Below are 140,671 nucleotides of genomic sequence, written 5' to 3'. Positions count from 1 at the left end.
AGGCCAACTATACCATAAGGGCAAGGATGGCATTCCACGAAGATGTGTGTGTGAACACTAATACATTGATGTGCTTGAAGAGAATCACAGGAGGTCATTTTGCCGCTTATGTTATAGCACGTAAAGTGTTGCAAGCTGGTATTTGATGGCCGACACTCTTTGAAGACGCAGTCGAATTCATCGAATGATGCAAACCCCGCTGTCAGCATGTCTAAATCCCACACAAGGCAGACATGATGCCCTTGACTGGAATCTTGACCGATCAATTCTTTAAGAAATGGGGCATTGATTTTATTGGACCCATAAGCCAAGCAGCTAAGGGAACCGGGGCCAGATACATCATCTTGGCTACCGACTACTTCACCAAGTGGGTAGAAGGGAGAGCCAAGGTGAAGGCTGATGCAAGATCCACCTCCAAATTCTTATGTGAACAAGTCATCACACGGTTCGGATGTCCATTGGAGTTAGTCAGTGAAATCGAGGAACTCACTTCCTCAACGAAACGATAGAAATCCTAACTAGTGAGTTTATGATCATACATAGGAAGTCAACACCGTACTATTCTAGGGCAAATGGCTTGGCCAAGAGCTCCAATAAAATGTGCTATAAGATCATCACCTGTACAGTAGAAGCCAGTAGAACTGACTAGGAGCATAAGCTCATAGCCACATTATGGGCCTACAGAACCTCCTACAAAGTGGCCACGCACTGTACCCCCTTCAGCCTAGCCTTTGGGGTGGAGGAGGCGATGCCAATGGAGTATGTAGTGCCTAGCCTTTGTCTTACCATCAAGGAAAGACTTATAGAGAATGCATTAGTAGAATAGCTAGTTGACCACGAAAGGTTAGAAGAGACAAGGTTGCATGCAACAGCCTAGTCTCTTTGGGTAGAAAAGGCCCGGTGTAAAAAGTGGTTCGACCACAACCTCAAGAACAAGGACCTAGTAGAGGGAGATTTGGAACTCCTATACAGCATCCGTAATACCAAACACAAGCTAAAGTACCGAGGTATGGGACCCTACCACGTGGTTGAGATCACTCCCCAAGGGTCGTGCCGAATAGCCACCCTTGAGGGGAAAGAAATGGATGGCTACCTTAACGGGAGAAAATTAAAAAGATACTACGGGCCACTCACTCTCTCCACCCTTCAAGCCATGCATAGAGAAAAAGAACTCAAGGCCAAGGTGGTTAAGATGAAATGTCAGGCCATCGAGGAAGCCAGAGCCCGTAATGCTAAGCTCCGACAGTGTAAGCAAATGACACTACTTAAGGCAACAACTGAACAAATGCAACTAACAGATGAGCTAACAGTAGAGCTAGCTAGGTTGCTTGTTCAACTATAGGTTCCACGCATGTGCATTAAAGCACTCGTAGATCCAGAAGCGAGCCACAACTTCATCTCCCGTAAGGTATGGGAAAAGTTAAAGGTACCCCTCACCCTCACCATCGCTTCAGTAAGAGCTATAAACGGCCAACTCCTACAAACCTTGGGTTTTGTAAATTTAAGTCTATGCCAGGCAATGGAAATACGATTTTATGTTCTATCTGTTAAATTACACAGTGCAGCAGAACAGAAATTGAACAAAGAATAGAGAGTACACAGCAAACTGGAGATGAACAAAATTTTCCTTCAATATTGATGTAGTGCAAATGATGGCTCCGTCCACCCATGTGCTCCCACACTGGAGCTTAGATGGCAATCTAGACAGATACTAGGTGAAGAGCTACTAGCTACTGGAAGATCTAATTTGGTACAATGGACAGCGGAGGTTGCCTCTTTATAGCTATGAGGGCAATAGTCGGATCAACATAGTCGGTGGAACCGACCTATCAACCTAGTCGGTAAAGTCGACCAGTCAACCTAGTCGGTGGAACCGACTAGTCGTCCATGAAATATTCAAGGAATATTCCCTTTACCATTGCCTCAAGGGCCCTCACCCTTGAACCCCCATCAGGGGGGCCACTAGCTCCCCTAGGACCCCCCAGCTGGGGGCCAGCTGGCCCCTAGGCCCCAACAAGAATAAGGGGCTCCACACAATCACCTTTCTACCATCAATGGTCTCATTGATAGACCTCATTTGACATGCAAATTAGGATCCCAAGTCAGGATCCATCCAGTGTCCCGGGCTCACACATGGCTTCTCCTCATATGGGGGCCTTACAACTTGAGCACCTTGGACCACTGGTGGTTACCAAGAGGGTGGGGCATTGAGCATATGTAACACCCCCCCTCAATGTCCAACTACCTTCTCGGCCCAATGTCGAGTCTCTAAAGATGACCCTGAATAGATGACCCTGAATCTGATCCTTCCCGAGTGCCTTGGTGAAGATATTTGCTCCATTTTGCTCTGTTGGACAGTAGACCAATTCCACTATCCTGCAAATCACGCACATAGTGATACTGAATCTCTATATGTTTTGTGCGTGCATGAAACACTAGATTTTTAGCAATGGCCATGCAACTTTGATTGTCGCACCTCAGCACAGTTGCCTCATCCTCTTGCACTCCCATGTGCCAGCCACACTACTTCACAAGCAGTAAAACATGCTGCCTTGTACTCAACCTCGGTAGAAGACAATGCCGCTGTTGGTTGTTTCTTACTGATCCAAGAGAAGATACCTGAACCTAAAGAGAAACAATATCCAAAAATTGATTTCTTGGAATCAACATCTCTAGCCCAATCTGAGTCACAATGACTAGCCAAGGAAGTGCCTGTACCATAGGTGATGCCATAATCAAGAGTACCCTTCACATACCTGAGCACCTACATCCCTGCATTCCAATGATTCTCCCGGGGCTTATTGGAGAACCTGCTCAAAATGCCAACAGCAAAACTAATGTCCGGTCTAGTGTTGCACAGATAGATGAGACTTCCTGTACCTCCTGATGTCTGCTAGTGGTGAGGCATCCTCCATAGACAACCTCGCATTTACCTCCATAGGTGTAGCTATCTCCTTGCACTTGGACATACAAAATGCCTTCAAGATCTCCCTTGCATATTTCTACTGAGAGATGAAGATCTTGCCTGGCTCTTGCCAGACTTCAATCCCCAAACAATAGTGCATCAACTGTCATCTCAAACTCAATGCTCAACGCCTTTCTTGTTTGCTAGATCATGTCTTCATAGTCACCTGTAATAAGGAGATCATCCACATATAGAACAATAATACTAGATTTTCCACCTTTCCTGTACACATACAAGTTAGCATCGGAGGCACATCTTTTGAAGTTTAATTTATGAAAGAATTTGTCTATCCGTTGGTACCATGCTCTTGGGGCCTGTTTCAGCCCGTACAGAGCCTTCTTTAGCTTACATACCTTGTTCTCAGAATGGGGGGCCTCAAACCTTGGTGGTTGAGCCACGTACACCTCCTCCTTGAGGTCACCATTCAAGAATGTTGATTTAACATTCATTTGATAAACTGGACACTTTTTATGAGCAGCCACTGATAGTACTGTGCGAATAGTGGTCATTTTGGCAGTTGGAGCGAAAGATTCTTGAAAATCAAACCCTTCAACCTGCCAAAATCCTTGTGCAACCAATCTGTCTTTGTACTTTTCCAAGGTCCCATCGGCCTTATACTTTACGTTCCAAACCCACTTGGTGCCAATAACGTTTCTATTAGGTGGTCGATCTACTAGCTCCCAAGTTTCATTCTTCATGATGCTGTCATATTCTACTTGCATAGCGTTTTTCCAATCTCGGTCTGTAAGTGCTTCCTCCAAACTCACAGGCTCCTTTACTTCTGTAATAATCTCAGCCATCACGGCCATATTGACTATGTGAGCAGAAGCCCTCCTTTTCTTGTTGATTCTCTGACACCGCCTTGGTCCATCTGCATGCTACTCAATAGACATAGGCATTTGGTTATCATGGTCGTAGAGTTGCCTTACCCATTGCGGCAATGGCTTTTTCGGTGGTGTAACAACAGGTTGGTGACTTATACCTTCATCATCTAATATTTCCTCCTCCTTTATAGCTCCTGGGATAGGTCCATAGTGAATTACCTCTTCGCTTGATGATAAACTGGAAGAGCTCTTCTCTACCTCCACTACATGTGGCTGTTCCCTGAACACCACATCGCAGCTTGCTATGATCTTCTTTGCCTCTCGGTCATACAACTTATAGGATTTCTTCTCATCACAATAGCCTAAAAAGATACATTTAGTGCTTTTTGGTTGTAGCTTGCTTCTCTCTTTGTCTGGTACATGCACATAGCATTCACACCCAAACGTTCTGAAATGGGAGATAGATGGCTTCTTACCACTGTAAGCCTCATGTGGTGTTTTACCTTTGAGTGCCTTTGTATAGCTACGATTAAGGATGCAAACCGTAGTATTGATAGCCTCAGTCCAAAAGTAGTTTTGCAAGTCTAGCACCTTTCAAGATACACCTTCCCATCTCCACAGTGGTCTACATCCGACATTCAACAACTGAATTTTTTTGAGGCATATGTGGTGTCGTCGTTTGTCACTTGATCCCTTTGCTCTTGCAAAAATCTCCAAACTCTATAGAAACAAACTCACCACCACCATCTGATCTAATTTTCTTCACTTTTCTCCCTGTTTCATTTTTAACAAGCTATAGCCATTCTTTCAATTTACCAAAAGCTTGAGCCTTTTTGCAAAGAAAGTACACCCACATCTTCCTACTATAGTCATCGACAATCAATAAAAAATAGGAAGATCCCCCCAAGGCCTGTGTAGGCATCTTACTGCACAAGTCAACATGCACCAACTCCAGAGGAGCGTTTGCTCTATTCTTGCTTTCTTGTGGGAATTCCTTTCTCTGTTGCTTGCCCATCATGCAAGCTTCACATGGTTCTTTGATTTCTGCTACTGTAGGTAAGTGAGCAACCATACCTTGCATTCTTGTGGAAATGCCTTTCTCTGTTGCTTGCCCATCATGCAAGCTTCACACGGTTCTTTGATTTCTGCTACTGTAGGTAAGTGAGCAACCATACCTTGCTTTTGCATCTCCTTCAGCACTGCAAATCCGATGTGGCCGAATCTTTCGTGCCAAAGTCTGTTTGTGCCCACTCTAGCAGTGGCTGTAAGAGCACTTAGCTCATACAGATTGTTCCTCCTTACTCATGTGCCAACAAGATTGCCTACACTATCCAAAATTTTTGCTCCTATCTTGTTGAACCTGACCTCATGGTCAAGGTCAGTTATGGAAGAAATTGATAGCAAATTTCTCTTGATTTGTGGAACATATAGCACATTAGATAGTTTCTTAAGATCTCCATTTATAGAAACAAATGAAACTGTACTTGTACTCTCAACAGGGCATTTTGTGTTATTACCAACCGTCATGGTGATGGGTTCCTATAGAGGCTGTGTGGAACAATATAGACCCTTCTTGCAGGTCATGTGATGGGAGGCACCACTATCCAACACCCATGAATCAGTGGTTGAAGCTTCTTGAATTGAGGAACACTCTTCCTCCAATGGCCAAAAATAGATCCAACTCTGCTTCTGTTGTGTTAGCTATCTCTTTCCCCTTATCTGTCTTCTTTAGGGTACCATTCTTTTCATCTGCTTTCTTGACTCGGCAATCTACAATCACATAGCCCTTCTTCTTGTAGTAGAAGCATTCTCCCTTAAACTTCTTCTTGCCACCCTTCTTCTTTTTGTCACCACTCGTAGAGGATTCACTTTTGGTAGAGGAACCACCTTTGCCTTTGGCAGTGGCAGAGAACGTAGCATCCCCATTGTTGCCTCCATCTCGAGCTTTAAGCCTCAATTCCTCCTCCATAAGTAAAGCACAGAACTCCTCAAATGACAATGGTTGGGGTCTCACCTGAGTGTTAAGTGCTGTTACTAGTCCATCAAACCTTGGTGGACATATCTGGAGACACTGTCGAGCTAGCTCTTTACTAGTCTTTTGTATCCCAGCACCAGCCATCTGGTCACGTAGATTTTTTATTTGGGTTATGAACGCCTCCGCTGTCTCTCCTTCATTAAACTTCTTAGCTACGAGCTGATTCTCCAAGTTCTAGATCCTTGTCTGATTCGGCGTCTCATACTGACTCTTCAATATGTTCCAGGCCACAGTTGCCTTAGATGTATGCTGAATCAAGGTCAAAACACTATCAGTAGTACTTGTAACTAGGGCACACAGAGCATCTACATTCTTGTGTTTCCAAACTCATAGAAGGTCGGCATTAGGAGGTATCATACTCTGCGGATTTGCTGGGTCGGGGGTTCCTTGTGGTTCTGGGTCAGTCCCCAGTATAGTCTCCAGAAGCTCATATGAGTCCAGAATAGCAGTAATTTTAAACTTCCACAGAGTGTAGTTTGTACCATCTAGCTTGCCTTTAGTGAAGGCTAGTGGGTGAATCCTCAACACCTGGATTGTTGGTGTAGCAGCAGCTGCTGAACTCGAGCTGCTTCCTATTGCCATCACTCCGTATACTGTTGAAGCCCTCGCCTCTCTTCTATTCTTCGATCCTTAGAGCCACCTGGGTGCTGATACCATGTTAAATTACACAATGCAGCAGAACAGAAACTGAACAAAGAATAGAGAGTACACAGCAAACTGGAGATGAATAAAATTTTCCTTCAATACTGATGTAGTACAGATGATGGCTCCGTCCACCCATGCGCTCCCATAATGGAGCTTAGATCTCTGCTGGAAGATCTGATCTGGTACAATGGACTGGGGAGGTCGCCTCTTTATAGCTATGAGGGCGGTAGTTGGATCAACGTAGTCGGTGGAACTGACCAGTCAACCTAGTCGGAAGTCGACCAGTCAAATTCAGGGAATACTTCCTATACCATCGCCTCGGGGGCTCTCGCCCCCAAACCCCCACTACAGGGGCTATTGGCCCCCCAAGGACTCCCCAAATGCGGGCTAGCTGGTCCCCAAGCCCCAACAAGAATAAGGGTCTCCCACACAATCACCTTTCTACCATCAACGGTCTCATTGTTGATAGGCCTCATCTGACATGCAAGTTACGATCCATCAAGTGTCCCAGGCTCACACATGATGTCTCCTCATATGGGGGGCTTACAACTTGAGCACCTTGGACCACTAGTGGTTACCAGCAGGGTGGGGCATTGAGCATATCTAACACTATCCATAGAAGCAATTGACAAACATATTATATTGGGAAGAACCTAGTGCTACGCCGTGAACTATCAAATCAACTAGCGCACCCGGACTTCTTCACTCATAAATGGTGGCAGAACAACGGCAGCCCCACTGTGTGGACTAAGTCCTGCTCCTTCAATTCCACCCTCACCGGTCCATGGCAACAAAGCTACATGATAGGGCGGACTGGAAGCCCTAGCCACCTCCAACACCCCAACAAAAGTCCCACCCTGAAGGGAGAAGAAAGCCAACCGCAGTGGTAAACCAATGCCATTGCCCACTCCACCGCCACTACCATCCTCCACTAAGGAAATTAGTGAACTACAAGTACAAGAGGCTATCCTCTGTGCCCAACATCACTTTAATCGGATCCGACGCCCAAAGGAAGTACAAGCAGCACAAAAGACCCCAGTCGCCAGGAACACCTCTTCCAAAACCATCCGTTACAAGAAGAAGACCACACCGCCAGCTTGTGCTTCGAGCCTCAAGCTCCACTCCACCTCATCCACTACTACATCCCCCCAATAGCTCTGTCAACACCAACCACTTGGACGGCCAAGGCAAGAAGGTCGCTTGGGTCCTGAAGACAAGGGTACAAGCCGCAAAGGTTCCGAAGGCAACAACACAAGAACCTGTGTCGACCCGAGATGCAGCATCACAAGAACCTACCGACAAACCAAATGCAATAGACTAGCTCCAAAGTACTGAGTACGCACTATTACCACGAATAGTTTGACTCAACACGAATATCGCCAAGAATAGCCAGGGAGTAGACCCCTCCCTTACGAGGTATTACACAAGAACCACCCTCTAATTCCGAAGGCAAACGCTCAAAAGTAATTGCGATCGTACCACCCTCGACGGTACCGAAAGCAAGGGTTTGTGCCAAGGGTGGTCTCACAAGAGCCTGCTTCCCCCAAGAAAATGGACCACGCCGCAACAACTAAGCCCAACAGCAATGTGCCTCTGGCGTCCAAGGTTAAACACAAGCTCGATACTTACTCTACGTGGCTTTTAACACGCTATGTAGCAGCACGGCGTCTGCCCACACCGCATTCCTCATAGTCATCAAGTCCAGGTCTAGGTGAGTCAGTACGGTAGGCATCTCAACTGACACACCCATAGCCCATAAGTCCCTACAGAAGACGTGCACACACACACACACACACACACACACACACATCCATGGTTAGCACTAGGTGATTAGGGTCAGTACATCCATTTTTGCATTTGGTCACCATCATGCACGCTAGCCTCACAATCAGTCCCACACCGCACAAATGCACTCCACTACTCCCTCTCTCCCACTCACCTTCACACCCCCCCTCTCTCTTTTACTTCTTTACACAATTAGTATCCCATCGGTCATCGCTGTAGAAGTATCCCACCGACCGTTGGCATCCCTAATCCCATCAACCATCGTGATCCTGGATCCCATCGACCATCGCCACCGACATATCCCACCGACCATTTCCATCAACTTACCCCATCGACCGTCACCATCAACTTACCCCCTGGCCATGGGGATGCAAAATCTATATAAACAGGCCTTATCCTGCTGGGTCGTCGCCATAGCAGTTTCCCCCAGACACTTGCAAAATTTTCCCAGAATTCTCATTGTCTCTACCCTCTTCCATTGCCATCTAGAACATCCTGTGTATGTCCTCCTGCTCTTCCTCGTCTACCGACTTCCTCATCACTCAACTGCCATCACTCTTTTCGATGGATCCCGAACATAAGTTCTTCGAGTTCAGAATGGAGTTGGGACTCTGCCCCCGCCCTATCCCACAGGCCATCGGCCCCTCATATTCTCAAAGCACCCCCTCTGTGGCAATCCATATGCCTTTTGAATTCCCCATAGAAGATCTGCAAGGGGAGGAAGAAGTGTCCAATAGATAGGCCACCTAGGGGGGTACAACAGCAAGCTAATACGCCCCCCTCAAGATCAAGGAAGCACATGCCGGCTCCAACAGCAGGCGAGTATAAGGTCGTGCGCTCCCAGTCGTGCTCACCGCTAGGAGAAGCATGGCTCCAAGAATTGGATGCATGCATTGTGCACTCACACTTTGCTTACAAGGGTCACGACTACACCCTCCACTATCATATAGCAGTAACCTATGCAGCACTCAAGGAGCTAGAGCTGCAGGATGCACTTAGAGTTGTTGGCCTGATTAGAATGGTAGACCGTCTCCCATGCCACCTGGACATGGAGTTATTGGCCGAGTTCCTCCAGGCATGCAACAACATCACCAATGTTGGCATCGTGCGAGATGCAGCAAGAAATCCCCACCATGACCAAATCAATCAGGATGTGGTATGGGCCCTACCAGTCGTCGGTGAGAAGTAGTCCACGAAGAAGAAGCTGGATGCCCTCAGCAAGGTCTACCACTATGACTGCCAGAGGAGCAAGGGCCGACTCTAGTTCACCACCATTCACAAGCCCAAGGTCGAAAGATTGGCAAGAGCCTTGCAATGGCTCACGTAAGTCAAGCACATGGACCCGTCATGCCCAATATCCTGCTGCGCTTGGTGGAGCCCCAGGATACAAATTGGGCAGACTACTTCTACAGCCAAATGAACCTCAAGACATATGGAGAAGTAATCGGCAACCCCATGTTGTACATGCCGGTCCTCTACTACTTGCTGAAGTAGCATCCACCAGTCGGGTTTGGGTTGGCTGAAAAATCCACTGCAGGGCCAGCGTCAACAGAGCCCAGAGGTCAAGCCTAAGCGAGTGAGGACAACGCCTACGCCACTCCAACCAATCATGTGCAACTAGAGCCAAGCCACCTGCTCGCACAATATGAAGACTGCCAAATGCAAGAATTCATGAGCCGACAACTGCGACTCCAGGAGGTGGATTCTCAAAACAAAGGCAAACGGGTTCAAAAGGAGCGCATCCTCATCGAAGACCTCCAAGGTGATGAAACAATCACCATTGGCCTCCATCCTGCAGCTAGAGCCATGTCGACCACTCCTACTACGCCCTATGTCTCGATCTCCACACCCCCCTAGGAGACCACATCCTTCGCCACCGGCACCTCTTCCTCTCCATGGGCAGGCCTAACAGAGGCCTTACAGTTTTGTAGTGTGCCCCAATATAAGGCAACAGGTGGCTATAGCCACATGTCAGTCAAGCAATTATCGAGACTTGCGAACCTGATGGAACAACCCCTATTTGAAGCCATGGCATAGCTCCCATAGGTCGCACACACAATTTTGCAGAGGAGGCAGGAACAAGCCTCACAACTCTCAACTTGTCTCCTTTAGGCACAACTCTCTATGCATGACAACCAATCCGTAATGGTTGCAGCCCAAGCCACGGGTCAAGCAGTAGTACAAGGAGCAGAGGAGTGTGTGAAAGCCGAAGAGCTTAAGCTAGCCCTTACAAAGCTCAAAGATGACCTCACCACAAGCAAATCCATGGTCCAAACTCTCATGGACCAGGTCGACAAGGCGGAGTCAGGCCTACAAACAACATTGGAGCAAAAGGCGCATGCAGAGGCGCAATACACCAGAATGCAAGAGCACCAGGATCGATAGATCCAAACTCTACAGGATCTCCTGGCACAAGAATGGGAACTTACAGTGTCCCTCCAAGTAGAGAATGAATGACAATGCACCCCCGGCCAATCAAAGGAGTTGGTTTTGGAAGACCAGGAGCAACAGGAGTTTCGAATGTATAGGGAGGTCTCTGCACAATTCGCCACATACACACTTGCACCACACACCATCCCCCAAACCCTCCAAATGCACTTCGATGCACTCCATTGCACAAAACCTCATTTTGCACTTAGACCTCACAGCTCCACTTCCTCCTAATGCCCTCTAAACCATTCTTCGTCGTAACCCCGACCACTGTCTCCCCATCCTAGCCATGTCATACTTCTTCTTAGATCTCCAACCCACTTCTCTCTCTCTCTCTCCTCCACCCCTCTGACCTCTAGACTCTAGCCGCCCATCCCATACTCCTCAATTTTCAGGCCTGGTGCCACATCATCATGGAGTCCCTAAATTATCCTATGGACAATGAAGTGATGCAAATTGCAAAGCCCGAGGAATTCACGTGGTGGGTTTGCACCCTTGAAAGTCTGCAAGCATACATTAATTGAATGCATACCTACGACTGAGCCTCTGCAATCCAATCTCAAGGGCACCTTGCGGCATTCCAGTCCACCACGTACAACCCCCTTGGCATAATAATCCTCTTCAATAGGGTGCTACAAGCTTTCCAAGACTTACTTGTGTCCTTGGTGAGCAATTTTGAAACAATTCATGTAGCATACCTGAGGAAGTCACCAAGGAAGACGGCCAAGAAGCCATCGCGCTCTTTAATGCTATTGTCCCTCTGGCCAAAATTCCACCACCACCTCCTCTGGATCTCGCCCAACCCACCCAACAAGCCACCCAACCTCCCCTCCCTGGGACAACACTGCCCGAGTATTCGTCTAACATATCTAACACCACCACAGCATAGCATGGGACCTCCTCGTCCGTCTCCTCTACAGCTCCAGTCGACCTTCTTGACGTAGCCTTCAACACGCTGCTCAAGGCAGCCCATTTTGTATAGGCAGCTGAAGCAACAATGCCAATAGGCACAGCAGAGCCGGAGCCCATGCCCATTACAGATGACGAAGCTCCGCCAGCTCCTCCTACTTCCCCCCTTGAAGATGTCCAATGGCACCCCAACTTGAAATCATTTCAAGAGTTGCTAGACAGTGCGCTTATGCATCATTGGAAGTGCCAACTTGAGGGCTCCCACCTCCATCTATACGAAATCCTAGAGGTGTGTCCCCTTACACAATTCATCATGCAGTCCTTCGACGACTGGTGACGCGTGAACCCAAAGTGCACAAGAGGAGAATACAACCTTGCCCCCAAGCTCCAGTCCAAACGATTGATGCAATGCATTCTCTGCTTGCTCTTTCAATGTATCTCATGCTCTCACCAATGCATCTGAGAGCATCTCTTGCGTTATTACAACATCCACTTGAGGCTTCATACATTTGTCTTCGTGCAATGAGAAGCCTACTCTGAGTCCCTTTACAAAGAGTAGAGACAATGTCTTTACAAAGTTGAAGGCATGTCCCCATGGTGGGGCTCTCTACCATATACATCAATGTATATGTCATGTGCCTGAGCTTGAGTCTTTGGGTGCCAATAGTTAATAGCATTCCATCTTCCATGCTTCTCAATAGTCTGAGTACCTATAGCCCATCACCTTACCTTCGCTCCTTTGCATCTAGAGGCTCAATGGATAAAACCTCCTCTTTGGACACCAAGTATTTGATGTCCTGATTAATGCTAGCAAGATCTACCCACCACTGCATGGCTCATTGGATAGTTTCTTGCAAACTCATGGTGCAGTGACAATCCTTTGCAACTCATGGCATACATAAATTTCATCCTCTTTTTCTTGAGCCTTCTCTTGTTTACATGGTCTCTTACTTGATCTTGTGGCTTTGACATTTTGACTGGGTTATGTGAAGGTAGGTGCCAGTTTGCAACTGTATCTATGGTACACGTGAAGTGCAAATAGTAGGCAAGGTTTTGGATAAAGTCAAGAACATGGACAAATTTAATATCAATGCATGGAGCATGTGACATCTAATCTCACATTTCACAATTCAAGCACATGTGACATCTAATCTCGATGCATGTAACATTTCACATGCTAGGATGCAACACGATGATGCCACATGATTTGATGCAACATGGTGATACCACAAGATGCAACATAATATGATACATGATGAGATTGCATGATGCCACCTGATGTAACATGATCTAATGCACAATGATGCTACATGATAGAATGTAATAGGATGATGCAACATGATGCCCCATGGTGCAACATGATATGATGCATGATGAGGCTACAAGATAGGATACAACATGATGCTATGTTCTAAAAAGTCTGTACTACAATGGACTTCAAAAGTGAATGGTCAAGCATGAAAACATCCAAAGTGAAATATTTACGGGCATCCAAGAAAATTTGCACCATCTCATTGATAATCCAACTAATTGCAGACACTTTAAATTGTAGACTATATCATCCTTTAAGTGCAAAAACCCATAAATTTGGTACAAGCTAGTGTTTTCAAACATATTCTTGAGAACCACTTTATCCTCTCATCAATCTTGTTCTATGACTACAATTTTCTAAAGGCCCTTCTACATTTCTGTAAAATATTTTTTGTGCCATTTCCCACTCAATTATTTAAACTTGACATGCACCATTTGAAGTAAAATCAAGCAAGATGTTGCCAAGGTGCAAGCATAATACCTATATGGAACCATTAGGCCTGATGTAAGGGCACTATCCAATGAGAGAGCATGGATTGAACAGTGTAAACTCGCATCCTCTAGCTCACCTTTTGACTTTGCCCACATCTCTTCACCTCCCTTCAATGAAGCATCAACATAACTCCTAAAAGGACCTTCATGAAATGGCAACATGAGGAAAATATGAGATAGGCTCCTACCATTGAAGTAGCATGTGATGGTCTAGATGGGCTCCTCTCAGGTTATAACAGTGCCCCTATAATGCTAGGCAGAACCGATGGGTAATCCGGTATGTCCCAATCCAATATTTTCATTGAGAAGGGTCTTTTCCTATTCGGCTGATACCACTGAAACGTGAATAACAATTCTAACACCAACAATAGCACCAAAAATTGAATATGCATAGAAACTCATGAAAAGACAAGAGGCAATCATTGGGTACAATCTCCCCCCTTGAGGTGTGTGGCTCATTATCCTACACCAATAGTATTGATAATATTTCGATAAGAGCATGAGCCATTGATACAAAGTCACATATTCATCTCTTGAACATTCCTTTTCCATACTTTTCTCTTGAGCATCCTTTTACCATACTTTTCTCTTTGTCACTCCTTTACTCACGTACTCATCCAAAATTACACGCCAAAAGTGGAAGGCTTTTAAGCACTCTCCCTTATCAAAAATGTAATGACAATTGACCATATAATACATTGCATAGTGCTAGCATAAAACCATGGCATTTAGCCTTTATTCCCTTGAGCTTGTTTACTCCCATCCATCCATGTCATTTTCTGTACTCAATAAACCAATCCACCATTAGTCAAATACTTAGCACAATGATATACATCAAATGATTAGCCAATCATGCTAAGTAATGGTCTTTACAAACGACTATCCATTAATGTGAGTATTTCTAAATGGCATCACCCATGATACTTATTAATGACACACGTTTAGTTAGGCGTCCCTGACTAAACCAAAGTATTAAATAGAATCCCTGCCACGTCTGGTACGATCCTATAAATACTTTATGTCATTTCGAACAAGAGCTTTGAGAAATACTTTTAATTATGAGTTCCTTGCATGACCAGATCACTACTATACTTTTTTCCTTCACCTTCCTGCACTTTTCCTTTCAAGATGGCAGTGCCTCCTTTCTCAGTTTGCTTAGCTCACTCCTCTACCGTCCCAAAAATTAATGCAAACTTTTTCTCCCAACTCTCAATCATGAGTGTCTTCTTGTTATATAGCAAAGCCTACATTGCACCCCTTTCCTCCATTAAGGATGCACTAACTTCCCAAGCTATGTGTAGACATTTTGATGTAGTATTCAATTCAAAGCAATGCATCAAACTCTGATTTCACGATGTTGATAGGCTGATAGGTTTGGGAGTCTACCTCTTACAATCTCCTTTTGTTCTCTATAAGCTTGCTCTTCAAATTTGCAACCTATCTGTGGTCTCCATTGTGGCCTCCATCTCTTTCTAAAAAATTCTAGTTATATGCTTTAGCAACTGCTCTCAGAGCACTTGTTTAACTAGATTTTGTTGTGCCTTTGTTAACATGGCTTGCACTTAGAGCCAACATAACATTGAATTGAATCCATCTCATAGGAAAATTATGCACATAGAAGTTTGCAAATTGCATGCAATGTCTGCATATGGCAAGAGCCCACAAGATCCACGTGTTAGTGCAACTTGTGATGTAGTGATGTTTATTGAATGGACATCCTCAATGATGCTCACTTGCATACCCCAAGCATGGAAATGAAAAATGACAAAAATCTCCTTTCAGGAGATTCCGGGTGCCTGCACCACCTAAAGAGTGGTCCCATCTAGCCCCCCCAAGCCAGACCTTGAGGTAAGAGATGAAAATTACCTCCCAAATCCAAAGAATCTAGAATGGACCAATGGCTTCCTATAAAGGCAAGGTGGTACCATTACCATTGGTTATAAACTTGTTACCACCAAAAACGTGATTAATATCAGTGGTCCAATTTTTTAGCTACTCGTGGCCCTTGTTAGCAGGAGTGATCCTTTTGCCGTTCATGAAGATAACACCAGATTATACAATCAAAGTTGGATATGTAGTTGTAGATTCATACAGTGTGTTCATGATTGTGTGGGAGGTGACAAAGGAATGGGTGTGTTTCTTGTAGCAAGTCCATCTATACTTCCTCACATAGATATTAAGTGATGAATGGAATAACGAATCGATGCCCTAGGGAAAGATGCATTGTGCAATGGCATTTCAATTCGCACTGGTTAATTGCTTATAAACAATAGTTTTGGAGCTAGCTAGAATGCATGACTAATGTCATCTTAACGTGCACTTCTTGAACACAGATCTTGGACAACCATGCTCAATCTTGGAGCTTACTGGAAGTCACATAGTTTATGTTCTATTGCTCAATCTAATAGTTTACCTTTTGTAATAGCTTACACTCTTTAAGCTTGCTAGAAGTCTTAGCCTTCATATATAAAAACATGACATAGAGATAATATCAATATATGGTTTCCTAAAGCATTATGAAAGGGATAAAAACTAAAGACTAATTGTGTCTTCATTCATTGCAACGATAGCATGACAAGCTCAACTCTATAGGATATCACTCATATTAACACACTCACTCTTATCTTTTATATCCTTTTCCAGTTGGAGGTTTAAATATGCTTTCTCACAAGCAATTCATGGTATTTTAACCTTGTAATTCTTAGTGGGAGCATTTATTTCCTACAACTCACACTATTGAATTCACATGAACATTGTATTTAGAATTTTGGACATGTAAGCCCAATACTAAAGAAAAGTCCAAAAATGATGAATATGTGCTAATGCATTTTTTAAAGATACCTTTTAAAACCAAATTGTGGTAAAATAACCAAGTTCTTGATGAGATTACTAAAATACTTCGTATGATAAATAATATGCTAAAGATAAATAGTGTGCTCAGGTGGTGATTTTAAAGAGGACTTTCAAAATCAAAGTTTAGTGAAATAACCAATAAACTGTTTCCTATGATTATTCAATCACTATACTCCTTAAGATTAACCAAATATTTGTTCACATTAATCTACCTTTAAAAAAAGTATAATACTTCAAGTAAAATTATGATAAAAGTTATAATACAAGAATAGAATTATAAGTTTCATTACAAAATCGCCAAGTAATTTATAAAAGGAGTTTTTTTGTTACTTCTAAAAGAACTTCTAAAATCTCAAAGTAATTATGGTGTTGATAAATACCTTTCAATAGTAACAAAAATACATGCATATTATGACTCTCTATCTTTGAAGCAAAAGAATCCTCTGCTTTCTCCTTTGCTTCTTCATCAATGCAATTAGAATGAGAGAGGAGGAGCAAAGAGTTTGAGATTCTTCTTGCAAAGCGGCTTGTCTATTTGTAATCACTTGCACTCGGTCTATGGGATATGGTCCGTAATGAGCTCTTCCATAAGACATCTTAGTAAATAATTTTACTAGATCTTCTCGAGTTGAATGCAATTTTTGTATTCTTCATCTGCTCTCGCTTACTTTCGCGAGTTGTTCCTTCTCTTGCCGCTTTTGCACAACAAATTCTTCTTTCTCGACCTGAATCAATGGTTCTAGTTCTCTCTTGCACTCCTCTTGATGTCTTGTGTCCTTAGCAATCCAATCTATGTTAGTGCTTATGGCTTGCTCAACTTGAGAGAGAAAGCAACATAGAAGATCCTATGATGGAATTCATCACATGAATTTTAGTACGAGTAAAAGTAAGTGGCAAACATTTGCAATGCCAAGGCAACTCTTGTTTGTTGGGCCCTTGAGAGCTCAGTTATTAAGAATTGTGAGCTTATGAAGAGCGGGTAACTTTTTATAAGGGCTGAAATGCTTTTCAGTGGTGGTCGAAAGCTGACATAAAAAGCTCAAGTCAAACGTTTTTATATCTGAAACCCAAACTTCCCCCTAGGTTGCCTGTCGTAAATATTACATTGAAAATATTAAGATACTAAATTTGAACCTTATTTGGGAAGGTAAGAAACATTTAACAGCTTTTTGAATGGAATTGTTGGGGTTGAAGCTTTTTGACTTTTTTTGGGGGAAAAAGCTGAAGCTTCAACATAGGCACATGAGGGGGCAATTTCAAGGACTAGGGAAAGGGGAGGAGGTGTCTCCTCCTCAAAAAACAACTTCCCCAACTATTTCGACCGTCAAAAGGCTTGAGGAAGTGGGAACAACGTGATGATAAATCAAGTTACAATGTTGGTTGGTGGGAGATACAAGTGGGTTGAGACATTGTGACAGGGTGTAGATTAACAATTACAATTGGGTCGTAAACTCTATTGACCCAAGTCTTTGACATTGCAAAAATGGTTGTTGTTCCTGCTCATCAATTAACAATGCTAAAGTAGCATTTATGGGCATTTGTGACTGACTGTTTCCGCCAATTGGTTGCTTTGTAATTTGATCAACCCCTCAACCTGAATCATATTGGTTGAAACAACCTGGCCTCGAAACACCCATGTGAGAGACATTTGCTCGTCTCCTGCAGGGTGGTGGTGGATTGCTAGTCTGTGGCATCTTGATTGGGCCACTAGTAGGAACATTGCAAGCTTTCATAAATATTTCCATAAAGTGGCATTTATGTTGCAGAGCAAGAATGTACTCTTGCTTTCTTGAATGGGTTGGTGGAGTTTGATCCCAAATTTTAACCCTTACGGCCTGTTTTTGTGTAGTCCAAATGCATGCATTTGGGTGTGGGTGCAAGGGGATTCATTTGGTTCCCACGAAGGTTTATGAGTGGAGGGTGTGACCAAATGGACATCTAGGTGCGAGATTGGACTCATTTGGCCACTTGGGCTGCCAATTGGGGACCTCCAGCCTCCGTGTCAGTACTCACCTTCTGTACTTCCAATCCTAGTGTTAATCAGTCTTACTCTTCCGTGTGGCCTGAATGGCCAATGGCTGTCAAGTCACCACTCCTCTCACAAGATGGCAAGACGAGCGGCGAATCTGTTCCCATGGTGAAAAGAGGCCCTTAGGGTATTTACACACAGTGAAAGAGGCCCTTAGGGTATTTACACACTATCCCGTTCGTGGGCATGCCCATGGTCTAATGGACTCGCAAGATTGCTCATCCATAGACCACCCACAGTGAAGATACATTTAATGCATTTTGCTTAGTATGGGAACACTGAGGTTGGATTTACACCACCCGCCTGCTATCGATGATCCTCCAAAAGGTGGTGTGAAGGGTTGTTGTCTTGGTTGGCCCAATAGGAGGGAAAGGGCTTGGACATTGACAGAAACGATTTGTGTTTGACCCATGAAGGTCGCCCACTCCTCCTCCAGCTGCTACATGATTGGTCCATTCCATCTCCTCCAACCACTACACCAATCACAGGTGATGACCGCAGGGTGGTGTGAACCACCACACGCGGGGAGCTACAATTCTATTTTCTCCTTCATGGGCGGGCAAGAGGGTGGTGTGAACCTTAATTGATTATTGTGCCATCCCTGTGCATGTCAAAGTCAGCATCAGAGTCTAGGTAGTTGTGAGTGTCACAGTCAGTGTCAGAGTACCGTCACTCGGGATTTCTTTCTGTTGATTCATCGTCTTCACACACGCTTTCCTTCTACTACATTTGGAAAGCTTTTTTGCTTCTTTGGGATTCACCTGCAACGACCGAAGTTCGACTTGTTCTTTACATGGGTCGATTGGGCACTCTGGACCATATGGAAAGATAGGAATCAACAAGTCTTTCATGAGCCCACCTCTCCCACGTTCTTTTACTTTCACATGTCACTCAAGCAATCATTCTATGGTCGCTTGTCTGTTCAACAGATAGAATATGCTATCTACTTGTCTTATACTAAATTTTCTTTGATTTTGTATCGACTGATCTCTGCTTTGGAGACAGTCTTTTTGGCGTGCCCCCAATGGGTAGGCCTTAGTAATCGTTTGGCCTCCAAAGAGAAAAATCAAGTATTTAGTTACTTTTATGTTCACTTTTTTTAGCATGCATTGATTGGAGGAGCATATGAGAATCCCATGAAATTCTCCATCTTTCTCTCTCTCCCCTTTTCATCCGATTCAAATCCTCCACTTTTTTATTCCATCTCTCTCTCTCTCTCAGCTTGCAATTCGCACCCTTTTCTCCTCACCATCTAGGGTAGGCCACATGAATGAAATTCATCTTGTTGTAATATAAAGTTACATGAATTTCACCATTAACAAGATGAATGATATATATCATTCAAGAGGCCTGGTTTAAAGAAGCTCTACAGAGAAGCTGCATCAAGACCATTAACAAGATGAATGATATATCTCATTCAAGAGGCCTGCTTGAAAGAAGCTCTACAGAGAAGCTGCATCAAGAAAGGTCAAGAAAGCCCAGCAGCAAGAAGACAAAGAGAAAGCCATTTTTTATTGAAGGGGCAAATCTGGTTTAACAACATAGTTCTTCGATACCCGCAAAGCACGGAGGTAGCTACAGTCAACAGAAGCTTTCTAAACGGTGAGCAGAAGCTTAAAAGAGTGCATGGGATTTGTGAGTTAAGAGCCGAGTTGAGAAGCTAAGAGATTGATACAGCAACCTGCAAGCCAGCCACAATGGTATGTGCGACAGTGTTGTGAGAAGAGAGGTAAGATAGTAGCCGTGAATGAAGCTATGAAGAAGCTGCTCGCAAGGAATTGCTTAGACACCTTGCAAAGAACACAGCAGCGAAGAAGGACAAGGAGGCCACAATCGCTATCTGCAAAAACGTCAAACAACAGCAGCAGCATGGGGAGATGCCTATGAACTCTTTGCTTCCATCTATGCTCTCCGATATAGAAGATGTGCTACGTCTAGAGAGAAAGGAGCGAAGGCAAAGCAGTAAGTGCCAAGCATATCGGTGGAAATGAGGCAATTTGTTGTTGGAAAAGAGAGGGTGGCGCCCGCCGGCGAAGTGAAGATCCACGGTATGCAGTTCCACGAATTGCGAAGCATTGCAGGTATCGAAGAGGGAGAAAGTCCCAGCAAAAGGCGGCAAGTTGGTTGTGAAAAGGCACAAGGCGAGTGACTCAAATTCTAAAATCCACTGTCACTCCTCTGTTACCGGTTGTCTCCATAGAGAAATCGGAAAGTGTAAGAGAGCGCAAAGGCTCCTACACATCCCCACATAGTAGGAAGTGCTCAGTTGAGGAGGGGGAAAGGAAACGAATTTGTTGTGGTGACCACAAGCGATACCCACATTCCTCAGTGTGTTCACGCCGAAGGTGAACATCACCAACTCAAAATCCCCCATAGTGAATCAGCCATGCGATACCTGATACAGGTACACATTGCACTGACAACACAGCGCACAGGGTGAGCTGCAGGTGACGCTTTAGAAGGAGGATGAGGCAAGAAGGAGGAAACGCAACGCACAGTGGTGAGCTGCAGATGACGCTCTAGAAGGAGGATGAAGCAGGAAGGAGGACGGGAGCTAAGGAAGAACGAGATAGTGCACCCACTCTCGAGATCAGCGGAGAGATTTGAGACCTATGCGTGAGGGAAATGTCCCCAGAGAGCATAAAATTGGAGGCCAGTCATCAAAGGGGATGCACCAACCACAAATTCACACGGAACACAGCACAAATAATAACAATCATTTTATTTTTCCCATCTCAAAATCACTAAGGCCTGGAAACAAGGCGAATTAATTCAATGAGCTTATCCTGTTAGGCAATTTTGAATTTAATGTGGTTGATTTTTTGATGTGCAGTGGAAAAAGAGCGCTGAAACGGAAGTGAGGGAGAGAGAGAATACGAGGATAGTATGGAGGACTCGAGTGAAATTGGAGAAAAGTAAGCGGGCCTTCAAATTCAACGCTTCTGATCAACGTCTTCGTCTTCGTCTTGCTGGAGGGGGAAAACTAAAGACGAACCTAGGAAAGTATGAAAGACTGGAGTGAAACTCGAGTAAAGAGAGTCAGTGTCAAGAGCCTAGTTATCGGTGCCACCGATTCAACCGTCACAAACTGTGAGTGTCACAGCCATCCACCGATTCAACAGTCAAAAACCAACGTTTCCGAGCAGCCGTTCCCCAGCGTCAAACGATTTTAAGATGGCGCACGTTGCCATGCCGAATTACGTGCGTACGGATCCAATCATATATGCGTAAAATGACAGGGAGATGATCGTTGCAGAAGGTTTCTGACTTTCACTCCGAATTTAGATATTACCCACGAATTGCATGCATCTCTCTCGATCGGAGACCCGTCATTATCGACCCAATGCACGCGCATTGCGTGCACAGAAGTCATAATAATCTAAAAGTCTCGAAACTCAGAAAGCGCCCACTACTGGAGTCGCGAATTGAGCACACAGTACGCAGTCGAGCATGGTGGACGGAAGGAATCGTTGAGATTATGTACTTCAGGCTTCCTAGCACGACTTCTCACCATTCCGTGAGCAAATAACCATTTCAATCCAGACCCAGCCGTGAGAATATCCAGACCTTCTTCCTGTCAGTGCACATTGCACCGCTGAGATGTCGTCACCTGAAGGCTGTGCGGACGGGCCAGAGGTAGCGGAGCGAAACGATTCCAGAGGCGTTAGCAAACACGACTTTCCTCCGGGTTTCATGTTCGGCACTGCAACTTCTGCTTACCAGGTCTGAATTCTGCGATAACAGTTATTGAGATCGACACTAAGAATTCTCATTGCGACATGGACAATTCAGGAACAATGCAAAACATCTGGGCATGAGCACAACTTCCGAATCATAGTGCTTGCTTTGAAATGGACGTTCCTATTTTGGAAATTGGGCCCACAAAATGTCTCCCTGTGAATATTTATGGCAGAATACCATGGATGTTTGTTGGCCTTCCGTGTGAGGGTCTAGATAAGGGTACGATTTGGCCCCCAGGAGATACTCATTTGGGAGATAAGCAAATCACTTGAATGTGAATCTTTAGTGGTAGACAAAAGTGTGAGGGTAGGCTTTAGTAGAGTCAAAGGGAAAATTCGGTAATTTTCAGGTTTATTTTTTGTTTTTGGCCTGCACCCGGGCCTTAGTAATCGTTTGACCTCCAAAGAGAAAAACCACGTATTTAGTTATTTTTCTGTTCCCTTTTTTTTGGCATGCATTGATTAGAGGAGCATGTGATTATTCTATTTATATCCCATGATATTCTCCATCTTTTTTTCTCTCGCTCTCTTTTCTTCTTCTTCATCCCTTGAAATCCTCCACTTTTTTCTCACCCCCTTTTTGGCCTGCCTGTAGGAAAGGCTATAGTGATCGGTTGGTTTTGGTGGAGATGATAAAATGCTATTTTTGGCATGCTCATTGATATTCAAGTGCGTTGTAATTTTGTCCTCATCCAATTGGTGCTGCTTGTGATTTTTGTCCCCATTTTTTGGCTTGGCCGTAGGAAAGGCTATAGTGATTGGTTGGTTTTGGTGGAGATGATAAAATGCTATTTTTGGTGTTGTAATTTTGTCATCATCCAATTGGTGCTTGCTATTTTTGTCCCCATTTTTTTCTCCCCCTTTCTCTCTTTTCTTCTTCTTCCAGGGCAGCTATTTTTGTCCTCATCCAATTGGTGCTTGCTATTTTTGTCCCCTTTTTTTTCTCCCCCTTTCTCACTCTCTCTCTCTTCTTCTCTCTCTCTTCTTCTTCTTCTTCTTCTTCTTTTCTCTCTCTCAGCTTCCAGGGCAGGCCTTTTGAATGTATTGAACTTGTTCTCTCTCTCTTCTTCTCCTTCTCCTTCTCTTTCTCCCTCCCTCTCTCTCTCTCTCTATTGAAGATAGGGGCAGAAAGTGTACCTATTGAAGATGCGAAGGCACTAGCATTGAAGATAGGGGCGGAAAGTGTACCTATTGCTGCTGCATGGCGGGTAGGAAAAAATGACACCCGGCCCAAGGCCTTGATTTTACGAAAAGGCATTTTTGTCCAAAACGACAGCCCTCAAAGGTCAGAAGATCTACTTAGACGAGGACCTCACTCTTGCACAAGTGGCACATAGGAAGGAATGCATGCCAAAGGTGCTTGAAGCCCGGGAACAGGGCAAGTGGGCCGTGTACAGAGATGGGAGAGTTATCATCACAGAGAGGAAATCCACATGACGGTATGCGGCCTCGGAGACTTTAAGGTTCAGTATATGGAACTATAATGGTTCTCTGAGGCTAGATGCAAGCTATTTTGAGGATTCTTTTAGGCATGCGGATATCGCTATTTACACAGAGACACACCAGTGCAAGGGGAGGAAACTTCCAGATGTCAGAGGTTTTAGGTGGGAATCAGTATGCCGACCACAGCCACGGATGGCAGGAGGGACTAGAGGCTCTGGGGGAGTAGCAGTATTGTACAGAGAGGATTTGCGAGACATAGTACATGTCGTTCATAGAGATGTAGAAGCCAGATACATGTGGATCCGAGTGGACAGAGGGGACCTCAGGGATTTATATGTAGCTGCATGTTACTTTCCACCTGCCTACTCGAGGTATGCACCTGAGGGCGAGTCGCCGTACTTGCCATTATATGAGGACATTATGAGATATGCGAGCATGGGGGAGATATTGCTAGTGGGGGACTTTAATGCCCGTACACACTTGAGGCAGACATCAATATATGACTCGAGTGATGCCATCTACAGAGAGAGCAACGCAGAGGAGGTGGGTTTGCATAGGTCAGCACAGGACTTGGGAGATGTGACAGAATATGGTACACATTTCTTAGCATTAGGGAGTGCCCATGGATTGATTATCTTCAATGGTCTGTCTTATTGGCCAGGTTCAGATGCTCTTACATGCTGGAACCTGAAAGAGGTGCTAGTACAGTTGATTATTTGATGGGGTCGCCGTCTCTAATCCCACAGATCTGTGATTTCAGTGTATCTAGCAGACCCATTGGAGTGGCTGCGGACCATGCTATATTGAGGTTTATTGTGTCAGGAGGATGCTGGAGGGGGGCAGTCAGGCCTTCGTTTCAGAGACAACCTAGATACCAATTCATGGAGGAGACTGCTACAGTGTATGGAGATGCAGTGTGGGACAAAATTATGGTGCTAGACCCTCATGGTCCCCTGGAGGAGATCACCCGTGGTTTGACAGAGGTATTACATGTGTCAGCACAGTATGCATTCCCACACACAACAATATCATCCACCCCTCCTTGCAGCATTGCCCCACAAAATAGTTGGTATGACGATGAGTGTCGTATGATGCGCAGACAATTACAGCAGGAGGTTGCTACAAACACTCGGACACACAAGCAGGTCGGGCATTGTGGTCTCTATTTGATGGAGATGTGAACACATAGAGTGATCCTGATGTGCTGCATCAGAAAGCAGGAGGAGGCAGCGGTCGCCGGCATCTGTGACCCCGAGCCCAGCCACATTTTACAGATTTTTACACTTTTGAGTCCGTCCTGCACATAGCGGACTCGAGGAGGAGAAGATAGACAACATGAGGGCTGAGTAGGTCAGCGGGATGAGATGGCGACGTGCAGTTTAGAGGCGCCACTATCAAGGATCCAGACCGGCAGTTGGATGGCAACCACTTTGGCATGTGGATAGTGATGACGGAGTCACTCCTGCAGTCCTACGACCTGGCAGACTTCATCCTCGTGAGAGTTTTGATGAAAACCTTTCCATTATGCAACAGAGGGATGCTGTGTTGAGATTCAGCATCTCCAGGCGTGGCCAGCCGACCAGCCCCCATGCAGCAAGGGGGGCCAGAGGGGGTAGGCTGGCCGACCAGCTGGTCGGCCCAGTTGGCCTGACCGACCAGGCTGGTCGGTCCAGCCAAACTGGCCGACTCCCCCCCTTGGCCTGCCCTATAAAAGGGCCTCCTTCCCTTCATTTCCTCTATCACTTCTTGCAGCTCCTCAAGGCTCCAGCATACAGCCTGCTGCTCCTGACCATCCCCTCAGAGCCCCCCTCTCAGCTGCTCAGTTGGCTGCCCACACTCCCGCAGCAGATCTTGCCTCTTCAGGGCTCTTGCCTCCCCGCTCTAGGCCTCTGCCTCTTCGTTTCAGGCTTCTCCTGCCTCCGTGCTCTCAAGCTTCAGCTTTCTTGTGTTCCCCCCTTTTTCTCTGCTTCAGTTCAGCCTCTCCAGCAGCTCCTGTTTTCTATCTTATTCAAGATATCTTGTATTTCAGTTGCTGCCCTGATTTAAGGGCTGATTTACAGCAGATCAGTGGTGGTACATTTTGTTATCTCTAGTGTTCTCTGTGTGGCTCTATAATTTCAGTTTGTTTGCATCTTCCGCTGCCATTTTAATATGCTGAGGATTTGGCTCAGCTTTAGGAAGTGTTAAATGCACATGTATGTTCTGAAAGTTGCAGTGGATTTGTGAACAGCAAACTGAGTGCAAAAACAGAAAAGTCACAAAGCATGAAATGCGATGGAGGGAGAGGCACTTTGACACCGAAATTAGGAAAAAACTCTGCTTTGGTGCTGGGTGAAGAAAGAGGACAGGGTTGGGGCCTATAACTAGGGCCCCAACCTTGTAGTCAGCTTGCTTGTGCAGCCCCACTAGTCGGTCTAACCGATCCAATAAGGTTGGGTCTGGTCGAGTCAACCCGACCATGAGTCAAATGGACCCCTTAGGTGTTCCAAAGCAGCCCGAACCTGGCTGTCCAACTGGCTGAACTCATGCATGATACCTTAGCGAGGCAGTTGCCTTGGTAGCACCCACAAAGCAGCCCTCTCCTACTCAGATGTCACACTCTAATAGCCAATACATGCTCTGATAGAAGGAAGGATACCCCTATAATCCCTGGGAAGACCTGAAATTCGAATTGTACTCCTCTTGTATCGGGTTGCAGTGTAAACCCATGATACCACAAAATAAGAAAGAATAGATGGGCCCCAGGTAAATAGGTTTTGCTTGACCAGGGCCTAAGTGCTCTCAGCAAGGTAATATGGAGGAGAAAAGCCCCCTCCCATAGATGAATATGGTCATCTCCAGCATAAAATTTGCCTAATCCAATCTCAAACTTGGAGGCGTGTGGGAGTGAGATGAACATGCGGCGCAAGACAGCCTGCCTTGCAATTCGTGGACTGCCTTCTGCATCTGCTGTTTGTCTTCAGGGGAAAGAGAAAGATGGTGCAGGGGATCAAGGATGCTGGCATGGGAGCTCTTTGTGTTCAGACCAATGGTCACCATAAGAACACACTTTCCCTTAAGGCAAAACTCAGAAGTTTGCTGGCTTGGAAGTAGTGAGGAGGACTTAGCAAAACAAGGTTGAAGAAGAGGCTGTGCTCCTCACGCCTGCTAGCTTGGAGACCCCTTGAAGACCCCCTCTCCTCACGCCTGCTAGCTTGGAGACCCCCTTGAAGACCCCCTCTCCTCTTCCCTTGATCCAACTTGTATTTTCTGCAGCTTGTCTTTCCTCCAGCCTTCCTTCCCCTGTCTGCTCCATTTTCGCCTCCTTCCTTACCGTCCCCATCTGCTTTCCCATTTAGCCACCCTTCCTCCTCTTTCTGCCTCTGTTCCCTCTGGTCACCTTTTTCCCTCTCCAAGGTGGCCCTCTCTACTGTTAGTTCTCCTTCTGCAGCTTGGTTGGCCTCGGCTGCCAGTCCATGGTAACCTTGGGGCTGCCTGGGCCCGCTTAACCCTCCGCCATTCCTTTTGGGCTTGGGTTCTAGTCCAGGCCCTCAGGGCCCTGTTTCTGCCTCACATCCTGCTTTCACCACCCCCTCTTTATAGTCCCCATTCTCATTGGGATTCCCCTCCTCCGACTCCTCAGCCTTTTGTGACACAGTTACGTCCTGCTACTGTCTGATATGTCGCAATAGTGTCTCTCTGTGTTGTCGCATCTCAATTAGATAGGTGGGCCTAGTAGATAGTCCACTATACTAGATCCACCACCATTTGGAAAGCAAGTGAGTCTCCCAAAAGATGGCCATCTGTGAAGGCCATTAAAGATGATTAGATCATGGATTGCCCCTAGCTCAAGCAGATGTCGTCCATATCCTATCACCCATGGGGCGGCATCTGCAGAATGCCTTACTATCCCAAGCTCAACTGCATCTAGTTCTGAGACTATGTGTGGGTCTCTGTCATCATCTGAGAAGTCAAGTAGGCCCACCTGTCTATTTCCTGTCCGTGCATTGAAGTCCCCCCAGCAGGAGAGTGTCTCCCTGTTTGGAGAACTCCGTGATGTTATCATGGATCGTCTCATATGGACTGTGTCCATCAGTAGTGACCTCTCGTGCATAGGATGACGTGTCTGAAGGAAAGTAGCACACTGCAATGAAGATAAGGGCCGAGCATCTTCATTGATAGGCCAAGCATTTGGGAGCTGAACTCGTATCCACATGTGTCGTGCATGCTCCTCTCTCTCAACCATCGATACGAGTGGTCTCAATTGTGGTTTGAAAAGGACAACCACTCCACCGGAGCCTCGAACTCCGCTATCTCTTCTCAACTCTCTTCTGTGAGCTGATTCCCATGTGTATCCAATCACTGTGGGTAGCCCTCGCTCCGGACTCTCGTGTGTTTCAGTGTAGAAAATCATATCTCTATCATTATATGTCTGGAGGAAACCCCGTGGGTTAGACCATAACGTGCCATTACAATTCCATACTGCTATTTTCAATCCGGTATGTGCACACATCCTATGAGCTCGACACCGTCACAATTCTCCCTCTTCCATCTCTTCCTTCTCTTCTTTATCCTCCTTATCTCCTCTTTCTCGAATAATCACCCTACCATCCTTATATACAGCCCATTTCCCTGCTTCCCTTGCTGCACAGAGAGAGAGAGAGAGAGAGAGATTATCAATATCTACAGAAGACCAAAGGGTCTATGAGATTGAAAGAAACCAAACTCAATGAAACCTAACCCACAAAAGGGGAGCAAACACTAAGGAGAATCCCCTGGTCGTCTATCAATTGGTCGCCCGCCCCGAGTGATTGGACCTCTATATGTTGTCTGTGGGACCAACATGGTGAGACGACTGAGGAGAGATAAGAGGAGCTCATCTGAGTAGTGGCTTAGGATTTGGGGAGGGCTGGATCGAGAGAGAAAATCAGTCATAGAACACTGCTGTCGCACGGCCTGTCTGAGTCCATCTCTCCTCCTCTGTAGTCTCCATGATGTGGCTCACTGTTTGAGAAGTGCTATCATCACTCCAATGGTCTGTCTCCCCACATCAAAGGAGGATATGTTTGTGTCTCTCATGGGAGTTTTAATTCGGGGTCGGATCTGACGAGTCGTGTCCTCTGGTTCTCTCATGCGTCTGATCCTTGCCGTCCTGGCTTAGATTAGTGGAGAAAAAGTCCGTGGTCGTGCTCTGGCTGGGCCCAGCCAGTCCCTCATGTGCTCCTGTATGAGCTGATCTAGGTGTCTTTGGGCCTCAAGATGGAAAATAGCCACTATGAGAGAGAGAGAGAGAGGAGAGAGAGAGAGAGAGAGAGAGAGAGAGAGAGAATTGTATTAAAGTTCGCATGAGCCCTATAAGATTTATGGGACTAGAGACTACTATCAGAACGTTCAGAGAAAGAGAGAAAGAAAGAAGAAAGGAACTTAAAGTTCTCCTCAGCAATGAAGAGGACAGTTCACTTTCCCTGAAGAGGACACTGAAGAGGACACTTTATGGCTGTAAATCCCTGAACTTAGAGTGTCCTCCTCAGCATTTGATAGGGCACCTTCAATAGATGAAATCTTGCTCACAAATATACTTCAATTTTCCATGCTGATGCTGCTAATGTGTGAGATAGAACACCTCCAAGGTGTGTGCCAACCAGAGCATAAGACCTTTAAATATGACCAGTCAACGCTGTGGTTGACCTGTCAAAAGAGACCTTGGTACTCTAGCTAAAAATTGAAACTCTGTGAAAAAAATCAGAGAACCACAAAGCGTTCCCTGATCAGAGTGATCAGCCGGAGCGTCATGAATGGGAGACAGAAAAGCATTTCTGAGAACCAAAAGCTTCATCCAACATCAATCTGAAGAACCAGTCATATGCAGGGAATAACGAGCTGTTGGAAAGAAACCATGAGTTGGCTTTAGCAGAATGGCAATGTGATGAGGAAGAATAAAAGAAAGTACAATAGGGGCCTCATTTATAGGCTGGGCTAGGCCATATCTTCCCCACACTGACACCTCATAGGTGAGGTCACATAGGATCATACCAAATCTAATCTAGGACTTTGTCTACTTGGACAAGTGCTCCACTTTGCACAAGGATTTACATAGGTTTCAGTGGAATGAGGAGAGAGCCTATAGTGTGCCCCTTATAAAGCAGTTGGGTAGGCATGCTGACCCCTTCTATGAAGACTGTTATATATTATCAAGTCATGCAATGTTCCCATCTCCAATAGGTGTCGGCCATATCCTGTGACCTGTGGTGAATCCTCTGAATGCCTCAGTATCCCAAGCTTTGCTGGATCTATCTCTAGTACTCTGAGGGAGTCAGATCCACAGTCAACCGAACCCACCTATCTGCTCCCCATGCGCACATTGAACTCGCCTAGGAGGAGGGTCTCCCCCTTACTAGAGAACTCCATGATATCAGCATATATTGTCTCGTATGGGCTGTGACCCTCTGTGGTGGCGTCATGCGCGTCTGATGAGAGAGAGCGTGTGTGTGTGTTAGTTACTCAAGCATCATTCTCCTCAGTTCAAAACATGACAGCAGGACTTATGGAATAGTTCTGAAGGCAGATATCAGTAAGTGGGCTTGGACAGGCTGGTTACAAGTAAACTGATTTTTTAACTATTTTGTATGTCCAAGCTTACACATATGACAAACGCTAAGTTTGTTGAGTGTCTCTCCACTTTGACTATCTGTACCACAAATTTACAAAATATTTGAAGAATAACAGCATCTTTTTAATCCCTTTTGAAGCAACCTTCCATAGTCTCTTGAAGTCTAATAATCGCCAAATGTGAAAGACTGAAGACAACCAAACAATATAAGGACATGATTGTTGAAAGCTTACCATTGAAGTCAAATTCTCAGCATACTGCTCAAATTGCTCACAGAACAGGCTATCAATAAATATTGTTCTTGGCTTCTTTCCTGCATGCAAATCCCAAGTAGAACATCACTTGCCGTGAAGCATATTCAAATCTTCACGAGCAGATATGATACAAGCAAAGACCATTGACCAATTTGTAAAACCATATGTTTTTATTTGTGACATTCAATTGGTGCCCAAACAGTTGGCTGCAAAGAAACAAAGATCACTCAAAAACATTTGAAGATGGAAGCCCACACATCAGCAGCAGGCCATGTCCAGATTGCACATTCAGTAGTGCATGTTTGCAGCATCAAATATACCTTTGTAAGACTAGAATATACCCAATCGTACAAATTAAGATTTTTGCAGAATTAAACCCAAAGTCAGGCATCAAGAGTACGAATGATGTGTGATTACCGTAGCTTAGTGACAAAAACTCAAATCTTGTATATGAGGAGGCCAGAATCGATCCCATACCTCATGTCGAATTGCATGTATAACTAGGTCATGACTATCCACAACTTTACCCATACTAATTTTATTGAGCAACTGTAATACGCTTAGTGCCAACTAATGGAAAATTTTCATCATATGAGCCAATGAGAAAGGACGGCAAGCCTCAACAGGATCAAAGTCACAATGTGGTTCTAAGAGACCATTGACTGATGGTCCAAAACATAGGTTGCAAGCAAACATTTGCAAGGTGCAAATGTGCAAAAATTTGAATGCAACCAACACTATCGGAGTCACAATGTGGTTCTAAGAGACCACTAACTGATGATCCAAAGCATAGGTTGCAAGCAAACATTTGCAAGGAGCAAATGTGCCAGCATTTGCATGCTGACCCTGGTTGAAACAAGTATGGGCATAATAAGGCAACTACTGTTTTTCAAAACTTATAAATATTTGCCTTCCTGCCTGCTAGTTACATTCAAGCATCATACACTCGTCAAAAAACACAGCAGCCATAAGTTTGAACTCTCAACTTCCAGCCTTGCAACTTGATAAGTATGGGTCAAATGTGAGAACAACAGCAGGAGACGTTCATTAATTCACGTGTCCTTAGCCTTCTATTGATTACTGAATCCCATGCAACCCAGATTTCTAAATCCAGAACTCTCACCAAAGCCCCATATTTGCAGGTATAAAAGTTCCAGATCTACAAGCACACTTTTAGCAAATGTTTGCCTAAATATGCAAACAAGTCATGTTTGCAACTATGGTCCAAAAGGAGCCATGGATCCGATTGACATGACTTTGTGACAAGGGCAACCATCGTGCCCTCAAAATATAAGACAAAACATTCATTTTGTGAAAGATAAAAACCTCAGGTTGGTTGAAACTTGACACATAGATTACATTTGTCAATGGGAGCCATTGGTGTGATTTACTTTGTATGTTAAATTGTAACTAATGAAACCAAAATTTGTTAAATGCATAGAAGGGAATGTCAAGTAGAAGGAGCAATTGTCAGAGTTTTTTTTTAAATTAGGACGAAACTTCTCAACAATGCATCAAATCCAAAGTTGTACACCATCCTAAAACTATTGGAAAACAATGCTCAATCCTTTGAGCAAACACTTGGTTTTAAAAGCTCACATGTAAGGCCCCGATATGAGAAGCTAGGAGCTCTAGCATACGTGAAGGAAGGATGTAGTCCAGACTTGGTCATCTGTCACACAAATGGATCGACTGATGATGTAGCACCCTATGTTCTACCCTGGACAAATCACATTGGGATTTCATACCATTAAAGTTGAGATTGTTTAATGTCTTACTACAAATAACAGCTTCCCAAAGAGTAGAAGTAGCACCTCACTAGATGGATGGGCATGGGCCCAACTAAGTCATTGAGAGGTGTCACAATAGGTACAACAATGCCCACTTGTGAGCTCTCATTTGAAGAGGTTTTATAGCATGTTATAGGGTATGACGTTTATATACCATTCCATAGTCAATTTGGCATTCTAAACATCTCTAACAACTGACACTTTGGGTTACATATCCATTTTGGTTAGCTAGATGGGAGGAGGTGTCGCATACTCTAACTCAACTTACGAAACTCTTTCCTGCGTTAATACAAGTCACGTCTCTTCTCCTTTTTAAGTTAGCACAATCATGGGCGATGGCCTTTAAATTTTCCTCCCAGCCAATTCTCAGGGACCTGATGCGTCATATTACGTATATATCCATCGTTGTTTTCCTTCATCCTTATCCCTGAGACCCTCAATTCCCTAGATAGTTCTCCTTGCCAAATGTCAACATTTTGGCCTCTCCACTTGGTGCACCATTTTACCCCTCTCTTGGGGCACATTAAAACCCACTTGCCCCTTGGCATTATTGCACATTTAGGTGCACCTAGGCCTTAGCACTCAGAACTATCTAGTCAATGCCATTACGCCCTCACCTAGGACCTTGGCAGTTACTTCTCTTGACCACTTAATTACGCACATTAACTATTACAAAAGTTGGTCATCTAAGAGAAAATGCCCACCGATCTATCCGAGGTCATGCTATCTCGGCTAGAGCATAACATTCCTTCCCTCTTCAAGCATCAGCGTCCTCGATGATGAAATCTGGGAACGCTCTCCGTAACTGGTATACGAATTCCCAGGTAGCTTCCGATAGAGGCTGACCATGCCATGCAACCAACACCGTGGGTATCTTCCGATTTCGTATTTGCATTGTTCCTCGGTCCAGGATTCTGGTTGGTTTGCGCCTTGCAATATCCTCTATCTCCTGAAACAAAACCACACCTTCGATTAGTGAGTCACCTGTATGCAAAAATTTCTTTAAGCGCGAAACATGAAAAACCGGGTGCACCTTACACCCATGTGGCAATTCTAATTTATAGGCTACACTGCCTATTCTCTTTAGAATTAACCACGGCCCACAGTATCGAGGTGATAACTTAGCACACTCTCCTGAAGTCAACGACTTCGAGTGCGAAGGAATTCTGAGAAAAACTTTTTCTCCTTCTTCAAATACTCTTATAGACCGATTTTCATCCGCATACACCTTGGCTCTATCCATAGCCTGGCGGATATTAGCTCTCGCAAGTGCTAGCATCTCCCGCATCTGAACTACAAAGTTCGCGGCACTAGGCACTTTCTGAGGTACTCCAACTATAGTTGGATTGGCTGGCCTATAACCATAGTTCAGCTCAAACGGACTGAACCCGGTAGAGGAATGTTTCCTATCATTGTAGGCAAACTCCAACAATGGCAACCACTTGTCCCATGTATGTTGCCTCAATGACACATATGCTCTCAGCATATCCTCTAAAGTCTGGTTGACCCTCTCCGTCTGACCATCCGTCTCAGGATGATCCCCACTACTCATTCCTAACTCAGTCCTCAGTGTCTCAAATACCGCTGTCCAAAAATGACCGGTAAATCTGACATCTCTGTCTGACACTATGGATCTAGGCAATCCATGCAGACGAAATATATGTCTAATGAACAAATCCGCCACTTGCGGGGCACTAACAGACTCTCTAGTTGGAATGAAGTGAGCCATCTTGGTTAGACGATCAACCACCACAAGGATAGAATTATACCCTCCTTGTGTTGCAGGTAGCCCTACAATAAAATCCATGGAAATGCTCTCCCACTTACTTAGTGGTATTTCCAAGGGCTGTAAAAGTCCGGGTGGCTTCACCCGCTCGGCCTTACTTACCTGACACGAGAAACATCGTGTCACATATTCATGAATATGCTTTTTCATCTTTGGCCAAAAGAAATCTCGCTTCACGAGATCATATGTCTTCTCGACTCCTGGATGTCCCGCACATGGGCTATCATGGCATTGTCGAATGACTCTCTGCCTGAGATCATTTTGACCAGGTACTACAACCTTGCCATTTCTAACTAGCATACCATCCCTTATGGTATATCTTGCATAAGTTTGGCCTTTTCTGGATGCCAGGTCATCCTTTTCACTTTCCCCGGGTTTTAACACATGAGCCTTAGGCCATAGGCTCTGGACAAACTCGTCCACTTTTTGAGTTTCTCTGATCTCGGTCATTAGAGCACTCTCTAATACCGTGAAACTCAGGTTGTGCATAATGCGAGACAACGCATCAGCCACCTTATTGTCTTTTCCTCTTCGGTACCGAATCGTTAGATTAAACTCCTGCATGAGCTCTGCCCACCTAGCTTGGCGGTCCCTCAAATCAGGTTGTTTACAAAAATGTTTCAGAGTATCATGATCTACATCCACATAAAACTCTGAACCATACAGATAATGCCTCCATGTTTTCAAAGCATGGATAACTGCATACAACTCCAATTCATGAGTTGGCCAATTTCTTTGAGAGGGAGAAAGCTTCTTGCTTTCAAAGGCTACTGGCCTTCCCTCTTGAAGGAGGACTGCTCCTACCGCAATGCCACTTGCATCGGTTTCTAGGAACAACGGTTTCTGGGGATCAACTATTTTTAACACCGGTCCTGAGACCACAGCTTGTTTTATGGTGTTAAAACTTTCCTGTTGATTCTGTCCCCAAACAAAAGGTACTTTATCTGAGGTCAGATCAGTCAATGGCGATACTATTCTGAAATATCCTTTGATATGCCTTCTATAAAACTGGACAAATCCCAAGAATGATCGCAACACGCGGTCAGACTCTGAGGGATTGGCCAAGTTAGTATCGCAGCCACTTTCTTCGGATCCATTTCTACCCCCTGTGGAGTAATTATGAACCCTAAATACTCAAGCCTAACCATACACAGTATAGTTTTCTTTTTATTCACATAAAGACTGGCTTTCCTCAAAGTACTGAACACTATTCTTAAGTGTTCACGATGCTCAGTAACACTTTTACTGAATATCAAGATATCGTCAATAAAATGTACTACGAACTTTCCGATATACGGACGTAGTAAATCGTTCATAAGCATGACGAAGGTCGCTGGAGCATTGGTAAGTCCGAAGGGCATTACCAAAAACTCATAATGACCAAACCTGCTTCTAAAAGCGGTTTTATGCACATCCTCGGCTCTAATCCGGATCTGATGGTAGCCACACTTAAGATCTATCTTACTGAAAATCACGGCTCCATGTAATGCATCTAGCAAATCATCAATCCGAGCCATCGGATACCTGTGCTTAACAGTGATATTATTCAATGCTCTGTAATCTATACAGAGGTGAAACGTATCATCCTTTTTCCTCTTTAATATCACTGGCGAAGCAAAAGGTGAGAAACTTGGTTGAATCTACCCCAACTTGAGGTATTCTTCCAGTTGCCTAGGCACCTCCGCTTCTTCAGCAAAACTCATTCTATAGGGAGGTCTATTTACAGGTTCTGCCCCCGGGATCAGTTCAATCTTATGTTGAACTTTCCGCTCTGGAGGTAACCCATAAGGTAGTTCATCCCTAAAACATTCAGAGAACTCCTCTGTTATAAGATTAGCCAGCTTGGCCATCTCACCACTTTGCATAACATCAGTGCTAGCCGAATAATCATCCACCGGCTCTACCGACGCTGTGCAAAGGTACAAAAACTCTACTTGAGCCTTTCTGATTTCCATCACGGAAACCAACGGTCCCTGAGGTATATCTTTTTCACCTCGCAAGACATAAAGCACATCATTCATCTTGAATTGATATACGTGCTTTTTCCAATCAATGGCTGGATTCTTCCTAGAATGCCACGCCATACCCAGGGCTATATCTGCATGAGCAAGCTTGGTCATTTCAAAATCAAGCTTCTCAGCATAGTCCTGAATCCGAAGCTCCAACTGGGTAACCCTTTGGTCCCATACTTCAGTTGAACTTCCATCGGCCATCCTGACTGTATACGCATAGTTAGATGGACTTGTCTTTAATTTCAGCCTCTTCACGAGCTTGGAGTTAATCACATTGTGAGTTGACGCCGAGTCAAACAACACAATGACATCATGACTGGCCACTTGCCCTTTCATTTTAATTAACTCCGTATCATTAAAGGCCGTATACCCCGTTGCTGCGGGCTTAGATAGGATGTTATCAGGTGCACTCGTCACTAACTTAGCAACAGACACACATAACAAACAAGGTACTAACCTCTGAGAAGGTCCCGCCAGTTGCATCTGCATATGTTCCGCACTGGGACTCTCCTGCATTTCTACGTCGCATTCAGATGTCGCATTCAGATATTATCATATTAGCCGTGCGACGGTCCTTATTCAGTGGACAATCCTTCCACTGATGTCGCTGAAGGCAGCCGAAGCACAATCCTTCTTTTCTAGCTTTCTCTCTTTGTTCAGGGGTCAACGAGGACTTTGACCAAGCCCGGGCTGCCATTGGAGTTATTTTCCTTTTCACCCCAACGGTGGTACTTGTTTTTACTGGTCCCTCAACCGGCTTCACCTGCTTGGTTTGGCCACTTGGCTGCGAGACACTTGTCTTTGAAACCCATTTCCTCGGAAATCCCCCTTTTCTCGGGTGCTCATACTGAGTCCCTGCCTGCACAAATCCACCAGATCTGCCTCTGGCATCCTCATAGTTCAGGGCTACTGCTATAGATTCATCTAGTGTAGTCACATATTTAGCCCGAACTTCCATTTTGATCTTGTCATTCAGTCCATAGATATAGTCCTTTAACTGAACCGACATAGGGAGAGGGTCTGTTATCTTCATGACACATTCCCTGAATTTGTCAGTGTACTCTGCCACTGACAAGCTCCTCTGACGAAGATTTCTATAAGCATCCCAAGCTCGGGATTCTTCATCAGGTGGGAGAAAGTGTTTCTTGAACTCAGCCTTAAACCCTTCCCAGGTGGTTGGAGCAACTTGATCCTTCTGTTGCTTTATCCACCATCTGTCCGCTGCCTCAATAAACAGGTGTGTGGCCTCGCGGATTTTCTTTAGATCGGATTTAATCTCACAAATGGCGAAGGCTTCTTCCCACTTGTGCAACCAAACCTCGATCACATCAGAGCTGCACTCGGTCATCCGACCAGCGTACTTCTCCGGTCTATAATTAGCGATATTGGGCACTTTGACCCTTGCGCGCTCTAAAGAATGTATACTGGGCTCTGGCTCTGCTGGAGCTTTGCCCTTATCAATCCTAGACGGTCTAGCCGACAAGGCTTGCACCATCTCCCTGATCTCATTTTGACCAGCATTCACTTGAAGTTGCTGGTTCATAATCTGCTGTAAAGCATCCTCTAATATCGAAATCCTACCAATCAAAGTAGGTGGTGCCTGATGTGACATCTGTTGTGTAGACTGTACTCTAGACTCACTAGGATTCACTCTTGAATTCTGTCCTTCCACCTCCATAGTTTCACAAATGGAAAGGGTTTTTTTTTTTTTTTTTTCTTCTGTTCTTTTCTTCCTTTTTTTTTTTTTCAACACGCCAAACTCCAAAGTACTATATATATACAACTTTTCGAATTTCTCTCTCCGGTATGCAATAACAGAGTGGAAATCGAAAAACCAGAAACTCAAACGAAAGGAAAAAGATGCTCCCTGGTAATTACTCCTGACCAAGATTTCCCTCTCTTTCTTGCCTCAGTCTCAATGCCAATCATGTGTCCTAGTGCCAGTCATGTGTCCCTAAATCTCTCTCTCCTACCATGGAGTTCTACATGGTATCAAAGCCAGTTCATCCTCCATCAACTCCATCCAGTTCTACCTACCATGACCTTCTCAGGTTGCTGCTATCTCCCATGTGCCGTTTTTTTTGGAGTTTCTGTCATAATTTCTCAAGATTGACACCTCGCCTCAAAGAGCTTCTCTCTTCTGTATTGGTACCATTATGATCATGATTATTGACTTTCTTTTCTTTTGTAAGCATCATGGGTGTTAATGCCCGCTCAGCAGCTCCACCCCTCTGATCATTGTATCAGGTTTCTTTTAGCCTCATAGACCCTTTCGTCTTTTGAAGACTTTTAATAAACTTTCTTTTTTTCTTTCTTCTTTTCTTCACAAACAATGCTCTTACTCATGGCCTTCAGCCCTGAAATCGCCGCCTTCAACCTGGAGTTTCCTTCAGCTGCATGAATCGACCATGTTGTTGCTTCCTTCTTGATCGCCAATTTGCTATTGCAACTCACGTCATTGCCTGAAGATGATGCCACCATTGATATCTGCCACTGCTACCCCGTCACTAAATCTGGAGCTGATCAGCATCTTCTATTAAGCGCATCCACAGTTGATGATTCACATTGCCTGGAGCAAATTCCTGACCAAATATGGTCCTGAAGAAGATGTGTTGACCTGTTTACAGCAACATTCTAAGCAATGCATATCTCTATTTATGTTAATTGCCAGTTCAATTTTTTCCGCCATACTTTCTGCTCATGACATTTGCTGGAAGATTGCTCTGACTAAAAGCTGATCGACTATCTAATTCATGCTCCCTGCTGCTATGTTGCCACCATCTAACCTAAGATATGCCGCCTCTTCCTTGAACTGGGCGAACCTCTTTCTCCGACACAATGTAGTTCAGCCCCTGCGCCTGCATCTCTAGCTTTGCCATGGCCTTCACAACGTCTAGTTGATGCTTTCCCGCCTTGCTCTAGCAGCATCAATGACCTTCCTAGATAAATGTGTTGATGAAAGATGCTGTTGTTGTGGCGCAGCCCTCCAAATGGAGACATCTCCCTCTTGCTGGACGTTTCCACTGTATCATGTCTTCACTAGTGTTTATACATTTCTATCTATCCCCACCATTCAGATGGCATAAATCTTCTCAAGCGATGCCAAAACTTTTCAGATATATTGCATCAATTTCTAATCAAATTGGTACCATTTCTTCCTTGTCGCATTGCCATTCTGCTAAAGCCAACTCATGGTTTCTTTCCAACAGCTCGTTATTCCCTGCATACGACTGGTTCTTCAGATTGATGTTGGATGAAGCTTTTGGTTCTCAGAAATGCTTTTTTGTCTCCCGTTCACAACGCTCCGGCTGATCACTCTGATCAGGCAACGCTTTGTGGTTCTCTGATTTTTTTCACAGAGTTTCAATTTTAGCTAGAGTCCGAAGGTCTCTTTTGACAGGTCAACCACAGCGTTGACTGGTCATATTTAAAGGTCTTATGCTCTGGTTGGCACACACCTTGGAGGTGTTCTATCTCACACATTAGCAGCATCAGCACGGAAAATTCAAGTATATTTGTGAGCAAGATTTCATCTATTGAAGGTGCCCTATCAAATGCTGAGGAGGACACTTTAAGTTCAGAGACTTATAGCCATAAAGTGTCCCCTTCAGAGAAAGTGAACTTAAAAGTGTCCTCTTCAGTGTCTCTATATTTGTCATGCCATGTAGTCATGTGCCAAGAGTGGATCTGATCATGTCATGTCGTGTGTCTTGTAGCTATGTTATGTGTCAGTCATGAGTAGCCTAAGCTTTGTGTGGGCCCGACTGTGGTCATACTGAGAGTCACTATATATTTGAGATTTGCTACTAGCATCCACGACTCCTCTTTGTAGGGGATGAGGCAGTGCGACTTTGAGGTGCCGCAAGGACGATATCTCAAATGGAGTGTGTGCCTGTTAAGCATGTGTCTAGTCTCTTGTTGGTTTGGCATACTTGCAAGTCCAGATCACTGTCGTGGAGTCTTCCTACTGCATCTTCTCTTTTGAAGGTGTCTGTGGTTTCTTGTTGCCTAGGGTGGATCTTGTGGCAGGCCTCACGAGTCTAGACCCGAGTCGGGTAACTTTTGTGTATGCATCGTGCGTTGCATCATTGGTGCAGTTAATCACAATGACTCTGTCCATGTCTGTATACCCATTGATGAAAAGACAACGATATCTCCCCCAGACCTCGTAGTGTCTGGGGCATCGCATTAGAACATGTTCCTCCATCTCCACCTCTTGTGTGTGCAAAGAGTACAAAGCCCTCAAATCTCTAGGATGTCGTGTGGCAGCGATCTCATGTCCTGCCTCAATGTGGAATCTATTAGATGAAGTCTTGAGCTAGCCCATGGTGTTCCGTACTGCATGGGAAACGTGAATCTGTAGGTACTCTATACTTGGATGAAGCTATCCTCACTAAGATGATGGAAATGCTTTGTAGAAGGCCATTTTCATTGCATGTAGCTGTAGGGGGAGTATTGATAAATCTCCTGCTATGTCAAGCGCAGGAAGGGAGTGTCTAATGCATACTGATATGGCTTGGTCAATGAGAGCATATGTTTATTCTATGGTCTGCACCCACCATTGGGAGCTGATGACGTCGGTGGGGATGTCATACTAGCTAGTCCGTGCTATGCATGATCAAGTTTATGGTTTTAAACCTTGGGAGTATTGACATGAGATTCAAACTGCACTATGTGTTCTGATTTAAGAGGATAGGCATGTTACTGAATTCTCATATATTACACATTTTTTTTGGGGTGAAATCCGTTGATGATTATATTACAAGAATCAGTCCTATAAGCTGGGACCTCCAGTTAAGAGTGTTAGAAGATTTCATTATATGACAAGAAAGCAGGATAATCTAAATCCTACGCACGGAGACTCATAGAGCAATTGCCGTTGAGATGCCTAGAAGAACTGATATTTAGCAAGAGTGGGATCACCAAAGACCCGATGGTTGTGGTCCTTCCAACAGGTCCATAGAGCCCAATACAGTAAAAAAGGAGATCAAAACCCTACCTAACAGGATGAAATCCAAACAACTGAAAATGCTTTCCAAAAGAAGCATTGGGGAAACGAGCTTGAAGCCATTGTTGTAGCAGAAGCAAGAAACCCGTGACTCAAGGCAATGACAAAAAAGATGAGCCATAGATTCCCTCAAAGGACATCGTCTACAAGTGGCAGGTGCAACGTGACAACGAGCTAAGAGCTTCCTAAAAGGAAGAACCCCAATCAAAACTCGCCACAAGAAGAACTTTTTCCAAAGCAGGAGTTTCGAATCCCATATATGCTGCAATCTTTTTTATCACCATCGACAAGTGCATGCCATGGACTATATACGATTAGCATGAAGAATAACCCAAGCAGGAGGCAGCAAAACTTTGTACAGAGAGGCAACCATGATGTCAGCTATCGACAGCCCATGACGAACATGATTATCCAAATGAAGAACCCAATCTTTGAGGAGATCACCAACCTGAAGACAAGGAATTGGCTGAAAATCATGAAGCATTGGTGATAATAAATGCCATAATGGTATGTAGTGCTGTCCCGAAGCATACTATCTCATTGCTATTGGAGAAGCAATAAAGGCTCTCAACTCGCAAAGAGTTTCCTACAAGAGTATCCCTATTGGCCCTTGGGTCAGGCCAACATAGGCAAAGTGCCAAGCGCCAGCAACAGTTGAAGAGTGGTGACCCCGAGTTTGACGACCAGGCAATCTGGTGCTAAGTGTGCTAGACCAATGGCGAGCAGTGGTCCAGTGTACTGAGTGTGCCAGCAATAGAAGTCAGTTTTGTTAGTCTATTTAGAAAGAAGCGTTGTAATAGGGAGAAGAAGAGATGAGTGACATTGTGGTTCATGTACTATGATATCACTGACTATGTCTACACAGTTTTCTAGCATGGGTTAGGATGCTCGCTTAGTAGCTCCACCCTTTTGCTCACTGTATCAGGTTTTTCTTTAGTCTCATAGATCCATAAGTCTTTAGCAGACTTTTATAAACTTTCTTTCTTTCTTTCTCTCACCTACCTTGCTAGGCTTGGAGCTTGCTAGATTGAGTGCCTAATTTCAGTTGAGACGGCTTGGTTATAAATAGACTTATTGAATACAATTGTGGTTTTGCTTTCAACTTGTCCATATTTTTTTATGCTACCTGTTTAACTGTTAAGAACTCGATCCCCCGTCATCACACGGTTTCCCCCCTTTGAATAGCAACCCCGACCTCCGAGTTGTTTTGTTGGCATTTGCTACCATCACACCCGAGCACGCACAGCCACAGCTCACCAAGGAGTGCAAGAACGAGCATCTTCATCCGAGCACTGCCTGGGTCGGGTGACCAGATAAACACCAAGCACCCATAAGTTAACCATTAGGGAGTTAGCAAACCAAAGCGTCAACATTTGGCGATCCTTTTGGGGAATGCTCAATTGAATTCGCGATAGTTAATGTGCTGTTAGCTAGGGGAATTGAGTGTAGCAAGCTTAGCATTGAGTGCATAGTCATCGAGAGAGATTAATGCTGAGCGACAAGTTGAAGTAGTGGTTCGGTGTCGTGGGCTACTACAAGAAGTACCTCCGAATAACCACAGACGAGTGGCGCAGTCTGGTGACGTGCTTAAATACTGGATTGTGGACTACAAGAAGCTCACACAGCCAATCAGCTAATACACTACTTAGGCATCTGATACACACTTGGAAAGAAGATGAAGATACACGGCTAGGTCCTGAGTCAAAGAAATTGGCTACGTCCACAACCATGAGAGTTGGTGCGGTCTCAGAGCTAAAGTTGGGTTTCTGAAGGAGGCAGGCAGAAGCATCGACGTCCAACAAGAGCACAGAGCATGAGGAGAGAGACTCGGCCCCCTAACCTACGGGTTGAAGTTAATTAATATGCAATGCCAGAAGAACAAACCATTGGTAATTGGCTGAGGCATTCTAAAAGGCCAGCAGGCGAGGGCCCATCATGGCAAATGGAGTCTAAGCACTCGTCTATGAGTAACGCAGCAGCAAAGAACGCGTACGGAAAGCCTGCTCAGGAAAAACCGAAGTGCCCACGTGATGCATAAACAGTGTATGGAAAGGCCGTACACTGTACGGTTGCAGACGGGAACGTACGGCTGAAGGCAGGAAACTGTACGGCGAAAAGAGCAAACTGTAACTCTACGAGGAAAAACCTGCGTAGAGGAAAAGGCAGAAGGCCCACGTGATGCAAGATAGTGTATGGAAGGTCCGTACAAACTGTACGGCTGTAGACGACATAGTACGGACTGATGACATGAATGTGTACGGCGAAAAAGAGAGCTGTACGGCCACCAGCAAGAAGAAGCAGGGAAGCCGAGGGATGAAGAGGGTGCAAGGAAGAAAGTTGCGAAGGTCTCATAGGAGGCCTGTGATCCCTAAACAGGGATGGCAAGAGCCGAAATCACCATAGCTCCTCCTCTCTCTCACCCCCCCCTACACACACACACACCGAATAGAACCACGCGCACACACTTTTTTTTAGTGGAAACTTTTGATTGATTATATTACAAAAGTAGCGACCTCAAAACGAGGCAACCGAAATCACATCAGCTGAAAATCTCAGTGTATGCTATGCATCATGACCTATGCAGCGCGTCTGCAAGCAATCAAAGAAGGATTGCTGCAGAGAACGCTTAAAAAAGCCAAACAAGGCAAATATAGGATCACCAAAGACTTTATAGTTCCTGCCTGTCCATAAAGTCCAGAGTGCCCAATAGCGAACCCTAACAGAGAAAAGATGAAACTCCGGTCTGGGTGCACGCGCACGCGCGCACACTTTTTTTTTATTTTTTAGTGAAAACTTTTGATTGATTATATTACAAGAGTAGTGACCTTAAAACGAGGTAGCTAAAATTACATCAACTAAAAATCTCAGTGTATGCTAGATATACATCATAATCTATGCAGCGCGTCTGCAAGCAATCAAACAATGATTGCTGCAGAGAGCGCTTAAAAAAGTCAAACAAGGAAAATATAGGATCACCAAAGACTTTACAGTTCCTGTTTGTCCATAAAGTCCAGAGTGCCCAATAGCGAACCCAAACAAAGAAAAGATGAAACTCCGGTCTGGGTGGATGAAAACCAAAGATCTAGAAAGACTTCCCAAAACGAACAGTCGGGAATCTCGCTCGTAGGTGCTGCCGAAGAAGATCAATGAACTCACGAGAACAAGGACAGAACTAGAATAAATGAGGCACAGTCTCCTGAGAACCCAAACATCTATGGCAACGAGTAGTAGCAATGTTTCTACGAGCCAACATCTGTCCAGATGGAAAAATGCCCATAAGTACTCGCTAGAAGAAAACATGTTGCTGAAGAGGAGTTTTGTAGGTCCAAAGCTGTTGTAATCTCTTTCTCCACCACTTGGCTGGGCGATGGATTCGCCAAAGAGGTAAAAGGATTTTATACAATGCAGGCATCGTAATCTGAGATAGCCTCAAAGGGCGAGAAGAGGACCCTGGGGAAGCGCACGCGTACACACACTTTTTGTTAGTGAAATCTTTTATTTCTGTGTGGGAAACCCCAAAAAGAGGTAAAAACCCACCAATAACTACAAAGAAAAAATTTACAAGTAAAGCCTCAGAGGAAAACTCATGAGGCAGCCAAGTAAAAAGTTACAATATCAAACTCGAGGATCAAACAAAACATCCTTCAGTTGCAGATTGTTGCTTTGTAAAAATTGATGCAGTGAAGAAACTGCACCGTCAATGAAAACCACCTGTTTTTTGCCCTTGTGATTCTTCTTAATATAAGCTAGGAGCCTGAATTTTTGAATCACAGGGTCAAAAACCTGTTGCAACATAGGATGAAAAGACTCCAGAGAAAAAGAAACAGCTGCATCCTGAACAGAAAGAGACTCTGGCACAGTCTTCACAGGCATATGAACTGAATCAACATCTGTACTCTCTGAAGAAAGAGCATCTGACGAAAGAGCTGCATCGGATAAATCATGACTCATCATGTCAGCTTCAGTCAGGGTATCACCCTGAGAGGTAGTAGAAACATCATCTTGTATAATCCCTGCTTCAAGAGGCACATCCATATCCTGAGGAGAAGGGGCTGATGGTGTTCAATAGGAGAGGGATCATGAACTGCTTTAGGATCCTTCGATTTATCGACCTTCCTCCAGTAGTGCTTCAGAGCAGTAAAAGAAGGCTTATTCAATGAAGCCATAGCAGAGCCGGAGAAGGTAGAGGAATCTTGACAGCTGAGGAAGGAGCGGTCCTGGAAGCAGAAGGGCTCGTGCAAAATGACCAACCTGACAACACCGATAACAAGCTGTAGGAAAAGATGTGAACTGCAGCCGGATGTGCAAAGGATGAACAAATCCCAAATCAAGATCCAGAGAAGAAGGCACCGGCTGCATCATATCCCATAAAATACAGATGCGAACATCCCCAGTGCAGAAACTCCTGTCTCGAAACATGTAGAGGCCTCCCCAAAAGCACTGCAAGGGTAGGAAGATGCGGAAGAAGAGGAATAGGCAGCGCTTTTAGAGTAATCCAAACTGGACAGTGAGTGAGAAGAGAAGCAACCGGATCAAAAAGTGGATCCCAGGGTATCACATAAGCAAAGAAACCAGCCCCAGGAACACCAGCACAGTTGACAAGGCTCTCCACCACCTCAGTCGAAGAACACCGAGCAAAATAAAAACCTTTGCCCAAAAAAAGAAAGGAAGAAACAAGATCTGGGCCTACTGCAACTTCAGCCCACAACGACGGAGCTGAGCTGCAGAAAGAATCTTGCCCATAAAATAGAGACAAATCCCAAACTGTTGAGCCTGTCGAAGACAAGAAACTAAGAGGGCAGAATCCAAAGAACAAACCATAGGAGAACCCGAGGAGGGAACATCTATGACAGAGTCAGCACACAAGGTTCGAAGAAGATCCAACTGGAGGGAGGAAGAAGGACCATCCGCCACATTGAGCTTTGCAGATTTGAATAAACGCGAAGCAAGCAGACCACCACGCTTCCGGCGAATAAAAACACGGGCAGGAGGATCAGGCACGGAAGGAGTAGTAGAAACAGAGGACACAAAGGACCCATCTGTCGAAGCAGCAGGGAGAGGGAGAAAGGAAGAGGATACATCAGGAAAAGGCGAGGATAAAGGGGGCTGCTGCTGGAATTGTACAGATTTGAAAGGGTGAGCAGGTACATGCTGTACTGACAGCAAAGGGGGCACAAAAGAAGAGGGTATAGTCGAAATTGGAACAGTAGCTGCAGTAGACGAAGGCTGCACATCCAACCGTACAGGCTATACGGTCGGCCATACGGCAGAGGCAGAAGGTGCAGGTAACTGAGGCGGCTGCTGCAGAGCAAATACGGACAGCAGCGAAGGGAGTGCAAGGGGTGGCTAAGGCAAAATGGGACTGCAGGCAGCAGGTACGGATGGTGAAAAAAATGTACGGACGACAAAACTTGCACGGACTGAGACAAAGAATCTACAAAAGGAGGCGGGGACTGCAGAGGGATGAATGGAGGAGGGACAGGGGAAGGCTGAAGGTGTACGGAGGTAGACGGGAAGGGAACAGATGCACAAAGGGGTATGGGCAGGGAGGGAGGAGCAGCAGGGCTCTCCATGGTGCCCCCCCCCCAAAACACACACTTTTTTTAGTGAAATCTTTTATTTCTGCGTGGGAAACCTCAAAAAGAGGTAAAAACCCACCAATAAGTACAAAGATAAAATTTACAAGTAAGACCTCAGAGAAAAAAACTCATTTGGCAACCAAGTAAAAATTTACATATCAGTTGGGAGGAGAATCTAACAGAACATCATCCACTTTCAAATTATTGACTTGTAAAAAGTGATGGAACGGAGTGACATCCCCATCAATAAAACAAAGTTGTTTTTTCCCCTTGTGATTCTTCTTAATGTAAGCTGGAAGTCGAAACTTCTGAACCACAAGATCAAAAACCTGCTGCAACCAAGGATGAAAAGATTTCAGGGAAAAAGGAACAACAATATCCGAGACTGAGAGGTTCTGTAAAGGGGCAGGCATATCAACAAGCTTCTTAGGGGAAGGAACATGAAACTCCAGAGAAATATTTGCATCCGGAATACTAGTATCTGGAGCTGAAGGAGACTGTAGATTTTCTTCCACATCTTGCATAACAGCAGCATTTTGCATCAGTGAAGATGAATCTAACAGAACAAACTCAGGCGTCGAAGTAGCAACAGGAACCGGATCACAAGAAACCTGACAATCTGACACTGTAGGGAGTGGATCCGGAACTGATAAAACAGCAAAAGGATTAGAATCCTTAACCAACGTAGCATCTTGAACTTTCCTCCAGACTTTAGAAGGCTTGAAAAAATGCCGGATTTCCTGTGTGCTGGAGAAAGAAAGAGGAACCGCAGGAACCGGTACAGAAGGAGTAGAAGTCTAGAGAGGAGGAGCTAGAGAAGAAGAAGATTGTCATGCTCTAGCAAAATGGCCTAACTGGCGACATTTATAGCAAGCATTAGGAAAGGAGGCAAAGCAAAGAGGAATCCGGAGAGGATGAGGCAATCCAAAGTCCACGTCTAGACATGAAGGTATAAGCTACTCCATATCCTAAAGAACACATACCCGAATATCTCTGCTTGTGACCAAGAAGTCCTACTTTGGAATGAAAAGAACACGGCCTAGCAGGGCTGCAAGAGAAGGAACATGCTAAAGAAGCAGGACCGGCAAATCTTTGAGGGTAACCCAAACAGGACAGAAGTGGAGGAGGGAGCGGGTTGGATCAAAAAGAAGATCCCAAGGCATAACAACTGCAAAGTGACCTGCTCCATGAACTCCACCCAAAGTAAGCAAGTGGAAGACAGTGTCCACAGAGGCACAATGAGAAAAATAGAACCCCTTGCCCATGGACACAAAAGAAGTAATCTTCCCAACACCCACTACATCGGAGGACCAAGCTTGCAAAGAACCCACCGTCATAACTCTTCTCATAAAATAAAGGCCAAGACCAAGTTGCTGTTTCTGGCGAATACTCTTAAGGAAAGGTTCAGGTAAAAGAGTTCTTCGTAAGGAAAATCCAGCAGCAGAAGGCGAGGTCACCGAATCAGCACACAGTTGATGAAGCAAATCATGTTGAAGAGAAGAAGAGGGGAAGGCAGAAGAATCTAATTTGGCAGCCTTCACCCCTTCCGAAAGTAGCGGGGAAAGGGAATCCCTTTTCTTATTCCGAGCATAATGAAAAGTAGGAGATGAAGGGCTGGAAAAGGAAGGAGAAGAAAAGGAAAGAGGCACAGAGAACAGAGAGGGGACAGGGGTAGAGGGAATGGAGGCAAGAAGGGGCTAAGCAGAGGAGCAAACAACCGAAGCAGAGACAAAAGGATGTACGGACTGCAGGGGCTGCACATATGGCAACTGAAACGGAAGAGTCGACTGCAGAGATGGTACGGGGACAGCAGCAGGCCGGGAACAGAGGAGGGCTGGAGCAGCACTGGATGGTGTGGGAAGGGAACAAAAAGCAGTGGATGCTGTACAGGAGATGGCAAGACAAGTATGGATGCAGGCGGGACAGGTACGGATGCACATGGGACAGGTAGGGAGGATGTATGGGAGAAAACAGGAGCTGTACGGTGGGCGGAATGTTTACGGATTGAAGAGGAGGTTGTACGGATAGGTACGGGGAGGGATCAAAGGAAAGATGAGGAGGTATAGGGGGGGACAAGGGTACAGGCAGGGAGGAGGGAGCAGGAGAGCTCTCCATCTCCATCACCACCACACACACACACACACTTTTTTTTTGTGAAACCAGTAACTATATTATTAACATGAAATCAATGTACATGACATTAGACTCCAAAAGAGAGCCTAATGGAAGAACTCAAAAATAGTCAGAAAACACTTCAAGGCTAGTAGCATCCAAGTCCCTCGCAGCGCATAACTGTCATATAAAGATTGCTTGAGGGACATTCTAAAGAAAGAATATGCCTGAGGAAACTGTTGTCCCATCCTAGAGTGCAATCTCTGTGTCCAAATAGTCCATAGAACCCAAAAACGAGCCCAGTGAAAGAAAAGGAGGAATGGAGACATCTGAGATGAGAAGCATCCAAACATCCAGAAGAGTTTCCCAAATCTGATAGAGGGAAACCGAAGCCGCAGCAAATGAGAGACATGAGTGATAAATATCCGAGAGTGCGGGCAAGACCATAACAAATGGGGAATTGTCTCTCGGTGATGAGAGCAACGGGGGCAGGAAGGGGAAGCAATGCGACGTGCTGCCAATTTCGCCCCAATGGAAAAAGCTCCCACTATACATCTCCAAAAGAAAAGCCTCTGTTTCAATGGCAATTTAGCTTTCCAAATTTTCTTGAGTTGTGATTGCCACCAAGATAAAGGCCTATCCGAATTCCAAAGAGTGTTGGCATGCTTATCAATCCATGGCGGTGGAAGAAGAAATCTGTAAACCATCGAGGAGGCCAGATTATGCATTGAAAGTGGACAGGTAGCAGGAGATAGGAAAGTTAGATTCCAGTCCAGTAATTCCTGTACAAACAGTGGAGGAACAGGAACAAATGGCTGCAACATAGTTGTAAGTATTCTCCAAATGGGCCTGTGTGTGTGTGTGCTTTCATTTCCACACACACACACACACACACATACACACACAAACGCACGCACGCATGCCCACACACTTTTTTTTTGTGAAATTTAGTTTCATTAGATTACCAAAAACAGTCCCAACGAAGGGGACAACCAGCAAAGAATTGGTATTTAGCTAGAGGGATCATCAAAGACCCAATGATTGCGATCTTTCCATAGGGGCCAGTATTGAACCCAATAAGAGAGAAGATCATGTCCCTACCGCTGCATAGGATGAAAACGAAATAGCCAAAAATTCTTGCCAAAGGAAGCACTAGGGAAACAAGCCTGAGGCCATTGTTGTAGCAAAAGCAAGAAAGGATGAGACTCTGTGCAATGCCAAAACAGATGAGGCATAGACTCCTGTGTAGAGAAAGAAAGAACCCCAAGCATAACCAGCCATAAGAAGAACTTTTGCTGAAGTGGGAGTTTGAAGCCCAAATATGCTGCAATTTTTTCTGCCACCACCGAGAGTTGCATGTCATAGACCAGATGCGATTGGCATGAAGAGAAACCTAGGGAGGAGACAGCAAAACCTTATACAAAGATGCAATCATGATATCAGCTAACATTAGCGCAGGGCAAACATGATCATGCGTTTGAAGAACCCAGTGTTTGAGGCGATCCAAAATCTCAAGATGAGGTACTGGCTGAAAGTCATGGAGCATCTTTGACAAATAATACCATGTACGCCTATAATGATGTCCCAAAGCATACGTCGGACAACTGCACGTGAAGAGATGACCATACCAGCTGCATCAAGCACATCATCCACATGCCAAATACCTTTGGACCAAAGAAAGTAAGAGCGCCGAGGTTCTTGCAAGGCCAACAAGCCTTTGAACATTTAAATCCTCAGCAAGCAAGGAGTTACCTACTAGAGTGTCCTTGCCATTCCATTTTAGATGGGAGAGTATGTGCTTCCGATCAACAATCAAAGGAGAGACTATAAGGGATCCCTTTACTCTGCCTTCGATGTGACGTAGAAGAAAGTCCCATTGAGTGGGCAGAAAGTGACCAAAAGCTGGAGAAGACAAGTGCAAAATCAAATGTCGCATCATGAAACTCCATGGGTGATCACCCTGCATGAATTGCAGCATCATTTTCCCCTTGTGAGCTAGAATGTGTATGTGAATATTAAACATTTTCAGTCCGCCCTGCAATCTAGGCATGCAAAGGTGATCCATAGAAAGCAGCCTAAGGGCTTTCCGGGCGGCGAAAGCATGACCACTAGAAAAGCTCTGTGGAAAACATAATCAAAGGCAAATAAAACTGAATGTAGGCAACCAGAATTCATTTTACTATGGGGTACCGGACATGCAAAGGCCACATTGCCAGTTTCCAGTATTCCAATTATTCTTACGCATGTCAAACACCTGGGGTCCATTTGCTGGCATGTAACTGTCCACCCCAAAGGATAACCAAGATGCCGTACCACTTGCGTAGGTAAACAATGTCCCCTGGCCATAACACACAATGCCAAGCTTTCTCATGTAGAGGCAGAAGTGTAGATTTTTGAAAATTGACAATTCCCTATTCCTGTCTTTCTCACTCATTATAGCTTCCCTTCCACTAAACTATTCCCCTTCTTTCCCTTCCAGATCTGCTTTTCCTTTAGGAAATTTGTAATTTTGATAGAAAGTACTTTAGTAGGATGTAATGGTGTGCTTTGTCTTATGTATGTCATGCAATATTCCTAGAAAAGCTTTTGTGGTATTGCTCTTGGATTCTGAATTCTATGATATGTTGGATATCATAACATTAAATTGAAGCTCATTCACTTGATATAGCTTGGTGCTGTAAGTGCTTGATAATAACCTCATATCCCACACGACATCACAGCATAAATTTTGAGGCACTTTGTTTATCATCCTGGATTCTGAATTCTATGATATGTTGGATATCATAACATTAAACTGAAGCTCATTCACTTGATTTAGCTTTGTGCTGTAAGTGCTTTATAATAACCTCATATCTCACACGACATCACAGCATAAATTTTTTGAGGCACTTTGTTTATCATCTATGTTGTGGTTGACTATTTACACAAGTCAAAATTTATACTCATTTAGTCAGTTTCATTTCCAGCTTGGAGATAACATAAGATGAGGTCTATTTCAGGTTGAAGGTGCCACAACAGAAGGAAAGAGAGGACCTTGCATCTGGGATACTTTTTCACTGATATCTGGTTAGTTAATTTCGGTGGAAATGAATGTGCAAAGGGATTTTCATGCAATAATAAGGTGCCTTCTTCCTTTTTAATGTAGATTATCTTTACACCAAGTGGGCCACTTTCTTCCATTAGTATTTTGATTCATACACAGTTTCCGAAATTTCAGTGCACTCACGTGTTTATATACAACTCTTTATATACTTAAGATTGGCTGCCCCCTTTCAGTTTATAAGGAAACCACATAAATTTGTATGATGCTACACAGGTAAAATTAAAGATGGAAGCAATGCTGATGTTGCATGCAAGCAATACAACTGCTATAAGGCATATTCTAGCCTTCTAAATCTTGTCTCGTCTAAGAATTTGTAAGCATATGGTAAAATTTCAAGTCGCTTCTTGAAACCTACTTATTTTACTCAAAAGGTGAATCTACCCATTTCTGTTTTCTACCATCCACATTGCCTTCAACTGGTGCAGTTTGTGTCCTTCAGACATAAAAGTCCCGCGATGGAAAGATAATGGAATACAGGTTCATTGACATATGACTGTTACAGGAGGATATTCAGCTGATGGCTGATTTGGGATTCGATGCATATAGATTTTCCATCTCATGGTCTCGCATATTTCCTGGTAACCAAACTCTTGTTTCCATATTTTCTTGTTCTCTTTGAATTCTCAAGTCTTGCTGTAAGGTGGGAGGGTTTAATTTTCAAATTGAGACTTTGTATGCAGATGGTCTTGGAAATGCTGTTAATCAGGATGGCATATTGTATTATAATAATATTATAAATTCCCTTGTGGAGAAAGGTACTATCTTTGTAACAGTCTATGTTCTGAATTTTGTTAGCACTATATCCAGAGGATTGAGTTTGGCTAATCTGTGTGTGTGTGTGTGTGTGTGTGTAAATATAATTATGAAAATATGTCTATGTGTGTCCATGTGCACTCTTTTTTATGACTAGCAGAAGTAGGGACAGAATTCTTTAACGGTTATCAATTTGTCTCAGGTATCACACCCTTTGCAACTTTGTACCATTGGGACCTTCCTCAAGTACTTGAAGACACAGTAGGAGGTTGGCTAAATCCCAAAATAGTGTAAGCACAGTCTTGGAAGCTCGTTTGCCTTCTTCTTTGCAGTGGCACCAAACCTATTCAAGGGATAATTTCTCAAAGTTGAAAAATCAAATGTACCATGACAGAAATTGTTTTCTATCTGCAGGAAGTATTTTGCAATTTATGCCGAGGTATGTTTTGAAGCATTTGGAGATCGTGTTAAGCATTGGGTAACACTTAATGAGCCTCTTCGATTCGCAACTTTGGGATACTCAATCGGGGTACATGCACCGGGAAGATCCTCAAATAGGAAACGGTCTCCCTTTGGGGACTCCTCTGTAGAGCCATATATTGTTGGACATAATGCATTGCTGGCTCATGCTACTGTTGTAGAACTATACAAGACAAAGTTCAAGGTGCTATGCACTTTTTCATGTAAAATCTTACTCATTGTTTTGAACTGTATAAAATGCCCTTGCGTTTTTTATGGAATGCCATCTTCCTTGTCAATCTCATGCTCTTAACTGCTGAGGAAGCTGATCCTTGGGTTCCCTTGTCTCAAAAAGAGCTGCATGCAATCAAGATAGTTTTAGAAGGCGTACCGTATGGAAATTTTTGTGATGTACAGTAAAGACTGTTCTGTACTGTATGGTATGAGTTGTTGTTGTTGTTTCTTTCTTTGGGGTGAATTTTTTGGTTGGTGTGTGAGGTTGTTGGAGGGCAGGTTTTGTATAGGGGGGTATTTCAATTTAAAAATATAATTAAAAAAAGTAGTGTGATTCAGTGTGTCCGCCTTCCTTCAAATGCATACTTGTAATTATAAAGCATACCTAAAACTTGTTTGTGTGCACTTGCTTCCTCCTCCCTCCTCATTTCATCTCAAGGCTGGTTGCTGCCATTTCCTTCAGTCCACACAGCTGCACATCCTCCTCTTCGAAGCTATCGTCATTCCCATAGTACACACAGCTGTGTAGACAGTAGAATACAGACTCTGATTTGTGACTCCTTTCTCTAGTATTTTCTATAATCTCGATTGAGCAATTGGTTTCAACTTTCAGCTTTCAGCTTTCAAGTTGAATCTCATAATATGTAAGTGGGATGGAGGGGCCCTTGACGCTGTACTGGAAGGGAGTATGTGTAGCCCCAAGCTCTCAAACCATCTACATGTGCGTGGATACCAGCACCTCTGGTCTCCCTGTGCCGGTGCCATGGATGAGGACAAGCCAGCCAAGAAAGCCTATGTCACACTGAGGTACAAGAGCCATACTATCATCTAATGTTTACTGCTGAAAGCATGTGCTCTTGAATCAAGAGAATCTATTGACCACCATCCCACCACATCCTCTACAACTCCCGACAAAATGGCTGCTAATGTGATGATCAGGAATCCTGTGCACGTTCCAAGACACCATGGTCCTATTATTTAGCTTCGTATATGATATATGTACATCAATAGTCAAATATGCTAGAGTCTACTTGGTGATTAATTTTACATTCTATGGATTATAGTCACCAATAGATTGTCCCTCTCCCTGTCTATGCCTTCCTATCTCTCCCTTCCTACCTGCTTCTTTGGGGAGAAAAATAATAATTTGCGAAGGGGACATACCTTAAATTTTTGTCCCATACGGCACATGTACCGGTCCTTGTGTTGTATGTACGTACCACCTTGTACACGATACATTGCTTCCTTGCTTTCAAAAATTTTTTAGGTCTTGCAAAAGAATTTGTTTTGGACCGTGAGGGCATTTGTCTTCAGAGATGGATCAACTTTTCACATGAGGCTTTCATAGCTTTTCTTTGTATTTCCTATCGGAAGTGGATGCCTATTGTCATCTTTCTGTGCAGTCACTATGCAGGTGTTTGAGAAGAGAAAAAGAAAGAAAGATGTATTAACGTTTGCAGAAGGCCTTGTGGGTCTATGAGACAAAGTGCAATACCAAAAGGTAACTCGTACAAGCCACTAAGGGCTGAAGCAAAGGGCTCACTAAGGTCCTTGCTAAAAGCTAAAGTGCTAAGCTAGTGAACAAAATATCAAAAGAGTAGCAAAATATCAAAAGAGTATAAGGTGCTCAGAGCTAACGCTCCTAGTACATGCCGGGTTCCATATATCAAGGTAACCTGGTGTCTCTCTGATGAGATGTGAGGAGCTCTTTTATCTGTGTCTATCAAGCTGTCTCTCGATGCGGTGGAGGGCGTGGTCTCCTCGATCTTTGTATCTGATGGGCTACGTCAAGGGTGACGCCTCATCTCTGATGGTCACCACTGAGGAGGGCTGAAATAGGATGGACCTTGACCGTGCGTGCTCTGGTCCCTCTCCATGTCGCATGTGGAGTGCGTGTCTCTCGTCTAGCAGCATCGTGGCGAAAGTCCCACTACTACTCCATGATGCTCTCATCTCATCAAGCTCCTCTCCCTCAAGCTCACCAACAGCTGACTCAGATGCTTAGAAATTTGTAACAAGTGTCTGTGCTTTGTCGATCTTTGTGCTGATGACTCTTATCCACCAATGTCTGTCTCCATGTGAGTCAATGCCCTGCCTTTATTGGCATTGCCTTGAGACTCCCGACTTTTTGTTTTTTTGTGTGAGACGATTCAAGGCACGCTTCTCTGGTGCTTGCTTTGGCAAGCTTTCCTGGTTGTTTGGGATTCACACTATCCGCCATGGGTATGATCTCTTCTTTTCATGGGTACGCTATTAGGCACTATGGACTCTATGGAAGGATAGAAACCATAGGGTCTTTGGTAATCCATCTGTTGCCAAGTATCCCTTCTTCTGAGCATCTTTGTGGTAATTGTTGATCGACTTTCTACATGCTCGGGATCTGGACTATCCCGCTTACTTGTAATACAATGAGATATTTTGATTTTGTAGTGGCGTATCCCCTCCGTGGGAGTGCACAACAACTCATGATGGACTCTTTTATAATATAAGAACAAATAGATTTCATTAAAAATGTATGTGTGTGTGTGTGGGGGGGGGGGGGGGGTGGTAAGTCTCCACTTATTGACATTGCAAAGACCTTGAACATTGTATGTAATGCAAGTAATTGAAGCAGACGTAGAAGATATGTACAATCAAACCAAGAAACATAGTAAAGGTATAAGCTGTCAGGCCTCAACCATGACATCGACGTCCACCTGGCCTCCTGGATCAATAGCTCTATCGTCCTCATCATTGTCACATACAGGAATGCCCTTCTTGAGCACATCAACCCACAATCGAGAAGTCAGGCTATCAGCAGGGGTAGAGGCCTGACGAGGGGTGGAAGTAGAGGCATCCCAGTGCCGAGATTGTAACGGTCATGGCTTAAGCGCAAATATCTTTTTGGGTTGCTGCCAGGCACCCTGAGGAGAGGCATTAGATTCTGAAATTTTGCCCTTTCCCTTATCCTTTTGCTTGGCTGAAACCTGGACCACACTTTCTTTGGGAAGAACAGATATAGATGCCACATCACCCAACTTGCTAGGCGTTGCCTTAGGCCCTAGACCATAAGTTGGAGGGGTAGTATTTTCTGGAGCAATAGCTGTAGGTGGGAGCTGATGCAGTATTGCAGGACACTGTGAAGCTAGATGGCCAAATTTATGACAAGTAAAACAAGCACCTGCAAATACTCCCCATTTCAAGTCAAAATATTTTTCTCCCAAGGGAACATCTTCCACCTCTACCGCAATGGAAGGAGGGGTTGGGTGATCTGTATCCCAAAGAACACAAAACCGATTTCGATTACCCGAAGGACGGGGTGGGCATACAACTTGCCCCAAAGTAGCTGCCAGACTTGGTAGCTCAGCCCTCATATAATCCGGAAAATCCACTACCTCAACCCATACAGGGTAGTGATGTCGAATGAGACCGTGATAATCCTTATTTGGCGACCATGGCATGACATGCACCATTTGTCTGCCATAGAATAGAGGAGACATCTCCAATATCTGCTGATGATATGAGGCATCCAAAAAGTGCACTTCATAAAAACCTCGAGAAGCAAAGTATACTCCTTCAACAAAGCAACCTCCCAACAAAGCCTGAACCCACTGAGCTACATCATTTGCAGAAGGTAACTTCCCAAGGAAGAAAATGATAACTGCTTGCTGAGAGAACTTCCGAAGAGGAGTAACCAATGAGGGCAGCTTCAGCTTATACTTAAGGGCCGGGGGAGGTTTGGCCCACTCCTTTCGGCTGTGGTGGAATTCGTCCTTGAGCATGTCGAAAACAAGGTCCCGGGACAAGTCCTTCCGAGAGTAGCTTTTAATATGGTCCTCCATGGAGGTGAGCAGGGCAGAATTGATGAAGCGAAAGAGGGCAGCAGGGTTTATGCACAGTTATGGACGGGTGATACACAGCAACGGGGAGGAAAGCAGATGGCAAGAAGGGGCGGATGGCAGCAGCTAAAGCAGGCGAGCAAGAGCGGGGCGAACACCAACGGGGCTGTACGGAAAGGTTTGTACGGACGAAAATAGATTGTACGAAAATATCCAGCAGAAATTGTACGGAAGAGGCTGGGCTGTACGGAGAGGCTAACGGGGCGCTGAAAACTGCAATTGTACGGAAGCACTGACGAAAGACGTACGTACACACAGGGAAAAATAGAGGTCGGAGAAAGCGTGCGGGCCTGCGCTCAGATCTGTGCAAGGATGGCGAGTTTACCGGAGGCACTGGTACGGTCGTTCGGAAATCGTACGGCCACCATACGAGTGTAGGGACGGAAGGGGGGCCTGCACCCCGATGTAATTTCCTTACAGGAACACAACCAACACTTCTTGGCTGGCCAGCAAGGCTACTTTGCTGGTTATGACATCTTTTATGCTGGTACAATGCACTTTTCCGGGGTATGCATGCTGGTGAAACATGATATGCAGCCCACGATTGCTCACAACGACCCCCAGGGTCAATGGATGGTAATCAGATGCATCTGTCATGCCGATCTTTATGAAATAGCATCGGTTTATGCCTCTCAAACTTCTGCGACAAGAGCTCGAATGTGGGCCTCCCTCAAGCAATATCCATGGCTGTCTAATGCTTTTTTGTGTGGAGACTTTAATAACTCGCCTGCCATGCAAGACAACACCACTCATCGTTCTCACATGATCCCCACTGAGCTTCGACATTGGGAGGATATGCTTTCTTTCTTGCATGCAGAAGATTTATGGCTCTCAACAAGGGATATAGAGATATGGGTTATACATACCATCACAATGCTTTTACTCATTACTGGGCTCGACTTGACAGATGGTATTTGTTGCATGCTCAGCAGTATGCTAGTTTCACATGTGCATTATGGGTTGATCATTCCCTCTTGCTATCTGATCACTTTCCAGTATGCTTGACATTATCTATAGCACATTTGACAGATGATATGCCTTTTTTTGGTCGTCGCCTACTCCATGTTAATAGTGCTTATTTGCTTCATCAACAATTTCAGAACATGGTGAGAGTGGCTGTCCGCCCCCTCCTTTTACATGCTCAGGAGGACATGGATTTTGCTTGGATCAGTCTTGCCCATCGCTTGCAGGCTGTTATTCAAGATTATGGACGGAGTCACATGGAAAACCTCAGGCTTAAGCTGAAATGGGCTCAATCTCACAAGCAACAAATGGATGTAATCAGCTCTTATAGGCAGCTCACCTCCTTTGAATAGGATTCTTGTGCTTATGCGGTTCATATCATCCATCAAAATGATCTTCGCAAATTAAAGAAGTGGCAATCGCACGAAACCCCTTTTGGATAAGGGCTGCTCCTCCAAGGCCTTCTTCAAAAGCCTGCATGCGGATAGGCGAAAGAAGGATATTTGCAGGATCAGGTAGGATGATGACACCTGGAATCACAATGCTCTAGTCATTTCCAGCATCTCTTTTCTCCTCAGCCTGATTATTCGATGCAAGTGAACACAGCTAGGTCTCAATTTCTTATGCATGTTCAGTCTATATTGTTTCGGGAATAGGCTCATGCATTGGAGCAGCCATTTATGCTTAATGAATTAGATGATGCTTTGAGTCATTTACGTAAAGGCAGCTCTCCTGGTTGGGATGGATTGACTGTTGAATTTTTCCGTGCATTTTGGGGTGATCTCAAGCACACTCTTCTTCTTATGATCAATCATGCTTGGGCAGAACAATCTCTTCCCCCTTCTTGGAAACATGGCCTTGTCAAATTGATCCCCAAAAAAAGTTGTGTGAGACAATGGCTGATTGGCGGCCCATATCTCTTATGCCAGTCATCTACAAACTCATTGCCGAGATGATTGTCCTTAGGGTTCGATTTATCTTGCAAGCAGGACTTCATCCCAGGCAGTATGGGTTTGTTCCCAGAAGGCAGATCACTGACAATATCTCCAATGTTTTGCTTGCAATTGAGTATGCCAAATATTCTAAACAAGATGTTCTCATTCTGCAAGTGGACATTGAGAAAGCATTTGATACTGTCCATTGGGATTTTATTTCTCAGACTATGCATAAATTGGGATTTGGCCCTCGGCTCTCGTCCATGTTATTTACTGGTTGTATTCTCATGCCACTGCACAGTGTCTGCTTGGTAGTGGGTTGTCAAGGACATGGACTATGACCCGTTCAGTGAGACAAGGATGCCCTCTTAGTTCGCTACTGTATGCCATTGCTACTCATCCGTTATTGTTGCATATGGACTATCTTGCAGATACAGGACAGCTTCATGGCTTGCAAATTCCAGGGGCAAAGCCGTTTCTTGCACAGGCATATGCTGATGATTCATATTTCATGCTCAGGAATTCTCAAAGTGACCTCTCTCATTTGATGCATACTTTGAATGATTTTGGCATAGCTGCTGGACTGCATATCAACTTTCAGAAATCGAATCTTCTAGCATTGAAAGAAGCTGATTGGCATGCACTTCTCTGGTCAGGCCACATTATTTCTTCCCATACCATTGTGAGGCATTTAGGGTATCCCATTGGCTGGAATATTACCCCTCAACAACAGCTTAAATGGGTGCTTCAAAAGATTAACAAGAAGCTGGAATACTGGCACTTGTCAAGTTGGCCTCTACATGTTCGACTTCGGATAGTCCAGTCTATCATTATGGCATATGTGCAATTTTATTTGCCTCTTCTTCACTGGTCTTTTAAGCATTTGGCTTCCTATATGTCCCAGGCTATGGAGATATTTTGGAAAAGCAAATCTCACAAAAAGGCTTTGCGACTACTTCCCATGCAGTCTGTTTGTTCTCCTAAGACTCATGGCGGACTGAATATTCTTAATCTTCAGTTTCGTATGTTGGCAAGAAAGAGCACTATGATTGCTGATTTCTTTCAGCAAAAACAGCCATGGGCTATTATGTTAGCAGCTATGTGTGGAAACATGAAGTTCCATGCATATGGGCATTGGATTACAGATCACTGGGAAGCAGTCATGACCACATTTCAGGGGAAAATTCCTGGCTGTCCTGTTTCTACTGCTTTTATTCATGACTGGAAGAGAATTCTCTCTTATGCTAAATGGTCAGGTGCTTCCTCCCATCATGGTAACTCTCTTCGTTTGGAAAGCATCAATTGGAGCAAGGTGTTTGAATTGCCTCTTGCTTTACAGGCACCAATCAAAGCATATAATCTTATGAAATTGGGCATAAGATTTGTCGGAGATGTGGTGGATCAACATGGTTATGTGCTTTCATTTCCACAAGCTTGCAAGACATTCCCCTTGGGTCTGCATCATAGGCCCATTTGGAGAATACTTACAACTATGTTGCAGCCATTTGTTCCTGTTCCTCCGCTGTTTGTACAGGACAGATTACTGGACTAGAATCTGATTTCCTTGTCTCCTGCTACCTGTTCACTTTCAATGCATAATTTGACATCCTCGATGGTCTATAGATTTCTCCTTCCACCGCCATGGATTGATAAGCATGCCAACACTCTTTGGAATTTGGATAGGCCTTTATCTTGGTGGCAATCAAAACTCAAGAAAATTTGGAAAGCTAAATTGCCATTGAAACAGAGGCTTTTCCTTTGGAGATGTATAGTGGGAGCTTTTTCCATTGGGGTGAAATTGGAAGCACGTCGTATTGCTTCCTCTTCCTGCCCCCGTTGCTCTCATCACCGTGAGACAGTTCCCCATTTGTTATGGTCTTACCCGCACTCTCGAATATTGATCACTCATGTCTCTCATTTGCTGCGGCTCCGGTTTCCCTCTATCAGATTCGGGAAACTCTTCTGGATGTTTGGATGCTTCTCATCTCAGCTGTCTCCATTCCTCCTCTTCTTTCACTGGGCTCGCTTTTGGGTACTATGGACTATTTGGACACAGAGATTGCATTTTAGGATGGGACAACAGTTTCCTCAGGCATATGCTTTCTTCAGAATGTCCCTCAAGCAATCTTTATATGATAGTTATGCTGCGAGGGACTTGGATGATACTAGCCTTGAAGTGTTTTCTCACTGTTTTTGAGTTCTTTCATTAGGCTCTCCTTTGGAGTCTAATGTCATGTACATTGATTTCATGTTAATCTTATAGTTACTGGTTTCACAACAAAAAAAGTGTGTGGGAGAGAAGGGGGAGCGTGAGGAGCTCATCTATGGCGTCCATCTGCTGCAGCCTGCCCACCTAGGGTTTCCCGCCTATCTGGAAGCCCTTGCAGCGTTCTTGCATCGTCTGTGCTAACCTCTGCGTCCCCTTTTTCTCCCTTCGTAGATCTTTTGCAGTTTCTTTGCCATCCGTACCTGTATGGAACAGGCCCGTACAGTTTCGTACATGCTGTATGGCCTGTATGGCAACTATTGGGACAAGAATTGCTGCTGTCGTTTCTTTTTCACTCTCTCTCCCAAGCTTTCTTGCTAGTCGTTTTTCTTTCTTTCTTCTGCCGTTGGTCGTAAATATCAGCCTTTTATAATGCCTTCTCTTGTTTGCTGCTCGTATATATTTGCCCCCTTTTTTCTTTTTTGTTCACTCCTATTCTATACCCTCTTTCAGCCTGCCTTCGCTTTCTTCCTGTTCAAGCTCTGTTTCTTTTTTCTATCTTCAAATACATTTTCAGATACTCGATGACTACTATGAAGACATACATGAATAAAAGACACAAGTAGGATTTGGGTCAGGATGACCCTGGCCATGTTTCTTTGGAGGCTCAGTTAGTTTATGATGTGATGCATGAGGGCTTTGATGATACACACAAGGATTGGAAACATCCTGCTCCCATTGTAGGAATAATGGTGGAAGTAGAGGACATTGTGGACCCGGTGCATGAATATGCCAAACATGCAGTTATTATCTTCTTTCCAGGAAGGATGCCAGTTGCAACAGATGTTGGAAATTGGCTGACACACACTTTGGGGGGCTGTTTTGTTCACAAAGTGCATTATGTTGCCAGGGGTTTCTTTGAGGTGATTATGGTGGATGAACAACACAAGCAGATGCTTCTTGAGCACTCCCCTCTCTTTTATGGACAGCAGATGGTACATATTCTCCCTTAGTCGCCTACCAGGGATTATCATGCTTTGGTTAGGCATCGTTGTCCTAAATGGGTGGAAGTTGTGGACTTCCCTCAATGTCTTGCCTCCTTGTTGCCAAAAATTGCAGCTTCTTTGGGGAAGGTGGTGTGTCCACCACAGCCAAATGGCAACTCAAATAGATTTTGCATCTTGTGGGATACAGATAATCCCACTCCAGATTCATATTGTGTTATGGTTAATAATGTTGCAATGGGCAGTGCATTTTACAAGTTGAAATGGGGATTATTTGCAGGAGCCTGCTTTGAGTGCAAGAAGTTTGGGCACATGGTTTCTTCAAGATGATCAGCCTTGGGCTGCTATGATGCGCTCTTTACTTGTTCACATCACCACTCTTGCTTTTGGTTTTTGGCAACCCACGCAATGGGATTTTCTTTTGGGCTGCATTGAAGGCAAAATCAAAGGTTACCCTATGGTTTCTCAGATGTTTCTAGATTTGAAGCATATTCTTTCACACTTGGAATGGCATGGAAGAGACTCTTTACAGGGTAACTCTTTGCGGGCTGAGAGCATCCACTAGTCACGTGTTTGTTCTCCTCCCTTGGCATTGCAGGAGCCCCAGGCTCTTATTTTCTTAATACAAAAGGGATTTCCAATGTGGCTGATGTTATTCAGGATGATGGCACTCTTTTATCCTTCCCTTTGGCTGCTGCAAAATATGGTTTGGGCATGCACTATCGTCTGGTATGACAAGCCATTACTAGAATGCTTCAGCCATTTCAGGCAGTACCGCCTTTAGAACTTCAAGACAGCTGTGGAAACCTGGCTGCTCCCGCTGCCCCCCTCCCGACAACTCCTCCTTCCCACAGCCCTCCTTCCACCTCCTCCGCCATTGCTCCCCCTCGCCGCCTCTTCCCTCTACCTCCTCCGCTACGCTACCTCTCCGCCCCCCCTCCCCGTCTCCCCTCGCCTACCCTCCTCGCCTTCCCCCGCCTCGTCTCCCCGCACTTCCCCCTCCCGCCTTCCCTCTCCGCTTTCCCGCTCCCCCTCCTCCTCCCCCTCCCCCTCCCCCTCCCCCTCCCCCTCCCTGCTGCTTCTTCCACCTCCCCCGCTGCCCCTGCCCGCCTCCTTTCGCCGCCTCTACCACCTCCCCCTGCCACCTTCTCCGCCTCCTGCCACCCCTACCTCCTCCCCCTCCGCCTTCTCCACCGCCTCCTCTCCTCTCCCCCCCCCCCTGCTGGCTTCCTTCTCCCGCCTCCTCTTCACCTCTTGCCCTCGTCTTCTATCCCTCCTCGTCTTCTCGTCCCCCCCCCCTCCTCCGCCTTCCGCCCTCCTTGCCTCCCTCCTTCCTCTTCCGTCCTTACCCACCCTCACTCCGCCTCGTCTCCACCGCCTCCTCTGACGTTGTTCTCCCTTTTCTTCTTCCTCCCTGCAGCGAGAAGAAAACCTTGGTGGTGACCCTTGGTCTAGCCAGAGGGGCTCTATGGCAGCACCCTCAAATCCCATGGCCGTTAAGTGGGCCTCACACCTACACAGAGGCAGGTGCGAGAGTGGATCCAAGCAAGCTTGACATTAGAAGGAGACCACATCCAGGAGGTCATCATCTATGGACGAGGCATTTTCCTCATCTAGCTGAGCTTGCCTCGACACTTGTGGAGCAGAGCCCCATCCTCCTCGGCCCACATCTTGTTTACCTCTTTCCTTGGTATCATGGGTTTACAGTGGAGGACATGGATAAGACACATCATGTTCCACGTTTCCCGGTTACACTTCGCTTTCCAGGGCTCCCCAAGGAGTATCGAGCCATCCTCCCTTCCATTGGTCGGGCATTTGGCACAGTGCTTGAGTCCCTGCCAAAGTCGGCCGCCTCAGTTTTAGTAGATGATTGAGTCCCTAGGATCAGTTGAGAGCCCAAAGTCCCTCCCAGAGTTGATCCTTCTTGAGACCCTTGAAGGGGGCACACTTCGCCAGAGGGTGGAGATTTTTGGGTTACCAGACCAGTGTCTTCAGTGCCCCTATGGCCTCCCTCGTGTGCCTTCCCCCCCTGCCCCTCCGCAGAGTAGACAGAGTCAACAGGACCGGACCCAACGTCCTCTCAGGCAGGAGTAGCAGGAGTCTCAGACCCCTTGTGTTACCCCCTCAGAAGGGGATCGGACCCAAGTTAAAAAGAAAAAGAACCCAAGCAAGCAGGCCTGCAAGCACCGCAGGCAGAGGGCCAATCGTAGAGAGAGGGATAGGATTGACCGAGAGGCCCCGAAGGAGGAACAGTAGGAGCCACCTCCTCCAGTGGCAAGGCCCACCGCTCATCCAGACGGTCCTCCAACTTCGGAGGTTCAACCTCTGATTCCACCCTTGCAGTAGCAGCGAGAGCCCCAAGAGCTCCAGATGCGGCGATGGCAAAAGCCGCAAATGCTAGCCCGATGGGGGTTGCGAAGGAGCCAATCCAGAGCCCTGGCGAGCTTGACCAGCAGGGGGGCCTTGTGATCCTTGTCCCTCCTCCTCCCCCTCCTCCCCCAGACCCTTCCCCCTCTTCTTCTTCACTTCCCCCTCCCCCTCCAGGGTTCCCCCCGCCCCCTCCTCCCCCCTCAGCCCCCCCTCCTATAGTCACCTTCACCACCCGCCCCCCTCCCTCTATCCCCCGCGTCCCCACCGCTCCCTCTCCTGCTATCCCCCTCTCCACTTCAGTAGCAGGTTCTTTCGCTTCGACACCCCTACCAACTGACAAGGGAATGATGACACCCCCTTCTACCTCCTCATCGTAGCAGCAGGCCCGTTCAGGGAGGGATCCTGAGGGACGAGGCTCGTCTTCCAAGTCAGCGGCCCCTAACCTCCAATCTAGGCGTCCCTTACCACGGGACTTCTGGAGGTTAGGACCTTGGAATTATCTGGAGGTTCCGGACTCTTATCCTCTACCATTGGAGGTAACGCTCATGGTCCTTCAGCCCCGAAAGGGGGGTTTGATCAGTGCAGTGGGATCTCCGACGCACCCTGTTTGGAGATTTATGTTTGCCTCCACAGGGGTGGAGAAATGGTCCCCGGAGGTGTTCGATGCTATTTTGGGGAATTAGATTAGGGCCTGGACTAGACCTTTGGTACGCCCATGGTGCGGAGGTGAACTTTCAGTTGAGCTTCACACGTGAGGAGCCGGTGTGTGGTTTGGTGACAGGAGTTATCAGATTGCCACTGGAGGCAAAGGTGGAGCAGGCACACCTCTGGCCCCTCCAGAAGTGTGCGGAGCTGTTTGGGGTGGAAGCCTTCTTCATAATGAAGTGGGCACAGAAGATCGGTATTGAGCCGGTATCCACACTAGTACGGCGATGCACAGATACTGACTACTCGCCCTCTAAACCCCCAGCAAAATCACACAAAACAGTCTTTCTGGGACAAGCACCCACTCACAGGAGAGCCTTGTTCCCGACTCCCATGTCCTCATGAGCTAGACCATAGTGAGTTGGAACGTACATGGGCTCCACAACCGTGTTCGTAGCCAGTTGCAATACTTGATACTTCAGCAGGAGTTGCGGAGGGCAGTGGTAGGACGGGCAGTGCACATCCTTATGATCCAGGAACACATGTTTTCAGCTTCAAACATCAGACGACGCCATCACCTTCTCCCAAGGAGAGGTCCAGAGGAGTGGTCCCCTGTGGTAGGACAGAGTGGAGGGGTCTGCATCTCAGTCTCACAGACTTTGGCCCCAAAGGTCTACGATCAGGGTGAGCTCGGGTAGTTTGGATGGGAGAGTCCAGGATCGGGATCCTGAACGTGTATGCCCCAGCGTGCAGACAACACCGCCTGGCCTTTTGAAGGAGGCTGTCAGAGTGTCTTCCGGATGTAGACTCTTGGATTGTTGGAGTTGACTTCAACAACCTAGAGTTTGGGGAAGACAAGCAGGGCGGAGCCTCTTTTTCTGAGATGCCAGCAACAGAGTGTAGCACCTGGGAGCAGTTCATTTTCATGATCAATGGTAGAGACCTGTGGAGAGAGCCAGATTTCAGCAGGACATCTGGCAGCCTTATCTTCTCCTTTGGACAGAGGAGACACGATGGAATGCTAGAGAGACTAGACCGTTTCTATGTTGGAGACTGGACACTACACAGAGGCGGATCTATCGGGATTCTGGCAGGTACCACGATGTCAGACCACTCTCCAGTGGTACTTCACTTGGATCAGCCCCGCCGAGGTCTCCCCCAGAAGGGGGTCCGCATTCCAAAGGACCTGCTGCAGGACGAGGAGATTCAGCAGGTCATGACAGGGATTTGGGAGTAGTTAGAGACGGCACCGTGTGAGGGCTGGGCTACGTGGGTGGCCAATGCGATTCAGAGGAGAGCTACAGGCTCATGCCCTTCGGCAGAGGAGTACCCTTTAGGAGCGAGAGCGGGCTTTGAGGAGAGACCTCGCCTCCATTGAGAGGCTCAGGGAGAAGGACCTAGTGTCTCAGTGACTTAGTGATAGATTCGAGAGCGCTCATCTCAAGCTCCAGGACACGGAGGTGCGGCGGGCTGAGTTCTCCTATCATTTCTCCCGGGCCCGATGGGTGCAACAGGGGGACAGGATGACAAAGCCGTTCTTTCAGACCACTAGGCCCCGATCGGTAGGCACACAGCTATAGCGTCTCCGGGACTCGCAAGGCATCATGCACACTGACCCACAGGAGATTCTGGACATGACCATGGGTTTCTACAGCCAGCTCTTTCAGACAGAGAGGATGACTCCAGCTGGTCTTGTGGCTCGAGAGCTAGTTTGGGATCACGTTCCGCCAGTAGTCTCACAGGACTTATGCAGCAGACTTGAGGAGCCTTTCACAGATGAGGAGCTTTGGGAAGCCCTCAAGGCTCTCCTGACTCAGAAGTGCTCGGGTGAGGATGGCTTCACTCTTGCCTTCTTCCAGAACTTCTGGGAGATTATCTCCACCCCTTTCCGTCTAGCTTGCCAGGAGATTTTTGACACAGGCCTTCTCCCTCAGTCTTTGATTAGGGGGTGGATATTTTTGATCCCGAAAGGGGGAGATAGGTCAAACATCCGACAGTGGAGGCCGATCACTCTGCTTGATACTACATACAAGATCCTCGCCAAGGTCTTGAGTTTGCGGTTACGGCCCCATCTTACCGACATCATCTATGACACACAGACTGGGTTTGTCCAAGAGCGTAGCATCCTGGACAACATCTTCACGTTCTGGGAGGCAGTGGATTGGTCTAGAGAGGAGTCACAGTCGTTGGCCGTCCTTCTCTTGGACTTTGAGAAGGCCTACAACAGGGTGGAGTGGTCTTTCTTGGAGGGCACTATGAGGAGATTGGGTTTCTCAGACAGATGGGTCAGAGGAGTTTCAGCGCTATATGTAGGGAGCTCTAGCCAAATGCTTATTGGAGGACACACAAGGGGGGCCTTCTCTCTCTCTCGCTCAGTCTGCCAAGGCTGCCCACTTGCTCCCTTTCTCTTCTTGTTTGTGGCGGAGGCTTTGGGCCACTATTTGAGATCACAGGTGGCGGGTCTCACAAGGATGAAGCTCCCAATCAGACAGGAGGAGGAGCTACTTGACTGGGAATTTGCAGACGACATGGCCTTGTATGTTGAGGACACCACAGCGAGAGTCGGGAGAGAGTCAGGGGCACCCTGGCTATTTATTGTGAGGCCTCGGGGGCACGGATCAATTGGACAAAATCTATAGGTTTCTTCACATGCTTTGAGGAGACACAGGAGATCCGGGAGTGGGGGAGTGACTTTGGCTTTAGATGGATACCGCGGGGCCAGACAACGAGATACCTCGGATGCCAGGTGGGTATTGACATTACAGTAGAGCAGCAGATTGCCCCGGTCCTTGAGAGTGTTCGACGCAAGCTTCTCTATTGAAGCTCGGCCAAACTCTCCTTAGCAGGTCGCACCTTAGCAGGTCCTTGCCACGGCCTAGTATATCGCCTCCTACTGGTGCTTTCACAGAGGTTGCATTGGGCAGCTCCGACAGTTGGTACGAAACTTCCTTTGGGCAGGCTCAGATGGCACGAGGAACACTAGGACCCGAGTAGCTTGGCAGATAGTGATTATACCGCAGGCACTGAGAGGCTTGGGTGTCATTGATCCGGAGATGTAGAGCAGGGCCCTTTTGGGCAAGTTGGTGGTTCGTGGCCTCACCCCAAGTGTAGAGCCTTGGAAGCTCCTCTTACAACGAGGGCTTCTGAGGAACACCCCACGCACTAGGGGACATTGGCAGCCTTCACATCAATGGATCTTCTCAGAGGCCCCCCTTACGGGGAAGGGCTCCCCCTTGATGAGGAGTCTTCACAGGGTATGTCAGAGACTAGCAGGGGGTCTCATCCGTGCTCCGCCCAGATGCAGAGAGGAGTTTGAGCGCCAGCCCCTTATGTGGCACTCAGAGATCAGAGATCAAGAGGGTCGTATGCTCAGACAACGGACTCACATTGGTTGGGCATAGTGGGACAGTGGTCCAACAGGGTCCTTTGGCCGTTGGAGCAGACTACCTATGGAGACAGAGGCAAGGCTTGATGCCCTAGCACATCTGCGAGGGGCAGGGCAGCGGATGGGCAAGATTGACTTAGCCATTCTGGAGTCCTAGTGGGAAGGACTTCACGTTTGGAGAGACAGCAGATGGTTGGGGCAGTTTTCCCGTACTGGTGTTCCCTTGAGGATGTTGATGCAGCGTAGCAGCACGCACCCCAGCTTCTTCTGCGTAGGACCTGGAGGCCTACTTCAGCCACTCACTGAGAGTGACCCCGAGATGGATGGGAGTCTTGATGGGATACACTGGCACAGATGATCAGAGTGGTGGGCTGTTTGGGGAAGGAGTGGCACATTGACCCTCCCAGTATTTCAGAGCAGGATGCCTCTAGATGACGCCTTTGGTTGTGGGAGGGTAGACCCCTGAGGGAGGTCCAGTGGGATCCGAGAGAGTGGTTCTAGCCCTCCAGGGACGGCCTAGCTGAGCAGGTGGATGAGGTGCCCTTCTTTTCCTACACCACACGGATTGGCAGGAGGCTTCAAATGGACTTGTCGAGGTGGGCCCCTTCGAGGGAGAGACATTGGGTGACCCAGAGAGTGCCTCGAGATGTGTGATCCAGGTTCTGGACACGGTTGTGGTCCAGCTTGTGGTCGAGGAAGATCTCTTACTTCTTCTGGCTGGCCGCCCATGGAGGCTTGCCCATCTGACCGTGGTTGGAGCAGATGCAAGTGGACGGGGGCAATGCCATTGTTGCTCCGATGGTGCCCTGGAGACTATCCCGCATTGCCTGTGGAGCTGTTGTAGCGCAGCGAGGATATGGATGGGAGCCCTCAAGATCATGACACGTATGCAGAGTCTTCATAGAGACTACACCTAGGGGATGGTGGCTTGGTTGACAGAAGGAGGACACACGTTTCAGATTGATGAGATCTCCCTAGCCTACCGGATACAGGGTCAGAGCATTCAGAGGATCGCACTGCACGAGGCAGTCCCCCTTGACAGTCTAGCTCCTCCTTCTCCTAAGGAGAACAGTGTTTGGGAGGTGGTAGCCAGCATCACGGCTTGGAACATTTGGGTGGCTCGTTGCAGTCTTGTGATGGGTGAGCACCCGGTTCCACCTGCGGCTACCCCAATTGCCATATGGTAGGATATCATTTACACTCTACGGTCCACTTGGGAGCGCGGGACTCCAAGCTCCAGGGCGACTATCAAGAGGCGTGCTCGTTTCTGCAAGGCTTGGCCTGCAGGTGTTTTCTACATCTTCATTCCGCGAGGGATTTGCTGGCTGTATAGTCCCCCCACTTGGCTGTTAGCCCTAGTTCCAGGTAGGCAGTGAGCTGGCTTTCTGTGGAATAGGCCGGTTTTTCTTTCAGCCTTTTCTAGTTTTTTCCATACTCAGCACCTTCGGGGCTGCTGTCTTGTATGAAAATCTTTCAAGCATAAATAGAAGGTTCCTTTCTTTGGAAAAAAAAAAAAAGGGAACTTCAAGACAGGCTTCAGGATTGGACTCTTCTTCCTTTATACTCATCCATCCGTCCTTTGAAGCTGTCTCATATCACAGTCTCTTCTTTATATAAAGTTCTACTATCACCACCTTGGGTGTCGAATAGGATCAATCAGATTTGGGCTTTACACCATCCTGTCAAATGGTGGAGAAAGAGACAGATTTGGCACTCCAAGGTTCCACTATGCCAACAGGTCTTTCTATGGCGGGTTCTATTGGGGGTTGTTCCATCTGGACAGCTTTTATCATGCAGACGTATTGCTCCAGCTATCTGTCATCGGTGTTTAGCTCCAAGGGAATCAATATCTCATATCTTTGAGCATTGTCCTAAGACACAGAGCTTCTTGGGCATCCTCCGGCATAGATTGAGAATGCGATTTTCTCAGGCTTCTTTTGGCAAGCTTTTATGGTTGTTTGGGATCTATGCTAGACGGCCGCCTTTTGAGTTGTTCTTTACCTTGGTTCGCTACTGGGCACTCTGGACTCTTTGGAAAGCTAGAAACCACAGTGTCTTTGGAGATCTAGTTTTTTCTCCTTCTGTTTTTTTTTCATCGTTCTTTGCAGCAATCGCTTTTCGATTGTCTGCAACCTCACTGCATAGATCAGGTTGTATATTTGTCCTGCATGAATATTTTCGCTTGATGTACTATTTCAGCTTACCAATTTTTTTCTGGATAGCTCTCTTGTAATATAAAGCACTCAAAGTTTTCACTAAAAAAGAAAAAAGTGTGTGTGTGGTGTGTGTGTGTGTGTGTGTAGATAGTCATTTTTTGGAATTATCTTAATATGAGGCTGCTTGCTTGTGTCAAGGTATGCACTTCCTTAAATGTAATGACTGCAAGAAGGTTGAGAAATGAGAAAGCAGGTTCAAGCAGAGGGCTTTCATTGATAAGGACTACTCCTCAAAGGAGTTTTTTAAAGGCTTGCATTATAAGAGAAAATCAGCAAATATTTGCCAAGTTATAAATTTGGATGGTACTTGGTCCAATCCCAAGTGCAACTTGCTAAGGCTTGTGGTTCTCACTTTCTTAAACATTTTGGGCAGGCTGATTCTCGATAACAAGTTGTGATGTGAGCTCGGCAAGAGATCCTTCAACGTGTCAGTCCAATCCTGTCTCCACGACAGGCTATGCAACTTGAAATTCCTTTCACGGAGAATGAATTGAAAGATTCCATTTGAGCATGTGTGAAATGGGAAAGTTCAGGGCGGGATGTCTGATAATGGAGTTTTTTCTATAGTATTAGAATGTCATTTCATATGCATTATTATATATGGTTAATGTGCGTGGGAATCTCAACAGATGCCAGCCAGTTGGAAGAAAGGCTTGGTGATACTATTCTCCAAAAAACATTTGTGTGAGTCTTTTACAGATTGGAGACCCATTAGTCTCATGCACGTCATCTATAGACTGGTTGCTAAGATGATCATGGCTTGGATCAAGGGCTTTCTGCATGATAGGTTGCACCTACTCAGTATGGTTTTATTCCCTGCAAACATGTTACTAACAATATTGCCAATGCCTATATGGGAAAAGAATATGCAAAGTGCTATGAGAAGATGTACTCTTGTTAGGTGGATATTGCTAAAGCCTTTGACACGGTACAATGGGGTTTATCTCACAGACTATGAAAGCTCTGGGATTTGGGAAAAAATGCAGCATTTTATTTATTGGTTATAACACGACAATAAAGTTGTTGGCATTATGGCAAGTGATATTACGGATCATTGGGCTCTTCTGTGTTTTGTATGGTACGGCTGTCCTCTCAGTGATTTGTTTTATGCCATAGCTACTCATCCCATGCTTCAATATAAGGATCATTTATTAGGTACGGGTGCTTTTGCATGGTCTGCAGATACATGGCAACAGACCCTTGACTACGCAAGTGTAGGCTGCCCCAGAATGCAGAAAGGGATATTTCACGCTATCATGCATGCTTTATCTTTATATGGTCTAGCTATTGGTCTGCAAGTAAATTTTCAGAAATCTGAACTTCTTCCTCTCCATGAGAAAGCTTGGCATCATATCTAATGTCCAGGGGACATAGTATTACCCACTCAGCTCATACGTCATCTTGGCCACCGTTTGGGATGAACTGTCACTCGTCGTCAGCAAATGGAATGGGTGCTTGGCATGCTTAAGAAGAAGCTGGAATATTGGAAGTTGGCCATCTAGCCATTACATGTCCATAATTGCATAGTTCAATCGATTTTGGTTGCATATATCCAGTTTTATTTGCCCTTAATGATGTTTGCCAAGCAAGACATCTCCTATTTTATGTCTAATATCATGGAGCTTTTTTGGAGGTCACGCTTTCGCCGAGGCTACTTTAAGTGGATCACCTTTGCTCACCTAAAATGCATGGGGGACTAAATATCCTCAATATTCATATGCATGTTCTAGCTCATAAGGGAAAAATGATGTTGCGGTTCATGCAAAGTGATCCGGCGTGGATATCCATGTTGTGACATTTGAATTCGCCCTTGTTTCTATAGCCTTTGGTCATTGTCTTTATTGTCATAGATGCTCCATGATTTTCAGCCTGTACCTTGTCTTGAGATTCTTGACTGCCTCAAAGACTGGGTTCTCCAATCAAATGATTGTGTTTGCCGTGCAATACTATTAGCTGGTATCACGGATACATCTTTGTATAGAGGTTTTGCTGCCTCCCCTTGGGTTTCTCTTCATGCCAATCGCATTTGGTCTATGACACGCACCTGTTAGTGGTGGTGCCAAATATTGCAGCACAGCCGAGCTTTGAAACTCCCTCTTTGGCAAAAGTTATTCTTATGGTGAGTTATGCATGGGGTCCTTCCATTCAGAAAGATCTTGGCTCGTCATCATATTGCTTCTGCCACTTGTCAACAATGTTTGTCCTTGCAGGAGTCTATGCCTCAATTGTTTTGGCATTGCCCTGAATCTCATGATTTCTTGCTCTTGTTACAGCAAAGGCTTTAGACTTGTTTTCCTAGTGGTTGCTTTGGCAAGCGATTTTGGCTGTTTGGATTTCATCTAGTGAGGTAGGGATATGATCTTCTTTGCTATTGGATTCATTATTGGGCGCTATGGACCCTATGGACCCTATGGAAGGACTGCAACCATTGGGTCTTTGGTGATCCCCCCTGGCTAAGTATTAGTTCTTCAGGACATCTTTACGGCAATCATTTTATGATCGTCTACATGTGTGGGATCTAGATTATCTTGCCTTCTTGTCATATAATTATATCTTTTGATGCTTGTAATTGGCGTCCCTTTCCTTGGGGCTGTTTTTCGTAATATAATGACAAACGGATTTCACCCCCCAAAAAAAGAAGTGTGTGTGTATAGGTATAGGTATAGATATTGGTGAAGCAGGGGGGGGAGGTATATGCATTTAGGTATATTTATATGTATCTTTTTATGTACACACACACACACACACAATTTTATAGTGAAAGCCATGGTTGTTTATATTACAAGAAAAACCACCTCAAAGCGAGGAGCTGGAAATTACATCAGCTGAAAACCTCTGTATATGCTAAATATACATCATGATCGATGTAGCAAGTCTGCAAGCAGTCAAAAAAAGATTGCTGCAGAGAACGCTTGAAGAAAGTAAATAAAGAAAATGCTAGATCACCAAAGACTTTACAATTCCTATCTATCCACAAAGTCCAAAGTGCCCAATAACGAACCCAAAATCTTGAGTGCGCGGATGAAAACCAAAGAGCCATAACAATTTCCCAAAAGCAGGAGTCGGGAAACTCGTTCGCTGCCGCTCCCTGCTCCTCCTCCTGCCCTTCCTCCTTCCTGCTTCCCTCCTTGCTACCCGCTCCCTCCCCTCCTTGCTGCCTCCTCCCTCCCCTCCCCCCTACGTGCTGCTCCCCCCGCCTCCCCTCCCTCTCTCCCCTTCCCTACCTCCCGCGCTACCGCAGCCCCCCCCACACTGCTGCCAGCCGCTCCCTCGTGCATTGCCTGCCTGCGTGCCCCCCCCCCCCCCCCTCCCCGCAATGTTTCTTTGCTCCCCCCCCCCTCCTCTACTCCTTCTGCCCTCCCTTTCTCCTTGCTGACTCCTCCTCCTCTCCTTGCTCAATTCGGACTTTCCCACCTTGATTGACCAATGGGTACCCATTCAGTCAATCTGTTACCGCACACACCGGCCGCGAGAACCGTCACTTTCTCAAAAGACGAGCTGCAGCAGTTGCAAAAGGATTTGGAGCATGAGTGTTCCACGACTCTCTTTGCACGCATCTATGGCTCCCACCCCTCCAAGTCACAGGCTAGAGATTGGATGCTTGTGGCGCTTCCTCAGGACCTCGCTCCCCACCTTAAGGATGTACGTTTGTTGGAACGAGGTTTCTTTCAGGTGTGCCCAGATTCCCCGAACATCACGAGAGACTTGCTACAGACTGGGTTTCTCTTTCTAGACTACAGGAGGATTTTTTTGTTTCTCTTTCAAGGACAAGCACGGAGTTTCCATCTTCATCAGGTTCCCTGGTCTACCTTCAGTTTATCACCGGCTTCTTTCAGTTATTGGCGAGAGGTTTGGTATGGTAGCAGAGATCCCCCCTCTTCCTGGCGAGCCTTCGTCAGTGCTGAGGCGGTCAGGATGGATGGGGTACCCAGGGTTAGGGTCTTTGTCGAGGACCCTAACATTTCAGATCATGCTACAGCGACCCAATGGGTCTTTCTTTCGCCAGAGATTTGAGGTTGCAGGTCATCAGGACCAGTGCAGGATTTGCAGATCCTCCGGGCACTTCGCCAGAGATTGCCCAAAGAAGAAGAAGAGGCCAAAAAAGCAACTAGCTCGTACTAGGTTACGACAGAGATCAGGAGCAGGACCTATCGCTCCACAGGCACCGCCTCAGACACGGCTCCCCCCTCCTCCTAGGGCTGCCCGAGTCTTTCTTGCACATCGCACTACCTCTGGCCCCCAGTGGGTTCCGCTCGCGGTTAGGCCCTCTACTTCAGATCATACTTCCGCCACTCCGGAGACTACCCCTCAGGAGCCTTAGGAGGCTGTGGAGCCTATTGTTCAGGAGCCTTCTTCCACTCCACCACAGGATTAGGCTGTGCCTCCTTCAGCAGCCCAGGTTGTTGGCACCTCGTCCGCAGTACTTTTCTTGATCAGGACGCAACACAGATGTCTCCTTCTATTGACAGAGGGAAAGGGGTCTTACATTCTTTCCCTGCTTCGGTAGGAATCCTTCGGACCCCTTCCCCAGGACTGGCTCAACGGAATTCCTTTTCTGCTCTTGAGGACCTCTCTGACCTCCTAGATGATGATTTTGTACCCTCCACTTTTGGAGAGCAAGTTATCGGCATCCCCTTTGAGAGATCCTTCTCTCTCTCGCCAGTGGACTTTCCTCCCCTTGGACCTCATGTGTATGGCAGGAGGTCAGCTCCGGTAGAGGGTTCTTTTTTTGCCACCAGGTCGGGTAAGGTATTCCAACCCGCTCCCTCTTGTCGATGAGGATAGCCAGTTGGAATATACAGGGTTTGGGCAACATCCCTCATCGCCGTCGCAGACAGTTGATAAGAAATCAGCTTCATCCAGGTGTGTCAGGTGGTTCCTTAGACATTCTTTTTCTACAGGAACACAAACTAGATGCCAGAGATTGTTGTTTCAAGTCAGGTAAGCTGCTTTCAGGCCGTACGTTTTGGCTTCCTGTCTTGGGAACCAGAGGAGGTACTTGCATATCAGTTTCAGACTCTATCCTCCCTCTGGTCATTGGACACGGTACCATCACCCCCTCCAGGGCCCAGTGGATTTTGCTTATGGTTGATGGACGTAAGGTTGGTTTCCTCAACCTCTACGCTCCGAACAACAGAGGGGACCGTGTTCTTTTTTTGAGAGAGTTGCTCTCATGGGCTGACATTGCAGATTCTTGGATTATTGGAGGTGACTTCAACATGTTTGAGGCACCATCCGATAAGAAAGGGGGAAGAGAAGGTGGTATTCACTTCCTTGAGAGAGCAGCTTGGGATGCCTTCTTGTTCAGATTCAATGGCAAAGATTTTGGTCAAATGATGCATTTCATATTCAATCTCAGTCACTCTTGTTTTCGTGGTCGAACCATAGGGTGCAGATGCCTATCCATGCTCAGATTGACAGATCCTATGTGGATGACTGGGCTCTTGATAGAGGGGGGACAGTTTGCATTACACCTGGTGTTTCCACCTCCGACCATTTTCCAGTAGTTTTGTCCATCTCAGAGCCCCATCTGAGAGGACGATCTTCCAGTATCAGGATCCCCGACGCCTTACACACAGACGATACTCTCACAGAGGTAGTCTTGGAGATCTGGGTTTCTCACATGCAGGGGGGGGTGGCCGCACCTTCACATGTGGCAACAGCACTTGCCAGTATTAGCAACTTTTATCATTCTGTCGCTAGTACTAGGTGAGGTGAGATACTCAGGCGGGAGATCGGTATCCGCCGGCAATTGACAGCCTTGCAGAGGGAGGAGCAAAAATGACCCTCAGATGCTTGGATCCAGGAGCGCCTTGCTGCAGCAAGGGCTCACTTGCAGACATTGCTAGATCAGAGAGCAGAGTATGCCTTCCATGCACAGGAGTCTTTTTGGATACAGATGGGAGGGAGAGTCAATAAACACTTTTTCTCTACACTTGTCCCAGACATAGTAGAGAGAGTGTCAGGCAGCTTATTGACTCTGACGGGGTTTTGCAATCTCATCCGGATACCGTCGTGCACTTAGCGACACATTTTTATGCCTCCCTTCTTTCTGCAGACCTTGACACATAGGCCAGAGATGTGATTAGAGATGTGGTTTGGCAGCATTTACCTGTGTTGGTTACACCTAGAGATGATATGCTCACTTGATGCATGATTTACCAACACAGAATTCAAGACTGCTCTCTCCGCCCTTCATAAGGGCAAGTGCCCTGGTTCAGATGGTCTTACCCCATCTTTTTTTATAGCCTTTTGGGATATGATAGGTGATCATATTACTTCAGCCCTGCAGGGCATTTGGGACTCGGGTGAGATGCCTGACTCACTTACCGAGGGACTTATACACCTTATCCCGAAAGGTGGCAACAGGAATTTTGTATCCCATTGGAGACCCATCACTCTTTTGGGCACTCTATACGAAATTCTTGCCAAGGCGATCATCATTAGATTGCAACCCCTTCTTCCAGACCTCATCCATGATACTCAGACATGCTTTGTGCATGGCAGGAGCATATTTGATAACATCTTTTCCTTCTGGGAAGCCTCAGAGGGGGCTATGGAGAGCAGGCAGAGGCTGGCAATTTTACTCTTGGACTTTGAGAAAGCCTATGACAGAGTAGATTGGGGTTTTCTTGAGGGCACTCTTCTACGATTCGGATTTTCAGATGCATGGATTAGAGGGGTGGCCTCCCTTTACAGATCAGCCCACAGCCAGGTTTTGATTGGAGGGGTAAGGGGTGACAGGTTTCAGATTTCTAGATCAGTCTGTCAGGGATGCCCTTTAGCCCCCTTCCTTTTTCTTTTTGTGGCTGAAGCTATGAGTATCTTTCTTAGATCTCAGGCTGGTTTATATGGGCTGAGATTGTCCTTGAGACAGGAGCAGGACTTTCTGGACTATGAGTTGGTTGATGACGCCTCCTCGCAATCACTGGATGCTTTCTGGACAGCCTTGGATATCTTTTGCTTAGGTGCAGGAGCACACATTAACTGGCATAAATCCTTTGGCGTTTGGATTAGCGATGAGGACACTGCAGGCTGGGGAGTTGACTTTGGCTTCTCTTGGATTCAGAGGGGTATTCCTGTCAGATATTTGGGATGCCAGGTAGGGTTGGGCATCTCTCCAACATAGCAGTTTACACCAGTACTGGAGAGTATAAGGGAAAAGCTTCTCTTCTAGAGCTCAGCCAAACTTGACCTTACATCTAGAGTTGTGGTAGCGAACCAGGTTCTCTTGGCCACCACCTAGTTTGTGTGTTCATGTTGGTGCCGGTCTAGAGAGTGCATCACTCGGCTCATTAGACCAATCAGAAATTTTTTATGGAGTGGACTCGATGGCACGGCAGATGTTGCAGTGAGGATGGCCTGAGAGACCATTATTCTCCCTACATGTGAAGGGGGCCTTAATATCATTGACTTGGACCTGCAATGCAGGGCATTGCTTTGTAAGGTGGTGGTGAGGGGTCTCATGCCTGGGCAGGAACCTTGGAAGGACTTCTTTTTTGAACGCATTCAGGCTTGCACACCTACCTTGGGAGATGATTGGGTGGACAACCCTTTGCTGGATTTTTACTTCCGCCCTCTCAGATCTCCTGCATCTCCTCTCATGGCTGCCATCCTGAAAGCTTGGGGCAGCTTCAGGAATACACTTCGCAGGGTTCTGCCCTCTACCCTCGAAGAGATCGATAGGCAGCCAGTCATTTGGAATGACAGTATTCTTGATGAGCATGGCAGACCACTGGGCACTTCGCATTACATGCAGTGGTCTAGATGGGAGAGAGGCCCCGCCTTCACAGTAGGCACTTGGAAAGCATTTATCAGGCTACCTGAGGATCAGAGACTACAGTCTGTGAGTCACCTCAGAGGGGCAGCACGTTGGATTCAGTAGATAGATGCAGCCATCTCGGTGGAGTGGACAGTTGATATGCCTATTACTTCTGCCCCTTGGATGGGAGCTTTCTTGAGGACAATAGTTCCTCTTCAGGTGATCGCTCTTTGAGGTGTTGGGGAGGATGCACTTATCTTTGACGTTGGGGATGGGGGTCTACTTTCTAGATCCACAGATGATATTCTTCTAGAGGTTGCCTTTCAGCCTGTCAGGATTGTTGGCTTTGTGGATCATGGAGCGGGCTTGCAGTGGTATTTAGACCCTGACCCTCTGCTCTTGGCCCTGGGATCCTGGAGATTGTGGTTATATGGAGGTGCACCTATCAGGTGCTTACAGTGGGACCCAGGAGAGTGGGAGTGGATAGATCATGGACACCGAGAGAGGGGAATTCCCTTCTTTCGTTTCACGATTGGTAATGCCAGGAGATTTCAGTTGAGCAGTAGGGGTTGGATTCCCTCCAGAGCCCCCCATTGGGGCAGCTTCTTCATCACCGCAGATTTGCGCAGATTTGCGTAGGAACTTCAAGAGGAGGCTCTGGAAATCCCTCAGAAATAGAAAGATCACTCTTTTCTTTTGTCTTTCTATTCATGGAGGGATTGCAGTGAATCTGTGGAGATCACGATTTGGGGCTGACCCTACTTGCCCTCGTTGTCATTCTGCAAAGGAGTTAGTGCGACATTGCCTTTGGGATTGTAGTTAGGTGAGGACTGTTTGGAAAGGGGTTGCTCAGATACCCATCATTTTTCATACCTCCCCCTTCTTCATGACTTGGGGTTCGGTCACCTGGTTATCCCTTACTGGGCCCCAGATGTTTTATGAGGGTGAGTCTTCTTCTTGGACACTCTCGGTCTATAGGCAGGTGATAGAGACCTGCTTTCTTCAGGATGTACCATTTACGCCCTTCAGAGCTTCTCATGCTTCAGTGGACACTTCTTGGGAGATTCTGGCTAGCATTTCCTCTTGGCACATCTGGAGAGCCAGATGTACAGAGGCCCTGGATGGCACCTAGATACACCCTTCACAAGTGTTCACGAGTATTTGGACTGACACGGTTCATACTTTGATAGCCACTTGGGCTAGCATGTAGGGCCCTTCACGGGCAGCCTCTTCTAGGAGGACTGTATTGCTACGAGTTTGGAGGGGTTCTCCCTTTTTCTCAGAGGATTCTACAGGATTGAGATGGCACTTTCAGTCCCAATCCTTTCTTTTTGGCTTTTGAGCTTCTCATGCATTGCATGGTGTATCCCGTATGGAGCTCGCTCTAACGGTTTTCTTTAATACTTAATAGAAGTCTCTTTTGGCAAAAAAAAAAGAAACTCGTTCTCAACCGCTGTCGAAGAAAATCCAAGAACTCACGGGAGGACGGGCAAAACCAGAACAAATGAAGGACAGTCTCCTGAGAAGCCAAGTATTTGCGACACACAGCAGGAGCAATGTGTCTACGTGCCAGTAGTTGGCCAGATGGAAAAACGCCCAAAAGAACTCTTAAAAAAAAGACCTATTGCCGAAGAGGAACTTTATATGCCAAAAAGTTGCCTTAGTCTCTTTCTCCACCACTTAGTTGGCCGATGCATTTGCCAAATAGAATTAGCCTTATCTAAAACCGAAGGCTAAGGCAAAAGGATTTTATATAATGCAGGCACTATAATCTGAGATAATCTCAAAGGACGAAAGGAGGATTGTCCGGAAGTCAAACTCAAATCCTCCAGCCTATACACACACACACACACACTTTTTTTTTTAATATAGGGAAAACTTTTGATTGATTATATTACAAGTGTAGCAACCTCAAAACGAGGCAGCCAAAAGTACATCAACTGAAAATCTCAGTGTATGCTAAATATACATCATGATCTATGAAGTGCGTCTGCAAGTAATCAAAGAAGGATTGCTGTAGAGAACGCTTAAAAAATCCAAACAAGGAAAATATGGGATCACTAAAGAGTTTACAGTTCCTGTCTATCCATAAAGTCCAGAGTGCCCAATAGCGAACCCAAACAAAGAAAAGATGAAACTCTGATCTGGGTGAATGAAAACCAAAGAGCCAGAAAAACTTTCCAAAAAGACTAGTCGGGAATCTGGCTCGCAGGCGCTGGCGAAGAAGATTAATGAACTCACGAGAACATGAACAAAACCAGAATAAATGAGGCACAGTCTCCTGAGGACTCAAGCATCTATGGCAATGAGCAGGAGCAATGTGTCTACGGGCCAACATCTGTCCAGATGGAAAAATGCCTAGAAGCACTTGCCAGAAGAAAACCTGTTGTCGAAGAGGAGTTTTGTAAGCCCAAAGCTGCTTTAATCTCTTTCTCCACCACTTGGTTGTGCGATGCATTCGCCAAATAGAATTACCTTTCTTTGAAACCCAAGGTTGAGGCAAAAGGATTTTATACAATGCAGGCACCGTAATCTAAGATAGCCTCAAAGGGCGAGAAGAGGACCCTGGTGAAGTCAAAGTCCAATTCTCCAACCTGTCCTGAAGTTCCAGAGGAGGAATCGGAACAAAAGGTGAAAGTATATAAGCAATTTGTTGCCACAAAGCACGATAATGAGAGCCCAAGCCATACCGTGTAGCTGCCAGAGAAAAAGGTAGCATAGAGCCATCATCCTGAATAACATCAGCAATAGAAGTGATGCCCTTAAAAGAAACAAAATAGGAACGACGAGGTTCCTGTAAAGCCAGTGGAGACTGAAAAATTGTTGACCAGTGAATGCTTTTAGCTTGCAAAGAATTCCCCAGCAAAGATTAGCGACCATTCCATTCTAGATGAGAGAGGACGTGCTTTCAATCAAGAAGCAAACTGGAGACCAAAGGGCAGTCAGGCAAAGTCACATCGATGCGACCAAATAAAAAATCCCAGTAATTGATTTGCCAGTGACCAAAGGCAGCAATACTGATATGTGTAACTAGAGATCTAATCATAAGAGCCCAAGGCTGATCACCTTGCAGAAATTGCAGCAACATTTTTGCCTTGTGAGCAAGGATGTGCACCTGGATATTCATGATGTTCAAACCACCATGCATCTTAGGAGAACAAAGTTGATGCAGTGAAAGCAGTTTGATACTTTTTCTGCCATGTTTGGAACGCCAAAAGATTTCCATAATTGCAGACATGAAAGAAGCAATATCTGCCTTGGTGAACATGATCAAAGGCAAGTAAAATTGAATATGTGCCACAAGGATGGATTGTACTATCCGAAGCCGAACATGCAAAGGCCAAGTTGCCAATTTTCAATATTCTAGCTTTTTGCGAAGCTTGACCATCACCCAATTAGTTTGTTGACGACGAGTGAGACCCCACCCCAAAGGGTAACCAAGATGATGAACAATCTGAGTGGGTGGAATGATTTCCCCGGGCCACAAAAGACTATGCAAATCTTTAGAATGCAATGGGAGCAGCTTGAACTTTTGAAAATTTACATGAAGACCAGTTGCCAAACCATAAACAGAGAGAGCTTGCATCAAAGCAGAAAGATCATTCTGCATATTCTTCGGGGTAAAGAAAGAATCATCAGCATAAGCTTGAGCAACCATGCTGCGATTTGCATCCAATTCCAAACCATGAAGGGATCTTGTAGCCACGAGATGATCAATATATTGCAGCATAGGACGGGTAGCAATGGCATACAATAAAGCACTAAGGGGACATCCCTGAAGAACCGAACAATGAAGAGTCCACTCATTAGAGAGATCTCCAAAAAGAATGCAAGCTGCATTACTGTCCCTGTAAAGCCAGTAAATAATCTTCTACTTTTTTGTTCCAAGCCCCAAAGCTGGCATTGTTTGCGAGATGAAATCCCATTGAACTATATCAAAGGCTTTTGCAATATCCACATGTAAGAGCAGAACATCCTGATGTGCGTATTTGGCATATTCAATCCCAATATAAGAATTGGTAATATTATCCGTGATATGCCTACGGGGAACGAAGCCATATTGCGAAGGATGTAGCCCATCATGCAAATAACCTTTAATACGGTCCACAACCATTTTAGCTATGATCTTGTAAATAACTGGCATGAGCGTTATTGGTCTCCAATTGGTGAGCAAACCACATAATTGCTTTTTTGGAAGGAGCTTCACAAGTCCTTTTTTCCATGACAGGTATTTGCTGATTTTCCCAGGCTGAATTAACCATTTGCAGCAAAGTGTGCTTAAGGATATCCCAAAAAGCAATAAAAAATTCCACAGTGAGACCATCCCATCCGGGAGATTTCCATCTACCACAAGATTTAACAGCATCTGACAATTCTCTTTCAGTGAAAGGAATTTCCAATTCCAAAGCCTGAGCATTAGAGGGGATGGGATGAACATGCTGCAAAAGAAGCTGGGGAGCAGACACAACCTGAGGAGAAAGAATGTCCACATGCCCAAAATGAGATAAAAAGTGCTGCACACAAAAAGCAGTAAGCTCTGAACGAGATGAGGACCAAGAACCATGAGGCATCCGGATCCGACATATATTGGCAGCTTGTCTTTTGTAATGCAAACTTTTAAAGAATTGCTTGGAAGAGCAACCTTTATCCAAAAAGTCCCTTTGCCTAGATTGGGTCTTCCATTTAGCAAGCTTTCTTCGATCATTCGATTGGAGACAAAATTTAGCCTGACATAATGGCAAGTTTTCTTTACACACACACACTTTTTTTTTTTGGGTGAAATCTTTGATTGATTATATTATATGAGTAGCAACCTCAAAACAAGGTGCTACAATGACATAAACTGAAAATTTCAGTATATGCCAAAAAGACCTCATGATCTATGCAGCGGGTCTGCAAGCAATCAAAGAAAGATTGGTGTAGAGAATGCCTAAAAAAGCCAAATAGAGAGAAAGTAGGATTACCAAAGACTTTATAATTCCTATATGTCCATAAAGTCCATAGTATCCAGTAGCGAACCCAAACGAAGAAAAGATGAAACTCCGGTCTGGATGGATAAAACCCAAATAGCCAGAAGAACTTCCCAAACCGAAAGGATAGGAATCTCTCTTGCAGGCGTTGTCAAAGCAGATTAAAAAACTCATGAGACCACAGACAATGCCAAAACAACTGAGGCCCTGTCTCCGAAGAAGCAGAATATCTGTGGCAAAGTGTGCAGGAGCAATGTGTCGATGAGCTAATAGCTGTCCAGATGGAAACACCCCCAAAACAACTTGCCAAAAGAAAACCTGTTGCCGAAGCGGTACTTTATAGGCCTAAAGTTGTTGTAATCTTTTTCTCCACCACTTGGCTGGGTGATGCATTCGCCAAATAGAATCACCTCTCTTTGAAACCCAAGGTTGAGGCAAAAGGATTTTATACAATGCAGGTACACTAATTTGAGATAGTCTCAAAGGACGAGAAGAGGACCCTGGAGAAGTCAAAGTCCAATCTTCCAGTTGGTCCTGGAGTTCCAAAGGAGGAATTGGAACAAAAGGCGAAAGCATAGAAGTAATTTGTTGCCACAAAGGACGATAATGAGAGCCCAATCCATATCTAGTGGCTGCCAGAGAAAAGGGGAGCACAGTACCAGTATCATCTATAACATGAGCAACCGAGGTGATGCCTTTAAACGAGACAAAGTAGGAACGTCGAGGTTCCTGTAAAGCCAAGGGAGGCTGAAAGACTTTCGACCAGTGAATGCTTTTAGCTTTCAAAGAATTCCCAAGCAAAGATTGCCATCCATTTCATTCCAGATGAGAAAGAACATGCTTCCAGTCAAGAAGCAAGTGGGAGACAAAATGGCAGCCAGGCAAAGTGCCATTACTGCAGCCAAAAAAGAAATCCCATCGATTGAGTTGCCAATGACCAAATGCAGAAATACTGATATGATCTAATCATAAGAGCCCAAAGTTGATCACCTTGCAGAAATTGCAGCAACATTTTCCCCTTGTGGGCAAGAATATGCACATGAATATCTGTGATGTTCAATCCACCATGCATCTTGGGAGAACAAATGTGATGCATCGAAAGCAGCCTAAGACTTTTTCTGCCATGTTTGGATCGCCAAAAGATTTCCATAAAGACAGACATGAGAGATGTAAGATCTGCCTTAGTGAACATGATCAATGGCAAGTAAAATTGAATAAATGCCACAAGGATGGACTGCACTATTCGAACTTTACACACACACACATTTCAGAGAACTTTGAAAGCCTAGCTCTAGAGGCCATAAAAATGCTGTCTTCTACTAACATGTATTAAATGCGACTATCAAAGAGGCTTACAATAACATCTCGTACCAAATTTGGAATGTAGTACAGTGGCAAAGGTTGATACCTTAATAGACCTAGTTGCTAAGTCTATAGCTGCTATTATCTTTTAAAAGCATCTTTAACAATTTCCATGAGAGTTGACTGTGACCCAAAGTAAATGTTGGAAATAATCTTGCTTCTTCAAACTTGATCCCTTTCATTAACATGCTTGCAATGTGGAAACCATTGAGCTGCATTAATAGTATAGAATTTGGTCTAGATAAAAGTATATGGAATTGAGCATAAGAAGAACTCTTGCAGGGAATTTGGAAAAGTTGTTGCAGCAGTTTACTGTGGCCTAACATTTTACTTGATGTTTGATATTTGTGATAGGGGAAACAAGGTGGTATAATTGGCATTGCAGTTGATTGTGAATGGCCAGAACCTCTCACTAGCTCATTGGAAGATAGAAATGCTTCTCAAAGGCATCTTGAATTCAGCTTGGGCTGGTAATCTGTATTGTCCATCGAAAGTTTTGTATTCTAGAAGGAATTTTAAAAGTATACATATTTCTTTAAAAAATGAAAAACAATGCGGTGAAAAGGTAGAGATGGTGATTTTTCAGATGCATCATTAACTTTCTCCTGCTCTTGCAAGTGATAATGTGACTAGTAATCATCAAGAATCTATAGACATGCTTGTGGGTTCTGGTATTTGCTGATCCTATCTGCATGTACTCATCTAAGATTCAAATGACTTTAAACGACACCTTTCTTTTCTTCATTTTGAGGGTTCTAATCCTTCTTGTTTTCACAATACAATGTTCGGGGAAGCAAGATTGAAATGACGAGACAACAATATAGTAGAGCAAACAAAAGGAAGATCTTTTGGGTATGAATCTTCCTCATTCCTCTTGCCTCCATATGTATCCTCCAAAGCTGAAGCCAACTTCTCCTTGTCGATGGATTGGTTGCAGATTCCTTTTCCTTCCTTCTTGGCAAAGCCTATTTTTTTGACACGAAGTCACTGATTGAACTCTTTACTCTACCACACATTGTTCATGACTAGCTCTTGATTCCATGATGCCAATTCCATTGCACTGTTTATGGCAGCTCTTGATTTCTTGGCTTTTTACATCATCCGCACCATTCATGTGCACCACTCAACTCCATGCTTATCATACAACTCCCTAATCATGGTGTTGTCATATGCTTGGGGGGACTAGACAGGGATTTACTGATTGGCATCTTGGATGTGGATGGTATGCTACTTGTAAGAAAACAATACAATGTCTATGCTCAACAGATAACAGGATCTCGTATGTAAGAGAGAAAAGCAGATAGTATGGAGAATAAAAAATTTGATTACTGTAAAACTGATACGATAGATGGCGTTGCCTCCCAGCCGTGCGCTCTTGTGTGAGAAGCTTCGATGGCGTGCTGGAAACAGTAGAGGACGGAGGCTGGATGCTAAGGAATCAGGGTTGCTGTAGTCAGTGATGAATATGGGCTTCACGGGCTTGCTCTTATATAGCCACCAGTCGTAGTCGGTTAGACCCAATTGGGTGACCGACCAAGTCCGCCCAAAACGGTCGACTGGAGGTCGGTCCCGAAATAGGCCACCGACCACACGATAGAACTGTGGCACAGAATAGAGCAAGAAACCTACGGTTACCATTCGGTCCAGAGCAACAATCCGGGATCATCTGGGGCTCCAAACGGGCCCCGCAACCTGAGAGTGGGCTGCCCCGAGAAATGCTCCATCCACCCTCAATGCGGTCAGTCATGGGATGCCTTCCCGCACTTGCATATAGCCTAGTTGGCAGTGTGCCAACTCTATCTAAAGTCGTCCAACCATCAGGCCACACATGGCCCCCATCTGGTGTCCAAACCAGGACCTACCGGATAACCGAGCTACTCAAATGCCTTCTCCTCGTATGGGAGACTTACAAGTAGAGTTAGTTGGTTCCCGCGTAGTTACACGAGAGTGAAGCATTGATATCTAACACCCCCCCTCAATGTCCACCTGCACGATAGAACTGTGGCACAGAATAGAGCAAGTAACCTATGGTTGCCATTCGGTCCAGAGCAATCTGGGATCATCTGGGGCTCCAAACGGGCCCCGCAACCTGAGAGTGGGATGCCCCGGGAAATGCTCCATCCACCCTCAGTGTGGTCAGTCATGGGATGCCTTCCCGCACTTGCATGTAGCCTAGTTGGCAGTGTGCCAACTCTATCTAAAGCCGTCCAGCCATCAGGCCACACATGGCCCCCATCTGGTATCCAAAACCAGGACCTACCGGATAACCGAGCTACTCAAATGCCTTCTCCTCGTATGGGAGACTTACAAGTAGAGTTAGTTGGTTCCCGCGTAGTTACACGACACGAGAGCGAAGCATTGATATCTAACACCCCCCCTCAATGTCCACCTGCAAGTGAACTTACTTTTTCGGCCCAATGCCAGGTCGATGAAGATGCCTCTCCAGCAAGTCTCTTCCAAGGGCCTTCGTGAAGATGTCCGCAGCATTCTCTGTAGTCGGACAGTACATCAAGTCGACCTCTCCATCCATGATGAGCTCGCGTACAAAGTGATATTGAATCTCAATGTGTTTTCTGCGAGCGTGGGTACACCGGGTTCTTGGCAATTGCCATGCAACTCTGATTGTCACATGATAACTGCGTAGGCTTGTTGTGCACTGCACCCATGTCTCCTAAAATCCTCCTCAACCACACTACCTCACAAGAAGCAAAACATGCTGATTTGTACTCAGCCTCGGTAGAAGAAAGAGCAACTGTAGGTTGCTTCTTGCTGACCCATGACACAGCTCTAGATCCAAGTAAGAAACAGTAACCTGTCACTGATCTCCTGCTGTCCACGTCTCCTGCCCCCAATCCGAGTCACAGAATCCGGTCAAGATGTTGCCCTTGGTATAGGTGATGCCATAATCAAGTGTGCCTTTGATGTATTTCAGCACCTGCATCCCTGCCCTCCAATGGTTCTCCCGGGGCTTATTGGAAAACCCGCTTAGTACACCAATCACAAAATTGATGTCCGGCCACGTGTTGCACAAGTAAATCAAACTACCCACAAGCCTTCTGTACTTCGCTTCGTCCAGTAGTGGTGATGAATCCTCATTTGAGAGCTTCACGTCAACCTCCATAGGGGTGCTAACTGTCTTGCACTCAGCCATGCCAAATGCCTTCAGTATGTCTCCAGCATACTTCAGCTGTGAGATGAAGATCTGTTTTGGCTCTTGCCAAACTTCAATCCCTAAACAGAAATGCATCAGTCGAGGTCTGTCATTTCAAACTCTCTTCCTAGTAACTGCTTTGTCTGCGAGATCTTCTCTTCATGGTTCCCTGTTATGACTAGGTCGTCCACATAAAGGATCACGATCATACACCTGCCTCCTTCTCTGTAGATATACAAATTTGCATCAGATGGGCTCCTTCTAAACCCGTTTTGCAGAAAGTAGGCATCACTCTGCTGGTACCATGCTCCTGGGGCCTGTTTCAGCCTGTAAAGTGCCTTCTTCAGTTTACAGACTTTACCTTCTGAACCGGGGATCACAAAACCTGGTGGTTGTTCCACGTATACCTCCTCCTTGAGATCTCCATTCAGAAAGGCAGATTTTACATCCATTTGAAACACGGGCCAACTTTCTTGTGTTGCTAAAGCCAAAACACTGTGAATTGTGGTTAGTCGAGCTGTGGGAGCAAAAGTATCGTGATAATCAAAACCATGTACCTGTGCGAATCCTTTTGCCATGAGCTAAGCCTTGTACTTATCCAACGTGCCGTCGCACTTGTACTTGGTCTTGTACACCCACTTGGTGCCGATTACCTTGCATTTTGGTGGTCAATCCACAAGGTCCCAAGTGTTGTTCTTCATTATGGAGCCATACTCTGACTGCATAGCCTCCATCCACCTATCATCACCGTGTGCCTCTTCAAGACACTTGGGTTCTTCAGCACGGATTACCTCTGTCATCAAAGCGTAGTTGACCAAGTGTTCCTGCGCCCTTCTTTGCTCCTCTAATCTCTTGGACTGGCGGTGTTCGGATGATTCCTCCTCAATGGTTGGAGGTTCTCTGCTGTCCAAAAGCTGCTTTACCCACTTCGGGAATGGCCATTGCCATTGTGGTTCTGCGGGCTCTTCTTCCTCTTCTTTATCTTGAATCCTCCCAAGCACCGTTGGGGGAGGTCGGTCTGCTGTTGGTGGTTGTACTGGATGGATATCCTGGTCCTGGTTGTCTGGGAAGGAAACATCCTCCTCCAATTGATGCGGCTGTTCTGAGAAGACCACATCGTGACTTACTATTACCTTCTTGGTAATAGGATTATAGAGATGGTAACCCTTCACCTCTTCACTATAGCCTAAGAAAATACACTTCCGGCTCTTCGGTTCCCATTTGGTCCTGCTAGCATTAGGGACATGCACAAAATAGTTACATCCAAAAAGTCTGAAATGTGCAGTTGAAGGTTTCTTATCAGAAAAGTCCTGCAGTGGAGTCATCCCATTCACAGCCTTCGTGTAGCTACGATTCAGAATGTAAACTGCTGTGTTACATGCTTCAGCCCAGAAAGTCGTTGGCAAATCTTTCCCTTTCATCATACTCCTGTCCATTTTGCAGATGGCGCTCTGCTACTCCATTTTGCTGTGATGTATGTGGCGGGGGTTTCTGCCTCTTGATCCCGTGACTTTTGCAGTAACTTTCGAATTCACTTGATGTGAACTCACCACCTCTGTCTAATCTCAACTTCTTCACCTTTCTCCCCATTTCTTTCTCGACCATTACATGCCATTCTTTGAACTTACTAAAAGCCTCATCTTTAGTCTTCAGGAAGTATATCCATATCCTTCTACTGTAGTCGTCGATCAGCGTCATGAAGTAGTAGGAACCACCCAAAGCTTCCGTCTCCATCTTTCCGCAGAGGTCTGTGTGAACGAGCTCTAGAGGAGCCTTTGCCCTGCTGGCCTCTTTAGGAAAGGGTTGCCGATGCTGCTTGCCCATCATACAAGCTTCACATACATCGGGCAGATCTGTAATTTCTGGTAGGTCTGCAATCATTCCACTTTTATGCATCTCCTTTAAAGAACTAAGGTTTAGATGACCAAACCTCTCATGCCACAGCTTAGTGTTGCCTCACATCGGCTCGAGCACTGAAGGCTGAGAGTTCGTAGATGTTGTTGCGCCGTGTACCTTTACCAATGACCTTCCCTTGAAGATCCAAAATCTGTGCGCCATTCTTATTGAATTGAACTTTGAGGTCCCGACTGATCCGTGATCGCAGAAACGGACAACAAGTTCCTCTTGATATCTGGCACATAAAGAACATCGGACAACTGTTTTACAACTCCATCTGACTTGAGAGCAATTGCACCTTTTCCTTTTGCTGGACATTTTGCATCATTGCCGACTGCTACCAGGATGTCATTCCCTACCGGATGTCCACAGAGCCAGATTATTGACAGTGGTGCATCGCGCCACATGACCAGTCGGAAGGATTGGTATATCTCTCTACTTTTGCTCATCCCTTTGCTCTGGCTCAGTCATATGTATCTGTGGATGGGGTGCTTCCTCCTCACACTCAAGCGTGTCCATCACATTTCTCAAATTTTCATACTTGGCTTTATATCGGTGGTATCGCCGGTAGTAATGATCCTTTTGCCCTTGCAAGGTGGACTGGGAAGTCTGGAGGGTGGCCAACTGCGTCCGAAGATCTGTGAATTCTTCCTCCATGGATGAACGCTTCTTTTCCAATTCAGCCACTCTGGATTCTGATTTTTCCTTGGCAATCTCAGAGGAAGACAATGACTCTTTTACCTGTGTAATCTCCTGGTGAAATCTGGTCACCTCTGTGACATGCTGGCTTTGCAAAGTTGCCAGAGCTGCTGCATATTGGCTGCGTAGTGTTGTCATTTCTGCTTCCCATTCCTGCCTGTGATTATGGAGGTGATCCTCAAGGGCAGCCTGCTGAATGTTTCAGGCGATGTCACGCTCATGTATTGCTGAGTCCTTCTCTTTCTGCCACCTTTCCTCCTGTTGTCGAAGTGTCACTTTTGTGGCGCGCTGCTGGGCTGCCTGTGCTCTCTCGAATTCTAACTTCAAATGTTGCTGTTGAGAGAGGCAAGATGCAGGGACCTTTTCATCCACGCATACCTGTCGCTGTAATTCATCCTGTCTACCAAATTAATCACATCCCCCAATTCCTCAAACATGTCAGGGAGAGCTCCCTCTTCCTCGGTTGACAGGTTTCCTATAGGTGCCAATTTGTCCAAGTGCACAAAACACGTCGGGGCCCTGGAGATCTTTCTGTTCTGTGCGAGGCAGTCCTGCAAGGGAATGGTGAAGATTTGATTGAGATCCTCCTCTTCCCCACATACTGGTGAGCGTTTTTTGTGAAGGACAGATAGTAGTTGGCTGTAATCTTCATTCTGTTTTTCCACCAGGGAAATATTTGAAAGAGGTGGGCCTGATGAAGCAGCTATGTAAGCTGTGAACATATCATTCTCATGAAGGGGTGGGCAATCCACAGATTGGGGCAAAATCCCTCCCTCAAATACCTCCTCTGATGCTGAAGTGGCCGATGGAGGATCTCCTCGAGAGGGGCTCCCACTCCGGTCTTTGCTCCTGTCTCTGCCCTGTGGTGGTCGTGGTGGGGAGGCTGAAATGTGAAGTACTCCCTGGGATGACATCCCTTGAGAAAGCCCGTGGCAGTCAGGTCCCAGGCTAAGATTCAGGTCCAACACCTGGTCCAACACATGGTCAGAGGGGTCGCCTGAACTGTGGTGATGACTGCATCGGTGAAAGTGGTAGGGAGTGAAGATGAAACAGCTGCAGTCCTTCGTAACAATACACCTTTCGAGGAAGTCCCTGGTACAACAATCGTCGTCACTGGTACAACAGGGGGTGTACCTGGTGCAATCCCTCCCACTGAAAGTCTAGAGATCCCTGGAGAAGCCTGGACAAGTGTGACTGATGGAGAGGCAAGTCCTGGCACGGGCACGACTGATGGAGATACAAGACATATCACTGATGGGAAACCTGTGGCACAGGTAACAGGATATACTGAAGAAGCTCCGGTGCAGACTTCATGAGGTGGCGCTCGCCGAGGTGTCCTCCTGATCGAAAGAGGAGAGGAGGCAGTTCCGAGGGAAGGAACACTGGAAGTGACAGTGAAAGAGATGGAAGAGGGGGTGACAGGAGGGGAGAGAGATGATGAAGGGAGGCGACCTGTGATAATGGAAGGAGGGTTGGCCTTCCACTGATGAAGTAAGAAGGTGAGGTGGGGCCCACAAGTACAGGTATATGTGCCCCGACGCTTGCGAACTGTGTTACGGAAGGCAGAGTAGAAGAGTGAGGCGAAATCATAGGGAGTGACCGAGAGAATGGAGTCTAAGGCAGAGTGGATCGCCTTGGTGATGAAGAAGTGGCCTGGGGCAGAGTAGAAGTGCGTGAACAAATACCTCGCTAGAAGCGCCTCTCGGCTGTTTCCCTCGAGAACCTTCTTGCACTCATGTCCTCTGCGATGAGTTTTACACGTAGACAAGAAGGACAGAGGAATGTGGGTGAGTAGGTGTGAGGTGGCAAAAAGGGAAGTGTGGGAAGACGGAGATATGTGGATACGAGACTAGGAGTGAACATGTGACGGGAATTCAGGAATCCAAATGTGTCTGTTGCAAAGTTATAAGACTGAATGAACGCAGTACACATTTGGACGTCCACCTGGGGAAGTGTGACATCATCAAACTCCATGAGAGACATGCGGGCTATCTCATCAGGTGACAAGATGCTAGACAGCTTGAGTGTGGGATCGAGGAAAGGTTTGAAAACCACCCGAATGATCGAGGAGGATGAAGCAGGGGGTGGAAGATCACAAGCTGTACTTTGTGGGGCCAAATCACCGCCACCGTTACTGTGACCACTGTGCCCACTGGATGCCTTGGATGGTGTTTTGATTGTACCTGTGGGGGGCAGATAGTCAGAGCCTCCATGATCTGAATCAGAGGAACTCGAAAAGGGGGATAGCTCCTCATCTGATATGATAGTGATCCTGTTGGAGGGAGGTGAATCTGCAGCTGCTCGAGGTCGTTTGGAATTGCTCTATGGTGTAGACCCGGCACCCAGGTCATCAGTGGTGCGTTTGCCAAGTGATGCCATGGAAGATGGTCCTGATCCTGTTTTGTGGCCTGCCCGAGCCCGATGGAATTCAACGAATAAAGTATCGCGGGGTAATCTGGGTTTGTACTTGTGGCGAGGGGGACGGGTAGGCATGAACGATGGTGTCGTATGGAGAGAAAAAGAGTGCGGAGGGGGTGTCGATGTCAAGGTCTGGAGAGGCAAGGAGGGAGGAGGAGGTGTTGATGTCAAGGTTAATAAGAGAGGAGCCCGGAATCTGCTACGAGAGAATTCCTTAACAGAGCCACCAATGCAGGCCCATGCTTCTATGGAGAGGAAAAGAGTGAGGAAGGGGTGTCGGTGAAGAGGGAGAGCAAGAGGACGGATGTAGACTGATAAAGAAGGAGGGGCGACGAGGGGGGAGGAGGGGGGCGGGAACAAGGAGGGGAGAGGGGGTGACGCAGAGGGTGTAGGGAGGAGAAGGGGGGAGAGTTGCGCAGGAGAGGGGGACATAGGCAGGTAGAGGGAGAGGGTAGAGAGGGGGTTCCGCTGGAGAGGGGGGAGGCAGGTAGAGGGAGAGGGGGGAGGGGCTGCGCAGGAGAGGGGGAGGGGGAGGGGCAGGGTGGCGGGTCGAGGGAGAGAGGGGAGGGGGCTGTTGCGCAGGAGGGGGGGGAGGGCAGGTAGAGGGAGAGGAGGGAGGGGCAGGGTGGCGGGTAGACGGAGAGAGGGGGGGGCTGTTGCGCAGGAGAGGGGGGAAGGGGCAGGGTGGCGGGTAGAGGGAGAGAGGGGGGGGCTGTTGCGCAGGAGAGGGGGGAGGGCAGGTAGAGGGAGAGGAGGGAAGGGCTGCGCAGGAGAGAGGGGGAGAGGTAGGTAGAGGGAGAGGAGGGAAGGGCTGCGCAAGAGAGAGGGGGAGAGGCAGGTGGCGGGTAGACGGAGAGAGGGGAGCTGTTGCGCAGGAGGGAGAGGAGGGAGGGGCTGCGCAGGAGAGAGGGGGGAGAGGCAGGGTGGCAGGTAGAGGGGGAGGGCAGGTAGAGGGAGAGGAGGGAGGGGTAGGGTGGCGGGTAGTAGAGGGAGAGAAGGGGAGGAGAGGGAGCTGCGTGGAGAGGGAGAGAGCTGGTTGCCAAGGAGAGGAGAGCTGAGAGGAGGAGCTGGTTGCCAAGGAGGAGGGAGAGAGCTGGTTGCCAAGGAGAGGAGAGTTGGGAGGAGGATAGTTGGCCGCCAAACTAGCGCGCTTTTGAGTGTGGTGTGTAAAGGGTGGAGAGAACCGATGGAGGGGAGAGAGAGCCAAAAAGCAAATCCACCAAACTTAACCTTATCCACCAAGAATAGCATATCCACTAAATTTAGCATATTCGTCAAATTTAGCTTATTTGCCAAATTTAGCATATTCGCCACATTTAGCTAAGTGCCAAAAATAGGTTGGACGTGCATCGCCAGGATGATGGAAGATGGAAGAAAAAGAGATGAGTGTGACAAAGGGTGGAGAGAGAAAGTTTTGGTAGGAGAGAGGTGGGGGAATGACATAGGGTGGAGAGAGAAGGTGTTTGTAAGAGGGAGGCAGAGGTGGAAAGGGTGGAGAGGGAATGAGTTTGTGAGAGAGAGGTGGGGGTTGGACAGAGGGTGGAAAGAGAAGGGATTTGTAAGAGAGAGGTAGGGGGTTGGACATAGGGTGGAAAGAGAAGGTTTTTGTAAGAGGGAGGTGGGGAGTTGGACAGAGGGTGGAAAGAGAAGGTTTTTGTAAGAGGGAGGTGGAGAGTTGGACATAGGGTGGAAAGAGAAGGTTTTTGTAAGAGGGAGGTGGGAAGTTGGACAGAGGGTGGAAAGAGAAGGGTTTTGTAAGAGAGAGGTAGAACTTGGACAGAGGGTGGAAAGAGAAGGTTTTTGTAAGAGGGAGGTGAGAAGTTGGACAGAGGGTCGAAAGAGAAGGGTTTTGTAAGAGGGAGGTGGAGAGTTGGACATAGGGTGGAAAGAGAAGGTTTTTGTAAGAGAAAGGTGGAGAGTTGGACATAGGGTGGAAAGAGAAGGGTTTTGTAAGAGGGAGGTGGAGAGTTGGACATAGGGTGGAAAGAGAAGGGTTTTGTAAGAGGGAGGTGGAGAGTTGGACATAGGGTGGAAAGAGAAGGGTTTTGTAAGAGAGAGGTAGGGGGTTGGACATAGGGTGGAAAGAGAAGGTTTTTGTAAGAGGGAGGTGGGGAGTTGGACAGAGGGTGGAAAGAGAAGGGTTTTGTAAGAGAGAGGTAGAAGTTGGACAGAGGGTGGAAAGAGAAGGTTTTTGTAAGAGGGAGGTGGGGAGTTGGACAGAGGGTGGAAAGAGAAGGGTTTTGTAAGAGAGAGGTAGAAGTTGGACAGAGGGTGGAAAGATAAGGTTTTTGTAAGAGGGAGGTGGGGAGTTGGACAGAGGGTGGAAAGAGAAGGGTTTTGTATGAGGGAGGTGGAGAGTTGGACATAGGATGGAAAGAGAAGGTTTTTGTAAGAGGGAGGTGGGGAGTTGGACAGAGGGTGGAAAGAGAAGGGTTTTGTAAGAGAGAGGTAGAACTTGGACAGAAGGTAGAAGGAGAAGGAGTTTGTAAAACAGGATGAAAAGGGGAGGCCGTAGTTAGAGAGAGAAAATGACACAGAGTGAAAAAGGGAGGTCGCATTTAAAGGGTGGTCGTTTAGAGAGAGAAAGTGGCACGGGATGAAAAAAAGGAGGTCACACTTAGAGAGAGAAAGTGGCTCGGGGTGAAAAGTGGAGGGCGCACTTAGAGAGAGAAAGTGACACTCGGGTGGAAAGAGAAGGACCCATGTAGAGAGAGAAAGTGGCATCAAGGGGAGAGAGGAGGAGCTAATGAGAGAGAGAAAGTGGCACTAGGGGTAGAGAGGAGGACCCTTGTAGAAATAAAAAGTGGCCCTCACTCAGAGGGAGAAGATGTCACCAGGAAGGAGAAGGACTAGGAGGGTGTTTTCTCATTGATCATGGTACCTCTTGATGCGTGACCCATTCACTGGTGCAGGTAGGAGTCTGCCTTCCAAAGTGGCCAAGTAGACTCTGCCACTTGGGATAAGCTTGGCAATGAAAAATTGACCTATCCAACCACTCACAAACTTAGGTTTGTGTTTGAGAAACTTACTGGAATACAAGAGTACTAAATCTCCGACTTTGAAATTTCTTTTTCTGAGGTTCCGGTCATGTCAAGCTTGTTGTCGCTTCTGCCACACTTCTTGAGCAAAAACTGCTTCACGTCGATGCTCTACCAGTGCTTCCAAATCCCACAAGCGTTCCAATGTGCAGGCTTCAAAGTTGTCATTTTTGTCTGGAAGAATCCTGTGAGTGTCAAAATGAAATTCATAAGGCATAACGGCCTCTAGTCCATAGACCAGCTCGAAGGGTGAATACCCAGTACTCGCCTTGTAAGCAGTTCGATAGGCGAATAAAGCAGCTGGAAGTATGTCGTCCCAATCGGCTAAAGAATTTAGGCAAAGTCGATGCACGATCCCGCACATTGTGCTATTTGAGCTCTCAGCTAGACCATTGGCACGTGGGTAATAGGGAGATGAAAATTTGTGAACTATTTGTAGCAGGTGAACTAGTGCAGCAATGGTGTCATTTAGGAAGTGAGACCCTCTATCACTCATCAACTCAACAGGTCAACCAAACCGAGAGATGACCTGGTCATATAGAAATGTGGCTACTACCTGGGCTGTACAATTCTTGACTGCCTTGGCTTCGACCCATTTGGTTCCATAGTCGGTGGCAAGCAGAGCATACTTGTTCCCTCGGTGTGTGGCAGGAGAGATGGGTCCAATGAAATCCAATCCCCAGCGATAGAAGGGAGGCACCGGAGTGAAGGGTTTGAGAGGGAGGTACTCACGCCTTGTAGGCTTGGGGCCCGCTCGTTGACATGAATCACATCTGGTCACATGAGCATGGCAGTCGCGGAAGAGCTTGGGCCACCAGAACCCTGCTTGCATGATCTTCCGAGCAGTAGCATCTGAGGCCATATGCCCTCCACCTATGCCAGCATGTGCCTCTTTAAGAATGGATTGTGTCTCGTGCAGAAGCACACATTGTCTCAAGATCTGGTCCTTCCTGAGCTTGTACAATTGACCTGCAATCAACCTAAAAGGAGCAGCTTGAAGGATCCGCTTGCGTTTCTCTGTTGGAGTTAATCCTGGAGGAAAGCCACCTATAGACAAGAGGTGTACTATGTTGGCATACCATGGTGGGAAGCAACTGCAAATAGGCATTCATCAGGTAGTGCCGTCATTCCGAACAAGCCCGCATCGGGTAATTCATCGGTGATACCACTGGCTGGTTCCCCGGAATGTAACCTGGACAAGTGGTCTGCAGGTTGATGCAGTCTCCCAGCCCTCACCACAATGTCAAATTCAAATTCTTGAAAAAGAAGAATCCATCTGCTTATCCGGCCACCAAGAGTAGGCTTATTCAATAAATACTGAAGAGCTTGATGATCAGTGATGATCACAAACTTGTTGCCCAAGAGGTAGTGATGATACTTGGTCATGGCATAAACCATGCCGAGGCCCTCCCTTTCTGTGGTACTATAATTGCGTTCTGCTCCATTGAGTTGTCGACTCGCGAAGCAGATTGGCAAATCAATCTTGGTATCCTGGTTAGGTTGAGCCAGTATAGCACCTACTGCCCACCCACTAGCATCCACATGGACATGAAAATTTACATCCCAATCGGGCTGCTTGAGGATGGGGGCCTTCACGAGGCGATGCTTCAGATCATCAAAGGCTAGTTGTTGTGGGGTGGCCCAAACAAAAGATCGGTCTTGATGTAGGAGTTCTGTCAGTGCTATAGCAATGTCGGCATAGAAACATATGAACCTTCGGTAATATCCTACATGCCCTAAGAAGGACTTCACCTCTTTGAGTGTACGAGGGATGGGCAATGAGATGATCACCTCTACCTTTGCGGAATCCGTGGTCATGCCCTCAGCAGAAACAATATGACCAAGGAGAACACCTCGAAGTGCGAGAAAGAAACATTTGTCAGGGTTCAAACACAAGCGCACTTCTCTGCACTTATCAAAGACCCATCTCAACTTATGTAGATGATCATTTTGTATGGTCGGATCAAGATGGGAGGCCGATTTACCATTAAAAACAGAGAAGTCATCTAGAAATGCCTCAAGAAACTTGCCGATATTCTCTTGAAAGACTTTGGTTACAAGTCGTTGAAAGGTTGCCGGGGCATTACATAGTCCAAAGGGCATCATTCGGTAGGCATATGTTCCCCATTGAGTGACAAAGGTAGTCTTGGGCCTGATCCTGTTCTTTCACTCGGACTTGGTTGTACCCGCTATATCCATCCATGAATGAGTATAAAGCATGTCCTGCCACTGTCTCCAACACTCTATTTGTGAAGGGAAAGGGGAACCTATCACGTCATGTTGCAGCATTCAAACTCCGATAGTCAACACATATTCTAAGTTTGCCGGTCTCTCTTTTGGGTACAATGACAATTCCGCTGACCCAATCGGAGTAATCCACTGGGTAGATTAATCCTGCTTGCTCCATTTTCTGTACATCTATTTGGACTGCCTTGCCGTAGTTGGGATTCATGCGGTATGGACCTTTAATCATAGGGTCTGCATCTGGATATAAGTCGATGCTATGCTCCATGAAATCAGCGGGCACCCCCTTCAGATCCTTGTAGAACCAAGCAAAGACATCCACAAATTCTTTAAAAAGGTCGGTGACTGCAGCTAGAAGATAGTCATGTTCCCAGACCCAAGTGGCTAACTTCAAATGCCTGGGTTGGTCCTCACTTCCAATGTTGAGATACCGCCAGTTCCGTGCCTCATCAACAGGGGCAATGCATTGGGATGTTGAGATACTTGGTTCACCCATTCTCAGTCTTGTATGTGCTGGAGTATCTTCAAGGGGAAAGTCCCCCTCCACTTCTCTCAACCAAGATGGGGGGTAAGTAACTGGGGGGTTCTCAGGCATTGACTGAGATGTAGAATCAGTAGATGTTGCAGATGTTGTATGCCTTCGATGCCTTGGTGACTGTTTCAGCATGCCCCGGTAAGGTAAGCCTTCCACCTCATAAGTGGTTTCCGGAAGGTCTTGAATTGAGGGGTGGTCGGCTTCTGATAAGAAAAGGTCAAGCAAAGTGAGATCGGCCATGTCCTCACCTCTGCATCCGGTATGCACCCTAGGTCCGCCCAAGACCTCAAGTTGTTGGTGGTGATTCTCCTCAAGTTCAGCAATGTCTATGTCACTTTCTTCTAAATCACTATCACCATCAGTGTCGTCTTCATTAGTGTTTCTGTCTTCTGTATGACCATCATTGCACTCAGCAGTACCATGGTTGTACACCGTAGTACCATGGTTGTGCACCGTAATACCATGATTGTACTCTGGAGTACCATTGGTGGGTTGTGCAGTACCAGCCTCATCTACAGTAGATCCTTCATTGTATCCTATAGTATTGTCAGCATCATTTTGACCAATGTCCTCCATGTCGGCCACTGGACGTTTCTCAATGTTTACTGCAGTACCATCATTGTCCTCAGTACGATTAGTGGTGTCCACTGTAGCACCCCTAGTGACCATTCTCTTATACATGTGTAGACTATTGCAAAGTCCAAAGGGCATCCTTTCGTAAACTAGTTCAGCCAGACCCTGTCGTTCTGGGTGGATTTCTGATACTCCAAGTAGGTGTTCTTCTTGATCTTCTTGTTGGCATAGTTCCACCATGTTGACCGCTAAGGAGCCCAAGGCTCCCATCCAACAGCTTCCTCATCTTCTTGATCAGCCCGATCCAACAAGTAGGTCAAACTTTCAAATCCTTCTAGGGTTGTCTCCTCATTGATATCTTGGTCACCACCCCTGGGCCAGTCCCCACAGGCCCAATGCTCCTCTTCGGCTCTAGCTTATTCTTCAAAATCCTCCTCTTCTAGTTCTATTGGTATGTGCCTTGCCTGCCCTGTGACCATATCTATTTCGAGGGATGTCGATCCCAGGGGCAATCGAACTTCATCAGTTGACCAATCTTGAATGGCTTTTGAAGACCGCAACCATGGCCTACCAAGAAGTAGAGGGTAAGTTTGTTCATTTTCGGTCATATCAAGGACAACAAAATTGGAGAGAAAAGTCACTCCGCCAATCTTCATGTGAACACCTTTGACTGCACCCATTGGTTTTACTCTGCGTTGATCAGCCATGCGTACCTGAAAGTGAACATCACTTGTCAACTTCAACCCTAGTTTTTGGAGTGTACCTTTCGGCATAATGTTCATAGCCGCCCCACCATCGAGGAAGACCTCCTTCAGCTCCACTCCATGGATCTCCACGGTGAGCTTGGGACTTTGTTCACAAGTGAGGGCAGCGTAGGCAGAGAAGTGGTCCGGTGTAGACCCATGCTAAGCCGGTAATGTCTCTGGTGTTGGCTCACTCGAAGTAGATCCCTTGTGTCGACCTCCTGGGAGGCGATTCAGAAATGTAATAGTCTGATGCTTGATTTGGGGGGACAATAGACAAAGTTGTCGTAGAGTGAGGTTGGGTTTGAAACTCATAAGATCTTCAAACAGGGAGTAGTGGTGGACACTAGCATTAGCCTTCTGCAACCTCATCCTCCTAGCCTCTGGCCGAGGGTCGAAGCTTACACGAGGATGTGGATGTAGGTCTGAACTGTGAGTCATTGTCTCCAGTGGTTTCTCTTCCATCACTCCTTTCCCTTTTTCCTGGGCAGGACTAGGTCTTGTCCCCATAGCCCCTTCTCTGTTAAGTGCTGTTGGGGACAAAGTGGCGCTGTCCGAGGGTTGTCACTTCTGTTGCAAACCTCACAGTTCTGGACTTGCGGGATGGAAGCTGAGGTGTGCTACCTTCATCTTCAGAACTTGTTTGAAGATCTCTCGTGACACCCTTTACCACCTCCTGATACCTCAAAGGCATAGAGTGATCACCCGAGGATGAGGCACTTCCAGAGTTAGTGGTTGACCTTAATGGCTGTGTGCCCTTCGAGTTTGTTTCTGAATCACTATCAGAAGCCAACATGTGTGGTCTATTCCTGGGCGTACTGTGTAACTTGGAGGAGGAGAATAACCTCGGTGGGGGAACACTTGTCGAACTCATTGGTGCTGAGGTCTCCGATGCTGACTCTAAGTCACCCTTACATTTGTCACCTTTTGTATGTGACCGTGTCACAGCGCCCAACACTGTGCCAATCAAATGGGGACTGTTGCCCTCCCCCGCCACTACTACATCAACCATATTCACTTGGGATGCGGGTTCCACTCTTCTATTGGGACAATCTCTGGTGTAGTGGTCGTTTGTGTTTGCACTGTGTACAAGAGGGTCCCCCGAACGGCTATGTACGATCATCTTGGTAGTGGCCGTACTCGCCACATCTGTAACACATGATGGGTCTTCTAAAGTTTGTACCTCTGCCTGCACCTCCACGTCCACCTCGAAAACCACCCCTTCGACCGCGTTGATAAGAGGGTCCATAGCCACCTCTTGACATAGGTGGTTCGTACGGGGCATAGTATGGCTGAGGATAGAAATAAGGGGAACCAATTGAATTGGGGGCAGGAGCTTGGAGCAAAGGGGGAGTCGGAAGCAATGGAGGTGGCATGACAGGAGGAGGAGGTGGCTCAGATGCTCGTGCAAGAGGGGGAGCAGGAGATACTTCTGCTCGGCCAGAAGTTATGGGTACCATTCTGTTGACTGCAGCAACTAGAGGTTCCCCCGAGGTATACTCTGGAAGAAGCTTCCTTAATCCTTTGAGGTACCTACACTCAGAGGCATCATGTCCATGGATCTCACAAAATGTACAAAATGAGGTAGAAGTAGGTACCTTTCGCTTGGAGGGGCACTCCCAGTAACCATGGTTAGAACCCTTGCATTCTGTGCACCAAAGGCCACTTTGAATTTGGGCCCTCAAAGGACGATTGGCCATCCACCTTTATTCTATCTTTCAAGCCTTCTTTGATTTCTTCTAACTCCTTCTTGAGTTGCTGCCATGCGGATGATCCCTCCTCTCTTGGGAGTTGGGTGGTCGTATTCGTTGATGAGGCAAAGCTTAACTGTGACCGTTCCATCTTGACAGCTTCTTTTAGGAAGTCTTGAAGTGAGGCATGTTCAGGGAGTTTATCCACCAACCTTATAGCAATGGAAGGGGGTAATGCTTTCAAAAACCATCCCTTCATGACAACATCATTAGGTGGCACAGACATCTTTGCCTCCAAGACCCTCATCCTTGTGTACATCTCAGAGATGCTTTCTCCAGGCTTCATGGTGTCAGTGGATAACTCTTGGACAATCATGTGTTCGAATTTTTTGAACTTGAAAGTACGTAAGAATTCCTCCCTTAGGTTTGTCCACGTCTGGAAGTGGTCAGGAGGAAATTGATTGTACCATACATCCGCGGCATCCTCCAATGACGAGGGAAAGATGTGAAGGAACGCATGCTCATTCTCCATACCTTTAGCTCTACATGCTGTGAGGTGGCCTTTGAACTTTTGAGTCTTCACGTGGACCTTGTTGAGTAGCTCAAGAAGTCTAGCTCTGTCTGGAGGATTGAGAACGGCCATCCCCACCCGAGAGGTTGGAGAAGATGCAAGAGTTGGAGGGAGTCCCGATGGGGCTGTAATGAGTGTTGGTGTTCCCAAGGAGGAGACCACCCCGACAACTCCTCCTGTGGAGGACCACAATGGGGAAGTCACTACTGATGTAGTCATAGAGGAAGTGTACCCAAATGGTAGCGTGTAAGTGGGGGGTCTCGGTATTGCAGAGGGAAAGGGTGAGAACATGGAAGATGTGGGGGTGAAAGAGGATGGGAGAGCATTTGGGAAAGAGAGAGACGGAGTTGAAGTCATGGATGAGTAGGCAGAAGGGAAGGAAGGAGGTGGTGGAAAAGGCAACACCGGTGTGGATGGAAAGGGAGATGAAACCATCATGGCAGGTAAAGGCATGGCCGGCGGAGCAAAAGTATCCCCCAATGGGATAGATGTAGAAGAAGAATTAGCTAGGAGCCCAGAGCTATGCATAACAGATGAGGTAGCAGCTTGTCCACAAGAGGTCGAGGCGGGAGTAGATGGAGTCACCACTCCGGTAGAAGAGGTGGTTGATGAAGACATCGTTGCAGGAGGAGGAGAGGGGCTGCCTTGACCTTGATGAGTCCTTGAGGAGCCCTCGTCCTTAGTACCTCTTCTTTCACCTATTCTTGGCTTTGCACTTCTTCTCCGGAGTCCGGATCAGACCACCAGGGTTCCTGTTGATCCAAGTCAATGAGAGTGTCAATGAAGTTACTTGCTCTGGCTACTGCTCCAATGGGCTCACTTTGTGTTCGAGTTGAGGACTTCGCAAACTTACGTCGCACGTAATGCTTCTTGTACCTAGTTTGGTCTGCCGGAAGTCTTTTCTCCACTCTCCTCAAGTACCTCCTAGTTCTCTCACTAGCTCCTTCAAATGTTTCAGAACTACTCGGCATAAGACCTCTCTCTAGGACCCTAGATCACCACTTCACTCGTGCTACTCAATACCAGCAGTGTCCCACCGTGATCGCCATAAACTGTCTGAGGGGAGGGGTTCCTATCCTTCCGGAGGTGTTACCGGAGGCCAAAGGCCACTGGCGTGAGAAGCATGAGTTTTGCAATGCTCTAATGCAATGGATCGCGCAGAGCCACCATGCAGTAGTGTGCGAGTGTCGTATGCTATACTACAGTGAACAACGACGTACGAGTGCACTTACGAGTGCACTATGCTAAATGACAATCACCGGCGAACTCCACAACATAAGCAGAATAAGAAAATCCTACACTGGTGAACAATCCCCATATCGGGAAGAGACAAGAGAGATGAGAAAGTGACCAAGTTGGCCAAAGTACATATCACTGGACTAGTGTCCCCAGATCACAAGTCGCAAGTCACAAGAATACACAGGTCTATCCCCATAGTAGACAGAGGGTACACACAAGTCTCTCCACACTCTCTCCTTGGCAAGCTCGTAGCTCTAGCCTCTATCTCTCCTCACTCTCCTCTCTTTCGCTCCAGTGCCGAATGCTGAATGAATTTTCCTCTCTCCCTCTTCTCCTTCATCCTCATCCCCCGCCTTGGAGGGTCCCTTCTTCGCTGAGAATCCCCCTCTTTCTTCCCATTGGTCATCCTCTTATCTCCTTAGCTGTTGAGGATAGCTGTTGCACCGTTGGCTCTCTTGATGGCTACGGCGACTTCCTGACTCCCTGACTCGCCAGCCTGATGGTGTAAATTCTCCATGTGCAGGTGAGCTGGATCACCGCACCACTGCACCACTGTATCACTGAACCACTGTGCAAATGTAAATACTCCTGACTGCTCCATGTGCTAAGCCCACTCTCCATGTGCGCAGCTCTTGATGAGATCACTTTGGACATGATACTCCTGGTTGACCTGTGGTTGAGTGTCGACCTGTGGTTGACATGTGTCGTTACATGATTGCCTCGGATAGTATTCCTGGATGAACCCGTGTGATCGCGTGGCTAACTTGTGTTAACACATGGTCAACATGTGGTCAACAGATGTCGTCATGTGGTCAACGCCTATCGACAGGTGGTCGTCGTGTGATAAGGTAACATGGAGCCATGGTTGAGGCTATCCATGGATGATTCAAGTGAAACTTTTTGATGCTATTGTATACAGTCAGGCTGTTAAATGACTTATTTATCTCTACAATACCTGTCCAGATATCGAGTTCAGTGTCTCCTAGTCAAGCATATGTATTCATAGTAGCCCAAAGACACATCATTGGCGTGCTATAAAGCTTGTTTTCAAATATTTGTAGGGTGCTCAATCTCTTGGTCTGTTCTATGTTGGGGTGTGGGGGATGACTCTGACTTTCATGCTTTCAGTGATTCAGATTGAGTTGGAAACTATAATACGAGACATTCCACTTATGCAAATCGTTTCTTTCTTGGTAGTTCATGCATCTCTTAGTTGAGTAAGAAACAATCCACTGTGGCAACATCATCTTGTGAAGCTAAGTACAGGGCAGCCTTCACAACTATAGTTGAATGTGAATGGCTCAGGAGATTGATGAAAATCTTCATGGTGGTTTGCAGTCGTTTACTCCCATACTCACTGACAGTTAGAGTGCTATTGTAGTGGCATGGAATCCTGTTTCATGCATGCGTGAAACACATTGAGATCCATTATCATTATGTGAGAGAGAGACAGTATAGAGCAGAGATGAGTTTGATCTAGTGTCCTACACATTGCAGATCAAAATGTTGCAAATCTTTTCACCAATGCCCTATCTAGAGAAAAGTTGGAAGCTTTCCGCAAAGCTTTGGACTTGCTTCCATTTGGCGGTTGAGATAATTTCTCGTAAACCAGGACATTGTCATTGCAAGGTGGTGTTGGAAATATTGTAATATTTAAGGGAGTGGCCAACGTATTAAGTAGTTAGTAGGGAACTTTTAGGGGCACTTTTCCGTCGAAGTTTTTTCCGCCTCACACAGTTAGTGGATGAGTGAGTTTTAACTCGCCCTCAAGTTTATCTAGGGTTTTGGGATTTTGTCATGCTGACAGCCCCTTAGTACTTTATGCTTGCAACTTTTATTTAACATAGCTCCACGTTTTTGTGCTCTCCACCATCTACTCTTCTCACAATGGTTGTGTGGTGAGGGAGGGGGAGGAAGGAGGGGTGAGAAATTTGAGGGGGGGTTGAGGAAATGAGGGAGGGGGGTGGCCTTCCATGGTAGTGGTGCAATAGCCAAAGGGAGTGAAGAGGGGGGCGGCGCGGTAGAGAGAGAGTCACGTGGGGGAGCATGGGGGTTCGAGAGGAGTGGGGGGGTTCCAAGGGGGCAAGGGATTGAGGGGGGGTGGGAGGGGTAAAGAGGGGAGGGGGCGCTATTGCAGCCGGCGAAATGTGGACCATTTTGATATTCCATGTTTAGCAAGTAAATAGATTCATTTTCATAGGGTGAATTTATGCAAGTTCTTGAACCCTATTTTCTTTGGTCAATATCCTAATGTTATATGTCATTTTGGTAGTTTATATTCCATGTTTAGCAAGTAAATAGCATTCATTTTGATAGGGTGAATTTATGCAGGTTCTTGGACCCTATTTTCTTTGGTCATTATCCTAATATAATGCGCCATATCCTTGGTGAGCGTCTTCCACAGTTCACTGCAGAAGAGATGAAAATGGTGCAGGGATCCTTGGACTTTGTTGGGCTCAATCATTATTTTTCAGGATATGTGACTAGTGCAACCTCAAATTCTCTAAGTGGATCTGAAATTGGATGGTCTAAAGATGCGAACACAAAAATTTTGTGTAAGTAGATCACTATTGATATTGTGTCCTACAATGATATCGTATCAATCATTTTATTGTTGGTTCTCATTTGCGAATTCATCTTTTCCTATGTTTGGGAGTAACCTCTGCAGTTGAAAGAGATGGAAAGGCCATCGGGGACAAGGTGAACTCTTTATTTTTAATGAACTCTTTGAATCTGTACAAAGTGGGACACAATTATGCAATGTGTTGTAATAGATTCCCTTACATAATAATCTTCGTGTGAGCCATTTGCTCCAACATTTTTTTTTTTTCAAGAAAGAGACTTCTATTAAGTAAGAGAAAAAACCCGCGAGAGCAAGCTCAAAGCAGAATACATCATGAAATCATGAGGATAAATAAAACCCCCTCAAAGTGAGGTGGAAAACAACCAATGCTGAGGCTGAAAATGCCACCTCAACCCTGTAGGAGTCTTAGAGACCAGGATTTCAGACCATGTGTTCCCCCTTGGCAAGTTGGATGCTGATCCCATGCATGGTTCTCCATGCTCTTGACTGTGTATTGTTGGAAGAAGAAAGCTTTTTCTCCTATCTTTCTCTATTGTATCTACTTTTGCTCTGAAGGATACATTTTGAGATCGTAATACAGTCCAACTTCTGTCCGACTAGGTTCTATTTCTGCACTGTCTTGTTGTCTTTGCATTGCTTATGCATATTTTTGTTCTAGGCAAGTTTAGCCCACAACAATATACAATGCATTTTGAGTGAATAAAATGTACCAATGTTCATGCTTTGTGTTTTCAATGACATTTCTTATGTCAACATAGGTATACTGTAAGAGAACTTAGTTAAATTTCTAAGTAATCAAAGTATGTACGGTGTCTGTCCAAATAGTCTGTCCAGATACTAGCCAATGTGTGCGAGGGATGAACCTGAGTACCCTCCAAAGCCTCTGTGCATCTGGCTCTCCAGATATGCCAGGATGCTATGCTCGCTAGAATCTCCCAAGAAGTATCCACAGAGGCATGTACAGCTGTAAAAGGAAGGTGTGGTACCACATCCAACGAACATGACTCAATCTGATGACGTCGAACTAAAATGGCCCGAGAGAAGTCAAGTCTCTCATAGAATACCTGAGGCCCTGTAAGAGACAGCCAAGCCACTCAGCCCCATATCCCATAAGCAATGTTGAATAGTCTCCGAAGCATAGAGGCAACGAGGGCAAGTAGGGTCGGCTCCGAACCTGGATCTCCAAAGGTTCACTGCAATCCCACCATGGATAGAGAGCCAAAAGAAGAGAGTGATCTTTCTATTCCTGTGGGATTTCCAGAGTCTCCTCCAGAAGCACCTGTGCAGATCCGCAGTGATATTAAATGTCTCCCAATGAGGAACTCTAGAAGGTCTCTAGAAGGTCTCCAGCCTCTACTACTGAGCTGAAATCTCCTGGCATTACTGACTGTGTAACAAAAGAAGGGGATGCTCTTCTCTCGATGCCCTGTGTCAATCCACTCTCACTCTCCAAGGTCCCACTGCAATTACCTAATGGAAACTCCCCCGTAGAGCCAAAGCCTCCAAGACCCAGTGGAGAGTAGCCTAGGGTCTAGGTCGAGGAACCACTCTGAATCTGATCCCTGTACCAAAATACCTACAACCCTGATAGGCTGAAAAGCAGACTCAAGCAAGATGTCCTCTGTGGACCTGAGCAACTTGCCACCATCCTGCACACTAAAAACTAAAGCATCCTCCTGTGCATCTCGAAAGGCTAAAACCTGAAGCGGAACACCGCCTCTTGTAAAAGTACCTGCCCAAGTGGAGCAAGTGAGTGGCATATCATCTGTGTCTACCCAATCCTCTGGAAGGGCTGCCTCAATCTGCAAGATCCTCCCTGCACTCCCTCTGAGATGTCCCGTCAACTGAGATTTGTTCTCCTTTGGAAGCTTGCGGAAAGCTTTCCAAGACCCCAAAGATGATGCAGGTCCCCTCTCCCACCTGGACCACTGCATGTAGAGTGAGGCACTAAGTGGTTTGCCATGATCATTTAAAATACTGTCATTCCACATGATTGGTTGCCTATCAATCTCTTCACGAGAGGAAGGAGGAATCCTCTGAAGAGTGCTCCTAAAACTAGCCCATGCTTTCAGAATGGCAACCATGAGAGGGGACGAAGGTGATCTGAGGTGTGCTGTGATGAAGATCCACCTAATACTGCTCATCCAGTCTCCTCCTGAAGAAGGTGTGCACCTCTGTATGCTGCTAATAAGAAAGGCCTTCCACGGTTCCTGCCCTGGCATAAGTCCTCGCACCACCATCTTGCATACTAAAGCGTTGCACTGTAAATTTGGATCAATAATATTCAGACCCCCTTCCTGTGTAAGGAGGATGAGGGTCTCCCAAGCCACCCTGGCTAAGGCATCTGCTGTGCCATCAAGCCCACTCCAAAGAAAATTTATGATCGGTCTCCTGAGCTGAGTGATGCAGTCCCTAGAACGGCACCAGCATGAACAAACAAACAAACTAGGTCATGGCCAAGGGGACCTGGTTGACCACCACAACTCTAGAGGCAAGATCCAGCTTGGTTGAGCTCCAAAAAAGGAGCTTCCTCCTGATGCTCTCCAACACGGGAGCAAACTGCTGCGTGGAAGAAATATCCAAGCCGACTTGGCAGCCCAAATACCTGACAAGCACACCCCTCTGAACCCAAGTGAATCCTATGTCAAGCCCCCAAACTGGAGTGTCCTCATCACTGATCCAAAAGCCATTGGATTTATGCCAATTTATCTGCGCCCCCGCCACCAAGCAAAATAAATCCAATGCTGTCCTGAAAGAAGTGAACGTTTGTGGAGTGGCATCCAAGTAAACTACTGTGTCATCTGCCAACTCACTATCAAGTAGCTCCTCTTCCCTTCTGATGGGAAGTCTCAGCCCAAAGATGTCAGCTTGAGATCTAACATAGATACTCATAGCTTCGGCCATGAACAAAAAAAGAAAAGGAGCAAGGGGGCATCCTTGACGGACTGATCTGGAAATCTGAAATCTCTCACCCCTTACCCCACCAATAAGTACTTGGCTGTGGGCTGATCTGTACAAAGAGGAAACACCTCTGATCCAAGCATCAGTAAAGCCAAAACGTAGAAGGGTGTCCTCCAAAAAACCCCAATCTACTCTGTCATAAGCTTTCTCAAAATCCAAAAGTAGAATGGCTAGATTCTGGCCGCTCTGCATGGCCCACTCTGAAGCTTCCCAGAAAGAGAAAATGTTATAAAAAATGCTTCTGCCATGCACAAATCCCGTCCGAGTGTCATGAATAAGATCTGGGAGAAGGGGTTGCAATCGGAGGCTGATTGCCTTGGCCAGAATCTTGTAACAAGTCCCCAGAAGTGTGATAGGCCTCCACTCGGACACTAGATTTCTGCAGCCTCCTTTCGGGATAAGGTGGATGAGACCCTCTGTAAGCGACCTGGGCATCTCGCCAGAGTCCCAAATGCCCTGCAGGGTTGAAGTAATGTAGTCTCTAATCATATCCCAAAATGCAATGAAAAAAGGAGGAGTAAGGCCATCCGAACTTGGGCACTTTCCCTTGTGAAGGGTTGAAAGTGCAGTCCTGAACTCTGTGTTGGTGAAAGGTGCATCAAGCAAAACATGCATATCCGGTTTCACCAACAAAGGGATGCTCTGCCAAATAACTTGTCTAGCATCCTCTCTATCCCATGTCTCAGGATCAGCAATAAGAAGGGCAGCATAAAAATCTGAAGCTATGCACAAGACATCATCTGGATCTGTCTGTAAAACCCCATGTGAGTCAATAAGTTGGGATACACTCTCTCTACTATGTCTAGGGCCAAGAGTAGAGAAAAAGTGTTTATTGACTCTGCCACCCATCTGAATCCAGAAGGACTCCCGTGCATGAAAGGCATACTCTGCTCTCTGATCAAGCAATATCTGCTGATGAGCCCTTGCTGCAGCAAGGCGCTCCTGAATCCAAGCATCTGAAGGCCGTGTCTGCTCTTCCCTTTGCAAAGCTACCAACTGCTGGCGAACACCAATCTCACGTCTGAGAATATCTCATCTCTTGGTACAAGCAACTGAGAGGTAGAAGTCGCTCTTCATCAAATTTCCCGGGCTTCCCCAGGTTTACCATCGACTTCTTTCTATTATTGGGGAGCATTTTGGAGCGGTTGCTGAGATCCCACCCCTCCCTGGGTTGCCATTGACTGCAGTAGAGGCAACCAAGGCTGATGGGGTACCTAGAGTTAGGGTCCTCTGTAAGGATCCTAACCTCACGATGGACCATGTTATGATCTAGCACCCGGATGGTTCCTTTTTTTGCTAGAGAGTAGAGATTACAGGCAGGCAGGACCAGTGCAGAATATGCAGGACCATTGGACGCTTTGCCAGGGATTGCCCCAAGAAGAAGAAAAGGCCCAAGAAGCCCTCTAGTACAGCTACTGTCCCACAGCCTCGACAGGGGGGTGATACAGGTCCAGCACCTGCTCCTCGGCATCAACAGGGGGGTGGTACAGGTCCAGCACCTGCTCCTCGACCTCCACATGACGGTCCTCCTCAGGATGGTGGTGGTACAGGTCCAGCACCTACTCCTCAGCCTTGATAGGGGGGTGGTACAAGTCCAGCACCTACTCCTCGACCTCCACATGGTGGTCCTCCTCAGGATGGTGGTTTAGCTCCTACTCGCTAGAGTGCTCCTCCACTGAGTGCTCCTTCGATACCGCCACCTTCTACCTCAGTTGCCTCACGACCTTCTACCTCAGGGACACCCGACGCATTCCAATGGGTTCTGATTCGTGTGCAGATCCCTCCTGCTTCACCTCGGGCTGTCCCTCCAGTCTCACCTAGCACAGTCCGAGACGTTGAAGCTTCGACCTCCTCCCCGGTTGCAGCTTCTCCCCTAGAACCAGCGGTGCCAAACACTCTCCTTGAGGTAGTAGAGGTCTCCGTGGCTGGGCAGACACAGGATCAGGAGCAGTCCTCACTTCCTCCCTTGGATAGGGGGAAGGGGATGGTTTACACTATTGATCCTCTTCCCTCAGAAGGGATCCTTCGCACTCCGGTGTCTAGCTTGATTCACAGGAACTCATTTTCAGCCTTGGCAAATGCTTCAGATTTCCTAGAGGAGTAGTTTGTGCCGTCTACTTTTGGTGAGCCAATGATTGGGTTTCCTGTTGACAGGGCTTCTTCTTCAGGTGGCAGGGTTCTTTCCCCTGTTGATTTTCCGCCACTTGGTTCCATTCCTCGCTTCTCGAGCAAGAGCTCTTTCCCTGTTGAGGGGTTTGTTTTCGCCACTAGGTCGGGTAAGGTGTTCCACTCTACATCCTCCCGTCGATGAGGATTATTAGTTGGAACATATAGGGCCTAGGTGGCGTCCCACATCGCCGCCGTAGACAGCTGATCCAGGATCAGCTTCATCCAGGTGTTACTGGGGGTTCCATTGATAGCTTATTTATTCAGGAGCACAAACTGGATTCTAGAGATTGTGCCAAGTCAGGCAAGTTGCTTTCTGGCCATACTTTTTGGTTGCCTGCCTTGGGCACCAGGGGGGGCACCTCTATTTCAGTTTCGCAATCGGTTCTCCCCTTAGTTGTTGGACACGGAGTCATTATTCCTTCTAGAGCTCAGTGGATTATTCTCTTGATTGGAGGGCGTAAGGTTGGTTTCCTTAACCTGTATGCCTCCAACATTAGAGGGGAACGTGTCATTATGTGGAAGGATTTGCTCTCTTGGGCCCCCATTGCGGATTCATGGGTGATTGGAGGTGACTTTAACATGGTTGAGTTACCGTCAGACAAAAAAGGGGGTAGAGAAGGAGGACTTCACTCTTTGGAGAGAGCAGCTTGGGATGCCTTCCTTTTTCACTACTATGGCAGAGATACTTGGTTGGATGATGCCTTTCTTATTCAGCCACAGTCCCTCCTGTTCTCTTGGTCAAACAGGAGGCAGCAGATGCCTATTCATGCACGCATTGACAGATTCTATGTAGATGATTGGGCACTAGACAGAGGTGGATCGGTATGCATTGCTGCTGGGGTTTCCATTTCAGACCACTTTCGTGTTGTGCTGGCTATCTCAGAGCCTTACTTGAGATGCCGGTCTGCCAGCATCAGGATTCCAGATGCCTTGTACACAGAGGAGGACCTTACAGAGCCAGCCCTGCAGATATGGGTTTCTCATGTCTAGGGTGGGCAGCCATTTCCATCACATGTTGCTCCAACATTTGGGAACTTTAAAGGCTGGATATGGGTATGTCTTTTTCATTAGATAAGTTTTATTTAACATTAGTCATTCAATCTACTTAACAATTTTATGGTAACAAGTAAGTTTGCTAGAAAATCAGGTCTTCCAGATCAATTGATGCTTCACAATAGAGTTTTGAAAGGGTACACTCTTTCTCAAAGAGCATGGATTTACAACCTTTGGCAGACCTTGTTGATCTTTGAAATGGGGTGGTCCATAATAATTAAAAAGCACAGATAAAGTACTTGACACATCCTGCAAAAGTTATTTACTTCCCCAAGAAAGAGAACATTCTAAATTGAGCCAATCTTTCTGTTCGCTATGCTGTATCCACCTTTCTTCTTTTCGTAAGTACTATCATGGCTCATCCCTTGAACAATGGTGCAGTTTCCATTGAATCTCTGAGCTGGACTACTCTGATTGATTTGTATCTTTGGGTGAAAGCTGAACTTTGCTAGACTCTCGGGTGAGCCCTCCATGAATAGGGCTGTATTCTCCTCCTATTGGGTTGGGAGGTGCAATCCCACCCAACCAGTCTCTTGTGAATGAGGAAATACCTCAGTGCCTTTGCCAAAAGGAAAAAGAATGTAGCTAGAGGACAGCCCTATTACACTGAACGTGGGAGTGAAGCCTCCCTGATGTGCCTCCCAATGACAACTTGGCTGAAACTGATTGCATAAAGGGTAGATATCCCCCACACCCGCTGGTAGGAAAAGCCCAACCTGCCCTCCAAGGAATCCCAATCCCAATCCACCCTGTCATACAGCTTCTCAAAATCTGCCAAGAGGATAGCGAGAGGCTGGCCTTTGACACAAAGAGGGAAAAAAAGGTAACTAGAGGACAGCCCCATTGCACTGACCGGGGGAGTGTGAAGGCCTCTCTTATGTGCCTCCCAATGAGAACCTGGCTGAAACCGATTGCATCAAGGGTAGACATCCCGACACCCATTAGTATGAAAAGCCCAACCTGCCCTCCAAGGGATCCCAATCCACCCTGTCATACGGCTTCTAAAAATCTAGGAAGAGGATAGTGAGGGGCTGGGCCTCCTCCTGTACCCAATTTATTGTTAGAAAAGACCCAACAGAGGGTACGCACAGCAGAAGACTGATAGTAATGCCCAGGAGCTCACACAGTGTGATGTGGGGTGTGGAATCACAAACTTCTTAACTTATGTGCATAAAATAGATGTGGAGACTCATCAATAGACAATGAACCAGCTAGATAGAGAAACCACCAAAATAATATATTTCCGTCCAAAGCTATGGACACAATACAAAAGAGATAGATCCAGAGTCCCACCAATGGTGTGGTCCTCTGATCTTATCACAGGGTACTTCTCCTATCTGCCGGCTATCTCTAGACTCGAGCCCTCGTGCTCCACCTCGAGCGTCTGTAGACTTTCCGTCCAGAATGATCCTCTCCACCTTGCTGTCTGGAAACCAGCCTAGGTGGGCTGCCACTCAAGCTCAGTCTGCAGCTCCTTCAGGGTCACCTTCACCTCCTGTGGATAGGCCCAAGGCTTGCCTTCTTGCTGCTCCTGTCTGCTGTCAGAGGGCTGCTCCAGAGAATAATTTATGAGGGCTGGAGGCCCTCCTTTTATAGGCCCAGGGGCCTGTCATAAAAACCGACCAGTCAGCTTCATACTGGCCGACTAGACTGGCCGACCAGTCTGCTGCTGGTCCAGCCCTTTAAGGGCTCTAAAACCGGGGCCCTTTGGCCCTCCAATTAAGGCAAGGGCCCAGCCCTATATAAGGCATGCCACTGCCCACTAGCAGCCCCATTTGCTGCTCCACCTGGCCTCCATGTGGCCAACCTAATCTGCTGGTCTGCCCTGCCCTTCTGCGCCATCTCTTCTGCCAGACAGCTCGCCACGCAGGCGCTTCCAGCCTGCCTATGCCGCCACCTGTGCGCCTCTTTTGCAGGCTCATGGATTCCTGCTTTGACAGCTGCCCACATGGCAGACTGTGTGCTGCCCATGTGGCAGCCCCAATAACCCCTGGTCTACCTCCCCCATGCTCTCCTCATATGGGGGCTTACAGATGGGGAGGTGACCTTTCCAACATTTACTGCCTCCCAAAAGTGAAGATGTTGTCTAGGTTGCTTCTCTCTTGAAAAAACTTGATTGGGTGTCATGGATGGTGTCAGGGAGGTGTGGACTGAGTCACAAGCTTATGACCTTGGTGAAGATCTTGTGGGGGTGTCCAGTAAAGTGATCGGGCGCCACTGGCCGATGTCAGCTTGATCTCTCCATTTTGGGATCAAGCAAATCCCTAGCAAGTGACTGGGGGAGCAGCCCTGAATTGAAGATTGCCTGAAAAGCCAGACGTAAGGAATTGCGGATGTGCTCGCAAAAGCACCTGAAAGACAATCAGAGACAACTTGTCCTCCCTCCGGTATTTTTGCACTGGGAGAGCCTTGAGGGCTTCCAAAATCTCCTCACTAAAGGGGGACTCTAGCTGTGCCATAATGCACGAGGTGACCATAGAGGGGATGTGGGCTTGGACCTCCTCCCATGCTATCAGTACCTGCGGGCCTCTCCGTGAAAGAGATTTCTGTAGGAGGTAATTCTCTCTAGAATATTGTGTGGATTGGAGCACATTTGTCCTTCCTCATCTCTGAACCGCTCATCCCTCATTTGTCTTCCCTCAACTCTCAACTATTGTAGTTGAGGCTCTATTGACTTGGGGCCCATGGTCTGAAAGACCTGCGATGATAGCTATCTCGCTGCTGCAGCCTCCTTACTCTGGAGGACTGATAGGAGTATCTACATGCTTGATCTCCATCGCCTACAAGTCAAGTTTGGGGCTCTCATATATCAAGAGGCTAGCTCGTGCTGTTGAGCCTCTTGAAAGAGGCTAGGTCCCTCCTAAGTGCCCAATGATTTGACGAGCATGGCATTCAGATGGATCATCTCCCCTCCTTTCAGTATAGTTTGGATGCTCTTGATCCTCTGGTCCCACGAAATGATTACAACCGTATCATACGGTTAACCTTCTCCAGCTTTATACTTCACGGACATGGGGAGGGACTAGGAATTCCCCACCAAGACCCGATTCTATCACGACCATTTCTCGAGAGTGTCAAAGGATGGAGTGCCCATTAGGCCCTAGTATTTGGAGGACATGCGAGTCTCACATGCCCTTAGGATTCCATTGGCCAGATATGGGTCTCATTCCATCAGATGAGGATTGAGGCAGGGAGAGCCACAGTCACACCTAGGGAGCAATGGATCTGCCGTCCTTTGCTCACTGAGGATGGGTGTGGCTTGTGAAACGAGGGCATTCCTTGGCAGATGAAAGAACTCTTTGCATTATAGATGGTATCTAGGTACTCCCACTACCTTTGCATATCTAGGGGGAGTTCGGATCCTTCATGTGAAACTTTGGCTCACCATTGTCCATGAGAATTAAAGCCACAATCATGGGCATAAATAAGGAGTAATATGTCCTTATACTCTCTCAGTAATTGTGGGGACGCCAAATTGACAAGGCAAGGTGGCACGTGGTGCTTGGTGTCCATATCCCTCATTATGAAGCCCATGGTACCAAGGAATAATTGCAAGCCTAGGTATATGTTGGACTTCATTGAAGCACGTACTAAGAAGTCTTGATTGTACAACCTTTAAACTCCTAGCATAGAAGCTGCTCCTCTCCCAAAGCTCCCTCTGCTGCCCCCTCTCAGGCCCCCCTCCCCCTCAGCCCTCCCTCCCTCCTTCCCCCTCCCCTCAGCCAGCCCTGCTCCATCTCCCACCTTGCTCGTCTCCTGCCTCCTTCACCCTCCCTCTCTCCCTCTCTCCCTCCCTTCCCCCGCCCCCTCCTCCCCCTATCTCCGCTCTCAGCCCTTATCTCCACCCCCCTCACCCGCTCCTCTCCCTCCCTTCTCCCCCGCCCCTACTCCTATCTTCCCTACCCCCCCTTCCCTCTCCTCTCAGCCCCCCTAACCCCGTCCCCCCTCCTCTCCTCTTAGCATCGCTACCCTTGCCCCCTTCCTCTCCTCTCATCCCCCCTAACCCCACCCCCTTCCTTCTCCTCTTAGACATCCTCCTCCTTCCCCTTTTCCTCTCCTCTCAGTCTCTCCCTCAGCCTCTCTCAGCCCTCTATCCTTTTCATGCTTTCAGCCCCTCTCAGCCCTCTACCCCTCTCCTCTCCTCCCTCTTCTCTCAGCCTTCCCTCGCTGCTCTCCTCTCTCCTTAGCTCCCCTCATGTAGTAGCAGAGGTTGGTAGACGGATCTTTGTCGTGATCGAATTGGCCTTTTTACCTTTGAATGGCTTCCCATTCAGTCAATCCTCAACTGCTTCCACCGGCCGCGAGACGAGTAACTTTTTCTAAAGACGAGTTGCAACATCTCAAAAAAGATGTAGAGCTTGAAAGCTCTACTTCTCTCCATGCTTGGGTTTTGGATCCCATCCCTCCAGGCTACAGGCCAGGAACGCTGGTAGCGTTACTAGAGACCTTGCAGTCCATCTCATTGATACTCGCTTATTGGGATCTGGTTTCTTCTAGGTGGTTTTTGACACTCCGGAGTCTGCGGCCACAGTACAGAAGGCTAACCCTTTGATGCTAGGCTCTAGGAGGATCTTAATCTCACATTTCCGTTTGGGCTTTAACCCTATTGAGGAGGATAGCCTCATCTTTTCCCTCTTCATCAAGTTTCCTGGCCTCCCTCAGGTTTACCATCGACTCCTTCCTTCCATTGGCACTACTGGTTTGGTCGCAGAGATCCCCCCTCTGGCATGCCCTCTTCAGCAACAAAGGCAGTTAGGTCTAATGGGGTGCCTAGAGTTAGGGTCTTAGTCATGGACCCTAACATCACGAATGACCGTATCATGCTTCAACGTCTAGATGGTTCCTTCATTCACTAGAGAGTTGAGATCATAGGAAAGCAGAACCAATGCAAGATATGCAAAGCCCTTAGGCACTTTGCAAGAGTTTGCCCAAGGAAAAAGAAAAGACCCTAAAGGTCTTTTGGCGTAGCTCTCCTCGTACCACTCCTTTGGCACCGGCTGCACGTTCTGCACCTTCAACACGTGCTGCTAGACCTTCGACAGTGTGTCCAGTACCTTCGGCAGCAGCCACTTGTCCCAGGACCTTCACCACAAGCACATCCAGGACCTTCACCACGTCCTCCACCAGTTGTCTCCCGTTGGGTACTAGCTCCTACTTCTCCTCAGGAGGACGCCTCTGGAGCCACAGACCTCGCTTCTTTGTAGGTAGGGGACATCCATGTCATAGTTTCAAGTGCTGATGTGCTTGCCCCCGTCCCCCAAGTTGTAGAGCAGGAGGGGTTACCTAGTACCTCAGGGCCCGATAGAGGTGCTCCTACTTCACCCGATAGAGGTGCTCCTATCTCAGGGCCCCATAGAGGTGCTCCTACTTCACCTGTGGATAGAGTTAGAGATGACACTCATGCTCATACTCATTCTCCTGGCCTTCCACCAAAGCAGCCCCCTCCCTCTTCTCCTCATTGTGTTACCTCTTTTGATAGAGATAAGGGGGTTATCTCTTCCACACCACAGAGTGCAGGGATTCTTTGCACTGCAACCCCAGGAATGATTCACAGGAACTCTTTTGCAGCACTGGCAGAGATGGCAGAGTTTGATCTGAAGGGGGAGTTGTGCCCTCCACTTTAGGGGAGGCAGTTATTTGGATTCCTATCAACAGAGCTTTCCTCTCTGCAAGTGTGGGGGTCCTTTCCCCAGTTGGTTTTCCTCCACTTGTTGACAAGAGTAGTTTTTCTCAAGAGAGGGTTGTCTCCGTCACCAGGTTGGGTAAGGTATTTCATCTAACTTCCTCTCATCGATTAGGATTGTCAGCTGGAACTTCAAGGCCTAGGTAGTGTGCCACATCGCTGCCGTAGGCAGCACAACTGATTTGTAACCAGTTTCATCCAAGTGTTACTGGGGGCCCCATCGACATACTTTTTCTTTAGGAACACATACTGGATGCCAGAGATTGTGCCAAGTCAGGCAAGTAGACACACGTTTTGGTCGCCCGCCTTGGGCACCAGGGGAGGTACTTGCATTTGTGTTTCTTCTTCTATGCTCCCCTTGGTGGGTGGACACGAGGTTATTGTTCCCTCTACGGCCCAACGGATTATTCTATTGATTGGTGGGCAGAAGGTTGGCTTGCTAAACCTGTACGCCCCCAACATCAAATGGGATCATGTCTTTCTATGGAAGGAGCTGCTCTCTTGGGCCTCCATTTTAGAGTCATGGATTATAGGAGGTGATTTCAACATGGTTGAGATGCCTTCAGACAAAATAGGAGGCAGAGAAGGTGGCATTTACTCTTTGGAGAGAGCAGCTTAGGATGCCTTCTTGTTTCAGTTCAGTGGCAGAGATGTTTGGTTTGATGATGCTTTGCACACTCGGTCACAGTCACTCCTGTTTTCATGGTCGAACAGGAGGGTGCAGATGCCTATCCATGCACGGATTGATAGATTTCATGTTGATGATTGGGCTCTAGATAGAGGTGGGTTAGTATGCATTAGCACTGAGATGTCCAATTCAGATCACTTTCCAGTTGTATTGATGTTTTCGGAGCCTTGTTCGAGAGGCCACTCTGTGACAAGTATCAGGATTCCAGATGCCTTTTGCAAAGGAGGGCCTCACGGAGGTCATTTTGCAGATTTGGGTTTCTCACATACACGGTGGACGCCGTCCCCGTCACGTGGCTACAGCCCTCACTGATATTAGTGACATTTATCACATAGTTGCTCGTATCAAGAGATGTGAGATTCTGAGGCGAAAGGTTGGTATTCGCCAGGGGTTGGCAGTCCTTTAGAGGGAAGAGCAGAAACGGCCTACAAATGCTTGGATTCAAGAGTGCCTTACTGTAGCAATGGTTCATTAGCAAACATTGTTAGATCAGAGAGAAGAGGATGCCTTTCATGCCCAAGAGTCATTATGGAGTTAGATCGAAGGTAGAGTCAATAAGCACTTTCTTTCTACTCTTGGCCCCAGATATAGTAGAGAAAGTGTTTCACAGCTTAGTGACTTAGATGGGGTTCTACAGACAAATAACTGATGTCGTCATGCATATTGCTATAGCTTTTTTTGCCTCCCTTCTCACAGCCAATCCTGACTCGCATGCGAGAGATGATGGTAGGGATGCTATTTGGTAGCGTATACCTTTGTGTTGGTGAAACTAGATATGAGAGTCTCACTTGATGCACCTTTCACCAACATAGAGTTCACGACTGTTCTTACGCCCTTCACAAGGAAAAATGCCTAGGTTCAGATGGACTTACTCCCTCTTTTTTCATTGCTTTCGGGTTTCAGATTGGGGATCACATTACCTCAGCCTTGCAGGACGTTTAGGACTCAGGGGAGATGCCTGACTCAGTTACAGAGGCTCTTATCCATTTTGTTCCAAAAGGGGGTTGCAGAACTTAGTGTCTCAGTGGAGACACATCATTCTACTGGGCACTCTGTATAAGATTTTGGTGAAAGCAATCAGCCTACCTTTGCAGCCCATACTTCCATATCTCATTCATGATTCGTAGATGGGCTTTGTACATGGTAGGAGCATATTTGATAGCATCTTCTCATTTTGGGAGGAATCTGATTAGGCCATGCATAGTGGCCAAAGGCTGGCCATTCTACTCATGGACTTTGAGAAACCCGATGACAGGGTAGATTGGGGCTTTCTGGAGGGAGCCTTCTTCATTTTGGATTTACAGATCTTAGATTAGAGGGGTCTCCACTCTTTATAAATCACCCCACAGCCAGGTACTTATTGGAGGAGTCATGTTTCAGATCTCTAGACTAGTCTGTCAGGGATGCCCTTTAGCCCCCTTTCTTTTCTTGTTTGTGGCTGAAGCTATGAGTATCTACATTAGTGATATTGTTGGGCTGATACTTCCATTGAGACAGGAAGATGAGTTATTGGACAGCGAGCTGGCATATGATACGGCTGTTTTTTTAGATGCCACGCCACAGAGCTCACTTCTTTCAAGACAGCCTTGGATTTGCATGGCAGTGGATTTGCATGGCAGCAGAGGCACAAATCCAATGACTTTTGGATCAGTGATGAGGACACTCCAAACTGGGGAGCTAATAAATATCATTGACCCAAACTTGCAGTGCAGCTCATTGCTCTGTAAGATGGTGATGCCTGGACAGGAGCCATGGAAGCAATTGTTTATATGCATCATAGCACTAGATGGATCTTTACTTTAGCCCAACTCAGATCTCCTTCTTTCACTCTTATGGCTTCCATTCTGAAAACTTGGGATAGCTTCAAAGGTACACTTCGGACTCTCCTCTCGCGAAGAAATTGATAGGCAGCCCGTCAAGTAGAATGAAAGCATACTTGATGAGAATGGCGGACCACTAGGCACTTCGCATTATATGCAGTGGTCCAAATGGGAGAGGGGCCTTGCCTCCACTGTGGGGTCTTGGAAAGCTTTTAGAAAGCTTCCAGAGGATCAGAGATTTTTATCAGTTAGTCATCTCATAGGGAGTGCAGGGAGGATTCAACGGATTGAAGTAGCCATACCTGTGGAGTGGATGGATACAGATGATATGCCTATTACGGTTCCACATGGTTGGGTGCTTTTACTGGGATGGGTATTCCTCATCAGGATATTGCTTTGCGGGATGCACATGAGGATGCCCTTGTTTTTAATGCTTGTGAGATCATTGCCAGTCTCATTCCATGGAAGATATGGCAATCCTGCTGTGCAGAGCTATAGATGGGATTCAGACTTTTGCCTTTCCGTTAGTTTATATTATCTAGCAGGACATCATGACTTTTGCCTCTCCGCTAGTTTATATTGTCTGGCAGGACATCATTCACACGCTCATGAGACCTTAAGGCATGATTCTAGGTTCCTCATGTGCTGCTATGGCTGGAGAGCATCTGGGGACTGGAAGCACAGTTTGTTTCACATACGTTGTCATAGGGTCTTTGTGGCATTTCCACTCTCCAGAGTGGTCGCGATGACAACATCATTTACGTTTCTGCATGATTTTGTATGAGGTTCTCATAGGCCCATAGGACCATATCTCGGATTTCTGTATTTGTTCATACTTAATAAATGCTCCCTCTTTTGAAAGAAAAAAGGCAAAATATATATATTGTTTGAAATAGAGAATTGGTGCTTAATTGAGCATTGTCGGATTTAGCCCAATATAGGATAGGAAAGAAGGTCAGCAATTTTAGAGCACTTACGTTATCCACTACTTGACAAGGGTTTGTCCCAATGGAATTTTGAAGAAAACCTACCATGAGGCTGGTGGAACGTATCAACCAAAAGCACAACTCTTAAGCTCTATGTGTGATCCAGCTTTTGAGGGTTACCTTACCTTGCAGAGGTTTTTAACCTTACCTTGTGATGGGCTGTTTCATTCAAGAGCTCTGGCAACAGAGCCTTATGTACTTCAGTCGCCTCTTTGGAACCGTTTATTCTGAAGGTATCTCCTATTCTAAACTTTATTTTTATTGGTGGTTATTTCAATATGTCAGGGCAGATGACTTGTCAGTGCAGACGACTTGTAGGGTTCAGTGGGAGATGTCACTCTTACTCCATCTTCCTTCTTACACCGGGCAGACAAATGATTTCAGTGTGCCATTTGACTCTTGAGAGAGATTTTACAAGATTTCAAGAGATATTACTGACTTTTTCAGGACTTCTGCTTGTTGATAGGGCGCTTCTTACTGGATGTACATTGTTCCTTGGGGTTTTGGAAAGCTATTGACATGGATAACTGAACGCTACAAGAGGCCACCAATTTTTGTGACTGAAAATGGTTAGTGCAACCAAAATTGAACGACAATAGATGCAAGACCTGATGTACTTTGTTATGCAATTTTCTGTTACCTTTTGATATTTTATACATCACAATGGTGAGCTTTGTGTTCAGATATAATTAACTGAATGAGGGCAGGGGGCCTAGTCAAATTTTCATTCTGAATGCATTTGGCATCTGGAAATAAAACTTGTGTCTGTTGCAATGAAGGTGTTCATCTAAAGGCAGGTCCAGAATATTTTGTACTTGTGGGGTGACCCTTTTTCTTGAATTGGCTTTATTCATGCATTGTTATATCAGTAAGATCATGTTTCCCTGTATTCTCCCCGAGTATGACTGTGTTTTTGCTAGGTGTGGACGATGAAAATGATCCCTCTAAAACAATTTTGGACTTCGTACATGACTCAAAGAGAGTCAAATTCTACCAAGACTACTTGTTCTATGCAGCTCAAGCAATAAGGTATTCTTTTAACAATGAAAGGTGGAAGGTATTTTCTACTCCAATGCCTTTCCAAGCTGAAACCTTTCTTGCAAGGGGATAAGACTTTGTTGCTTTTTGTTACTTGTCAAGTAGAGGGACAAATTGCGAAGGCTTTGGCATTGGATTATGAGTTTCCTTCTGTTTTGTATGTTGAATTACCTATACTCATTGATGGCATCCTCTGGATTGTCGGCTACTCACAGGGAAGGGGCAGATATCCGGGCTTACTTTGCTTGGTCTTTCTTGGATAATTTTGAATGGTCAATGGGGTATACAAAACGCTTTGGAATAGTGTTTGTGGATTACAATGATAATCTTAAACGTTATCCCAAGGACTCAGCTGTATGGTTTAGCAAGTTCCTAAAGAATGATGCAGCATAGCGAGGTAATTGAACGGCATGGAAAGTTTTAAATAGACAAATGGAATGGAACACACTCTTACAGCCTGAGGATCTGCATGTAAAAGAAAGGAGATATTCTTTAGTGTGACCTAAGAATCCTCTTTATTAAGAGTGTCATTTTTACTCATTTCAACAGTGTCTTCCCTCAAGAAGGAACCTTGCATGTGAATGCAAGATGTCAGGGCAAGTGACAATATCTTTGATAAACCATTTAAGCATAGGGGATGCTATGTTAAGAGACTCCTTAGATGGAGCAAGTATGACAAAATCTGTGTCTCTATGCCTATGTTCCGAGTTGAGTGTCCTGCATGGGGGGAGGTGGTTTCAGCTAATCGTATTAAAGCCAAGATGTGCACAGTTTATAAACCATGCATGTAAGGAAGATAACTGAGACTTACGAAGCATGTGATCGCTCTAAACTGTACAAACGTTTTGTAAAATAACATGGCTGGCATTAGCCTATACAAGGTCTAATGGTGTGGAAATTCATATTTTCACAACATAATTACGACTGGCCAAAAAATCCTTTTTTTGTTGGTGTCTATTATGTTAGGGCAGATGCTTACATATCAATCTTATGTTTTTTGCATGATTAAGGCTCCTACTTATTCATAGAATGGCTTTCACTTATATTGGGCATTTGATTTTGAGCTGTTCATATGTTCCATGATGGGTAACGATTGTATCCTCCGTCAATGCCAACGGAATGAAAACCCAAATTATACTATTTGCACCAAATTGTCCAACCACTAGACCACTTCCATCCGGCAATGGAAACTTTAATAAGCTGTTTCAATGCTATTATTGTGTTTTTCAGGAAGGCTTATCAATTCGATTTCACAATATCTATTGAACCTTTGATGACCTTATGAAACGAAGATCTTTGTTCTGGAGTATGGGCACCATTTAATCATTACGCATACTTGTCAACATGAAAGGATGCACTCAAAGAAAAATAAGCTTTTCAATAATAAGAATCTTCCACCCTTTATTTCACAAAAGTTGACTCGTTTACTTTATCCAAGTATCCAGTTTGAATAAAGCTTAGTAGGAGACTTTCAAATACATATGCCTTAGAGAGGTACGAGCAAGAGGAAGGTAGGTGCTAGGGCAAGGGTGAAGTCGAGGGTTAGAATGAAAAAAATAGATAGAGTGGGTCTGTGATCATTAGAGTTGATGGTGAGGACACCACCCTTCATGAGGAAGGAGTGGCCAATGCCTCAGTCAAAGGGGAGGAGAACACGTTAGAGCACCTTGGTGAAGCGAAGGTGAAAGTGAAAGGAAACATGGGACCTGCGCCCACATGCTACCCTCCACATAAGTAGGAATAGATGCGCACGCGCCTGGGCATGCGCACATAATTTTTGTGTGTGTTGTGAAATCCATTTGTCATTATATTACAATAAACAGTCCCAAAGGCAGGGACAACCACCTAGAAACATCAGAAGATGTCGTATGTGACAAGAAGGCAGGATAATCTATATCCCAAGCATGCAGAAAATCATCAAATGATTGTCGTAGAGAGGCTCACAAAGACATTTAGCTAGAGGATGGGTCACCAACGACCCGATGATTGTGGTCCTTCCATAGGACCCAAAGTGCCCAATAACAACTCCAATAAAAAAGAATATCATAACCCTACCTCACAGGATGAAAACCCAAAAAGCTGGGGAAATGAGTCTGGAGTCGTTGCTATACAAGAAGCAAGAAATCATTTGACTTTGGGCAATGTGAGGCACAGACTCCCGAATAGACAGACATCGTTGACAACTGGCAGGATCAATACGACGATGAGCTAAAATCTATCCAAAGGGATGAACCCCAAGCAAAACCTGCCATAAGAAGAACTTTGCCGAAGGAGAAGTTTGAAATCCCAAATGTGCTGGAATCTTTTTTACCACCATCGAGAGGTGCGTCTCATAGACAAGATGCGATTGCGGAAGCCAAGACGGAGGCAGCAAGACCTTGTGCAAAGATGCAACCGTGATATCAACTAACGGTAGTGGCCGACCTTGCGCTATCAACGGCTTGGTGTCTTTTATCTCCAAACCATGCAATGTGTCTTAGGCTATGAGACGATCCATGTATTTCAACATAGGATGAGTAGCTATGGCATAGAATAGAGAACTGAGGCCGTACCAAACTATAAGGGTCCATGAAAGAGTAATATCACTTGCTAGAATGCATGCCGCTTTAATATAAATACCATTTTCCCCAAAACCCCAAAATTTTATCGTCTGCGAGATGAAATCCCATTGTATTGTATCAAAGACCTTAGCAAAATCCATCTGTAATATAATAACATCTTGCTTGGTGTACATAGCATATTCAATCCCTGCATTAGCATTATCATTATTGTCAGTATTATGTCTATGGGGAATAAAACCATACTGAGTAGCATGCAACTCTTCATATAAGAAGCCCTTGATGCGTGCCACAATCATCTTAGCAACAAGCTTATAGATGACAAGCGTGAGAGTAATGGGTCTCTAATGTGCAAAATATTCACACATAGTTTTTTTGGGGAATAATTTATACTTATATCTCTATTATAGTTATTCAAAGATATTAAAATTAATTGATTAATAGGTGGATTACCACATCTATAATCATCCAATGATGTTAGGTGATTTACCATATAGAGTAAGGCAGGTGAAATAGCCTCCCAATTCTAGAGAAAGAATTCGACCATCAAACCATCCCATCTTGGGAGTTTTCGTTTCCCACGTGTTAGGATGGCATCTTGCAATTCTCTCTCAGCGAATGGAACATCAAGTTCCAATGCATGTTGTGCAGAGACAGAAGTGCGCTGACATGCTGAAATAGCTCTTGTTGAGCTAAGATCATATCATATGACTGTGGAACATGCTATCCAAACTATTTAACAAAATGAGTAACACATGCTCTAGCAAGCCGCATTCTAGAGGTGGGTCCAAGTACTGTCAAAAGTTTTAGTCCAACAAATATTACCAGTTTGCCTTTTATTATGCAAGCTTTTAAAGAAATCTTTTGAGGAGCATCCCTTTCTATGAAAGCCCTTTGTCTGGCCCTAGTTTATGGCCCTAGTTTACCATTTCTCCACCTTTCGATGATTAATGCATTGAAGGAAATGGGTAGCCTGACACAACCGAGCAACCTTGTCTTGGGATAATTCCCAAAAATGACTAATTTCAGTCAATTCTTGATAGGACTTGTTAGCTTTGGCAACATCCTCATTAAGATTATGCATATAATTCTTGCCATAGTCACGGATGGCGTGTTACATATCAGTAACAGAAGCATTCCAAGCATGCAACAATGTGCACCAAACTTTTGATTGCCTCATGCTCTAGATAACTATTGTTAATAAGAAGAAAGCCTTTTATTTGGCAATCTGTCTTGCTGAATGTCATAAAAAGACAGTTGTAACCAATGGGAAGCATGATTTGAGTGATAAAAAGCATAGTTAGCCCACATATTACAAGTGAAAGTCCATATTGTTGTGCATTAAACATATGCTAGCAGCGATCTAATCTGGCTTGATAGTAGGTAGATTGCACATTACATTGAAAGGTATACCTAGGAAGCAAAGGATCTGTTTCTTTCCAGAGGTCAACTAGACCAAATTAACAAAGTAATTGAGTCCATTGGAAAGCATATGTGTATGACCAGATGTGTTATCCCTTGGCTACGCAGTGCATTGTTAAAATCCCTACAAAGAAAGGCATTTTGACTCCAAGGATAATGCAACATGTCCCTCCAAATCAAAGCTCTGTGCTAAGATGATTGTAGAGCATAAATTGATGCAAACTCAAATCTCTTTCCTTGTAGAAGGCATTGCACTATAATTCAGTGATCATTCCAATTATTATAAGCAACCTCTGAGTGAAATGGATTATTTACAAGAAGCACAACCTCGTAAAATGAGTTCACTTGCATAGAAGATGTAATACATTGCAAAATGTCCCATGTGTCCTGCATAACTATGCTGGTTATGCTCTTGCAAGGCTATGATATCAAGCTACAATTTGTTGACATATGCCAATATAATCTTCCATTTTTCTAAATCACATAACTGTTGTACATTGTAAGTCAGACACTTCATTTTTGGCAGCATATTTATAGATTTACAAATATGTACATGCCATAAACTCATCAAATAGTAATCAAAGACTGCATAGCCACCTTAGGATCTAAAGCATGATCCTAGGGATCAAGCAATAAGAGGGCAACATCATCCTCTGAAAACAGAGTGTGACTGGCAGCCACTACAACCCAAGTAATACCCATATCAGAGTTCTTAGCCCGGGTGTGCCCATTAGAGGAGGCACCTGTCCATGTACAAGGAGGAAGGGGCATTTTGGCTGTGGCAATTTTCATCAAGGCTTGCCAACCTTCACTCAAGGATTTTTTATTGGATTTGCAAAAGGGGGAGAGGGCATTTGAGTGTTACCATTACTAGGAGTACCAACCTTAGCTTTTCCTTTATCTAGAATAGGAACCGACTTATTTGTTTTATTTTTGAGCCAAGAGGTTCTAGGGGCATCCTTATTTTGAATAGAAGTAAGCATTGCTTCAGGAGGCATCTTATTCAAAGCCAATGGACATTGCGAAAGACATATGCCCAAATTTTTTGCATTCAAAGCATACACCTACAAAAAGACCCCATTTAAGCTTGTAGAAAGTAGTACCCATTGCCGCATTATTGACAGTAACAGGATATGATTCTGCTGTGGGGACATCCACGTCTTGCAAAATGCAAAATCTATTTGAGTTCCCATTCTGCTTGGGAGGACATACCACCTTTCCCAAGGAGGCATTAATTTTTTATAATAGTTTTTCTAGGCATTGAGGGAAATCCACGAACTCAACCCAAACTGGACAACGATGTCTAACCAAAGATGGATAGTCCCACGTGGGAGACTAGAGCAAAAATGTGCACCATCTGCTGACCATAATCAAGGGGGGAGTGCTCCAGGAGCATTTTCTTGTGAAGTTCATCTCTCATGATTACTTCAAAAAGACCCCGTGTTGCCATTCAAAAAGACCCCATGTTGCATAATGTACTCTATGAACAAAGTGCAAATGGAAGACAATATACAAAGCATCCACCCAAAGTGCAAATGTAGAAAGCATCCACCCAAAGTGAAAATCAAGAAATTTTCTAGGTCTGTAGCAACCGGCATCCATCTAGGACAAAAAGAATCATTGCATTCTTAGTATATTCCCTTATTGGGTCCACAATATCATCCACCTCAACAGTTATACCAATTGCTCCTTCCAATCCTTACAAGTATCTTTGAATACCTCATACATGACTTCATAAACAAGCTAAGCTTCATGAGAGATATCAGTAGGGCCATCCTGACCCATAGCATGCTTTTGCTTCTTATTGGCCATTTGATCTTCTATTGGACAATGGAAAAGCTCAATTTTGTTGCTCACTATTGTTTCATGCATAAAGTGATGTTGCACCTCAATGTTTTTTTTTTCAAGCACAAAATATAGGATCCTTGGCCAATTAATAGAGATTTGATTATTGCTCAATAAGAGAGTTGGATCATTCTAAATAAGTCCAAGATCATTTGAGAACCTCCTCAACCAAATAGCCTCAAATGCTGCATTAGTGGATGCTCTATATTTGGCTTCCGTGGGGATAAAGAAATAGTACTTTGCTTCTTACATTGCTCCATGATATCTGGTAAAATCCAATAGTGAAGCAATATCGAGAAGTATACATTATGTTATTTGATACCCTACCCAATGTGTCAATAAATCTTGATAATTTTAGATCATTGCTTCTTTCCTAGTTCTGTTGACATACATGAGAATTCTCTTGGTTGCCTTCATGTCTAGTTTGGCGGTGGTAAAATATATCAAACTACCTACACGTTGCCTGTATAATCTATTATCTACTCTAGGACTATGTTGGTCTTTGACAATTTGTCACTTATGTTCATTTGCGTATTGATTGGCTTGTAATACTCTCATCTGAAGTGTTTGAAGAGAATTTTCTTCCAACATGGAACATACAAAATGTTATATATGTTACATATATCTTTATTCATCATTCATAAATATATTTATGACCAGTATTCTTAATTTGATAAAGTTTGGAGTCTCCTAGTCTTACATGGCCGTTATTAAATTTCTAAGGAGACAATCACGCCTTATGCAGAGTCTCATGGCACCAAAGTCAATAATCCATCACTCATCAGATTGGGCATATATTTACTTGATATTTTTTAAATCATTTTTTTGGTTTAGGACTATATAGAGGTTTTTAATTTTGTCATTTCTTTTTGGCCATAAAGGCCATATCAACTCGATTACCTTACTTCTTACTTTTCCTTTTTCTCTTCTCAATGAGAGGAGGTAACCATGCAATTGAGTTAACATGGGAGGATGCTTATTGTAAGAGAGTGTGGTGATAGAATTGTCCCACAAGTCTAGAACATTGGTGAAAAGAAGATCAACTGCTTGTTGATTAGGCATCTTCTTACTATCATTGCTAGTTGATCTATTATGTCTTTGATTTGATTTAGATGGTCATTCACATTTTGACTCCCTCACATTCTAAGCCTACTTAATTGTCTTTTAATGACTAATTCTCTTTGCATACGATTGTCTTCATAGCTCTTTTAATGACTAATTAACTACTTGTTGATTAGGCATCTTCTTACTATGCAATTGCTAGTTGATCTATTAGGTCTTTGAGTTGATTCAAAAGTTTAGTGACATTTTGACCCTCCCAAATTCCAAGCCTACTTAGCTGTCTTTTACTGACTAATTTTCCTTATGCACTAGTGTCTTCATAGTGTCTTCACATGGTTCTTTTAATGACTAATACTATTTGCGTACTAGTTTCTTCAAGTCGTTTGCAATGCCTTCCAATATTCAATTTGTGTGTTAAGGTTCAAGAATAATGTTATACTTGATGTGCAGATGTATGAAAGTATAAGCTTGTTGGCTCTTCTCATCATAACACCTAGAATTAACTCTTGGATGTCTTCTAGTCCTATCAAGCAATAACTCATAATGTTTGATCTTTAAGAAAATTCTCAAATTTAGATTTCTAGATGCTATAGTTGGCTCCATCCTCGCTCCATCCAACTTGGCACTCTCTGGGAAGCGACATTCATTGGTTTGACTCACATGTACTATGTGAGTCCTATATGTGCTTTTATAGTCTAGATCAATCAAATAAAAGTAAAGACACCTAAGCATATGATTTATATTTAAAGCACTATTGAACTTGGTACCAAGTAGAAAAATATATGTGTCTACTTGGGATGAGTCCTTAATGATGTAAGATCATGTGATTTAAACTTTGATGTGATTCATATTTCATTTACATGGCAAAACATGCGTATTTTAGTGTTTTTTAATCATGCACCGTCCATACGTGTCAAGAAAATATGCATCAATGTGCTTCTACCATCAAGTCTATGTGTTTTATGGGTATGATACTTTGCAAAGTCCTTAATCCAAGTAAGATCCATGTGCTCACAAACTTTGATGTGATTCATATATCATTTCCATGGTAAGACGTGTATTTTCATATTTTTTAATCATGTACCATGTGTAAGTCAGAAAAAATATGATCGGTGTGCTTCTACCATCAAGAGTATGTGACTACCACGTATGATAATTTGTTCTGGCCGATTTGCAAAATCTATCATTTGCAACATGAGACTTGGGTATTTCCATGTTTTTAAATCCTGCATCATGTGTAATTGCCAAAAAGAAAAAAAGCTCGACAGTGTGGTTCTACCATCAAGTGTATATATTCAATGGTATGATACTTTGAATGATCTTTTTGTCTTGCAAAGATACAAATCTAATTGGTACTACGGGATACACTCGTCACCAATGTATGCATGGGACAGTACATAGATGTAGTCTTTTTTATTAGGAAGGCTTGTGTAGCCACTTTGTCAAGGGGGATCACGTAGATATTGTATCTTTGCATACATGACTCTATTGTGAGATGTAACATTTTGAAGTACACCCATTTGTAGAGTAGATTTTTTACAGTTAAAGTATTTTGCTTGCAAACAACTGTTCTTTTGTTACATACATACATACATACATACATGTGTGTGTGTTTGTGCAATCTCTCTCTCTCTCTCTGTATACATACATACATACATATATATATATATATATACATGTGTGTGTGTGTGTGTGTGTGTGTGTGCATATATATATATATATATATGTATGTATGTATAGTGAAATAGGGTTGATTAAAAATATTGTACATTCACACATGTGTAGAGATATGGGTGTGTGTTTGTGCATGCATAGACACATTTGTATGCATACAAACATATTTGATTCAAATAATTTCATAAATTGTATTTATCTATTTGTGCCAAGGGACTATCCCCCCCCCCCCCCCTCTCTCTCTCTCTCTCTCTCTCTCTCTCTCTCTCTCTCTTTCTCCCTCTCTCTAATTTTTTAAGACTTTGCATTTGTGATTGCCTTTTGTAGTTGAAGGAACTTGCAGAGTATGGATGGTCATGCAATGGTAGAAGATCAATTTTTGAATAGCCATGCAATGGGAGAAGATCAATTTTTGCACAATGCAGTGCCGCAAGCAAATGGAGGCATGGTTGTTCTTGGTCAGCCAAGGAACTGAGTTTATCAGGAAATATTGGGCTTCAAAGTAAAAGGAACATCAACAAAAAGCGAAGGAGAAGCAAAGTGCTGAAGAGAATAGGTCCATTGATGAGAAGGAAAGAAAGAAGATTTGTAGAACTATGACTAACTCTTGGTACGACGAGCAGATGAAGATAGCGTTGAAACCTGAGACCCAATATCCTTATATACATGACCCTATTCTAACAATCTGGTGGGTACTACCTATCACATTTAAAACAATTCCTCCTGATCTTATGAGGGCAGTAGGCACCCTTACATTGTATTGGCCTCCAGGCTGATAGTCTGCCTAGTAAACAAATCCTTCATTCAAGGCCTATAATTGCATTATATTCTACTGGTAATTTGATGTGATGGTTAATCAACATAATGGAATGAGAGGCTTGATTACTATGTGGACTGCTCGCCTTTAACTCCTTTTGCAGTATAGTGTCACTCTCTTTGTCACTAAGTGTTGTGGTCCTTGGCCATGTCATGCATGGCCTTGGTAACCTTAATGCATGGCCTAGCCTATGGGCATCTAGTATACCTCATGGATTGGCAAGTTCTTGCTTCTCCCTTCTTTGTGGAGTCCTTCACTAGGTGACTCCCTTTGTCCTTCACTTGTCGAGTCCTTCACTAGTCAGCTCTCTACATCCTTTGTAAGCGGTCTTGTATGCTTGCTTCATCCCCTAGTCAGGGAGCTTGCTTCGACTGTAGTAGTTGAATCCCAAACCATCTATTCAGAGCATTAACAAGAACTTAAAATGAATTAAGATAAAAACTAAAGTTTGTTGAATGTTTCCTTGATTGACACATAGTTTGAGTATAGGACTCTAGAGTACTAAGAGGAGATTTCGCTCCATAATTACAAAAAAAAATTCTTTGTTGCATTTTTCCTCAATCAACGCAGGAAGTGTAGGACTCTAGAGGAGATTGCACACCACAAAATCCATTGAGCCCTTGCCTAGAAAATCTTGATTATTTCATAATGGCATCAGTGCCTGTAGATCCAATCATTGGGATTCACATTCTCACAAATGTATTCCCTCATTAGCACTTTGGTAGTCGGAAGCTCACAAATTATGAGGCTCCTGGTAAAGTCACCAACTGACTATCTGGCATTGTTTCCTACACTATTTTAATATCACACCTTATAAAGGCTCCAGCTACCATTGACACTTTGTTGTTGGATCTATTACGTACAAGTTTTAAATTTTGTGGGCACAGCCTGCTCATTATGGCTAGAGCTCACAACAATGACATCATTTTTCTAGTCTCTAGACCACAATAGCAAGCTCTATAATAACAATATAGATATAAGGAGTTCAAAATGGTGAACATATTCTATTTGAAGAGATTATGTAGTCATGTGAGACTAGAGCCATTTCCTATGATTTTGACAACCCCCCTCACCCTAGATTAGCTTTTAAAGCTCATGAAGTAGTACTTCGATTGGGAGGAAAGGTCTTGGCTTGCATCAAACATCATAAACTTCAATGTGAGAATATGCCATGATGCTTTGGGGTCAAAACTAGTCCTGGTTGCACTTGCAAATTTGTTGAATTGAACAACTATGACCCAAACTACATCACAATTGTTTAAGGCAATTCTATTACAAAATTCCATAAAGATACTTGCCTATTTGGCATAAAAGTCTATAAGGGATGCATCATTTCTCCAATCTTAAAGTGTTTTGACTTATCAATTTGGCATTTTTGACAGCTAACTACTAAGTCTTAGACATATACTTCATTTCCATCCAATAAAACACATGTGTGCATGTGCGCATGCGTGCACACACACACACACACACACACACACACATGCACACGTTACAAGTCTGGTAAGCATCCCTATATACCCACCTTTTCCAAAGGTCACTATATACCCACCTTTTACAAAGGTTGCTATATAGCCACCTTTTTAAACCTGCCTTACGTACCAACAATTAGCACACCATGTGCACTAAACGTCGATGCTTAACCGTTGGAATAAGACCCGTGTGTAGTAGTGGCCCCAGCTGAGGGACTAGTGATGGGTACAAGAGCAGTCGAGAAGAGAGTAATTGAGACATGAGTGATGACAGAGAAACTTAGAAAATTCAAAAGGGAAGCTAGAGAGATTTGAGAGACTCTATGATGTGCTAGAGAGAATTGGAGAAACAATGACTCAGGTGTAGCGGTGCACTGAGAAAGGGGTGAGTAACAAGATGGAAGGAGTCGTAAGTTATGAGTTGCATGCAAGTAATCATGCTAGAACATTAAATTTTTAAAAATGTGAGTATGGTTTTATGTGCTTGCATGTGTTGTTCCCTATATGCTAAAAAGCATAAAAGGTGTGTCACCTTCACATGCTAAAATCGTATAGCCATGCATTTAGTAAGAATTACTATCTAAATACTGACCATTCTCTTCCAAACTAAGCCTATAGCAATTTATAGCCAAGGTAGTCCATGGAAAAAATTAACATACTAGTTCCACTCCCTTCTAGATATAACAATCTATTAGGACTGGACTTAGGATTGCTCATCCTAACGAGTTTAGGATACCAATTCCACTCACCTCCTTTTAGATATAACAATCTACTTAGGATGGCTCATCCTACTCTCTAGACTCCACCCACTAGGGTTTCCCTTGACCCATAGGTGAGCCGAGTCTAGCTAGGGATGTAGCACCATGACAGTTAATTACGAAAAGAAAGAGCAGCGAGGTCAATGGTCACTCTTGCTTAATGGGCTTATGGAGCACGCATAGTAAACCATAACTTAGTAATCCATGGTTATCATAGATGAGCATTACAACATAGTTTCCTCAAAGCTTCTATGTCTTTAGTGTCCCATCTATTTAGAGGAATGGGCTTATGGAGCACGCATAGTAAACCATAACTTAGTAATCCATGGTTATCATAGATGAGCATTACAACATAGTTTCCTCAAAGCTTCTATGTCTTTAGTGTCCCATCTATTTAGAGGATAGGCCTTGTGAAAATCCCAACTAGTCATAACTAATCCTTGTGAAAGTCCCATCTATTTAGAGGGGCCTTCTTAAAATCCCAACTAGTCATAACTACTCCTTATTGTAGAGACAAGGCTAATCCATAACATAAGCAATATTCAATCTATTTTGAGGATGTAACTTCCTCCTATTTCTTCTAGGAATGAATTTATAATGCTCAGAACTAATGAGGACATGCTAAATAGGCTTAATCTCTAGTGCCAACTCTTTGGCCCTTCTTTGACCATCAATTTACATGAGGTAATCAATGGTGAGGGTGCTTTACTATAAATAGTCACTAGAGATTTTTTGGGTAAGCTTGACAAGGTCATATTTACTCCTTTGGAGACTTTGTCCTTTACATGTTGCTTGTCTATGTCCTAGAAGTTAGTGTAAGTTGGCCAAGCCATCCATCTTTTGAGACTTGCCCTTAGCCTTGTGTGAAGAAGCTTTATTTGATCCTTCAAAAAAGAAAGTTATTTTTGAGGGTGAAAGTCCTTTTACTAGAGATCCCTTGGGGCAAGTGCTACAACAATGCATTTCAATTATGTCCCCCTTGTTTGAAAAATATATAACTGGCCCATTAATTAGTGTTGGGGATGGGATAGGCCTCTAAGGTTGAGGAGACTAAATAATACTACTACATTTTGTTTTCAAGTCTATGTGCTTTTTAATGTTTTTCACCTTCTTAAAAAATTTATTCAATACCTCTTCATGCTCTACAATCCCCCAAAAACTCTTTTGTGTCATACTTACACCAGGCCAGCTATTTTATAACCCCGGTCCCCGTTCATGGACAGTGGCAGTGGGCACTTTTGCTGAGGTTCCCGTAGACTTTTAAGTCGCCGTAGGCGCCTTTAAGGTCTGTCACGTCAAATGCATCTTTTTTTTCTCAGACAGAGAGGCCGTCTTTGATTCGTTGCGTATGGTCAATTTATCAGAGCTGTAAAGTTCGATATAATGAGAGCGTGGCCTCGACAAAAGGAAGGATCTAATCGCCTCCCTGCTTGATATACTGAGCAACAAAGAGAAGTCTGTTACCGCCGTCGAGCTCGTAATCGTCCAGAAGATGCTTGTTGTCAACCAAGGGACGTCCACATGTACTGCATGTATTCGCTGGGCTTTAGGCACATGCATGTTAAGACTCGCCGACTCCACGAGCACCATGCACAACACATAATAGTTGGACCCCTCGAGAGGAGTCCCCAACAAGGACGTGACCCGTAGGAAGAGGCAGGGAGTTTTGGACATGCAGAGAAGGGAGAAAAGGGCATCCCCTTCCTACCCAAAAGTATTGCTCCCATTACCATTTGCCAAGCCTCGAGCATGCAAAAATCTTTAGAGCTGCAAGATCCTCCAATGCACACTGCATGCTTTGAAGGGAGGTTGTGAAAATAGTTCACACCACATATGTAGAAACACTCTAAGCATGTAAAAGACTCTGTAAATGCAGTAGATCCTCCAATGTACTTTTATGAAACGAAGTTTAACTTCTATAATCTCCACTTTGAAATGAAAATTTTATCTTTGTGCATAGACTTGTGCTCTATCTTTTAGTAATGTAGATGGATGGTTGTGCCTCCTATGTGAAAAAATGCAGATGGATGGTTTATAAGCACTTTTTAGGGGTCCACTTGTACTTATAAATGGTTCTTTAGTCCTTTTAATGGTCTAATGGTCCAGAAGTTCTATTAAGTGTGGTACAAAAGTATTTGTAAGTGGTCCTGAAGTGCTATTCAATATTTTTTTTTTTAGTGCTACAAAAGTACTTTTAAGTAGTCCTAGAGCACTATTCAGTGTTCCTGAACCAATATTAAGTGGATTTGGTATACTTAAAATTAGTTCTAAAGTACTATTAAGTGGTCCAAAAGTACTACTTAGTGCTTCTAAGTGGTCCAGAAGTACTTTTAAGTGGTTCTATGTGGTCCAAAAGTACTATTATGTGGTCCAAAAGTACTATTAAGTGGTCCAAAAGTATTCACACTATTGCAGATGAAGTGAAAACTATTTCACAGAAATGAGAATTAAATGGAATATTCTTTTTTACACAGTTAAAAATTGCCATTTTTAACTCATTTTTAAAAACTAGCTTCCTATCATACATCCCAACAAAAAAAACACTAGAAAGTGGAATTCTTGACTTGACTGGATTTGCATGAATACATTAAATTGAGCACATTCTCCATTAAACCGATGTATGCACAAGGAACCATCATACTCTTTGCATATTTTTCTCTCCTCATCAAGCACATATTTTGTAATTCTTGGATAATGCCAGCATGTATTGCATCCTTATCTATTTGTGAAAGTTTCAATTTGATCTCCATCCTACGACAAAGGCATCTATCGGTCATCAGGAAAGTTGATGCTATTATGACTCATAGCTCATGATAGAAGTTGATGATGTTATCAATTTATGTCATAAGTTGGAGCAAAATAGCAATGAGCCATAATTTGATTTGAAAATGGGCAATTAGAGCTATATTTATGCTAGGATTATTGCTTGGCACTTGCATGGTATATTTGTTGGTTGGATGGAATTTCCTTCTATACGAAATTTTACATTAGATAATGAACCCCTTAACTTGCACCCTATTTTTGAGTGCATTCAACTTTAAATTAGTTGAAGTGCCAAGAGGCAATTGTAGAGCCACTTATGCTCTAAATTTTGAGCTAAAAATCTCCTAAAACGAAATCCTGGTTCAAAAGTTATCATCATTTTACTATTTCTATATTAGTTATGAAGAAATTCGATGATGTTATTGAATTTTGTCATAACTTATGACAACATTCGATGATATCATCGATTTTTGTCATAACTTGTGACAAAAATTGATGATATCATCAAGTTCTATCACAATCATTCCAAAATTTGATAATATCATCGACTTTCATCATAACATTTGCTACTACAAGTCGATGCTATCATCGAATTTAGGCTTAAATTTATGACATGGCTTGATGATATCATCAAATTATGACATAATTTGTGATTTTTAAAAGGGTTTATGGTACTTTTTGGGCAAAAAGTGGACTATGAAACCACGTTCAAAATTAGCTTTTTGTAAGTTTTTCTCTAATTGCCTCTCTTTTTCGCAAGTTTTTTCCCTGGTCACCTCTCTTAAAGATTCACGTACGATCTTACAAGCTTGATTTTTTATCTTAGCCACATAAATATTGCGTATGATCTTCCAAGCCTCTCTTAGAAAGTCACTTGTGATCTTCCAAGCCTGATTTTTTGTCTTAACCACATAAAAATTATAATTAATAATGATCGAATTGTCATCAGAGCCTCAAACTCCACTTCATGATGAGGCTGGTGAATTTGTTGGGCTAGAGCATGAAGCAAAATAGGTTCAACTATTGTACAAGGAGTGTACAAGAAGAGACATTGCTATACCACTGTTGATAAGACATGCATAGATTGTGTTGATGTTTAATTAGACATTTGGTTTTTCATATAAAATTTGATATATGGACATATTTTAAGATATTTAAATGATTTGGTTTTGTATTTGTCATATCGATTTCCCATTTGGTACATATTTCACATGTACTTCATTTGGTTTCTTTGTTATAATATAAATAGCAATATCTTTCATGTTTATTTGATTTGAATTAAATTTCTATACTATCAGTGATGATGAAATTTTAGGGTGACTTTGTGAATGTAAAATATCTCTTGCAACCTTTAAAATAAAGTTAATAATCTAGATTGTGTTTTAAAGATGATATTCATGTGTGGTCAAGTATGAAAGCCTAAGCATGTGTATCTAGTTTATCTTAAAAAGTTGTGTTGCATAAATTTGTGCCCTTTTGTAGAATTGATTGATGGACCAATGAAAAAATAAAATAATTTTAAAAAGTGACCAATAATCCTAGGATTTTGAATGGAATCTTTTTTTGAGAAGCCATGCAATGTTCTCACTTCATCTACAATAGTGTTTATTGTTAAGTGGTCCTGAGTCACTATTAAGTGATAGTGAAGCGCTCTTAAGTATAGTCCACTTTAAAATGGCATTTTTTTTTCTTTGTGCATCTACTTGTGCTCTATCTTTTAGTAATGTAGATGGATGGTTCTTAGGGATCCTTAAGTACTTATAAATGGTTCTTTAGTCCTTTTAGTGGTCCTACTTGTAAGTGGTCAAGAAGTGGTACTCAATATTCTTTTTCACAGTGCTACAAAAGTACTTTTAAGTGGTCCTAAAGCACTATTCAATGTTCCTGAGTAGTTTTGTAGTACTTATAAATAGTTTTAAAGTACTATTACGTGGTCCAAAAGTACTACTTAGTGCTTCTAAGTGGTCCAGAAGTACTACTAAGTGCTTCTATGTGGTCCAAAAGTACTACTTAGTGCTTCTAAGTGGTCCAGAAGTACTACTAAGTGCTTCTATGTGGTCCAAAAGTACTATTAAGTGGTCTTGAGTCACTATTAAGTGGTCATGAAGTAGGCATGAAGCGCTCTTAAGTATACACCACTTTGCAATGACATTTTTTAATCTTTCTACATCTACTAGTGGTTTATCTTTTAGTAATAAAAGTGCAGTTCTTATTGTAATAGAGTACATTATTAAGCACTCATTAAGCATTTGTATGTGCTAATACATTCTTTGTTTCACTTATATAGGGCCATGACACCGAAAAAAGTCCAGGTGCTAGAAACTACTCTCTCTCTCTCTCTCTCTCTCTCTCTCTCTCTCTCTCTCTCGGGATCGCGTCGGATGAGTCAGAATTGGCTCCTTGGGATTGCTCCTACGACGTAAAAAGACTCTTCTTCTTCTTCTTCTTCTCTCTCTCGGCAATAGTCCTCAATTATTCCGAGACCAAAAACCGTGTGGGTGGCTCCAAAGCTATTAAAAGTACTACCTGAAAGTGCTTCAAAGCTATTAAAAGTACCACTTGAAAGTGCTTCAAAGTGTCTGAAGGTGTTGTAGTACTGCTATTATTTTGCTTGAATAAAAGTAAAGTACAAACCTGAGGCTCATCAATCAAATATATGGGATGCTTTTCAAAAGAATGTCTCCCCATCCTCTTGCAACAAACATTTTTTTGGTGGGGGATACTCGAGTTTCCTGTGTGATGTTGGTACTTATAGTTGCTATCTATGGCATGTTTGTAGGGGCAAGACTCCATCTTCTTGTAATTGTAGGCGAGCATTGGCTGCACAAAAGTTTCTATTATGGAGACCCAAAACCTTTGCTACCATTGACAAGCTGACATGTTTGTTGTTGCCAACTTCTCCATCGAAACCTGTAGACCTATTGTATCCAAGCTATTTTGGGCTATCTAGAAAAGGAAATTGCCCAATCATAACATGCATTTGCTATCAACATTTGGCAATCCTACTAGGGAATATGCAATTTTGTCCATTAGAAAAGCTAGTGGAGAATAAGAAAATCAACTTGGGTGAATGAGAAAGTTGCCAAGTGCAAGAACAAGATGTCAAATAAGATCCAAATAGAGAAGAGAGGACTATCTTGAAGGAGTTGAGATAACAAAATAAGGATCGAAACAATCAAAGAACAAGGACAATCCTTGGTTGAGGGTAGTGAACATGCCAATGCATCCTCTAGCATTAATGCTGAACAAAGAGAGGTAGAAGGGAGTGATTGAGGGAGTCAAAAAACCCCACCTCTAGCAATATTGGGTAAGTTTTGGCAAGGGTAGGGGAGAAAATCCACGTCCCCATCATCCCCCCATCACAAGGAAGAAGACCAAATCAAGAAGAGAGATTTGCGATGGAGAGAGCTGATAGATCTGATACAACCAACCCAAATGAAGCTAAGTATGCTGATAGAGGCGATCTATCTACCAATTTGACCGAGATGATAGAGGTGACCAAGTCAAAATCTCTTTGCCGGTCACCCAACTAGAAAGCCCAAACCAAGGAGCCAATGGAGTGAGAGGACCAAAGATAAGGATGAAGTTTCAAAACTTCCAAGGGAACAAGGGAGAGAATCACCATGCTCATGTTCAATATTTGCTAACAATAAGGCTCCAATAAGGCATCAGGGAGGACTACTT

At 45.3% G+C, this 140,671-nt stretch overlaps 1 protein-coding gene and 1 pseudogene across 1 annotated transcript; both read left to right on the top strand.

Annotated features, from left to right (window-relative positions):
- Positions 1-21,697: 21,697 nt before the first annotated feature.
- Positions 21,698-123,347, top strand: LOC147886440 (beta-glucosidase 42-like). Its single transcript, XM_087395169.1, has 13 exons — positions 21,698-22,001; positions 51,591-51,657; positions 51,908-51,966; positions 52,197-52,272; positions 52,375-52,449; positions 52,650-52,737; positions 52,862-53,111; positions 85,191-85,306; positions 105,966-106,189; positions 106,303-106,334; positions 122,045-122,147; positions 122,499-122,607; positions 122,832-123,347. Exons 1-13 carry the CDS (start codon positions 21,879-21,881, stop codon positions 123,007-123,009), a joined length of 1,500 nt encoding a protein of 499 aa, XP_087251295.1. The 5' UTR covers positions 21,698-21,878; the 3' UTR covers positions 123,010-123,347.
- Positions 23,654-24,642, top strand: LOC147886441 (uncharacterized; annotated as a pseudogene).
- Positions 123,348-140,671: the final 17,324 nt, after the last annotated feature.

The sequence above is a fragment of the Dipteris shenzhenensis genome, chromosome 24, assembly GCF_047967505.1.
Source record: "Dipteris shenzhenensis isolate YYH24624 ecotype China chromosome 24, Dip_SZ_1.0, whole genome shotgun sequence".
Classification (NCBI taxonomy): domain Eukaryota; kingdom Viridiplantae; phylum Streptophyta; class Polypodiopsida; order Gleicheniales; family Dipteridaceae; genus Dipteris; species Dipteris shenzhenensis.
The sequence above is the reverse complement of the archived record's forward strand: the minus strand, read 5'-3'. Positions and strand labels throughout refer to the sequence as shown.

Excerpts from the sequence above, each read along its gene's own strand:
- LOC147886440 (XM_087395169.1), top strand. The coding sequence starts at position 21,879 with ATGTCGTCACCTGAAGGCTGTGCGGACGGGCCAGAGGTAGCGGAGCGA. Across the intron at positions 51,967-52,196 it reads AGCAATACAACTGCTATAAG|GAGGATATTCAGCTGATGGC; the intron begins GCATATTCTAGC and ends TGACTGTTACAG. Across the intron at positions 52,738-52,861 it reads TGGCTAAATCCCAAAATAGT|GAAGTATTTTGCAATTTATG; the intron begins GTAAGCACAGTC and ends TTCTATCTGCAG.